We start from the raw sequence: 144179 nt of genomic DNA, 5'->3' as shown, positions 1-144179 counted from the left end.
TTTAAAAGTGACTCCTCAAAAGGGTAACGTACAGCAAAACGTTTGAGGACCACAAAGGGTAATTTTGGTTAAATCAAGGGTAGGGGATACTGCGCTTCTGGGATGTTACTAATAAATCTACTATAAATATGTTCAAGTTAAAGTGTATAAAACTGTGAATAGGGCAAAAATAAATACGTGTTCAGGTGGTTAAAAAATAAATAAATAAATCAAGTGAAAAAAATGTCCGTCCTTCAACCACATATGTGCAAACAGTATATCACATTCAAAAATCAATCAAGGTGCTGAAAATACAGATACTTTAAAAAAATCTACATAAAGTGGAGAAATATATATAAATAAATAAAGATATGCAACACCGCTTAAAGTGCCTAAAATACAATTGGTGACAGGTAAAGCGCTGGGTGCATATACTGGTGCGTAAATAAATATAATGAATAACTAAAATGTCCTCTGTGCTCCAAACAATTAAGGAGATTCGGGTAAAAAGTCCAAGAATTGTGTATCCAGGTGGGAAAATTTCAAAGGTGATACTCCTTCACCTAACACTGTGCTTAAGGTGATGGGGTGCTTCTCCTCAACCCCTCTATGTGTGCTAACCGCTCACCTCAAGGTCTAAGAATATAGGCCTTAACCGATATCCAGGGGGCTCCTCTCCAATCCTGCTCTGCTTCCCAATAGGGCCTGTTGTGTGGGCTGCTAAGGGTGGGTCGGCTCCCTATCCCTCTCCAGGTCCCCAGCGGATCTCAAATTAAAGAGGCTCGAGATAGTGCAAGTATTGTAACAAATAAAGGTGCTTTTATTCACATCAAGTTAAAAACTCACATTTGCCAAGAGAATATTGCGCAAGGTAAGTATTCCGAGTGGTATCGCGGTCCTCACTTCCGCGTCACTTCCGGTCTAGCATCCCTACGCGTTACGCCACTTCCACATCACGTGGCTTCTTCAGGGGTTGAAGAAGCCACGTGATGCGGAAGTGGCGTAATGCGTAGGGACGCTAGACCGGAAGTGACGCACACACGCGGAAGTGAGGACCGCGATCCCACTCGGAATACTTACCTTGCGCAATATTCTCTTGGCAAATGTGAGTTTTTAACTTGATGTGAATAAAAGCACCTTTATTTGTTACAATACTTGCACTATCTCGAGCCTCTTTAATTTGAGATCCGCTGGGGACCTGGAGAGGGATAGGGAGCCGACCCACCCTTAGCAGCCCACACAACAGGCCCTATTGGGAAGCAGAGCAGGATTGGAGAGGAGCCCCCTGGATATCGGTTAAGGCCTATATTCTTAGACCTTGAGGTGAGCGGTTAGCACACATAGAGGGGTTTAGGAGAAGCACCCCATCACCTTAAGCACGGTGTTAGGTGAATGAGTATCACCTTTGAAATTTTCCCACCTGGATACACAATTCTTGGACTTTTTACCCGAATCTCCTTAATTGTTTGGAGCACAGAGGACACTTTAGTTATTCATTATATTTATTTACGCACCAGTATATGCACCCAGCACTTTACCTGTCACCAATTGTATTTTAGGCACTTTAAGCGGTGTTGCATATCTTTATTTATTTATATATATTTCTCCACTTTAAAAAATCTACATAAAGTATCTGTATTTTCAGCACCTTGATTGATTTTTGAATGTGATATACTGTTTGCACATATGTGGTTGAAGGACGGACATTTTTTACACTTGATTTATTTAACCGCCTGAACACGCATTTATTTTTGCCCTATTCACAGTTTTATACACTAACTTGAACATATTTATAGTAGATTTATTAGTAACATCCCAGAAGCGCAGTATCCCCTACCCTTGATTTAGTTTGACACTGCATGGTTACCAGTCTCGGTACTTGCAGCATCTGGGATTAGCCCCTTTGGTCTTTGAGCAGTATCTTCCCCAGACAGCGCAGGACTCACTACACACATCTCGGTAATTTTGGTTGTTCCTATTCCTTACAGGAAAACCTGTCAAAATAAGGCACATAAGGAAACACCTTTGGAGTACGACGCGACTTATGCATACTAAAACGACACAGCCACGCCCGTGGCTACATCACCTGCATCCTCCATCTTTAAAGTATCACGCACTGCAGTAATAAGTGCGTCTATCAGCGGCTTTTCATTTGCTGCTGCCACCATGGAGGAATCATCCTTACTATCAAATGGATCAGGGGTGTGATATTAAGTCCCCCTGGAGGGGCCGCGTCCACAGCGGCATCCGGCACAGAATCAGATGAGACAGCCTGAGCAGGGGAAGGCGGGGGACGCTTCCTACTGGGCCTTTGCCCACATGCCACTTCCACCCAGGACACTAAAGGACTGCAGGACTGCCATCAGTGCAACCATGGGAAGCTGGTGCTACGAGGGTCCTGCCATCTCCAGGAGGGGGTCAAGTGGGGTAGATTTGTCCCTGAGGTTCCATAAGGAGCAGTACAAAAACGATCTTTTGGCACCACTTAAAGGATCCCCTCAAGGCTCAGGGTACCCATCAGCAGAGAGAGAGATAGAGCTAACAGGGACCCCCCCCCCCGACTCACCCTACTGACCAGAGGGGCAAACCCAGCATCATGGACGCTATCCCTGCTCATATGTCCACAGCACAGAAAGAGGAAACTAAGGAGGAGGAGGAACATCAGCATCCCCTTGAGGCTTCAATTGTCTTAAGCATCTCCCGGATTAGGGGAAAATGGCCCCGTGACATCGTCTGGCTACACAAACATGACCCGCCAGACTAAGGGAAAATGGCCATGGTCAGCTACAAACACTGAAACTTGCTGTCAGGCTCTTTCCTGCACCCTCTGCAAGGGGATCCCCCACCCCTGAAGGTAGGACACGTTTAGGGGAGACACTGCAATGCACTGGGATCCTCCTGCAATATACCCACACTGCAAACAGCAGGGCATGCACCTAGGGGTCTCCTACACTGAGACTCCTCCAGACCACCAGGGCAAGACAACTATTTCAGGACCCTTACAGAGTGGGGATAGCTGGGGAGACCAAAGGTTTCTCTGCTGCATTCTCTGTCCTGGGACCCTCACCAGACAGTGGGGAATGGGAGTGGGGAGAAGCCCAGCTCCATGAGGGATTGAAGGAGGGGAGTAAGAAACCTGCAGGCAGGTCCGACCATCTCGGGAGGTTACCAGTGTCCACCCCAAAGAAAACCACCAAAAGGGGAGAGAGGGGACTGTATTTGCCCTTCCATGGTGCGGGTAACGCTCCAGACAACTCCTCGCCACCAAAGTAGGGGAGCTGTCAGCCAAGGGACCGCTGCAACTCAGACCCAAGCCCGGTCATATGCAAGCCTCTGTCCATGAGGCTATGTTGCGGCCCACCTAGCACGTAGCTGCGGTCTGCATGTGCTTGCTGGCTGGCGGGGGGGGGGGGGGGGGGAACCACTGGATCTAGATAGCCCAGCCCGGCAGTTGATTGAAGATCTCCCGAGAGAAAGCAAAAAAGATGGAGGAAGAACATTTCTAGGACCAGAGATCCCAGCTGGGAGACTAGGTCCTGACTTCTGACTAGACCAATTAAAACCGATTACCTAGAGCAGAGAGGGGGGGGGTTATATACCAGCTTAGGACGGCCCATGGGCATAGCCAGATGTTTTTTGTTCTGCCTAGTCTTACTCTTGGAGGCAAAATAACCCACTAGTTATGATTTATGGAGCACTGTGTCCGTCGTTAAATGAAAGAGACCTTTTAAAAATGAATCAGAAGTAGACACAATCTGCTAGAACAAATCTACATATATACAACCACAACAAACGGTAGCTTTTCTTTCAGGCCCTGTTCACACCTGAGCGCTTTTCAGCTCATAAAACGCTCATCTCTAAAGTTCCAAAACACCAAACAAGCAAAATCCCATTCATGTCAATAGCCCCTGTTAACATATGAGTGTTTTGTCGCCTGAAGCAAAACTCCTGAAACTCAAAAAAGCACAGGAGCTTTTTTAGCGTATTTGGTCAGGTGTCAATGCCTGCCTCCAAACACCTGCCAAAAAAAGATACGCTCAGGTGTAATTGGAGCCTCAAACTTTCATGCACATTAATTCTGAACCTTGCTGTATACAACCTACAGGAATAAAGGCCTATGCACAATAGGCAGCAGGAAAAATGCCAGAACCTTTGGCAAGAAAAAAAAGCAGCATTAAAAATGCTTCTCATAGCTTGTATTACACAAGAGTTTATGCACATTTATGGGCATATGCTTTTATAAACTTTTTTTCAAAACATTACCCTCTGCTCATTTTTCACTATATTCAATTGTAAACAATTTCTGTCCTAAAGCTCCTCTCAAAAACACACTTTTGATGCGGTTTTTGAGAACGCAACGCATCTCTGCATATATGCCTGTAAACGCTCAAATGTGCATGGACATATAGGCTAACAGAGTTCCTTATACAGGTTGAAGAAAAAACAAAAACAAAAAGTCTGTATAAGCAGTATTTTTTATGGCCAGTGTGAATGAGGCCTAAAACTGATTCTTAAAACCGGTCAACTTTGCAGAACCCTATTAACAACATTAGTTTGCAAAAACGGTACTTTGTAGGAAAGACATGCCAAGCCTGTATTTATTCATCTCTACAAGAAACTATATCATTTCTAAATGCTAAATAATTGAGACGATATTCAGTTCCTTCTAACTTGATTAAAGTACCCTTCTCTTTGCATGTGAAAAACACCAATGCACCATAGAGAAACATTGCAGAGCATCTCAACACACATTAATGCAATACAAAATACAATTACAAAGATTACTGCAGGTCTGAGTTTAGGTCTGCTGAGACGCACTGTGCATCATATTAATTTTGAATGTAATGCATTAAACCCAGCTAAATGGTGTTAATTGGCCTTTGAGAAATATATCCTCCCACTCAGAAATATTTGACTACTAGCTGCATTAGTATGCTTTTTTTCAGGTTAAACTCATTCCTTCACTGTATCTATGGAGTATCCATGGTTGCCACCCAGGCTGGACTTCATACATGTCTGTGTTTATCTCCATACATGGGTGATGGGGAGATTGGCAGTTCACAGAAGGATAATAACATTGTTTGAATGCCAAGTTCGCCTTTAGTGAAAATATATTTTTTTTTTTTTACAGGAAAAACTGGATTTTTGTACTTACCGTAAAATCCTTTTCTCTGAAGTTCATTGACAGACGCAGCTCCATATGTTCCTAGACCATTGGGTTATGATCCTCCCATCAGGAATAGGACACTAGGCAGGAAAAAGCTTTACCATGTCTATGGGGCTGTCCCTGTAAGCATAACCCCACACACTCTGCTACAGCCCTTAATTTTGTTGCAAGCAGTGTTTAGGAGACAAAAAAACCCCATTTTAATCACAAGTAGAGGGGTGGATGCTGCGTCTGTCAATGATCTTCAGAGAAAAGGATTTCACAGTAAGTGCAAACATCCAGTTTTCTCTATCGTTTATTGACGGACGCAGCTCCATATCATCTTAGACCATTCAGTGACCGGCTGACACCAGAATGTTCAAAGTGTATCACTCTGGAAACTGAGTGATACACCTTTGGTGGCACGGTCCATGGAGTGGAAAACGCCTCCGCAAAAGGGATAACGGCATTTAAAGCGCTTGGGCTCCACTAGCATATGCTTGATGCACCGCCATTGTTCATTAACAATATTGTCATAAAGCTCCGGACACGGAAACACCTTGCCTGACTTCTGGGCTTTGTGGAAGCCAAAAGACACCCGTGTACCTTACGCTGTAGATTCATCTGCCATTTTTAAAGTGTTTCGCACGGAAACTATGAGTGCTTCCACCAATGCGCGTTCCCACACGGCAGCTGAAGATGACAGGTCCTCTTCACCATCAGAATGCGAGGACACCGATCCATCCAGATGGGGAGCGTTCCTGGAGGCCATATCTATCTCAGAATCTGAGGACACCACTGATGAAGGTGAAGGCAGCGGACGTTTGCGGCTAGCAATACATTTGAACACAAAATCTACCTTTGACAACAGGCTTTCCAAGACTGCTGTAAAAGCAGACAGACTGCGACCCAGAGGGTCCCGCAGCCACACTGGTCCTGTAGGTGAAACATTGCCCTTGGACTCCATTTTTCACAGATTTAAAATATTGCAGTGTCACTTTAAGCGCAAAATCGCGATCCCACCGCTGCACTAGCGGTATTATAAAATCAAAATACAGTACAATCTGATAGGGTAAGAAAAACCTACAGGGGACCCCAAAAACACAACTGCTAAGGAGGCTTTCTGGAACGTTCTGTGAAACAGAAAGTAAAAGCGATCTGACCTAGGAAATGGAAAAATAAAAAAATCCCTGGTCATTGCTAAAACAAATGTGCCATGCCTGCTGCCTGTCCAGCAACCTGGACTACAAGAAAATGGCCACCCCATGCATTCTTATGGGCAACCAACAGAAAACCCTGCCCATACATTGTCACCGGAAAATAAAGAGCATAAATCTACAGCAAAAATGGCGGCCCCAACGGCGTGCCATGCGGTGTCCCAGGCATGTGGCATGGGAAGGCCCTTAAAGGACCGCCCAGGACAGACAACCCCCCCCGCAGGAACGCCACAGCGGCCATAATATTACAATACTACTAGGGATAACTGGGGGGGGCCTGGGGTGTCCGAGAGGCCAGAGGAACCGAAGGATCTCCAGAGGGTTCAGCCATTCTCAGGAGGGGGCCCACGTCCACCCTGAGACCGCCAGAGGATTGGGGGGGGGGGGGGAGAGACAGCATTACTCACCATACTACGGTACCAGGTGGGGGCGCCACTCCAAACAGACCTCCCACCAGGGGTGGGGGTGCTGCCAGCCATGGGGTACACTGCGACTCAGGGCATTCCAGGTCGTCACGTCCCAGCGAGACGGTCCACTCACAGGCTCGTCCCCATCCATCCAGTGCTCTGTTGTGGCGAGGTCTAGTGCTGGCCAGACTGGGATCTAGATTATCCAGTCCGAAACCCAGGCGGCTGTTGCTTGTATTTCTCCAGGAACTCGTAAACTAGTAAATAAAAATTTCATATAACAAAAACTTTCCTTTTAAATAGCTAAGACCGAAGTACCAGCAGGGAACTAGGTCCTACTCCTAAACTAGGCAGAAAAAAAGAGCTGTAGGAGTGTGGGGTTATGCCTACAGGGACAGCCCCATAGGTGTGGTAAAGCTTTTTTCTGCCTAGTGTCCTATTCCTGATGGGAAGAGCATAACCCAATGGTCTAAGAAGATACGAAGCTGCGTCTGTCAATGAACGATAGAGAAAAGGGAATTTTATTTTTCCACACAGGAGCCACAAATCTCTGTGAATGAATGAATGATGCAGCTGTGCATATAGAGCCAGTGATGGTGGGAGGGAGCATGTTTAGCAAAATGTTACACCTTAAATACAGGTGTATTAAGGTGTATTTAGCTTTTATGTTTCCGGTTTATCTCACAGGAAGTGCAAGGGCATAGTGATTAAGGCAGGAGTAAGAGGCCTTTTCTCAACTTGCTGAAAATGTTTTTTGTCTGAAAAACCAAAACTAAGGACTAGTAAGGCAACATAACTAAAATTTTGTAAGCTGCATTAAATGCTACTCCTTGTGTTTAGTTATCTCTGTACAAAAAAGTATGATATGCAACGAAACTATGTTGATCACGTCTTTGCCCAGGACCTTCCAGTTCCAGCCTCAAAGAATCTAACAGTGACTGTTAGTAGCAACTAAGAGACAGAAAAAGAATCCCACAATGTAGTTAAAGCAAACCTATTGCTTTACACAAAACCGGACCTGGCCTAAAATGTTTTATGGGGCGAAAGTGCTGATATACAGACCCTCTTATGTTTGCAATTGCCCTCTGGAGCTTCCTTGGACAAGGTTTGTTTATAGAATTTTTACTTCTGGCCAAGTAGACTTTAGCTTCAGACCTAGAGATGGGCGAAAGGTTCCGCCTGAGATCAAGTTCAGGCTGAACATTTCACTGTTCGGCCTTTCGCGAAACACCCAAATTTGCAAGGTGTTCGCCCAGACGAACTCCTTACAATTCACCGAGTGTTGCACAGTGCATTCTCTGCCGATTGGGCAAAGCTTTGCCCAATCAGTGCGCAGTGTAAGCTGGTTGTTAGAGAGCGGGGCCAGGAAGCGGGTCGTGGCGTTCTTAATCGAGCAGTCATCAGCTGTCAATGGGTTTCCCCGCTGACAGCTTAATAAAAGCAGTGCCGGCATGTAGCTCCCCCCCCCCCCAAACCATACCAGGCCACATGCCCTCAACATCAGGGGGTGGGTGCTTTGGGTCATGGGGGGCTCTGGGGACAAGGGTCTCTTCCCCACAACCCTGGGCTGAGGGGGTCTGCGGAAGGGAGGGCTTATCAGAATCTGGGTGCCCTCTAACAAGGGGGCTCCCAGATCCCGCCCACCCCATGTAAATGGGTGCGGGGTACATATTATACATACACCCCTACCCATTCACCAAAAAAAGTGTCAAAAAGTAAAACAAGAGACAAATATTGTCCGATTTAAATTCATTCGTCAATCACGCCGCCGGCCGGACCCGCAAAATAAAAAAATAGGGAGGCCTCCTCTGCGCTTTGACATTTCTTATATTAGGTAAGGGGTGGGGCTACGTCATGCGGTGGCACCACCCCCTTCTGTCACATGCCCAGCATGCTCCAGTCTGTGACATCAGAAGGGGTGGTGCCCCTTCTGAGAGTCATTTTTAAATTGGCATTTGACTTTTTTTTTCTTTAGAAATTTCATTTTTGCTGCAGCATTTTTTATGCATGCTACAGATGCGCCATTTTACAGGCACATTAAGGGGAACCCCAAGCACTATATTTAAAGGCGCTATTTTACAGGCACATTAAGGGGAACCTCAAGCACTATATTTAAAAGGAATTTTTCATTTTTATTGTTGCACTTAAAGCATAAATAAAAGCACTGCTCCTTAAAAAAAAAGATTGTTTTTATTGGATTCATTTTCTTCAGGGCAGTACCCGGACCCCCATACCCCCTTTTATGTCCAATTACTTGAATATAAGCCTTCAAAATGAGCACTTTTGATTTTTCCTGTTCAGCGCCCATAGACATCAATGGGGTTCGCTGTTCAGGTTAGAACATTTCCCCTGTTCAGGAAGTCTGTTTCAAACCGAACAGGAGGGTGTTCAGCCCATCCCTATTCAGACCTCACTAGCATGAAACACCATCCTATTATTCAACTGTGAAATGCCAAAATTGCAGAGGGCAGTAGAGGCTTAAACATTTTTCAATTGACAGGGGTGAAGTCATCCACACTTTGGAAAACATATGAAGGATAGTACAGTTACTCATAGGCAAAACATTTGTACATCAGTACTATTGCCATCCTGGAAACATCTTTGGCCAGGTTCCTTTCAATAGGTTTTCATAGTAATTGTGGTAACTACACAATGCTAAAATGCTTTGTAAACCTTGATTTTTTTTTCCGCCCTTCTCTTATATTACTGGCTTGACTGAGTCTCACAAGTTCGATGTACACATACCATATTGTTAAAGATGTCTGATGCTGTATAAATGAGATAAAGTTCTCTGAAACCTCTGCACTGAGGCCCTCTGTACAGAGCAGGCAGACAGGACAGAAATGTCAATAAGTCATAACTCTGAATTACTCAGGGTGTGTAAATCTGAGCTTTTATTATTAGGGTATGAAAGTTTTTTTTTTCCCCCCCTAAATTATTATTAGAACATCAACCTTAAAAGTAGAACTATATGCCAAAACTTTTTTTTTTTCCATTTTGGACAGAGTAATGGAGGGGTATAACCCGTCTTTTTTGCCATTCAGGAAATTACCTTTTACTTCCCGTCCCATAGCCAAAACAGGAAGGAAGAGGAAAACCCTGCAAATATGGGGAATGCCTTGAGGACACCCCAGATCCTCATTGGAAGAACTCCCCTTTATTACTTTCCTAGGGACAATCCAAAATTTGGGATTTTTACTTTTGATAATGGTAAAACAGGAAAAATACAGAGGGAGATCCTCCTTAATGGGGCAGATCCCTCTCCACTGTTATTATTATATAGGATTTATACAAGTACAGTTTACACAGCGCTTTACAACTTGATATTGCTGAGCTATAAAAGACATAGGGACTGCATTCTTTAGTCAGTCAGCAGATTTAGATTGTAAAAAAATGACCAATGTACAGTGCCTTGAAACGGTATTCATACCCCTTGAAATTTGCCACATTTGGTTACAAACAAAAATGTAAATGTATTTTATTGGGATTTTGTGTGATAGACCAACACAAAGTGGCACATAAATGTGAAGTGGAAGCAAAATGATAAAATGGTTTTCAATTTTTTTTTTTTTTTTTACAAATATCTGAAAAGTGTGACGTACATTTGTATTCAGCCCCCTTTCCTCTGATACCCCTAACTAAATTCTAAAGGCAGTTGGTTTCACTAGAAGTCTCCTAATTAGTAAATAGAGTCCACTTATGTGCACTTTATTCTCAGTGTAAATACAGCTGTTCTGTGGAGCCCTCAGGTTTGTTAGAGAAGCTTAGTGAACAAACAGCATCATGAAGGCCAAGGAACACACCAGGTCAGGGATAAAAAGTTGTGGAGAAGTTTAAAGCAGGGTTAGGGTAAAAACAAAATATCCCAAGCTTTGAACATCCCACAGAGCACTGATCCATCATCCAAAAATGGAGACACACAGGCCAGTCAGAGAGCTCTAACCAGAGAAGACGTTAAGAGGCCCACCATAACGCTGGAGGAGCTGCAGAGATCCACAGCTCAGGTGGAAGAATATGTCCATAGTACAACTTTTAAGTTATGAACTACACAAATCTGGCCTTTATGGAAGAGTGGCAAAGCAGAAAGCCATTTTTCAGGAAGTCCCATTTGCAGTTTGCAAGAAGCTATGTGGGGACACCGCAAACATGTGGAAGAAGATTCTTTGGTTAGATGAAACCAAAATTAAACTTTTTAGCCAAAAAGCAAAATATTGTGTGGTGGAAAACTAACACTGCACATCACCCTGAACACACCATCCCCACCGTGAAACATGGTGGTGACAGCATCAAGTTGTGAATATGCTTTTCTTTAGCAGGGACAGGGAAGCTGGATGAAACGCAATACAGGGCAATCTTAGAAGAAAACCTGTTAAGAGTCTGCATAAGACTTGAGTGAAGGTTCACCTTCCAGCAGGACAACAACCCTAAACATACAGCCAGAGCTACAATGGAATGATTTAGATCAAAGCATATTCATGGGTTATAATGTCCCAGTCAAATTCCAGACCTAAATCCAATTGAGAATCTGTGGTAAGACTTGAAAATTGCTGTTTACAGATGCTCTTCATCCAATCTGACAGAGCTTAAGCAATTTTGCAAAGGAGATTTGGCAAATGTGTCATTCTCTAGATGTGCAAAGCTGGTAGAGACCTATCCAAAAAGACTTGCAGCTGTAATTGCAGCCAAAAGGTTGTTCTACAAAGTATCGACTCAGGTGGGCTGAATACAAATGCACTCCACACTTTTCAGATATTTGTAAAAAAAAAATTTGAAAACCATTTCCAATTTTCCTTCCACTTCACAATTATGTGCCACTTTGTGTTGGTCTATCACATAAAATCCCAATAAAATACATTTAGGTTTTTGGTTGTAACATGACAAAATGTGGAAAATTTCAAGGGACATGAATACGTTTTCAAGGCACTGTATATCACTGTAAATTGTGGGTATTTTTTTTACATTTTTTTTTCATTCACATTTACATCAAGCTGATCTCTTCCACATTTCTAACAATAAAAAGACAACAGGTTTCCTTTACAAATTTGCCTATTAGTGGGCCATTTGCAGATTTTGAGCAAATTGACCCACCCTGTATAATACAGCTTTGCAAACACAGCTTCAGAATAGTTAATTTCAAGCAACCTAGATAATTCTCCTGGGAACAACCCTAACCACCAATTCATATATGTCTGTATTATCTTTTATAAGTAGGGATTGTACCTATATCTACCAATGACACTATTCAGTTCGTGTCACATTACCTCTAAGGACTACATGCTGATAGATTTGTGAAAGATGCTGTTTATTGACCCAGGGGTCAGAGTGGTGCGTGACATGTTTGCGGTTACTGGGCTTGGAGGTGGTTAATGCCAAATTGCTACTTATGAAACCAATATTATCATTTTCTGAAATGAGGGTCAAAGATGTAAAATGAGGGTCAAGATGTAAAATGAGGGGGGGGGTCTAAAATGAGGGGGGGGTCTAAAATGAGGGGGGTCTAAAATGAGGGGGGGGGGGTCTAAAATGAGGGGGGGGTCTAAAATGAGGGGGGGGGTCTAAAATGAGGGGGGGGGGTCTAAAATGAGGGGAGGATCTAAAATGAGGGGAGGATCTAAAATGAGGGGAAGATCTAAAATGAGGGGAAGATCTAAAATGAGGGGAAGATCTAAAATGAGGGGAAGATCTGCTGATTTCTATCATCCAATCATGTGCAAGCAAAAATTATATTTTCCTTTCAGGTCCCCCTCAGATCTACAGCGCCTGCACTTCCAAGTGCACTTGTAGTGCACAGTGGATTTGCCTTTAGTAAATAAACCCCAATGCTTATTTTCCTGGTTGAGATGGAATGGTAAAAAGGATGGCAGAGACCATAGAATCACCTTTTCATATGAAACACCAGGAACGGTACCTTACAGGAAAGATATGCCAATTTCAAAACACTGCAAGCCAAATTAAAAGTAACCAGGATAAAACCCCTAATGCACAAGGCCTAAATATCCCAGATGGGGTCGAACAGGTTTCTGCAATACAGAAAGTACAAAACTGATGTCCAAGAGAGTCTGACAAGGTGGAACAATTTAAGTGACCTTACACAAAAAGCACACAAAGGAATGTGAAGCAATAGGCTTCTGAAAGAGGACTGTAAAGGTATTGTACTGAAAACCAGCCACAGATAACCTCCAAGCTGGAGAAAAGCAAGTATGTGACCCACAACATACTTGAGGATGAAATCCCCTAGCCTAGCACCAAGCAAAAAAAGATGTTCAAGTTCCGATTGTACATCTTCCTTGAAACAGCCTTCCAAGCCTTCAGTAGAGTAGGAATGACTGAATCAGGGACTCCCTAGGCTCTAAAGACACTACAGCCAGTGACTGTGAAGGATGGAAGAACAGACTTTGCGAGAGGTCAAGATGATCTCGAAGGGGCCATGGGTCGTCCAGTAATATCTTCACAATGTTGCAGTACCAATGCCAGGCGATCAGAATCAAGAGAATCGTTTCCCTTTGAACTCTGTAAAGCAGGTGAGATAGAAGCTGTAACAAAAGGAAAGTTTAGAGAGAACAGGTTCCACTGTGTCACCAAAGCATCCACCACAGATATCAAAAGAGCCACATCTGGGGTACCCCATTGTTAGTAGAGCTGCTCGAATACTTCTGGAAGAAATACCTTCTCACCCAAGACAGTTACTGACGGGAAAAAATCCCTGTGCCAATTTTTCATGCCTGGAAGTGGACAACGCAAAAAAGCAGGAGCATGAGTTCTGCCCAAAAAGCAGGAGCATGAGTTCTGCCCAAGACAGTAGGAGGTCCACATCCTCCTGGACCAGACTTCTGGTGCCTCCTTGATGTATGCTACCATCACTGCATTATCCAACCAAACCCATAAAGGGTTGCACTGAAGCTACACTGTCCAATGTAGCAGGGCCAGGTGAATCGCATAAATTCCAGGATGCTAATGGACTATGACCTCTTGTGCAGTGACCAAGCATTGAGTAAAAACTGCAAAACCTTTCAAACTCTGGACCAGAGTGATTGTTCCTTGATACAGATGGTCAATCTAGCATAAAAAAAGCACAACTTTTCTTATTCTGTGCATTTAAAGAAAAAGATTTCAAAGTGCAGAGGAGAAAGGGTCTCAAAATGCAGCTTGTAGTTGTAAGACACTATGTTGCAGACCCAAAAATCTGCAATCTCCCCTGCCAAATGTTTGCGAAGGCCTTCATACGTTAAGAGACCATGACATTGTAGGGAACTGGGGTCTGGAAAAGGATAAATCTTGGAAGATTTTTTTTCCCCCTCAGGCGTTAATGGAGTACGCTTACTCACAGTCACCTTCTGGATGTAATCATCCAAGGCAGGACCCAAACAAATGCTCCCCTTGAGAGGAAACGTGTATAGAGAAAAATATTTTTTGCGCTTAGTGTCATTTCATAAAATAGGATACAGTACTCCAATTGGCAGAATACAAAACAAAGTAAATGGCTATATGGATGAGTGCGTTATGATTATATTGAATAGAATAAAAAAAAAAAAAAAAAAAAAAAAAAAAAAAGACATAAAACATGCATTAACCACTTAAGCCCCGGAGGATTTGGCTGCTAAAGGACCAGGGGTTTTTTTGCGATTTTTTACTGCGTGACTTTAACGGACAATTGCGCGGTCGTGCGACGCTGTACCTAAACGAATTTGACGTCCTTTTTTTCCCACAAACAGAGCTTTCTTTTGGTGGTATTTGATCACCTGTGCGATTTTTTGATCACGCGCTATAAACAAAAAAAGAGCGTAAATTTTGCAAAAATAACAATATTTTTCACATTTTTTTATATGAAATTCCCCAAAAAAAAAAGTAAAAATCAAAATTTTTTAACATTTTTCGGCCAATTTGTTTTATGCTACCTATGTTTGGTAAAAAAAATCGCAAAAAGCGTATTTTGATTGGTTTGCGCAAAACTTATCGCGTTTACTAACAAAGAGAAAGATTTTTGTCATTTTTGGTGTTTTTTTTTTAACGCGTAATGGCGGCGATCTGCGATTTTTTTTTCGGTACTGCGACATTGCGGCGGACAGATCGGACCCTTGACTGACATTTTTGACACTTTTGGGGTTACCAGTGACATTACTGCAGTAATCAGTGCTATACATATGCACTGTTACTGCAAAAATGACACTGGCAGGGAAGGGGTTAACTTTATTGGGAAGGGAGGGGTTAAGTGTGTCCTAGGGGCGTGCTTTCTACTGTGTAGGGACATTGCTATTGGTGTAAAAGCAAAGATCAACCGTTCTACATAGTAGAACGGTCAGATCTTTACTTTTACACAGGGAGAACTGACAGGCAGCTTGTTTACACAAGCTGCTCTGTCTTTCTCCCTTCACAGGAGCGATCGTAGTGTGGCCGGCGGACATCGAGTCCGCCGGTCACACGCACTGACTTGCCTGTGAACGAGCCGCGGCGGGCGCGCGCCTCGGCGGGCGCGCGCCCGCTCGCTATAGGCTCGCAAGTCAGTGACAGGCGAGTGACGTACCGATACGTCACTCTGCCTGGCCGGGGCTGACCGCCGCAGTATATAGTCGTGCGGCGGTCGGCAACCGGTTAAAGTGCTAGTGCATAAATCTCAAAAAGCACAAAAAAAAAAGGTTACAAATAAATTATATTCTTGCTATCAACCATATATAATCATTCAAAGATTCATCAAAAAGTGAGAAAGAGGAAGCACGTGGAGATTTCCATGTGGACTCTCACACTTTTCGCTGATCACTATGAATTTAATTGTATACTATCTTTGAATACTTCATATATAGTTGATGGCAAGAATATCCCTTTTTTGTAATTTTAACACTTTAAAGCAGGTTATGTAATTTTTTTATTTATGATCATGGAAGCACACCCATCTATATAAACATTTAACATGCTTCTTTGCAGGGTAATTCTGCTGACTAACACTTCAGTCATAAGATCTTGTGCATGTGTGCAGACAAGACCCCGAGCTGAGAAAGTAGCTGTATGAAATCTTTCAAGGCATCCACAGAGAATTTAGAAACACGTGGCAAATACCCCAGGTTTCTGCTTGTTTTGGTACCAACACTAGTGGCATTCCTCTCCCTTATAATGCAATGAGCCCAGACCTTAAAGCTTTGGCCCACACCAGAGCAAATTGTCCGAGGCATCTTTAAATCCCAGGACCTCATCCAATGGACGTGTGTTATTGAGAGAAGAAACTGCCAAATCCACCGAAGGCATACTCCATTTCTTATTGAACTTCCTTTCTGTGGAGTATTGCTGACCAAACCTTTTTTTGGCAGAACAGCTCGTCAGGGTGAGCCCATTCCACTTATAAAAATACCCTTCCAATGGGGAAGTACAAGAAAGAATTGACAACGATGTGGGGACTGCTATGATCTATATACTGTAATCTTAGAGCAGAAGACTCTGGATAACTTTAAACCGGTCCAGAGTACTTTCGTAAAGGCACTTTTTTGGGTCCGAGATCAACTCTGACCTTGGGATTCTTTCAGCAGAAGATTCCACGGACGAGGATACTTTATGTCCCTTTCTACTGGAACAGTCTATTCTTCCTCTACCTCATCCTCTGCTGGTTCATCCTCTTAACAGGGAGAGAGGAGATGGGGGAATGCTTTCACTTGCGATCAAAATGGTCGAAGATGGCAAGTATTCCGGAAGGCTGCTACTCTACTCAGCGATAACAGATGGAATTTCCTCCCTTGTCACAAGGAACAGTAGGAAGGTGCCCCAGAAGTTGGGTTACAAGATAGATGAAGCGAGTCTGAGCCTCACAGAATACACTGAGCCCCAGGGGATACATTATACAGGGGCTGCACCCAGGTTGCTCCCAACCCATAAGTATTTGTGATCCCCAACATTCTTCCATATAAAATGTCTTGAAATGAGCCTGCAAAAAGACTGTCTTCCAATACCAGATGGAACCATTAGGAAAGGTATCCATGTTTTTGTGCAAAGATTTCACAGACATGACCATCAAGTAAGACACTATCAAAAAAGAACTGAATCCCTGCCCAACAGGGGTTAGGTCTGGAAGAGGATTTCCTGTCTTTTTTTTTTTTATGTGTCTAGGGCTATACCCAGCACTGATTTCTAAGGGTTCATAATCTATTCGAACCAATGTACGATGTGGGCAGTCAAGGTTGCATTGTCAGACAGCCTGTTACTCTCAATCGGAGGTCGTGTAAGTATCCCACGAGTGAAGCAGAGCTAATCCTGGGGCCAGCACCTTGGTGAGTCAAATGGTGCACTATATGGGGACATGCAGGTATGCATCCTTTATGTCCATAGAAGTCTCCCTGGTGAAGAGAGGGGATGACAGACCTGATGGATTCCATTCAGAATTTCTGAATGTAAATAAATCCATATAGTGCTTTGAGATCCAAGATAGGGCGTATGTCCCTTTTGAGGTTGGGAACCAAACATTGGTGAAAAATTCCTGCCACAGGGACCAGGGCAATTACTCCTTGATTCAAAAGCACCTAGAGAGCAAGCTGGAGATCTGATAATCTGTGCAAAGACACAGGAAGGCTAGAGATGTAAAACCAAGGGGGGCTGGGAGCTAAACTGTGGCCCTTAGAGCTTTCCTCCTGCACCCAAACATTTGAGATGCAAGCTGTCTAAAGCTGGATACACACTATCCAACCTTTGTGGTTAGATTTCCTTCAGATTTACCTTTTCTATGTAGTGCAAGGGCCTGCCAGATTGCATACAAATTGAAAGTGTTTAGGTTTGACCTCATATTATATGGTTTTGGTAAGTCTAAAGGAAAAGGTCTTCAAAAAATCTTAGTGTGTATGGCCCATTAGGGTCTGAAATACAGTAATAGATGCCCTTCCCTCTTTGGAAAGTGAGGAAGCACCTCTGTGAAGAACGAACGATGCTAGCAAAAATTAGGTTGGACTATTTTAAGCAGAGCGGAAGAATACATCCTCCTAGAACACCAGCAAGAAAACGAACGCATGATGGCAGAAAAGTGGTTGAAACCATAAAGAAAGGTGCTTGTGCTGTGTAATTTGGTCCTTTGAATTCATCTAAAATAACCTGGTTTGATCCTGCCTGGTGCTGCCCTCTCCTCTTTGTAAACTGACCATGTTTAATATGGCTGCTGAATCCGATAACGTGGTTAGTTTAAAAGCCTCTGTCATCCGCTGTCTCTCCTCTGTTCCCTTCCACCCCCACCTGTCAGCTAGTGTCAGTACCTGCCCCTCCCCTCCTGCTGCTGAAATAACTTGGTTATTTTAAACACGTCTGGACCAGAAGGTTTTACCCCCTTAATGACCAAGCCACTTTTTGCAATATAGCCCTGCACAAAAATAAAATTGATGTCCTTTTTTCCCACAGAGTAAGTGTGTCCCTAGGGGATGCTTTCTGTGTGGGGGTTGTACCTAGTAGATGAACAGAGATCTGTGTTTCTAAATATTTGGAAGGATTGGGAAACAGAGATTTCGGGCACAAGAGTTTTGTTAAAAAGATTTCTTTTATTCAACACAAAACTAAATATTTTAAAATCATAGAAAAATACAGGCAAATAATTGTGTATTAAGGACACAGTGAGACCACACAACAATGGTCTATGTTGTACAATATCTCAGTGCATAGAACTTATAAAAGTCGATTTACATACAGTTCCAAGTACAAGATCATTAGTAGTCATATAATCCTTGGAAACGTATTGCTTGATATCAGAAGAACCGCCCACGGACACCCAAACAGTATGGTGCCGGTCAGCGGGGTCGACTGAAAATATAAGTTAACATTCACCATGTAATATATGACCTTTGCTCGACATGTTTCGCTTTCTTAGACAAAAAAGCTTCATCTGGAGCATATCATTTCTTTTGTCTGTGTGAGAAATAACAGTATTTAGATAGATTACATATATACGTTACCTTATTTTCAGTGTGTTATAATTACAATTGCATATCATTTATCTTTCCTTTTAATTACATATAATCGTCTTACACATCTCAGATAAGTCCTTCTATTTTTGCAATATCAACACAATATAACATTGGGTCTTAAGTTGCATTCAGACACTAGAGGAGTTTAGGGGAAAGAACGGAGGCTGCCAATAGTGAGTATATGTGGGGATCCATGCTGTAGTTATAGTATAAGCATATATATCCTATTTTATATACCTGGTAAATGGACAGAAAAATGTATACATACCTGTACATATAGTAATCAGGCACATATCTCAATTTCCATAGAGAATTCTTTAACGAGGAGGACTGTGCGTTTTGGGAAGCTCAGAAAAGGCAATGTATAGTGACATAGTAGTGAGGGTAGTCACTCCATGTCTCATATCTGGGTGGATGAGAGCAGAAAAACAATGTTTCTCAGAGTAGTAAGCATTTTTATTCTATGATATCACTTTAAGGGAAAGCCCATAGGAATGCTAAACCATAAGCTCAAGTGTTTTAAAGTGGTAAAATCAGTGTGCCTCCTGCTTGTTATAAGAGTGTGTAAGTACTTATAGAGCCCATAGACCATCTGCCCTAAAAGGGGGGGGGGCAACAGAAAAGACACATAGTCATTCTGGACCGTAAGAGTAGACAGGTGCCATGCGTTTATAAACGATTATACACCAACATACAGAGTTTACCCATTCGTATATGGGCTAGCCCTATAGTAAAATATGTATCATATATATTGATTTGCTTTCACACACATATGTGAATATGTGTGTGTAATCAATTTAGTATCCGGCCCACCCTCCTCTATAATAGTAGGGGGGTGACCAGGGTTATATATAGATAAGCAGTTGCTACATGGGGTCCAAGATGAGTACATGCAAAACGTACTTAGAATAAACATAGGTAATAAACATAGTGGTAAATATATAGAGTGCCACCCAAAATGATAGATCCCTATGCAGTATAAAAGTTCCAAACATACACAGACACCTTAGCAATGCTCACCAAACTTAGGAAGGACCAGAGCTTAAATGTAGGGAGCGTGTCTCCTCTGCTTGTATGTCGGCTGTTAAGCACAGTAAGATTAAGGTGAATTCCCGGATATCACAAAAGTGTAGTGTTACAGTATTAGTACTGGCCATATAAAGCTTACCCCTTGCCACGCTGTTCCCAGCTTCCGCACAGTCCTCACCGGATGGGGAACCTCCACCATACCAGGGCTTGTAAATGGCGCCCTTAAGTAGCATGGATCCCGGGCGGTTCGTCAAACGGACGTCACCGCCCCGGCCACTCCCACCGGACATCGCTCGAGAGCCAGCGCGGGGACACCCCGGCGAGGCTCTCGGCTTAGTCACGGGTGTATGCAGACCATACAGGGGCAGGAAGTGCCTCCGTAGTCCGCTCAGGTGCCACAGGAAGTTCCGCCCGGAAGGGGCGGGACTGACCTGTGGCCTATCTGGCCGCACATATCTCACTGATGAGGCCGACCTCCATGCTTACCCACACTGCCCCCACAGGATCGGTCCGCAATTACATGAGAATTCTAATTGCCTGAAATGAAAAAACAACACAACAAAGACAGAAATTATATATTTAAAAAAATACAGATATAAAAGCATATTTCACTGAGGTACAAAGATGTTCCTGGTGAAACCAGGAGATATATATCGGTAACATATTTGTTTATCAAAAATTATTATATAACCATGTTTATTTTTTGACATTAACCACTAGTAAGGGCGTTCAATAGTAACAGCCCTAATGAAAGAACAGGGGCTGAACTGCCCCCCACTAGAAACACTTCCATACTTCAAACCCCAAGAAAAAGTTACATATTTTGACTTATTATAAATCCTCAAGATCATAATATTGATGAGATAGGGATTATAGCACAAAAAACTGTTTGTTATACATAAGAAAGGAAAGGAAGAGGGGTATATGTGCCATAAGACCTATTTGATGTGAAGAGGTATCAGAATAATTGAGTATATGTATATACGGGGGGAGGACGACCACGCCAAAACCAAGCCGACACCCTGACCTATATATCCCACAAAGGGCCATTATCGTAACCAGAGTATACTACTCGAGGTCAATTAGGTCTGTTGGCATTAGGTAAGCAAGGAAACCTTCACAGAAAGGGTTTGTACGACTGTGTTTCGTTTAACCCAGGTCTATAAGTGGCATTGAGACGTTCTATCCAGAGAGTTTCTCTCTGGAGAATTTTTTTGTCCCAGTTGCCACCACGAGGATCTTGAGGAATAACCTCAAGCACATAAAATCTTGCCTTTTTGGGATTGAACCTGTGGTATAGGTCAAGGTGTCTGCTCACGGGCGTGATCATCCTTCCCCCTGCTGATACGTACACATGGTCATTTATCCTTTGGCGGAGCTCTCTTATAGTTTTACCTATATAGAACATGCCGCAGGTACAGTGCATCATGTATACCACTCCACGTGTGCTACAGTCGGCTCGAAATTTTGGAGCGAATGTCTCCCCATTAGGTAAAGTGTATTCAGTATTCTCCTCTATCCAAGGACATAAAGCGCATTTGCGACATTTATAAGTACCTCTACCTGTTGTTACTTTATTTCTAATGGGTTGATAGTGGCTTGTTGTTAGTTGATCTCTTAAAGATCTTGTTCTCCTGAAAACAATTTGGGGATGTTTGCCCACGTATTTGTTTATAACCGGATCATCACGAAGAAGATGCCAGTTCCGTTCAAGAATATCTCTCAATACTTTTTCATGAGCGGAGTATTTGGTTATTAGTTTAACTGTCGATTGTGTGTTTGGAGGTTTGGCTCTAAAGATGAGGCTGTTTCTATTTTGAGAAAACGCTTTGTTGAAAGCTGTTCTCAACAAACGCTTACTGTATCCACGAGCCATTAGGCGTTCTCGTAAAAGGTTAGCCTGTATTTTGAAATCGTTATCAGATGTGCAATTACACCGTAGGCGTATGTATTGGGCGTATGGAATACTACGTATAAGCGCCCCTGGGTGGGCGCTAGACGCATGTAATATTACATTCCCTGACGTCTCCTTTCTGTATAGGTTAGTCGTCAGGTGTCCATCCACATGTTTGAGTACCGTTAGGTCAAGGAAATTAACACTCGAGTCACTGATGGTAGATGTTAACTTCAAGTTGAAGTCGTTTATATTTAGTTGGGCAATGAACTCATCTAGCATTGATTTTGAACCTGTCCAGACAGCAAAAATGTCGTCTATATAACGAAACCAGATTGCAACAGATGAAAAAAAATGGGATAAATTTTCATCTGATGTGATTTGTCGCTCCCACCCCCCCAGGTACAGGTTGGCGTAGGCCGGGGCACAACAAGTGCCCATGGCCACGCCCTGCACCTGGAGGTAGTGGGACCCGTTAAAAGTAAACCAGTTGTGTTTCAAAATAAACAAATAGAAATTAAAAATGATTGAAGATATGGTGGTTCCTCCCGACGCCCTGCTCGTGACTTTGGATGTGGAGGCATTATACTCCAGTATCCCTCACGAGCAGGGCGTCGGGATGATACGCACGTTCTTATATGAGCAAGATCATCACACTTGGCCATTTTGCGATTTTATTTTGGAACTCCTATTGTTTATTTTGAAACACAACTGGTTTACTTTTAACGGGTCCCACTACCTCCAGGTGCAGGGCGTGGCCATGGGCACTTGTTGTGCCCCGGCCTACGCCAACCTGTACCTGGGGGGGTGGGAGCGACAAATCACATCAGATGAAAATTTATCCCATTTTTTTTCATCTGTTGCAATCTGGTTTCGTTATATAGACGACATTTTTGCTGTCTGGACAGGTTCAAAATCAATGCTAGATGAGTTCATTGCCCAACTAAATATAAACGACTTCAACTTGAAGTTAACATCTACCATCAGTGACTCGAGTGTTAATTTCCTTGACCTAACGGTACTCAAACATGTGGATGGACACCTGACGACTAACCTATACAGAAAGGAGACGTCAGGGAATGTAATATTACATGCGTCTAGCGCCCACCCAGGGGCGCTTATACGTAGTATTCCATACGCCCAATACATACGCCTACGGTGTAATTGCACATCTGATAACGATTTCAAAATACAGGCTAACCTTTTACGAGAACGCCTAATGGCTCGTGGATACAGTAAGCGTTTGTTGAGAACAGCTTTCAACAAAGCGTTTTCTCAAAATAGAAACAGCCTCATCTTTAGAGCCAAACCTCCAAACACACAATCGACAGTTAAACTAATAACCAAATACTCCGCTCATGAAAAAGTATTGAGAGATATTCTTGAACGGAACTGGCATCTTCTTCGTGATGATCCGGTTATAAACAAATACGTGGGCAAACATCCCCAAATTGTTTTCAGGAGAACAAGATCTTTAAGAGATCAACTAACAACAAGCCACTATCAACCCATTAGAAATAAAGTAACAACAGGTAGAGGTACTTATAAATGTCGCAAATGCGCTTTATGTCCTTGGATAGAGGAGAATACTGAATACACTTTACCTAATGGGGAGACATTCGCTCCAAAATTTCGAGCCGACTGTAGCACACGTGGAGTGGTATACATGATGCACTGTACCTGCGGCATGTTCTATATAGGTAAAACTATAAGAGAGCTCCGCCAAAGGATAAATGACCATGTGTACGTATCAGCAGGGGGAAGGATGATCACGCCCGTGAGCAGACACCTTGACCTATACCACAGGTTCAATCCCAAAAAGGCAAGATTTTATGTGCTTGAGGTTATTCCTCAAGATCCTCGTGGTGGCAACTGGGACAAAAAAATTCTCCAGAGAGAAACTCTCTGGATAGAACGTCTCAATGCCACTTATAGACCTGGGTTAAACGAAACACAGTCGTACAAACCCTTTCTGTGAAGGTTTCCTTGCTTACCTAATGCCAACAGACCTAATTGACCTCGAGTAGTATACTCGGGTTACGATAATGGCCCTTTGTGGGATATATAGGTCAGGGTGTCGGCTTGGTTTTGGCGTGGTCGTCCTCCCCCCGTATATACATATACTCAATTATTCTGATACCTCTTCACATCAAATAGGTCTTATGGCACATATACCCCTCTTCCTTTCTTATGTATAACAAACAGTTTTTTGTGCTATAATCCCTATCTCATCAATATTATGATCTTGAGGATTTATAATAAGTCAAAATATGTAACTTTTTCTTGGGGTTTGAAGTATGGAAGTGTTTCTAGTGGGGGGCAGTTCAGCCCCTGTTCTTTCATTAGGGCTGTTACTATTGAACGCCCTTACTAGTGGTTAATGTCAAAAAATAAACATGGTTATATAATAATTTTTGATAAACAAATATGTTACCGATATATATCTCCTGGTTTCACCAGGAACATCTTTGTACCTCAGTGAAATATGCTTTTATATCTGTATTTTTTTAAATATATAATTTCTGTCTTTGTTGTGTTGTTTTTTCATTTCAGGCAATTAGAATTCTCATGTAATTGCGGACCGATCCTGTGGGGGCAGTGTGGGTAAGCATGGAGGTCGGCCTCATCAGTGAGATATGTGCGGCCAGATAGGCCACAGGTCAGTCCCGCCCCTTCCGGGCAGAACTTCCTGTGGCACCTGAGCGGACTACGGAGGCACTTCCTGCCCCTGTATGGTCTGCATACACCCGTGACTAAGCCGAGAGCCTCGCCGGGGTGTCCCCGCGCTGGCTCTCGAGCGATGTCCGGTGGGAGTGGCCGGGGCGGTGACGTCCGTTTGACGAACCGCCCGGGATCCATGCTACTTAAGGGCGCCATTTACAAGCCCTGGTATGGTGGAGGTTCCCCATCCGGTGAGGACTGTGCGGAAGCTGGGAACAGCGTGGCAAGGGGTAAGCTTTATATGGCCAGTACTAATACTGTAACATTACACTTTTGTGATATCCGGGAATTCACCTTAATCTTACTGTGCTTAACAGCCGACATACAAGCAGAGGAGACACGCTCCCTACATTTAAGCTCTGGTCCTTCCTAAGTTTGGTGAGCATTGCTAAGGTGTCTGTGTATGTTTGGAACTTTTATACTGCATAGGGATCTATCATTTTGGGTGGCACTCTATATATTTACCACTATGTTTATTACCTATGTTTATTCTAAGTACGTTTTGCATGTACTCATCTTGGACCCCATGTAGCAACTGCTTATCTATATATAACCCTGGTCACCCCCCTACTATTATAGAGGAGGGTGGGCCGGATACTAAATTGATTACACACACATATTCACATATGTGTGTGAAAGCAAATCAATATATATGATACATATTTTACTATAGGGCTAGCCCATATACGAATGGGTAAACTCTGTATGTTGGTGTATAATCGTTTATAAACGCATGGCACCTGTCTACTCTTACGGTCCAGAATGACTATGTGTCTTTTCTGTTGCCCCCCCCCCTTTTAGGGCAGATGGTCTATGGGCTCTATAAGTACTTACACACTCTTATAACAAGCAGGAGGCACACTGATTTTACCACTTTAAAACACTTGAGCTTATGGTTTAGCATTCCTATGGGCTTTCCCTTAAAGTGATATCATAGAATAAAAATGCTTACTACTCTGAGAAACATTGTTTTTCTGCTCTCATCCACCCAGATATGAGACATGGAGTGACTACCCTCACTACTATGTCACTATACATTGCCTTTTCTGAGCTTCCCAAAACGCACAGTCCTCCTCGTTAAAGAATTCTCTATGGAAATTGAGATATGTGCCTGATTACTATATGTACAGGTATGTATACATTTTTCTGTCCATTTACCAGGTATATAAAATAGGATATATATGCTTATACTATAACTACAGCATGGATCCCCACATATACTCACTATTGGCAGCCTCCGTTCTTTCCCCTAAACTCCTCTAGTGTCTGAATGCAACTTAAGACCCAATGTTATATTGTGTTGATATTGCAAAAATAGAAGGACTTATCTGAGATGTGTAAGACGATTATATGTAATTAAAAGGAAAGATAAATGATATGCAATTGTAATTATAACACACTGAAAATAAGGTAACGTATATATGTAATCTATCTAAATACTGTTATTTCTCACACAGACAAAAGAAATGATATGCTCCAGATGAAGCTTTTTTGTCTAAGAAAGCGAAACATGTCGAGCAAAGGTCATATATTACATGGTGAATGTTAACTTATATTTTCAGTCGACCCCGCTGACCGGCACCATACTGTTTGGGTGTCCGTGGGCGGTTCTTCTGATATCAAGCAATACGTTTCCAAGGATTATATGACTACTAATGATCTTGTACTTGGAACTGTATGTAAATCGACTTTTATAAGTTCTATGCACTGAGATATTGTACAACATAGACCATTGTTGTGTGGTCTCACTGTGTCCTTAATACACAATTATTTGCCTGTATTTTTCTATGATTTTAAAATATTTAGTTTTGTGTTGAATAAAAGAAATCTTTTTAACAAAACTCTTGTGCCCGAAATCTCTGTTTCCCAATCCTTCCAAATGTAATTGATCAATTGAGGATAGGGGCACACCCTAAATTGGATACGTCATGGCCAAGATGGCTGCTATCTGTGGACACATGACTTGTAAAATAATTGTGTTTCTAAATAGCAGAAACACAGGATCCCTGTGTTAATCTCTGACAGAACGGCGGGCTGCCTTGTTTACATTGGCAGATGGCCGTTCTGTCTCTATGGGGAGCAATTGCAGGTGGCTGGCGGACATTGTAACCGCTGGACCCGCTGATTAGCTCCCTCTGGCCAATCAGTGCGCGTACCCCTCCAACTGGCTATTATTCAAAACTATGTACAGGTACGTCGTGTCGAATAATAGAGCCTACCTGCTGCAGTAAAAAGTGTGACGGCTGGTCAGCAATTGGTTAATACAATCATTAAAAAAAGAATAGCGCACCCATGCAAAAGAAACTACCAAATTTGAAGACAATCCATCAATAAAAATGGGGATTTGGTCCCACCATATGGCCATATAGTGCTCAAGACCACCACTGCGTCAAAGTACCCCATTATCAGTGGGTCCTACACTAACCATGAGAAAGAGATGAATCCAGCCTTTCTAACCCTTGGAGATAATACTCCTTGCTGGGAAAGATGTGAAAATGCACTGCAGGGGACTCCTATATCTACTTGATAGTGGACACTGATAGAGTACAGGTGTGTGGGGGGTGGGGTGGGGTTGCTCAACCTCGGTAGTCTGGTCAGACTGAATACATAATAAACAAGCAAAAAATTTGGGGGAGCATACCCATGTATCAAGTAGATATAGGAGGAGTCCCCTGCAGTGCATTTGCACATCTTTCCCAGCAAGGAGTATTATCTCCAAGGGTTAGAAAGGCTGGATTCATCTCTTTCTCATGGTTAGTGTAGGACCCACTGATAATGGGGTACTTTGACGCAGTGGTGGGCTTGAGCACTATATGGCCATATGGTGGGACCAAATCCCCATTTTTATTGATGGATTGTCTTCAAATTTGGTAGTTTCTTTTGCATGGGTGCGCTATTCTTTTTTAATATACATGTCTCTTGGTTCATAGCTGCACCAGCTTTAGAAATACATGGGTATGCTCCCCCAAATTTTTTGCTTGGTTAATACAATCCCCAGTGTTAGATAACATTATGTGCCCCAGTGTATGCGTTTTAAAAAAAATAAAAATAAAATAAAAAAAACATGCCTTTTTATAAAATGTTATACCACGTCTCAGAGCGCTGCCCTCTGCTCTCCTCCTGGCTGATGTCAGTGGGGGACTCTCAGCCCCACTTCTTAGATCGGGAGAGGAAAGCAGCGTGCAGTCATGTGAGCACCAAGGGGTGCTCTGAAATAAGGTAAAAAATTGCATTTTTTTAAAATAAAGCACATACACTGGGGCACAATATTATCTAACACTGGGGATTTAATTAAGAGACAACCAATTTATTGGCTTGACAACCAATAAATTATCCTGGGCTGGACAACATTTTTTTGCCAGTGTAATCCCGATTTTGACAAGCCCTATTTAGTAAATACAGAAAACATTTTACAGGATTCTGTGTGAATGAATAGAAAAAAAAACAAAAAAAGGTTTTGTTTATCTATACACACATTTACGACAAAAACAATTTGCAGTTTACTTACAGTGCAGCAGTCTTGGCTTGCAAAACCAAACAGTAACAGTAACATATGATAAAAACAAGTTTATTTATAGCAATATTTCACAGCTTAAGCTTAGAATTAAAAACAAGCATTTAAAAAAAAAATCTGAACACCCAAAAATGTGTCTATAAAATAGTTGGACTAGTAAACAAGCAAACACTTCACAATGATGAGCAAATTTCAATTCACGCACTTCACAGTTTACAATATTTTGGCAATAGCTAAATAATTGTACCACATAAAATCTCTATGTATGAAAATAAAGTTTAACTTGATAACACACAGGTGTTATTTACATCAGTAAGAGATGTAAGCTACAAATAAAATACAGGATGGCCAGATGGGGGGAAAAAAAACAAACATTTTGTCCATAAACAAAATTGCTAACGCTAGACCTCTGTATGTACAGAAAACATCACAGGTTATTTTCTTTTAATTCAGCAGAAGAAGAATATATACAGAGCAATGCTCCAGCCAGTTTTGATCTGAAGAGCCATCCATGCATGTAGTATCGATTTCATTAAAAGTTAAAAAAAAAATTGGAGGACAATGTTTTATAAAGCCTATATTTACAGCTTATAAGATACAAAACCAGTTTATCTTAAAAAATTAAATTATAATACATACTTCTAATATTGAGAAAATACACTGATGAAATACTTACCTGGGTATATGTCATTTTTAGACAAAGTCTTTAACATGTCAGAAAAATCTGAACATTTTTTTTTTCCTGGGGGGGAGCTTTTACAGTCAAAAAAACCCTTATGAAAATAAAATTTGATAGTTGATTACAACAAACACTGATGGTATGGTTCCAGGACACATACAAGCAATAGACGTTCCTTGGCTTGCTACAGTGTAAAAAACATTCCCATCAATTTTTTTTTTTTTTTACTCACAATATATTTTGCAGAGAATACTTTTCCACTTATGGAAGAACCTAATTAACAGAACAGTACAGCAACCAAGCAGTCTGAAAAATGATCATGCCACCAAAGGTCTTGGAAACTTGTACACATGCATGGCTTTATGAGAATGTGGTGGTAATTTACTATAAATCTTTCACAGAAAGAAAAAATAATTTTGGGTAGAAAGGAAAGTTAACTCCACCATCCATTGTATACAGTGGGAGTGGTAATTTCATAAGTAGATGACAATCTGCCAGTTAAGTGGTAGCCAATCTTGTTTTTCTTTTTTCCCCCCAAAAGCAAATTTGCAACACCAATTGTGACATTTCATTTTCTTGCAATATTCTAACATTTTATTTTTTCAATATACAGTCAAACACAAATGGAATGGTTAACCATTTAAGGACACAATAATGGCTGGTCTCAAATGAATGTATGGAGTCTGTATTTGACACAGACCAGAGCCAAATAACCATCGATAACCAAGCTATTGGTGGTCGAGAAATACAATGTATAAAAAAGTGTTTATCTAGTAAAAATAAATAAATGAGACAGGAAACTATGCTAGTGAAGCAACTAATGCATCTCTAAAGACTTTCAATGTATGTGGAATAAAATCTGTTTTGTAAAAAGGAAGAATATACTGCCAAAATCAAACCTTTCCCTGAGGTGTAAACATAAAATAACTTGAACAGCTTTACACATCAGCCCCCATTAAACAGTTTATTACAACACTAAATCTACTGTAATTGAGGTGGTATTTACAGACATTATCATGACATGAACATTTTAACAGGAATAAACAACTATAAAAACAAGAAAGAGTTGATTTTTTTTCCAACTGCTTGTACATTATAAATCGTAAATATAATGTATAAACCCAAGTTGCAAGAGCTAATAAGGTTTAAGTCACACAGGTTTCCTTCAAATAAAACATTTAAGCAACATAAAAAATAAAAGTAGATCTACTGGTTACCATGTTTGCAGAATTGCTTTATTCACATCTAGATCTGCTCATTTTTATCCGTAACTTTGAGCTGTTGAATCATATGAAGCAAACTGATGGCCAAGTATCTTCTTTTCCATTAGATGAACATGTGATCTTTAAAGATGTTCCTCTTCTGTCAGCTGTAACGTTTTAAGATTTGTGATGTAGATTTTTGCTACAGTACATAACATACAAAATCTCTGATAATAGTACAAACGTTTTGTAAGCAATTACAAAATACTAAAATCTATGCAGTGTTTTGATAAATAACCAAGACATCACATGCAGAAAAAATTGCTAATGCATTTTATATACATGCGTATAGGAATTTAATTGTAAGAACTTGTTTTACATAAAATCATAACCAAGTGTATTAGGTGTCTTAAATCCAAGCAAATTCTTAGATTTAAGACACCACAACCACCTAACATTAAAGGAACACCTGCGCAATATTCATAGACTATTCATCTACATGAAAAAACAAACCACAATATACATATATGTATATTAAGAATTTAAGAGATTGCTTTTTGAATGTGAAAATGTAAAAGATTTGGTAAAGGTTACATTTAAAAGTCTGCAAAATGCATTACATATTCAAACCAACAGAAACAAGTTAACTGCAGTTGGAATACAATTTAAGTACAATAACACTACATATTTAAACACAATTACATATGTGGTTGACAGTAAGGTAAAATTTTTGCTAAATTGTAGAGTTTTTTTTTCTTAATACACTTCAGTTGATTTACTGAAGGAAAGACGACTGTTCACTAAGCAAGGTGACTGTTTTCTGTGGTTAGCAAATAAGGTAAAGCTCTGGTACTTCCATCATCTATGTGAAGTGAAAATAATCCCCCCTCCCCCCACCATTTTCCTTGAGTGTTTTGGTATTCAAAGTATACACAACTTTGCCTTATGTACTAATCGAAGGAGAGATTTACTTTGCTTAGTGAAGAGCTTCTACTCCTTTATTAATTTGTCCCCACTGTTTAGATTGCAAAAATTATTATAATTATTTTTTTTTTATCACAGTCCTTTTCCACTAAAACGCTAGTACAAAGAAAACAATTTTGTAAATGTAGCGATTTATTTTATGACAATTTGGAAATGAACACTAAATTCCTACTGTTTTGATAAACATTTTGTTAGCTACAAAATAAAGAGATAAATATGGAAAAGTGTTAAAAAATGCTTAACATATCAAAAATTACACAATTGAAAAAAAATAAAGTAGTGAAGGATCCTGGGTATAAAATGGAAATAATTATTTGAAACTAAAACTATGCCTGAAAGACATCTATAAAATAAGATTCATCAGTTTTGAGAAATTTTATTTTACTAGAAAACTCTTGTATCTAGATCATCACCCAGGGCAAGCGTGAGCCAATGTGAAGTTAAGATACAACTTTATTAAACTTGATATATTACATTTAAAAAAATATAATACATACATACCAAGTATACAGATACTAAATTACAAAGCTAAAGCAGTATATACAAAAAAGGGACAAAAGCAACATTCACACTAAAGCATACAATATGCAATTGTCAATTTATTTACAGAGAGAAAAATTGCCATCAGAAGCAATGCTAAGGCAGGCCACAGATAATACAATTTTCTTTCCTGCGAAAATTGCTAGATTTCACCATCAACACCCTTCCACGGAGCTATTGCGTTCTCCTGGGGGGTCGTGGGCACCGTCTCTGTCGGGAGAACACAGTGATTATCGCTAGCTGCTATAGCCGTTGCCAATAATCGCATGTAAAAATCCGGCATGCTGGTTGTACCCAAGTCGATCAATTGATGGACTTGGGTACAATCAGCCTCTGCCCATAGATGAACCAGCCGAGATTCAAACCTTCTATTGCTAGCTTAAGTCTGTATTCTCTCAACAGAGACAGTGGGAGATATCTGCCCTGATTCTACACTCACGGGTACGAAAAAAATATTTGGCAAAATAGTATACATATATTTCTTTAAGGATTAGTCAAATGAAAAAGTATGTGTGTGTGTTTTTAAATTAAAACATTTATATTTGTATTCAAAGTTCTTGATGACTTAAGCCAATCATATATTGTACTGCTTTAGGAAATCTAGTGATCTCAACACTATGAACTACTAATAAAGTTACTTGGAAATCAAAATTACCAACCCAACAAGTAAAATAAATAAAATGCAGGCCTACAATAATAGGAAGACAGCAAGGTCTGCTAAACACTCCTGATTTAGACCAGTTAAAGAGGACAGTTTTATACAGGTATTGGTTTAGTAGAGAAAATTTTAAAGTATGGAGAATGAGCCAATAGCATGTACGAAATAAATACAATACTGTAGACTTTCTTCAACCCATTAAGTGGAGTAGATGGGCACAACACTATAGGAATATACCTGTCATGCTATTTGAAGTTTTGGCTTCATCTCTCTGAACATATGTAACCAAAATAAGTCATAAAAAATGTATTACTTGCTAGTATACATCTCAGACACTCCTGAAAAAAACAGTCATCCAGAAACGCTAAGTGATTATTATCAGTGGGAACTGAACGGAACATCTGGTCTATGTAACAAGACCACAAATCTGTTCCCACTAGCGAAAATGTTTTCCAATTTTTTTTTGTTAAATATAAGCACTAATTACGGTAACCTATCTAACTTCACGTCTGACCAGCGTTAAATACAGCATACAGCCTATTAACTTATCAAAATAGTAAGGCTATTTCAATGCAATTCTTAACAAAAGGAATAATTTACAGCAAATTGTAGTGAATGTTACAGAAAATGACAAGGTTTACAAAATGTCAGGAGATGTTGTCATCGTTTACAGTATTGGTGCATGGGACAGTTTAATACAAGCATGTTTATTACTTACAGACGGTGTGCTAAATGCTGTTTTTGTTAGATTAAATCTACAAAGCATGGACACAAAAAATGTCTGCACTAAAGGAATCGTGATTGTCAGTATGAATATAGTTAACATTTAAAAGTATAGCTCCCTTTTAGATTTTTTATTTTTTTTTTTTTACAAAAAATAAGGGGGATTTTCTTTTTTTACCATTCGCCACAAAAACAACTGTGAATGCCCAGTGTGTCAGTGCAGAAGACTGATGTGTCAGAAAGCAAACTCCTCTTCCTTCTTGTAAAACACCAAAATATTTCCCCAAGTATTATCATGTCTGCATAACCAGGGATATACTTCTATTCATAGACAGATAAAGGGGGAAGTTAAAAAAAAAAAAAAATGCCTAATTCATTTTTTTTTTTTTTTTTGTAAGAGCATTATTAAAAAGGAAGGAGTTTATTTATAAAGCTGTGAATGTGACATTCAGCAAACATTAACTGCAGGTGTTATCTTCCTTGTACGTGTGTTTTAAATGTGAGATATTCACCTGCAGGAAATGTTTAGTGAATATAACGTTCAGTGCGTTAAAAAAAAAAAAAAAAATACACCTCTAAGCTATCATGCATACTATTGATCGATTCCGTTTTTAGGATTCCCTAACTTATTTTTTTTTTAACCCCAAGTGCAGTATTCTTCTCTGACACAGGGCCACAAAAGCAGATTGCTCACACAGATAGATCATCACATACAAGCAAAAACTGACTTAAAGCGGACCAAAACTACACATGTAAAAAAAATAAAAAATAGAAATTAGTAGGTGTAAAATTATTTAGGACACCTTACTATTTCAAGATGTCAGTCCACTAATGATATATACACTGTGCAACACTAAGCACTGCTTGCAATCCAACATGGGATGGGTCCTAGACCCAAAATCCAAGTGGAATATCAGAGCAAAAAACAAAACTGGTTCAATAATTTTAATAAAGAGACTTAGGCTAAGAGTTTAAGTCCGTTTTAAGCAAAAAAGCCATATTGTAATTTACCTACAAAAAAAATTGCAAATACAAAAAGATGGGAGGGGGGGTTTCACATTTGACTATGGCATATCCTATTTAAAGAACTCTTCCAAACTAAGACATGTATTACAAAAGGTTTACATATAAAATGATGGAAATCAATTTCACCAATTTACAAAAATCACAGCTTAAAATTAAAATTTACCTTAAAGACTGGCATATGCAAAACGTCAAAACTTTACAAGTGCCTTGTATATATGACAGCTCCATATATAAATACAGGTCAATCATGCATATGTTTGGATGTGCAGGATAAGTGGAGTCTGTCATGCTATCTACCTGCTTAAAAATACACCTAAGGACAGCAAACAGGTTAACAGTAATGTAATCCACATACCAAGTAGTGAAAGCACATACCCCCTGGTTGTTTACTTCTGCAGCCAAGGAGCCCCCAAAAATCACAGACTGCAGTGAACTGAAAGACTGTTTACTTTCTACACACGCTGAACAATGGCCCATTCCCTCTTATACATTCCAATTGTGCCAAAAAAAGACTGGTCATTGCAGTGATGGACCAAAAAGAATATGTTTTTTTAAGGGGCAAGGGCAGTGATTAACACTGCAAGCATTGAAATCTACAGATTACAGGGGCTTGGGATTCAGGGCTCCTTGGCTACAGGGGAAAAAGTTTAAAAAGGCGTGTGCAGACACCAACATGCACTGTAGTCCTGAACTTGTTTATTACCCTTATGGTTCTGAAGTTCTTTAAAATGAGTCTTTTAAGTCAGAGGTGGGTTTCTAAAAGTCAGGCAAAAGCGCTGTAGGGTGTAAGGACACTTAAAAGTATAATGCAAATCAATGTTACACAGTAGCACTGAATCTCATTTAAAAGTCATGCTTTTTGTTGCAACATTAGAGCCAATTATGCATTTGCACTTGTGAATATACTCTATTAGGAAGCACTATACAATACATCAAAGCTGTATTAACACAAACAATGTTAAAAAGTTATTTAATGGGGAAAAGTGAAACATGATAAAGCAGGCACAAATTATAGTCCAAAATCACAATAGGTAAATGAGTCACAAAGTTTTGGAATTGTAATCGTTCATTCTTAGCAACTGTCAGGGATACACAGAAAAGAAGGCAAGTCTTACAAAAACAAATTTTCCAACCCTTATGCTTTTTCTTATTAAAAAAGAAATTGAACTAAATATTTAAAGGGGCACTGAACAAAAAGGAATACCATTTAATATTGATTTTTTTTTTTTTAATGATGATTGGTAGCCAAATATAAACCTCTTGTTTTAGGATACATATTTTAGCCAGAAATAGGTAAGCCTGAGTAATTTTCAATTGGGGGCTCTAATGTCATCCCAAATGCCTGCAAGACAATCTCTCTATTACAGTTTAATACAATTGTCTCTTTGCAATTAAAAAGGTTACCTACTGTAGAATATGAACAAGTAGTTTGGTTTTCCACTAATGGAACAATAGGTAATTGCAATGAACTACAAGCTGTACAAGAGTCAAAATGCTCATGTGAAAGTCTAATGGGAAAAAAAAAAAAAAAAAAAAAAAAAAAAAAAAAAACTTCATGGGGCCCGATTTATAAATGCTTAGAGAATCCCTAAAGCATGGCTCTTTTTTCACACATTTTTTTTTCTTTTTAAAAGGAGCCCAAATAAAGTCGTGATGCTCTAAAACTTTAAAGCTGGGTACACACGGATGCAAAATTGTCAGATTCAGCAGGGACCTGTCAAACGCTGACCTGTGTGTAGGCCTCCCGGTTTGACAGGAGGCGTTCATTAGATTGCCTTCTGTCAAACCATCCCGCCAGTAAACAACCAGCAATCAGTAGCTAGAAGCCAATCAGCTGTAGCGCTGATCAATGTATTCTGATAGCAGAGGAAATTGTAGGTATAAGCACAGAAAAATCAGTTATTTGTGCCTGTCCTCCTGGAGTGCTTTTTCTTCTCCATAGACATTTTACTATTCACCTTTTCATATTATTTGAACTTGCTATAAAACTTGACTAGTCCATTCCCTATCACTTCCCCCCTACTACTTGCATGTCAGTCATTTGCTCTTCTGGTAGTGTCTGTTTACTCTGTGCTGACCAAGGGCATTTCTTCACCTTCGCTTATAACCTTTTATTTGGGATTAACAACGATTTCCCTTTGGGATTAATAGTTACCTAGTTAGTCAGGTTGAAAAAAAAAAAAAAAAAAAAAAAAAAAAAAAAGACAAGTCCATCTGGCTCAACCAATAAAAAAAAAAAAAAAAAAAAACACAAACAGTAAAAAAACCAACTAAACCCAACCATACAATCCTATACCCGCAGTTGATCCAGAGGAAGGTGAAAAACCCCAACAAAGCATGATCCAATTTGCTTCAGCAGGGGAAAAACTGAATTTTTGTAAAATCTTACCTGTAAAATTCCTTTCTCTGAGTCCTCCGACAGTCGCCGCCTCTTCATATTCGTCACATATGGGTATTAGACTTTGCTCCGAAGGAGTAGCTAGGCAACAGAATATGTTAACAATAAAGCTTTAACATATCCCACCCTCAAGGGGTGGTCCCCTCAGTCAATACCCTCCTACTTCCTGCAACCATATCTCAGTTTTAGTGGAATAGCAGTAGAGTATACATTCAAACCCCAAAAGAGGGGCGGGGGCGGCGACTGTCGGAGGACTCAGAGAAAGGAATTTTACAGGTAGGATTTTACAAAAATTCCGTTTTCTCTTACGTCCTCCGACAGTCGCCGCCTCTTCATATTCGTCACATATGGGGACGTCCCAAAGCAGTGCAAACATGAGGGGTGGGAAACGCATCCGCGCCGAAAGGCAACGCAGTCTCCACATCAAAGAAAGGAACCTTACCAAAGGAAGGAAACCAGCTGGGCAACAGCAAAAATAAGTGCTCAACAGGAGCAACAACCCAGGAAAAGACAAAAAACCAGGGGATACAAAACTTATCCCAACAGCCAGGAGTCCCCAACAAGGGACCCTAGGGAACAGCCGCACTAAGAACCTTGCGGCCAAAGGAAGCATCCGCCGATGCCTGAACATCTACTTTGTAGAATTTTGTGAAAGTGTGTACGGTCGACCAAGTCGCCGCCTTACACACCTGGGCTACAGAAGCCCCATGACGACAGGCCCAAGACGTACTCAGAGATCTAGTAGAGTGCGCCTTCACAGGCACAGGGGGAACCTTCCCCTGCAAGGCATAGGCCTGTTCAATGGTCTGCCTGATCCATTTGGCAATGGTAGAGGCGGAAGCCGCCATGCCCTTCCGAGGACCCTCTGGAAGAACAAACAAGGAGTCCGTCTTTCGAAAAGACTCAGTCGATTTAAGGTAAACCCTAATCGCCCGAACAACATCCAGAGAATGCAATCTCACCTCCTTTGGATGTGTAGGCTTCGTGCACAACGAAGGCAAAACAATATCCTCGTTAAGATGGAATTCCGAAACTCGTTTCGGCAGAAAAGAAGGATTAGGTCGCAAGACCACCTTATCCAAATGAACAACCAGGTACGGAGACTTGCAGGACAAAGCCGCCAGTTCCGACACTCTGCGAGCCGAAGTGATCGCCACCAAAAAGGCGACCTTTTTGGACAACATAGACAACGAGATCTCCCTGATCTGTTCAAAAGGAGCACGTTGTAACACAGACAGGACTAGATTCAAGTCCCAAGGGGGCAAAGGATCCCTCCTAGGAGGAACCAGATGCCGCACACCCTGAACAAAAGTGCCAACCAAGGAGTTGGAAGCCACGGGACGCTGAAACAGAACGGCCAGCGCAGACACCTGACCCTTTATCGTAGCCAGCGCCAAACGCTGATCGACACCCGTCTGAAGGAAAGACAGCACACGGGAAACCGAGTACGTGCGGGGTGAAAACCCCCTGGACTCACACCAGGCAAAATAGGCCTTCCAAGTACGGTAATAAACCTTTCCCGAGGAAGACTTCCTCGCGTTGATCAAGGTATGAACAACCTCTGGAGAGAGACCCTTCTCCTTCAGGACCTCGGTCTCAACAGCCAGGCCGTCAAAGCCAGCGACTGTAAAGCAGGATGGTAAATCGGTCCTTGAGACAGTAGATCGTCCCGAAGAGGCAGACGCCAGGGGGCGTCGACCGCCAGATTCACGAGGTCTGCGTACCAGGACCGGCGAGGCCAGTCCGGTGCCACAAGAATCACCGTGCTGCGTTCCGAGTGTAACCTGCGAAGGAACCGGGACAGCAACTGAATCGGTGGAAACGCGTACATCAGCCTGTACTGATGCCACGGGGCCACTAACGCGTCCGACGCGTCTGCCCGAGGGTCGCGCGTCCTTGCCACGAACCTCTTCACCTTGTAGTTGAGGCGAGACGCGAACAGGTCCACATCTGGAAGACCCCACTTCGCGCACAACATCTGGAAGACAGCCGGGTGGAGAGACCATTCCCCCTGATCCAGGGTCTGGCGACTCAGATAGTCCGCCTGCCAGTTCTCCACTCCCGGAATGTGAACCGCCGTTATCGCCGGGACATGAGTCTCGGCCCAAGACAGAATGTCGGCCACTTCTCGAGCCGCTCGGGCACTCCTGGTGCCCCCTTGGTGGTTGATGTAGGCCACCGCCGTGGCATTGTCCGTCTGCACCCGAACCGGGCAGCCCTGCAGCCGGTCCGTCCAGCGATGAAGACAGAGCCTTATCGCACGCAATTCCAGAATGTTGATCGGGAGGGAAGACTCCCCCTCCGACCAGGTCCCCTGGGCGGACAGAACGCCCAGAACACCACCCCAGCCCGACAGGCTGGCATCCGTGGTGATTATCGTCCACGAGATCGGACGAAACGACTTGCCCCCGGACACCAACGGGGACTGGAGCCACCACAGAAGGTTTTCCCTGGTGCGATGACTCAACGAGATCTGAAGATCCAGAGATTGAGGTCGCCCGTCCCACTTGGACAAGATCTCCGCCTGGAGACCCCGCGTGTGAAACTGCGCGAAAGGAATCGCCTCGAAAGCCGAGACCATCAATCCCAGACACCTCATACACGTCCGCAGAGACGAGTTCGGAACGTCCCTGAGGGACCTGACTTCCTCCTGAAGAGTCCTGAGTTTGTCTTCCGGCAGGAAGACCTTCGCCCGCACCGAGTCCAGTATCATTCCCAGATAGGGAAGACGAACCGACGGACTCAGTGTCGACTTTGGAACATTTATCGTCCAACCGAACTCCTGCAGAATTTGCATCGTGACAGACAGGTCCGTCTGATCCACCATATCCAGGGTCGCCGCCGAGGCCGAATCGGCCACTAGGACGCGCCTAAGCATCTGCGTCCAACTTGCGATCGCCTGGGCCGCCATGAGAGAAGCAAACAGAGCCTTAAGCATAGAACCCGTAACAGAATAAGTATGACGGGCAAGAGACTCCAGTCTCCTATCCGTGGCATCACGGAAAACAGGGGATCCCTCTGCAGGGATCGCAGTGGCTTTGTTCAAAACCGCAATAGCATGATCCACTGGCGGAGGCACACACCACCGTTCATCAGTGGCAGGCGAGAAAGGATAACGCAGCTTAAATTTACTTGGTACCGCAAAAGGCTTGCGCAAATCGCGCCATTGGTCCTTAACAGCGCGCTGAAAATCAGCATTGCAGGGAAAAACCTGCGGCGTCCTGCGTTTTCTCTGCGTCCCATAAGCCGCCAAGGCAGCTGGGGGACACACCTCGTCCTGCAAACGTAGCGTCTGCTTAATGGAAGCAATCAACTCATCCATGATTGCAAGCTCTTCAGGCGAGCCAGGGGGAGAATTATCAACCCCCTCAACTTCAGCCTCTACCTCAGACCCCACTAGATCAAGAGAGGAGCGGGACCCCGATAGGGGGGTCCCCGCCAGAACAGCCCCATCACCTTCACCCTCAGAATCAGAGGACAGAGTAACTCTGGGCCGTTTAGTAGATTGAGCAGCCACCAGCATTTGCACCTGTGCAGCAAGGCCAGCCACAATAGTGGCCAAATCCCCCCCTGGGGGGGAAACAGCGGTCCCCTGGCTTTCCACCAATACTGTGGGAAACTTGCCCTCCTGAGAATCCATTGCCCCTGTATGCCAGACAACCAAGGGTTAACTGCCCCCTTACAGCAAGCGCGGCAAGCGCAGCCCACCGCACCACACTCAGGCACAATGAGACCCCCACAGGGAATATACAGACTGAATACAGGCAATGGAACACAGGAATAGAAGGATAAAACCTGAGGAGACTCCGCTGCTGCTGCTGCCTCGATCGGTGCTTCCAGGAGGGAGGAAGTGATGCTGCCAGGGCGCTCTATGTAAGCCTATGGAGGCTACAAGAAAATGGCCGCCGTGCATGTAAACCATGCGGCCGGAGCGGGCGCCGGTAAAATGGCGCCGTTTGGCGCCGAAATCGCCGCTCCACAGTGCATAAAATCACACACAATATTATCCCATTATATGGATACATGTTAGATCGCCGCAGCGATCGCTGTATATGCCCCAACATGTCATTAAAAACATGCCCCACAGCACACAGCTCCTCACACTGCCCAGCCAGACATACTCAGTGTCATACAGCTCCCCCCCCCCTTGCAGCCCACAGCATGCAGCCGAGATATAGGGAGACAAGCAGTGTGATTAAAGGCAGGTTACACAGTCCCAGACTGAGACCCCCCCCAGACAGACAGGTCCCCACATAGATACACTTACCTCACATGGCGTGGGGAACCCGCACAGGCGAACAAGCCGCTGCACATGAGGCAGGGAGAGTCGCAATTCAAGACGCACACAATGGCGGTTCAGAAACCGCACAGCGTCCGGTGAGGTAGCCACCTCACCAATCATCCCTGCACCGAACAGGGATGGGTCGTTCACCGTGCCAGGAGCGTTACCTGGCTGAACGCTCGATGGCAGACTGGGAAGCCACTGACCCACGACCTGCGACCAGGGGGATCAGCCCGAGACCCAGTCCGCATGATCCTCTTCGTCCGAAGAACTAACTAATGCTGACAAAAATAACAGCTAAGTAAAGGTAGAGAGAAAACTCAAACAAAATATCAAAAAGAAGAAAGAGTCTGGGACAAAAAGTCCCAGCACAGAGAGAGCCAGCCACTCCTGACAAGCTAGACATTAAAACTGAGATATGGTTGCAGGAAGTAGGAGGGTATTGACTGAGGGGACCACCCCTTGAGGGTGGGATATGTTAAAGCTTTATTGTTAACATATTCTGTTGCCTAGCTACTCCTTCGGAGAAAAGTCTAATACCCATATGTGACGAATATGAAGAGGCGGCGACTGTCGGAGGACGTAAGAGAAAAAAAAATTCCTTCCTGATCTCCCCAGAGGCAATCGGATATTCCCTGGATCAACTTTACCTTATGAAATTGAATACCCATTTATATTAATATGTACACCTAGGAAAGAACCCAGGCCTTTTTTAAAGCAATCTAGTGAGCTAGCCAGAACCACCTCTGAAGGGAGTCTATTGCACATTTTCACAGCTCTTACGGTGAAGAAACCTTTCCGTATTTGGAGAGGAAATCGGTTTTCCTCTAGATGTAAAAAGTGCCCCCTTGTCCTCTGTGTAGACCGTAAAGTGAATAACTCAACACCAAGTTCACCCCTTATGTATTTATACATGTTGATCATATCCCCCTAATCTCCTCTTCTCAAGAGAAAAAATTCAGTTCCTCTAAACTTTCCTCATATCTGAGCTCCTCCATGCCTCTGTATTCTACAGCTGCCAGGGGAGGAGCTTAGGAGAAATACTAGAGGGTCACAAAAAGGTGGGCTCTTAACACATCCAAGATGGTGGTGCCCAGCAGCCATCCCAAGGCATTTGGATGGCTACACAATAGAGGTTTCTACAGTTAAAAACCTTCCATCAAATAATGTTAAATGATCATACAACTTACAAGAACATATTACTAAAATGGCCAGGCAACAAGGTCGGAAAACCACAGCAACAGATTGACTAGGGGGGGATGGGGCCTATAAGACCCAGTAGGCACTTGGGATGATCCTGCTGCAGCTCAGTACCAAAAAATAGGTTAACACTACACTGAGTGGGGTAGAAGTGTTATGACAGTGCTTTATTGTTCTGTATTGTAATGCAAAAACAGAATGGGTGAACCCAAGGCAGGACCCATTTGAAAGCAGCAAAATGTCCTCACCACAGCCATGTCATCATCTGGAGTGCGCTTAACAAATGTGCTCTCAGCTTCACTTGCACCAGAGTTCAAAAGCCCCATTCAATTGGGGAGGGAGAGGGGGGTGACAGAGCTCTCCTATCACAGGCTGTTTTCTGCAGAATTATTCAGGGGAGACTTAAACACTGCAGGCTTTACATCGCAGTCTGCATTTTATGGAGTCAAAATAACTGTGCCCTGCAGTTAGGGGTATGGGCTCCCTATCAATTAGGTCCAATATGCCCTAAACAATTCTGTCGGCATTGCATTTAAAAAAGGTTGCAGGACAAGGCGCCTGCTTAGTTACCAGACAATAACCTCCTCATCCTCGGTGTGGTCATTTTTAAAAAAATTTATTTATTTATATGTATAAGGATGCAAATACCACAATTAAAAGTATCAATTTTATTGACACACTTATGTGGGGATGTCCGCAAAAGATGGTTCTGAACATCACTTTTATGTACATGTACCAGCTATAAATACTGCACAATATGGATAAAACAGATTACACAATGGAAATTTACCACAGTAAGAAAAAAAAAAAGACTACAGAAATGTTATTAGCATACAAATGAAAGACTACCAAAAGAAATTACGCAAAGTGTTTAATACACTGGGATAATTCATTATGAAATATGCACAGATTAATTTAAAGAAATCTAAAGTGCTCTCCTTACAGGAGTGCTTACTATGGTTATCTTTTATTAATGTAAAACCTTTATCCCGAAAGGAAAAAAAAAATAAAAATACGTTGCTGTAACTGCTTAAAGTGTGTCAACAGCAGTTTGGTTTTAATTTGTTAGCCAAATTCATATAAATCTGCTCATGCATCTAACACTACCCTCTCTCCAGATTGACAATGCTGCTGTTCAAGGGTGGCTCAGTTATGCCTCTATCCAGAGCTCTCGGACCCCCCCCCCCCCCCCTTTCCTGCATGCCTCCATAGCAAGCCGCTTGCCCTAGAGCAGTGATGGCAAACCTTGGCACCCCAGATGTTTTGGAACTACATTTCCCATGATGCTCAACTACACTGCAGAGTGCATGAGCATCGTGGGAAATGTAGTTCCAAAACATCTGGGGTGCCAAGGTTCGCCATCACGGCCCTAGGGGAACTCGTGGGTGCTCACTCACGAACCCCACTCTGTGTGTCTATTAGACACACAGAGTGGGGCTCAACCCAGTCTCCTCATCACTGGCTGTTACTGATAGCAGCGGGAGCCAATGGCTCCCCTTGTTGTACCTTAGCCAATGAGGAGGGAAAAAGCTGAGAGAGCCTTGGCTGGATCAAAATCAGGCTCAGGTATTTAGGCGGGTGCTGTAGGAGGAAATGCAGCAAGGTAAAAAAAAAAACTTCTGCCTTTACAACCACTCTAAAGGGAACCTGCCATGATCAAAACCATCACTACTGACTTCTTTATAAAGGTGTATGCCTATAGGCAAATCTATAATGTTCCCTCACTTCTTAAAGGACAATTCACTTACAGGAACACCTGGTTTACATATTTTTGTTCCGAGTCAACAACTCAGTCAGTGGTGCAGCATGAAAGGCAACATCCCCAGAGCATGGACCCTAAAACAAAACAAAACAAAAAAAAAAAAAACAAAAAAAAAAACAAAAAAAAAAACAGCAGCAATAGCCTTACTTTGTCATGACAAACGAATAATAGGGTTTTTGGTCAGTTTTATTTTATATAAAATTTACATCGTAAACTTTTTTTTTTTATTAAAATCGTTTTTACATTTTTAAAATAAACATTTACTAGAGCAAATTTCAACCCCCCTCTCCCCTGTAGAGATATCCCAGGCTGCACGAGTCCTCCTCTATGGTAACCTTATACTGTCCTAAAGCCATCTTATGATGCCATGGATAGACAATACATAAGCCACAATGGTTAAGCAAATTTGCAAAAGATAAAAAAAATAAAAAAAAAAAATCAGGCACGTCTGAAGTGTTAACACACAAATATACACCATATATTTATATATTATACACACACACACACACACACACACACACACACACACACACACACACACGAAAAGGGCTGAACATTTCTCAGTCATCAGGATGCCATAGTGACTGCAAAAAACGTCTTTATATGTAGTGAAAATTTGTATCCTGGCTATCTCAATGTCTAACCTTACAGCAGGCAAAAAAAAATTTTTTTACCCAGGACAGAAGTGCGTTTCTGGCAAAATTATAAGGTTAACCCCTTTGCGCCAACCACGTCCTTTTAAGAGTTCTAAAAGCCAGTAGGCAGAGGTGGGCATTTGGGTCATGTGACGTCTGTGATTGGCTGTCACTTGATTGGAAAGCTCCAAATCTATGTGGATCTATGTGGCTATATTTGGCCACTCGGCCTTAAAGGCCCATCTGCCACGTGACTGCAAATATGCGTGCGGCTGGCATCAAGAAGTTAAAATAGAGAGAAGGCCTAATACAAATGAATATCCCAGTGGATACAGCCCTATTAATAAACAAGTTTAATTTACAGAGGAACCATACTCACCTTCCCTCCAATAATGTAACGTCAGCAAGCTCTGTTGCGGCCACCAATCTCTTTGACCAGTCTTCTTCCAGGTATGGAATCTTGGGCCATCTTGATTTGCCATACCGGAATGACATGAATCCCCGGCAAATACAGGAGTTCATCATAGCAAACGCTGATATTGCGCAGCTCAGTGTACATTGTAAAGCAGATAGTGAAAAGAATCCTTTACTACAGAAGAAACACAGTATATGGTATGTCTCTTCCACAATAAAAAGCCTGCCTGTTCAAACAATGTATCTTTTGATAGCTCCATTATTTCACTACAGGAAATGTATGTTTATGTTTCTGAAGTAGTGTATCCTCCCCCACAATTGCCATTTCTCCATTCATTTTAACATTACCTGCCTATAAAGCAAATTTTAGCCATTTCTGGGAGTATCAAATGCCTAGCCCCCAGTTGTGCTGTGGCTTAAAATCTTTGGTTTCAAGAGATGTTTTTACATTTTGTTTGCACAGTTTAGGCCCAATATAAAATCCCAAAGTAATATAATTTTTATTAAGAGATCCTGGAGAACAAAATGGTGGTATTTCCAATTCTTTATGTCACACACTTTTAATGCAATGGTTTATCAAATGCATATGTTCAGTAAAATTACATTAGTTAATTTTAGTGCACATAAACGCAATACAGTAGCAAAGTTTAGTTAAAATATAAAAAGGAAAATTAGGTTGTGCTAAGTACATAGATACCAAACACAACAAACATTAAAATTGTGTGCGCGCCCCAGAAAACCGTGCCTAACTTTGGTACAATTTTTCATAGGCAACAATTTAAAACCCTTATAGATCATCAGTTTAGCCAACATGAAATGATGGTCTGAGAATAATTGCTCTCAAACGGACACGCACAACGATATATAATCTTTGTAGCCCAATCAATGTTTCTATACTTATGGCGCTTTTCCACTGCATGGAACCGTACCGGTTCGGCACGCTTTTGTGCTTTTCCACTGCGGTACCGCATGGTATAGGGTCGGAACGGTTCGGTACAGTACGGTATAGGTTTGCTTTTCCACTGCATGGAACCGAACGGTACGGTACGACTCTGAAAAAAACAGTACCTTTTTTGATTGTGGTTCCAACAGGTACCAAACTGGTACCATATCCCACAATCCTTTGCATGCAGTCACTACTAGCCACGGATTGGTCAGAGAATCACACTCACCCAGTTGTTATCCCACCCACTTAACTTTAGTACTACTTTAGTGGAAAAGCAAACCTATACCGTACCGTACCGAACCGTTCCGACACTATACCATGCGGTACCGCAGTGGAAAAGCAAACCGGGCCAAGCAGGGCCGAGTAGAGCCGAGCCGGTACTAGCCGGTACTTGCAGTGGAAAAGTGCCATTAGACTCATGCCTCAGGGGTACTATGTTAGCATGTCAATAGAGCAGGCTTCTTTAAAATAAAAAAAAAAATTCTGGCGGTAGAAGCGGAAATTGGTGTTTAATGGAGGGCTAATTTAATTTTGTTTTTTAACCACCTTTTATTAAACTCTTCATTTGATTTAGAACACAAAAAGACAATTAGAAAGGCATATGTGACTTACATTTATTTACACTTTTTTTCACCGCTCAAAATTTATTGTTATCACAAAGGGCCTACATGGAAGTAATTTGCAATCTGTACTTCAAAGCTGACATTTGGGTTTCAATAAAATTTGCAAACATTGCCAGCTAAACCTATCAACCTTCCCTCATTCCCACTACAGATCACAGTAGATTTGGTGGCAGAAACCAGAGTGCTGGAAAAAGGCACAGGAATGTGATTCACTCAGGTATTTGGGTGCTGAAGATTCTTTAGCAAGTTTAGCTTATTAAGAAAGAAGTTTAGTATCCCAGGCAGAAGGACAAGTAAGTTTGAACCATGTTTTTTCTTTTTTTTTTTCTTTTTTGCTGGGAGGCCTGTCTTTTAAAAAAGCAATGGTCACTTTAAAAACAAAAAACACTGTACAATATCTCATTTTGAGCATTATTAAATACACGGATACGAATTTTGCAAAATAGCAGTGGGAACATCATTCTGCAAAAATGAATTTAGATTTTAAAAATACTTCAGTAATACGAAAACATGGATGCCACTTTTCTATCAAAAGGGGGTACAATACTCCACCTATGCGGTTTCATCTACACAAAAATTTATTTGCTAATTTGATGAGAATGTTTTGTTAAATGAGGTTTTAGGCTGTGAGGAGGTGGATTCTTATTGTATTGCAAACCAAAACAAGAAAGTGACTGAACAGTTAGCCACATTATTGGTGCAGGGAAAGGGGCCACAAAACAGATTTAGGTACTTGGTAACTCCTTTTCTAGGAAGTCTTCCAGGACAGCATCTGAGAGATAGGTTTACTCCCACCTAAAAGAGGAAACACCTCATCCACCATTTTAAAAGGCCGTCGCATACCTCAGTGCTTCAGTAATATACAAGTACCAGAGGAACATGCAAATACACACTATCCTTCCATAAAACTTCCGCCTAAAAAAATAGGGACGGGTATGAGTGCTGCCCTGGAAAACTTAATAGAAAAGGGGATACAAGGTACCCAACTCCGCTTTTCTCAAGACATCTTCAAGGGCAGCATCGGCGAGGATTTAGAAAGTAATACTACAGGGGGGAGGGGTCTACAGCCTGAAGGAACTTTCCACTGAAAGATTGGTCCTGGCTGGACAGGAGATTTATCCTGTAATACTTTGTAAGGGTACTGAAGCTCAACCAGGTTGCCACCTGGCAGATCTTGTCTGGCGTAACTTCTGCTTTATCCACATATAAAGATGGTCAGGCCATGGTAGAATGGGCTGTGGTCCATTTGGGTGGTATATGGTTGGGATTGGTAGATGTAAGAGATGCTAGTCTCTGCCAGCTCTGTGGAGTTATTGAGGCGAACCCCTTCCTCTGTCCATACTGATGTCAAAGATTTGGGAAATTACCACTAACTCCACTGAGAGGTTCTACCTATAACTATGAAGAGTAGCAGGGAACCCCTAATTAAATCAGTTTTAGGAATCGTACTGAAATTGATTACTCTGTGCGCCATTGGAATAATGCTGCACGCACTGAAGACAATAAGGACCAAAAACCCCCTACAGCGATGATCAGAATGCCACCCTAAAAAATGGCCACAAAAAAACATTGCTTTAATGCCACTTGGTTTGCTAAGTATCATTGGCACCGGGAACCACCCAGGCACCACCCAATGAACAGCCAATCAGGCTCAGGCACTGTAAGCATGGAGACGCTGCTTTCCACCCCAGGTTGGGTCTGAAATAGCTAAGAGATCACCAATACCTGAATCGGAGTGAACTACTGTAAAGACTGGAGCATAAAAGAGTATAGTAGAATTCCATGATACCTAGATCATAATTACCACTGCAACTCCTGATGTGTCCAAATAGCTACTTAAAGCATGGACAAAAATAATGCCCTTGACCATCAGTGTAGAAAGGGGTGACCAGGAAAGCGGTCTGACCACAAAAGAAAGAAATACACAGAAATTGCTAGGTTGCCAGTCAGTTCCTAAGCATATGAGCAATATGTAAGAACAATCATACAGTACATTCTTGCATACACAATATAACTGTCCCCTCATCTGAATGCAAAGGTCAGGTGTTCTTCCTGTGTATTAAGTCTGAGTGCCCCCAAGGACTCTGGCACTAGTTATGATATTGGTATGCGTAGAGTTGGGTAGATCCCTGCTTGAAGAGACAGTCTGTAGAAGTAGCAGGATAATCCATTCATGTTAATTGTTACACCACGTTCTGTTAAGGAGGACCATCAGAAAACTAAGTCCTCTTCAATCACTTTAGGCTGGCCCCTTCTGCAGGTACAGCAGGTATAAAACGCTAAAAATAAGGGTCTTTACTGTGTAAAATTCAGTAATACACTGACTCATCCTGCTATGCACATGCTCAGTTGCTCCCCATTTTAGGCATTTTTAGGCACTGCCGAGATTGTAGACCGAGATTTACAGCCTTAAAGCAGAATTAAACCCCCATTATCCTTTAACGCCAAGGAAGCTGCTTCTGTCTGACCTGTAACAGTCATGGTGCTGCACATACGATGCAAGTCATGACACCAGTCATTTGATGGTTTAACAGTTTGGTTGATGCAACAAGCACATGTGACAGTTAGCAATACAGACATTCCAGGAATGCAACTTTTTAGAGACCTAAATCGATGGGATTTGTTTCAGTTTAGGCCCCTTCTGCACTTGTGTGACCTAAAAGTCGCGTGATTTTGACTGAACTGAAGCAATGCCTGCGTAATCTTGAGGTCTATAGACCTCAAAACACATCAAAGAAGACATAAGGAGGGAAGGGACTACTTTGAAGTTTCTGCGATTTGAAGTCACACAGATATGAACGGTACTCATTGGAAACCATCGAGTACGACTTGTCATATGACTTGCAGTCCCAAGTCGCAGGACGAGTCACACAAGTGTGAAAGGGGCCCTTTAATTCACTTTTGCTCAGGGGCCATAGAAAAAGATACATATTGACTATGTTTGAATATAGTGCCATAACAACCCAGGCCAGGTACAAGATCCGAATGATAGCAAATGATAAACCCTGCACATAAAAATGTGCTGCAGATTATCATGCGAATGACCTGACTGCCTCTGCAGCCTTGGCCTGGGATTTACTATTGTATCGAACATAGACATTATGATATAATGTAGTGGCCCCACATCCTTGGTGTAGGCACACCCTCTTATATAGTGCCATAACCTTAAGACCATCTCTACTATAGGGATGTCCGCATAAACACAACTGCTTTTGAGGACATAAGGGATATACCATATTCCCTTGAAGCTAGAGGACTGGAATCATGTCCTAAAAGCTACCAGTGTCAGGCCCAGAGAATGTGTTTGGTAATGCCTGAATGTGTGGGATATGATTGTCTGCTGGAGGAAGCCTCAGGAGCTAAGTCTCCAGAGCAATCCATATACAAGGACAGATACAACTGGAGTATAATTGAAGAGATACATGTTCAAAGAACTGAATAGTGCTTAATCATAAAGAACCTGATGCAACAAAGCCCATTTCCTAGAAGTGGTGTGTAGAAAGCCCACCGATATATAGTCACCGGTTGTGGAGAGAGAGGAGAAAAAAAAAAAAAAAAAAGTATCCTAGTCAGGCTCCTGCCCAAAGGTCTGATCTCCAAACCAGGCACACACGATGTCTTTGTATAAAGACAACCATATTGCCAACTGCATATATTCAGATTTAAAGCAGTATGCGTATAATAAAAGCTTCCCAAATCATGTCCCATATATGGCTTAGGCCCATGCACAAAGTAGACTATCAGTAGTATCAAATAAAAACGGAGTCCCAGACAATTGGCAAAAGCCTTGATCTGCGACAAGGAGAACTTCGTTGAACATTCGCAACTAGATGTCCAGTACCTAACAGTCTATTTCATGTCCATGTTAATGTCCAAACAATATCATATATGTAGACGAAATAACATATTGCGACATAGAATACTGCAGAACCATCAGAGAAGTCTCAGCAGCCAAGACTCTTGGGCCCTCCACATGTAATCACTGTCTGAATATATTCAAAGCAAAGGGATGCAGTAGAAACGACTGAGTCCCCAGGTCATTATATAAAACACATAAGGATAAAGTGTTATGTATAGTGCACCATCACACTGAAACTTCTGGAAAAAAACCTGCTTCTAAAAGAAGGCCGATTAGAAACACCGCATAGATGGAGCAAGTTTATGAAATGCAGTCACAGATTGCAAATTAACGTTTCATGTGAAATTCGCTAACAAAAGGAAATCTAGTTGAACTACAGCCACCAATATATCCACTTCATGTGTATGTTCAAGATAGACCTAAACTACTAGCATACTGCAGAACCCTGAGGACAGTCATGGTGCATTCAACTAAGATACCCCCTGATCTGCAATGCATACGCAATTGATGTTTATGCCATCAAGCAGATAGCAGAATCCAGTACCTAAAAATGCAATATATACCGTATATTTCCAGTGGAAGTACTGGGGGACTTCAGGTAAAAAGTGTGAAGGTAAGCGCATCAAGTGGTGTGTATAGTGGATACTAATAATCCCTAATAGGTACAGCTTCCACTCCTCCCTGACCATGGCCAAATATTTAGTTGGAATGAGTAACCCATAGAGAAAAGTACATTGAGGTAAACCTGAATATCCCACTCAGGTGAGAAGCACCCAAAGGGTCTCAATTTCTGAGGCCATACATTATACAATCTTCTTACAACTTTCTGTACAACTTTACTTAGATTCACCTTCAACCATGTAGCGAAAGGCCTGCCTAATTGGATACAATTGAAAGTGTTTAGTTTTGACCTCATATCACACAGTCTTTGGTAAATCCAAAGGAAAATTGCACAAGATAATTGAACATGCATGGCCAGCCTTAACCTGGTAAGGCCTGGTGAGAAAATTAAAGCTGCTGACATCCTGAGCCTGAAAATGTGGCCAGAGCAGTCAGAAGTACACCACCTGCCTGTGATACCGAGCAGTCATCAGGCACAGGTTTGTCTATGCAGCCCTTGCATAGAGGACTAGCCCAAGATCCAGTCAATTATATGTTGCAGGATCCATACCAAAATTAAGTACAAAGACCTGATTGCACTCAGACTGTAGGGAGAGGAATGTGTTTGACTTCTTTTACAGAGGAGACTTCGGTCCCTTTCACGCGGGCTTTCTGATCCGATCCGCCTGTCAGTTTATCAGGCGGACCTGATCGGATGCTCCATGCAGCCCTATGGAGCAGTGGATGTCAGCGGAGACATCTCCACTGACACCCACTGCTCTTCGATCCTGTCCATAATATCCGTACGGATGGAAACCCTATTTTTCATCCGTCTGGAGGATCGGATTGGATAGGATCGGATGAGAATGGACAGGCGGTCCATTCTCATCCGATCTCCCATAGAGGAAAGTGGGGATCTGACAGCTCTGTCTCTGCACACAGAGCGGAGACGGAGCTGTCCTCTGCCTTCTGCTCAGTCAGGATCGATCCGTGTGAAAGGAGCCTAATCCTTTTAGGACTCCCAGGGATTATTTTGCCACAGGTTTGCTTATGCACTTTTGGCAAATATTTTTGGCCCAGTTGGCTGCCATATACCCTCACTGGAAGCACATGCTTAGGGAGGGAATACACGCTGCTGGTCTTAGCCAAAATCGCTGCTACCACCAATTAGCATTATGTGCATTGTGGTTTGGTAAGTACAGAGGTGGCCTCAGCATGCTCTGGCTTACCTTGAAGCAGTCTTGGCTCGCAGGCTTTGCAGAGCAGGATGGTGCAGCATCCAACGTGGGTCAGCTTTAACCAAACATCCAACACATGTTACTTGAAAGCTTTCCTGACCCTGCTCTGACCCCACCCCCAAGTGCCCCATCAGTACTATGGGTGGACACATACCCGATAGTGTTCTCTGTCCTCCCTGCTGCAGAAGGCGTCTTGGCTCCTAAAGATTAATATGTTGCATGTTCCAAAAAACACCACCTTGGCGAAACCAAAACTGATGTCATTTGCTGCACCCAATCAGGATGTACCTGCAAATGACGCAACCAGAAGTGCCTGGGGAAAAAAGAGCCTGTGCCCCTCTGCCTCCTGGCCCTGCAGTAATGAGTGAGACACACTCAGGGCGCTACTGATTTGATGTTTGCAGATGGGAGGACAGTTACTTACCCCCCCCCAGTGGCAGCAACCCCGAGGGGGTTACTCTAGTTGCCTGTCCTGAAGCTGTCTAACCTCCCAAGAGGCTTGTGCAGGCACTCAGAGAGGCCCTTGCAACTAGCACAGAGCCTGGAAGAAAATAAACTGCTTGTAGCTCCTGTTGGTCCGGAGGAAACACAAGAACTGAGGCACTGAGGTATTAAAATGGTGGATGATGCGTTTCCTGTTTTAGGTGGGAGGAGACCCATCTTTCAGATGCTACCCTGGAAGACAACTTGAGAAAAACAGCATATGCCAGGAAATCAATGCTACTGAACACATGTTACCTGAGTATAAAATTCGCATAGATAAAGAAAAAAATCGGATTTTTGTAAGATCTTACCGTAAAATCCTTTTCTCTTAGCTCATTGACAGACGTAGTCTTCTTGATTCACAAGAACTGGGTTATGTTGTCTCCGCAGGAGTAGGACTAGGCAGAAAGAAAAAACGTTCTGGCTCCACCCTAGGGGCAGTCCCAGAGGGTATATCCTCCCTCTCTCTGCTACAAGGCATCAGTTCTGTCACAAAGCAGCAACAGAGAATTTAACCCAACCCAACTCAATGATAGAGGGGCGGGTACTACGTCTGTCAATGAGCTAAGAGAAAAGGATTTTACGGTAAGATCTTACAAAAATCCGATTTTCTCTGTCGCTCATTGACAGACGTAGTCTTCTTGATTCACAAGAACTGGGACATCCAGAAGCAGTGCCACAAATGAGGGGTGGGATTGACAGAAATCAAAATCCAATCTAGAAGGCCCAACCGGTGCCAAACTAGAAGTTTTAAAGGCTCATTATAAACAAAGAATGAGACTCAAATAAAAATTCCAACGGAAAAAAACCCTCGAGGTAGACCACTGGTCTCCTCAAATGGCGGCCTGCAAAACCTTGCGGCCAAACGAGGCATCAGACGATGCCATTACATCAACTTTATAATGTTTTGTAAAGGTATGCACCGACGACCAGGTAGCCGCCTTGCACACCTGGACCACTGACGCCTGATGGCGAAAGGCCCATGATGCACTAAGTGCCCGAGTGGAGTGCGCCTTAACAGGGAACGGGGGCTCCCGACCCTTAATAGAATAAGCCTGTACCACCGTCTGTCTGATCCATTTGGAAATAGTCGCGGCAGATGCAGGAAACCCCTTTTTGGGTCCATCCGGGATCACAAAAAGTGAATCCGTCTTGCGAAACGAGTCTGCTTGAAGATCTCACAGGAAAAAACACTGGAGAAAAAAACTACCTAAAAAATATTTTTTCTAAAAAAAAAAATCTTGCCAGGACCAGAGATCCCAGCAAGGAACTTAGGTCCTTACTCCTGACTAGACAGAAAAAAACTGATGCCTTGTAGCAGAGAGGGAGGATATACCCTCTGGGACTGCCCCTAGGGTGGAGCCAGAACGTTTTTTCTTTCTGCCTAGTCCTACTCCTGCGGAGACAACATAACCCAGTTCTTGTGAATCAAGAAGACTACGTCTGTCAATGAGCGACAGAGAAAGTAAAGTTTAAACCAAACAAACTGCTTGTTCATGTCTAGGGGGGACAGCAATTTTACATACATGATCTTCTGTGCCGCTAGACTGGTCCCTGCAACATCTTCTCCACTATGCTCCGATGGACTAAGGAGATCTGAGGTCCTCAAGACTGATGCTAGGCTCGTACTGGATGTGCGGATGCTGGGGGACAGACTATTGTCAGAGCAATGGAGGATCAGGCAAGTAAAAGTGCTTTTACCATTTCCCTAGTCTTGAACAAGCAGTTAAAACTTGCATTGCAGGCACAGCCCCACTGCAAAGGAGGACTTTTGGTTTCCCAAAGTTGGCTTTAAGTCAGTCTACACCCCCAATTCAACCCTAAGGTTCCTTAACATTCCATGGAAGGCTGCTTCTCATTTGTCAATATCGAATTTTTATTGAAATCATCAGAAATGTATCAAAACATGCCAATATGTGTGGACACATTTAAACGCACATTCACATACAATGTGTGTTTTCATGTGTATTCTTGATTCTTTAGGCTAAAAACGCATGAGCATGTATGAGACCTATTCTTTATTTTTTTTTTGCCACATGACAGGGAGGTAGATTTATTAAGCACAGAGCAAAGAAAGGCGATTATTGCTTTAACCGCTTCATGTCCACCTCTATAGCAGTTTTACTGCCACAGGGTGGCACCTGTGCGCCAGGTCACACACATAAGTCATCTGACACTTCCAGGTAGAGGGGGGGGATGTGCGCTTCCGCTGTGATTACACAGTGGAAGCCGATCGGTGGGTGTAGGGGATCCTATGTCCTCTGGCCCCCGCTAATTGCCAGGCAGAGACACAGAACTGTGATCTGCCTATGTAAACAAGGCAGACTTCCATTCTGGCAGGAGGAAAGGGATGAAGGTTTTGTGTTCCTGCATAGCAGGGAAAAAATTCCATCTCTTCCCCTAGTAAAAGCACCTCACACGGTATAGTAAAACACTGTGGCTAGGCACACAGTTAACCCTTTGATTGCCCCTGTTAACCCCTTCCCAGCCAGTGTCATTCGAAAAGTGACAGTGCATATTTTTATAACTGATCACTGCATTAGTATCACAGTCCTCAAAAAGTGTCAAAATATCCGCCGCAATATCCCAGTCCCACTATAAGTCGCTGATCGTTGCCATTACTAGTGAAAAAAAATTAAAATCAAATATTGCATAGTTTGCAATAGTGCATAGTTGCACACTATAAAAAAAACTTTTGTGCCAATTGGGATTTTACCAAAAATAAGTAGCAGTTTTTCAAAAAAACTTTGATATGTTTTATAGCAGAATGTAAAAAAGGTTTAAAATTATTATTTGCGCTATAAACAAAAAAAAACTCAAATGTGATTCAATGCCACCAAAAGAAAGCTCTGTTTGTGGGAAAAGAAAAAGGACATATTTTATTTGAGTAAAGTGTTGCATGACTGCGCAATTGTCAGTTAAAGTAACACAGTGCGGTATCATGGCCTGGCCTACATCTTCCAGAGGTCAAGTGGTTAAAGCAGAGTTCCAGCCTGTATTAAAAGTCAGCAGCTACAATTACTGTAGCTACTGACTTTTAATTTAAGGACACTTACCTGTCCTGGTATCCCGCAATATCGGCATCCCTAGTCGATTCATCCATTGGCTTCGGGTGCAGGTGCCGATATCCTTACTAAGGAAAACCGGAAGGGAAGCCTCACGACCTCACAGCCTGTTTCCTACTGCGCATGCGCAAGTCACGCTTGCGCTTTCTGAATGGTCCTGCTGTCTTCTGGGACCTGTGTGCATTCTCCCAGAAGGCAGCGAGCGGTAACTGAGGTAAGTGGGAGCAGGTACCTGTTTTTGACCTGTTTCCGTTCCCCCCCTGAAAAGGTGACAAATGTGGCACTGGAGGGGGGAGGAAGCCGCTAAGCGGAGCTTCCACTTTTGGGTGGAACTCCACTATAAGCTAACAGAGCCAACATCTTGTTATAACCCAAACAGTCTTATTTTGTGGCTTACAAAATGTACCGTAGCGCAGATTTTGAAGAGCGCACAAGGTATACAGCAGTCTGACCATGAATGGTTTACTGCCAGCAGACACCTTCCTTTAAACCAAGTAGGAGGCTTTAGGAGCCTCTTAAAAAAAAAATCTATAGTGTCTGCTATGAAGTGTAATACATGTTTTAACAAGCATATATATATATTTTCTAGTTGCTACTTACCAATGCATACAAATGACTTCGGACAAGAAACCTCTTCTGTGATCACCTTCACATTGTTGCACACGGATATGAAATCTTTCACAATCAACAATACTTTTTAGCTCCATGAAACCTTTGGCTCCTTTTCTTAATATACCCACCTGCTTAGCGGTGACGATACTCTCTTTCTCTGTCTCGTTCCCTGTCACGATCCCGTTCCCGATCACGATGCCTCTCCCGTTCTCGACTTCTTTCCCGGTAATAGTCATCATGGCGATCTCGGCTGCGAGATTTGTGTCGCCTGTTTTTTTCCCGTGACCTACTGTGGTCCCTTTCTCTTGAACGCTCACGTCTTCTAAAGGAAATCACTCAATTAATTCCCCCTCACAACTAAAACAATTCCTTCTTAACAAAAAAAATAGGCTTTCCAATATGACATAGTAGGAACAATAGGGCAAGACTTCACTAAAGGTTAACACTGCTAAAAGTCAGTATAGTAACAGGTCTTCAGATTTAGGCTGGCTATCAGTCATTATTTGCTCTCCTCAAGACTGAAGCCAAACAAAAGTCTTACTAGATGAAGTAATTGGCAGTCTTTTGTATTTCGCCATGATTAAGCTCTCATAGCCAGATAGGAACTAGGAGAGAAGAGAATTATTCCTTAATGGCCAGTGAGGGAAATATGAAAGGCATTCAGTGCTTAAAATGTAAACTTCATGTGTAGTTTTTTTTCTATACAAAAATACAGGTGAAACATTCTGAAATGATCAGGACAGAAAACTTTACCTAGACCCTGAACCATAAGACTTTGATTCAATTCCATGAAGACAGTCCTGCAGAGAACTGATGAGTACTTTGCAACGATCATCAGCTGACACTTTGGACTGTTTAATTAAAGAAATAGCAGTCACCAAAGTTTCAATAGCGCTTCCATAATCACCTGCAAAATAAAAATATAAAATCACAAAAAAGGGAATTTTCTTTCACAGGCAACATTGGATGGACTGGATTCCTCCTTTTTTATGAGGCAGAAAAAAACGACTTGATAAATAAAATGATTTTTGACTTACCTGTAAAATCGATTTCTTGGACTACAATACAGGCATAATCTCAGACAACTGTTATATGCTTCTACTTTTAGGTAATTGGAAACTGTAGGGACCCCAGTATAACAACCCATCCCGATGACCATTACACACTTTTTTTTTTTTTAGCAAGCAATAAGGATAGACCGAGGGAAGGGCCCTGTGCCCTGTACTGTACAAACTGCCAAAAAGCCCAAAGTCTGCACAATCCAGCATGAATTCAAGTTCTGGATGCAACAATCCTTCAAATGCATTTCATCCATGTAGCCCACAATGTGGACACTCTGACCCAAAGACCAAGACTTTTGTTAAGTACAGAGGAGCAGTGAATAGGCCAAACAGCAGTGCCATGAACTCAAAATTACAGTCTCCCACTATAAAACAAAATGCTAATGCAGGAAAAAAAAAATAGGAATGAATGAATTGGCTTCTTTGATGTCAACCAATGTCAGCAGATACCCCTGTTGCGGGGATGCCATGACTGACCTGCCTGATTCCATATTTAACTTTTGGGTCCAAAGGAAGAACTTAAGGTCCAGAATAGGAACTGGTTGGTGTAAAAATCCTGAAATCACTCCTCTGCGGGCACAGAAAATTACCTGTGAAATGAGAAATTGCTGAGCAGCATGCAAATCTCTCAGCCTCTACAGAGAAGACAGCAGATCTGAGGGCATGGATCAGGGAGGGAGTAAAAGTTGGTTCAGCAGACCAGTACTCAAGCCAAAGAATTTGGTGCATTTGAACTGACAGAAGGCAAGACTAATGCCTCATACACACGCAACAATTATCGGCCGACCGATCGTCTGACTTTTGTCCAAGTTGCGTTTTGTTGGTTGGAATGTGCCTAGACTGCAAACGAATTTTCTCGGCCAACAAAATTCTACTTCAGAGGTGATGTCATGTGTTGGTTTACTTTCTTTGTGTTTTCTTCACTGAGCATGCCCAGACTTGCTCATCAGATTTTTCCCTGTCGAAATCTGTACTGACTGCACGAAAATCGGCCGTTGTGTTGGCGGCCAACAAAAATTTTATAGCCTGCACACCAGATTTTTTCGGCCGAAAAGTTGGAGTTGGTTGTCAGAAGCATTTTACTAACAAGCTGAAAATCGGCAGATCGGACGTTGGCCGAAAATTCTCTGCCAATTTTTGACGCGTGTGTACGGGGCTTAAGTCCGGACATCTGCTGGAGAGATTTTCCAAGTCTGCCAATGCAATACCATAAAGCTGAATACACACTATCCAACTTTTGTGGTTAGATTTCCTTCAGATTTACCTTTTCTATGTAGTGCAAGGGCCTGCCAGATTGCATACAAATTGAAAGTGTTTAGGTTTGACCTCATATTATATGGTTTTGGTAAGTCTAAAGGAAAAAGTCTTCAGAAAATCTTATAGTGTATGGCCCATAAAGCATCCAATACCATCTGCAACGGTTGTATTTTCTGAAATGGCAATGCAATATGGCTACCTGGAGCTGATTTTTACACAGAATGTGTACTGACCACACCCCAGAAACATAATTTCCTGCTTGTGTGATTGGCTCACCAATTTTCCCAGAAGTCTGCCTAAGATACAACTCAGATTTTTGGCATCCCCTGCAATAAAAATGTCATTTTTGGTGAGACACTCCCAACAGGAACACGTCTAAAAGGGATTTAGGCCCAGCAGATTTCCTCAGAGCCCTGCAGCTGCCACAGCTGGTAGATAATTATGAAACAACTCCCATTTTGACACACTCAGCACAGAGGCACAAACAATGATTTCTTCAGAATAACAAAAGGTAGGAATCTGCAACAAAGTTTGTTAAAATCCTTGTAATGTACATAGATCACCCAGAGGGGGGAATGTTTTTTTCTCAACAAAAATGTAGTTACGCTGTAATGCATTCCATACATTAAGGTAAAAAAAACTAGTTGCAGCTCCCCCCTCAGCCCTTCTTACTGAAGTCCAATCTAGATCCAGCAATGTGCATGAGCAGCGGCTCTCCCTGATCTCCCTGCTCTCATTGGCTCCTGCTGTCAATCACAGCCAGTGAGCTAATGAAGAGAAAGCTAGGAGGGACTGAGCTGCACTCTATGTGCAAATGGACAGAGTGGCTTGAGAGTCTGCTCCAGTGCCCCCCCCCCCATGGCAAAAAGGCTTGCTATTGGGGGAACTCAGCAGACCACGACCCAAAAAGAGGAAGATTAGGGCTGCACTGTGAAAAAACGTTACACACAGCAGGTGAGCATAACAGGTCTTATTTACAAAAAACAAAAGCTTTCCTTTAGAATCACTCTAAAGTGGTTGTAAAGGCACAAGGTTTTTTTTTACCTTAATGCATTCTATGCACAAAAGATAAAAAAACGTTCTATGTGCAGCAGATCCCGTAGCCTCAAACCCAGCCCACACAGAGCCACAGGTCGAGTGTGCTTGCTTGGGTGTTCCCAGAGCAAGCTGCTTGCTGTGGGGGCACCCGGCACGAGGGAGCAGCCAGGAGTGCCAGCGAGGGTACCAAGAAAGAAAGGAGCTGGGCTTCTCTGTGCAGAACCACTGTGCAGAGCAGGTAAGCAGAACATATTTATATAAAAAAAAAAAAAGGCTTTAGTATCACTTTAAAGGCCAGGTCATCATCAACAGGAACAATAGGGGGGGGTCTATTGAGGCAGGCAATAGCATAATCCACAGAAGGAACTGTCCAGTTTTTGTTTTTTATATAAAAAAAACTATTCCTCTGATTTTGCTGAAAAAGCATTCAGAAGTATAATATTTTCAGGATGTGACCAATCACCATAATGAAAAAAACTTGAGCAACTGAAAAGGAGCCCATACTGGAAAGGTTTGAATGGACAGAATCCAAAGGCTCCAGTTTTAAACAGAAGCACACCTCATGCACCAGTACAGAAATAGTATCGGAGTTTTGTAGACAGAATGGCTGAAATGGCTTCTTCCTGCAGAGATTCTTCTGAATCAAAACAGAGCACTTCCTATTGCTTTTTTTATGTAGAACACACGGCGAGTAAAGTTAATGCCAAATAGCTCAATTTTGGTCTTATCTGACCACAGCACTTTCTCCCAATCCATTACCTTAGGACATTAGCAAAAAACTGGATAACTGCCAGCAGGAGGAGTTATATGGGGTTTACATTTCTGTTTGCTAGTGTCCAATCGCCTGAAGGTAGCAACACATAATCCAGTTATCCAAGAACATGTTTGTGTCCTGTACTGTTCGATCAAGAATGGCTTTTACCATAAAACTTTAAAAGATACAATACATAGTAGAAAGTGTACACAATAGCTTTTAAGTTCCCAAAAAATAATATTGTAAGCATTTTAATAGAATGAGCATAACTAATTACCCACTTAAGGACCAAGCCTATTTCTGACACATGTTTACAAGATAAAATCAGTATTTTTTTTTCTAGAAAATTACTTAGAACCCCCAAACATTAAATATATATATTTTTAGCAAAGACTCTGGAGAATAAAATAGCGGTCGTTGCAATATTTTTTGTCACGCAGTATTTGCATAGCAGTCTTTCAAACCCAATTTTTTTGGGAACGTTTTTTTTTTACTGCATTTAAAAAAAAAACTAAACAGTGAAGTTAGCCTCACGCCAAGTACATAGATACCAAACATGTTACGGTTTAAAATTGTGCATCCGTAGAATAGCGACAAACTACGGTACTTAAAAATCTCCATAGGGGACACTTTAACCACTTAAGCCCCGGAGGATTTGGCTGCTAAAGGACCAGGGGTTTTTTTGCGATTTTTTACTGCGTGACTTTAACGGACAATTGCGCGGTCGTGCGACGCTGTACCTAAACGAATTTGACGTCCTTTTTTTCCCACAAACAGAGCTTTCTTTTGGTGGTATTTGATCACCTGTGCGATTTTTTGATCACGCGCTATAAACAAAAAAAAAAGAGCGTAAATTTTGCAAAAATAACAATATTTTTCACATTTTTTTATATGAAATTCCCCAAAAAAAAAAAGTAAAAATCAAAATTTTTTAACATTTTTCGGCCAATTTGTTTTATGCTACCTATGTTTGGTAAAAAAAAAAATCGCAAAAAGCGTATTTTGATTGGTTTGCGCAAAAGTTATCGCGTTTACTAACAAAGAGAAAGATTTTTGTCATTTTTGGTGTTTTTTTTTTTAACGCATAATGGCGGCGATCTGCGATTTTTTTTTCGGTACTGCGACATTGCGGCGGACAGATCGGACCCTTGACTGACATTTTTGACACTTTTGGGGTTACCAGTGACATTACTGCAGTAATCAGTGCTATACATATGCACTGTTACTGCAAAAATGACACTGGCAGGGAAGGGGTTAACTTTATTGGACAGGGAGGGGTTAAGTGTGTCCTAGGGGCGTGCTTTCTACTGTGTAGGGACATGGCTATTGGTGTAAAAGCAAAGATCAACCGTTCTACATAGTAGAACGGTCAGATCTTCACTTTTACACAGGGAGAACTGACAGGCAGCTTGTTTACACAAGCTGCTCTGTCTTTCTCCCTTCACAGGAGCGATCGTAGTGTGGCCGGCGGACATCGAGTCCGCCGGTCACACGCACTGACTTGCCTGTGAACGAGCCGCGGCGGGCGCGCGCCTCGGCGGGCGCGCGCCCGCCCGCGATAGGCTCGCAAGTCAGTGACAGGCGAGTGACGTACCGATACGTCACTCTGCCTGGCCGGGGCTGACCGCCGCAGTATATAGTCGTGCGGCGGTCGGCAACCGGTTAAAAATGTTTAACTGTTACCAGTTTAGAGTTACAGAGAAGGTCGTTTTCTAGAATTATTGCTCTCGTGCTGAGGATGTGCTAGCCCGCGGAGACGGGGGCATTTAAAAAAAAAAAAAAATGTCCTACTTATTTTAATAATTTTTTTTTGTTTTTAACAGTTTTTTTAAAAAAAATCTGATCACTTATTGCTGTCTCAAGCAATGTAAACATCCCTTGTCACAGTAATAGGTACTCTTTATGGAGGGATCAGGAGTAAAAGACCCCTGACCACTCCACTGCACTTAACCACTTGCCAACTGCCGCACGACTATATACGGCGGCAGTCAGCCCCTCACAGGCAAAGTGACGTAGGGGTACGTCACTAGCCTGTGAGGCTCTAGGGAGCGAGCGCTTGCCGCTGGAGGTGCGCTGCCGCTCGCTCACGGACCCCCCCCGCGTGTGAGCAGCGGACCCGATGTCCGCTGCTCACTCGCGATCGTCGGTTACACCGGGAGAAAAGCAGGCGGCTAATGTAAACAAAGCCGCCTGTCAATCTCCCCTGTGTAACAGCAGAGATCATACAGTCCTGCTATGTAGGAGCGTAGATCTCTGCGGTTACATGAAAAGCCACATCCAATCACAGAAGCACGCCCCTAGGGACACACTTAACCGCTCCTTCTCTGCATATGTATAGCACTGATTACTGCAGTAATGTCAGTGGTACCCCCAAAAGTGTCAAAAATGTCAGTCAAGGGTCCGATCTGTCCGCCTCAATGTCGCAGTCCCGCAAAAAAAAAAAAAAAAATAGCAGATCGCCGCCATTACACGTTAAAAAAATAAAAATTAAAAATGACAAAAATCTTTCCCTTAGTAAACGCAATAACTTTTGCGCAAACCAATCAAAACACGCTTTTTGCAATTTTTTTCACCAAACATATGTAGCAGAAAACAAATTAGCTTAAAATGTTAAAAAATTGATTTTTACTTTTCTTTTTGGGGGGGGATTCATTAAAAAAAAAAAATAATGTGAAAAATATTGTTATTTTTGCAAAATGGTCGCCCTTTTTTTTGTTTATAGCGCATGATAAAAAAAAAAAAAAAAAAAAAAAAAAAAAAAAATCGCACAGGTGATCAAATACCAATAAAAGAAAGCTGTTTGTTGGGAAAAAAAGGACGTCAATTTAATTTGGGTACAGCGTCGCATGACCGCTCAATTGTCCGTTAAAGTCACGCAGTGCCGAATCGCAAAATAGGCCCTGGTCAGGAAGGGGGTAAAATCTTCCGGGGCTTAAGTGGTTAAAAGTATTCAAAAACAAAAACGCCTAAATCTGCACTTTTGAAAACGTTTTTTTTTTTTTTTTTTTTTTTCAAATCGGCGCCATTGGCAGCCGAGTAAACCGGAAGGGACGTTGCTTCCAGGTTACATGATCGAAGACCCGATCAAAGCCGAATACGGCTTAGTTCGGGACTCCAACCAACCGGCAGACGTGCCGGCTGGTTGCTCAGGTCTCTAGATGGGACGTCCCCTCCTACTCGCTGGAATAACGGCCGCATCGGCTGTTACCTCCTGAAAGCCGACCGCCAACTCTAAAAAACTGTACTAGGTTGATGCCTATAACCACTTCTGCAAGCTGACGTACAGGTACATCGATTTGGGGGAAGTGGTTAAAAAGCCGGACAATGGCCAGCCTTCAGTTCCTTACTACTAAAGGATCGAGAAAAAAAAAAAAAAAAAAGGCATATGCATTATGGTACATCACTGGCTAATCCTTGAAAGAAAGAAGATCAAAAGCAAGTCCGATGCATCTTGAAGGAACTTGGAAGCATTTCAAATGCAAGGTAAATTAAAGTGGAGTTCCACCCTATTTTTATACTTACCTCCATCTTCTCGCTCCGGGTCACCTGAAAAAGAAATGGATAATCGCATATTTTTTTTTTTTTTTACTTACCTCGTAGCGAAGAAAATATACTTACCTTACTTCCTCCTTCCTCGGCCGCGGCCCGTCGTCACTTCCTGGCTCTGCAATGATTCCTGGGAGCTGGACGTCATAGCTCCCAGGAATCATTGCGCCTGCACCGGCCCCGACGTCAGTTCCGGGTCGCGCGCGTCATCCCCTTCTAAACAGCTTCTGGGCATGCCCAGAAGCTGTGGAGGGATGACGCGCGCGACCCGGAAGTGACGTCGGGGCCGGCGCAGAGCATTGTGGGACCAAAGAAGGCGGAAGAACACGCCGAAGAGGACGCGCTGGCTTCAAGCTGCCCACATCTGAGATGGCAGCGCTGGACAAGACGTTTGCAAGGTAAGTATTTGTCCTAACAGGTAAGTGCAACCCGGGACAGATCAGAGGCTAGCCATTGTGGAATGTACTAGCCCTGACTGTCCCGGGGGTATTAAAAAAAAAAAAAAAAAAATCCAGGGTGGAACTCCGCTTTAAGCTAAAAACATACTGCATATACCCATCAACACACACTTGGCAACAAAGGTTGCCAAACTATGACGATTTGAATGACAGCCTAGCCAGCTTGCAGTTTAGTTAAACACACTATATTCATTAATGTAGGGGTCAGCGACCTGCAGATGCGCCATTCCCACAGCATCAAAGTGCAATGCAGGACTACTTATAAAGCTAGAGCTGTAGTAGGGAGCAAGATCCTGATGAGCGACTGATGCACTGCTGTTTACCCATACTGCGGGTGCAGTGCAGTGTACCTGCACCTTTCCTGCGCTTAGCCTTACATTATATCCTGCAGGTTGGTACACTTTCTGAAAGCATATATATCTGAACATATAAACCTACATATCTGCAAGATGTAATAGACGTGTATGGCAAAGTGCAGCTAGCCCAGGAAAGTTGCAGATGAACTGCTCTGCACACTACAGAGCAGGTAAACCACAGCACATAAATGTGAAAGCCTTACAGGGGGCTAAGAATACTAAGGGTTAATTTACATTTGCAGTTTGGGGTGTGGTAAAACCCCATAGTTTATCAACCCCACCCCAATCGCACCTCCTTTACTGTAGTGGCCAGGGAGGTGCATGTTGCAGCAGGAGTTATATGCCCTGTCATGGTTGGTGGGTATAGCATCTGCCAAGCATGATCCATTCAAGTGAATGAGGCCGCTCTGCAAGTGCCCTGCAACATTGTGCATTAAGGCAAATAAAAGGTTTAAAGCAGGCAGTGTTCTATTGCTTTCTCACTGCCTGCTTTAAACCTTTGGACCTCGCAGAAGCATGTAGTTGCGGGGCACTTGCAAAGTGACCCCATTTATTTGAATGGGATGCAATAGGCAGGCAGTAGCACCTACTAAAAGCAACAGGGAGCTTAATTTCTGCTGTGTCATGTGTACACCTTTGGCTGCTGCCTCAGCAGCTAAAGGGGTTAAGGATTGGAGGTGGTAAAACAGCGACTCAACTGCAGGGTTTTGTCACCCCTAACTTTACGTGTGAACAAGCCCCAAGTGTGCCACTGCCGAATGCAACTAGGGGCTCATTCACAAGTGCAGCAGGAACTGCTGCTCCTCTGAAAAGTGATCCAATTGTGTTTGGCAGGGTGTGGGGAGGCAATAGGTTGCCTCCTAACCACTCGATTTAAACCCATGGTTGCCGTGCAATGCATGCGATTTTAACATGGTAGTACTGTAATTAGAGGTTCAAATCAGGTGTGAGGAGGCGACACTAGGCAACACTGTTCTCGGTAATCTTGGACTTCTCCCATGTTGTTGAGGTAGATCTCAACCTCTAAGGTTGCCTACCCCTGCTTTAATGTGATAACTTCTACTAAACAGTAAACTTTAGTACTGGGAGAAAAGAACTGTTACATATTTCACATTGAACACCAACCAGCACTGGCATCAGAAACTGCTCTGGAAATTGCACTGCTAGAAATTGCCCTGTTGCGATTCATTATTTCCTCAAACTCTGCTTCACTTAAAGGTGTTCTCACTGCATCCATATCCCTGCAAAACATAATATTCCGCATTAAAGAGAGGCCTATAATAATTTTTATTTATTTTTATCTAAAGCATTCAGACTAACCTTCCAGGTGGTCCATATTCTCCCCGGTCATATGGAGGTGGACGACCATATGGATCTGAAGGTGGTGGGCCACGGCTATCTGAAGTAGGCATACCAGGATTACCAGGTGGAGGAAAGAAGTTAGGATTTACATGCGGAGCTGGTGGGGGACCTCCAGGGGGTGGACCTGGCAAATGTGGAGGTGGTCCAAGAGCCATAGGAGGTCCTGGAGGACGAGGAGGAAATGGACCAGGGGGTGGAGGTGGACCCTGTTGAGGAGGAGGGGGACCAGGTGGAGGACCATATACAGGAGGAGGGGGACCAGGTGGCAGAGGAACTAGCGGTGGTTGACCATATGGCTGTCCAGGAAATAAAACTGGGGGAGGTGGCCGTTCGCCACGATTTGGGGGTCCAGTTAATGGTGGAGGAAGAGGCTGTCCTGGAGGAGGAGGACCAGGGGGTCCTGGTGGGCCTGGTGGACACATAGGTGGTCTTGGAGGAGTCATACCTATAAAATAAAGACATAAATCATACTACTGTATGAATACAAGCAAACCATTGTTTGTAGTATTACAGAGCTAAATCCAAAAATATATGCATATCAAAAGTTAAAGCAGAACTCCAGGCAAAGTGTTTTTTTCTAATTTTGGGTGTATAAACAATAGGTACCCCTACAGAGAACAATCACATGGCTGGGTGGCTACTCTGTCCTAATATTTTTCTTTACGCTGGATAGTACAGCTCTCACTATATGTCTGGCTACTGCAGATATAAGCATTGCGTCTGTCGTACATGAGCTAGGGTTTATACACCCTCCCGTTTGCCATTCACAGAACACATGAACGACCAGTATGCTAATATATTTTGTAGTACTACATACAGCTAGAATTAATGTTACAATACACAGAGAAACCTGCAGCAAAAGAAATGTCTCTTAGTATTGCCCTGCAATTTTTTTCTCGCAAAGCCCAATTATGTATTAAGATTTATGCCGAAATGTATTCTGCTGCCATGCCAACCCCCTAATACTCAGTGCAGGTTTTCTTTAAAACTCTAGCTGTGGTCAGAGCACAGTAAATATGTAGGATAACACTGTAGACCTCTCCTCCTCAATTGCTGACTTAGTTTAATTGACTTCAGTACAAAACAACAGACCTCACTGTGCCAATACCACAGAGCAGCCCACTTAAGGGCCAAGCCTTTTTCTGACACGTTGTTTACAAGTTAAAAATCAGTATTTTTGCTAGAAAACTACTTAGAACCCCCAAACATACATACATTATATATATATATATATATATATATATATATATATATATATATATATATATATATATACACATACACACACACACACACACACACATTATATATATATATATATATATATATATATATATATATACACACACACACACACACACACACACACACACACACACCCCCCTTTAAGAAAAATAAGGGACAGGTTACTTCATTGTGGGTGCATCATCAACTAAAGAAAAAGAAAATGCATATATATGTATGATATTATAATGTAAAATTCTGCATTACACTATTCTTACCTGCAAAAGGTGGAGGAGGTCCTCCAGGTCCAGTAGGTCCAGGAAATCTGTCACCACCAGGACCTGAGGGTGGGAACCGACCCCTGCCTCTGCCTCCCGGTGGAAACGGTAATCGAGCATTGATACCAGGCGGTCCGGCTTTTCCTTCTCCAGACATTTGGCCAGCCTGTGTAGCTGCAACAATTAAAATAAAACAAAAAGTATCTATATCTAAAAACATTTCAAGTGTAGGTAAAACCTACCCACAACTTTTCTTATTGAAGAGTTGTTTAAAGCGTCCTTCAGTGCCGGGTCACACTTGTGCGATGCGGGAAGGCTGCGAATTTGCAGCCTGTTCCCGCATCGCAAACGCACATCTGGCAGTTCACACTGCCATATGCAATACGCTGGGGGTGTCAATAGAATGTTAACGACACCCCCAGTTTGATCACATATCGCAGTGCGATCTGGCAGTTCGTACAGGATCGGATCGCACAAGTGTGAACCACTGTGCGATCCGATCCTGATGCGGCTGAAAAAATGCCTCATGTGCGACTTTTGTGCGGGTGCAGTGCGAATTTAGCCATACAAAGTGTATGGCTGAATTCGCACTGCACATCCGATCGCATGTAATGAAGGAGCAGTGCGCTCCGATATTACATGCGATCACCGCACACGCGGAAGTGTGAACCGCCACTCAATCCAAAAGTTTTCTCTTGGCATTTGATTTTATAATGGTGTCCTTTATACTACAAATCTTTTCCTTCGCCATCTTATGTATTTAGAAAAATACTTAGTTGATCCTGCCATTTTTAATCTCCTCCATCTTTTAGTGTAAACAAAACAGCAGCTGATTCTGTGGCTGCTGCGTTGCCCACAATCTCTCCTTTTCAATCCCTTCACTTTCCTCTGTTCGAGCTGCCCCATGTGACATTTTACGTCATCTGAAGTAAGGACTGCACAGAGTCATGATTGATAGGGGATCACAACTGTGTGGGAATCACAACAGATCAATCAACACGAGACCTGTGACCTCTCTCTCTCTGCACACAGAACCCAACATATATTATTTTTAGCCGTGTATGAATTAAAGTTATATTTTAGGGCAGAGAGATTGGCGAACAGCTTTTACGTTGATCAATAAATTAGCTATTTGACAAGTTTAAGCATACAGGGGGCACCAGCAACATACCTTCACTAACCTTCAGTAGTGCCCCAGAACTCAAAGTGTGCCAATATGCAAATTCCAACAACTCTTAGCAAAGTCAAGAGTAGCACTGCCCTCCCCTTTTTACACCTGCTAATGCCCATCAATTGTACAGAGAAACGAAACAAGACACATTTAAATATGAAGTGTGCCAAGGTTTCAGTTTATACCCTACCCAAAAGCCTGAATCCTGGTCATAGTCAAGAGCAAAGATTAGGATGCAAAACAGTCTACTCATCCTTTCCTATACATGACAGGGATGAAGGCAAACAGGTTATGCATGAACTAGTTTCCCTATTTACAGCTGAGTTCAAGGCACTACTGCGCTTGAGTGCAGGGGAAGCTGATAGATTCAGGTCTATCAATATGTGAACATATTGTTCATTTGTTCATTAATTTTTTTTAAAAACTATGTTAGCTAATAATACATTTTATTTTAATTTAGATTAGAATTAAATAAGAAATAAACCTAAATTATGGCCCTAAAATGATTCTGTGGCATGTGTGAAAATAGCAAATGTGTGTTACGCAAAAGGCATTTAAAAATCTAAAGAGTTAGTTCTCCTTTAGAAAAAAAAATGCTGTTACTCCCATGTGGGCTTAGATGAGACCCTAAGGAAAAAAAGAACGGTTCTCCCTCCTATCGTGCTGGGGGGGAGCTCTGTCCCATTTTACTCTGTCATAGTAGTAAGATGGGACAGAGCCATGTGAAGCAGTGACAAATTTCTCCGGCAGGCTTCCATCATCATAAATATGGCCCACAGGTTTGTTACCAGAAGAGATGCATTGTTGCAAGATCTGATCAGCATAGGGTGCTACAGTGGTATAGTGTGGCTGCAATAGTGGGTCTTTGTTTTTTTTACAAAACTTGAACTATCCTGGTCATCATATCAATTGGGTTGAGGGTACCATAGGTGACTGGTTAATATTAAAGCCTCTCATATCATGTCTACTTAAGTTAAATACAACACCATACACATTAGCATTCTCTTAAGGTGTATGTGCCTGTTACCAAGCTTCCCATCTGTGCCTCCTGTCTTTCAGCCCAGTTAAAGTTTAACTTCAGCCTTAACAATACAGAAAAGTTGTACCATTGCCTTTCTTCTGCTTTCTCCACCATTCACAGAACTCTTCTTACTACAACTCCCACAATGCATTACATTCTGTGAATGGGCATTGGAACAGCTGAATGACAGGTCTCCTTAGCACATTCATACCAATGTGTATGGTGCTATATCTCAAAAGAAATTTATACTAAATTTCAGCTTTAAAAAAGGAAAACCATAAACTCAATCTTAAAAGCAAGCTAATGGTATATATTGCAGTCAGAAATGTGTTTTAACCATTTGCCTTAACAGAGCCTTTGGTTTCCGCATTCCTAGTACACCTAGAATGTGTGTAAAGGTATGTGCATTTTCGTGCCTTTTAATGGATTTTCTTACATTACAACTATAGTAAGCATATGGATTGGTTTGAGCAATCAAAGGTCATTTTCTAAAATTCCTTCACTCTGAGCTCTGGAAACATTGCAGAGGGGTCTCTGGTTTGCGGGTTTTATGCAATTTAATTATTTCAGCCACGCTTAATGACTGACAATGATCCTATGTCTTCAGACCTTACATCTTTGGACCAGCACTAAACAATAGTGATATGGAATGCATGTCCTGTCCTTAATGAAGGTTTATTCTTGTTACAACTCGACAGTAAGAATCCTGCTGATCTGCCCCTTATACCCTAGAATCCACCATGCGTTTTTCCAGCCTATTTCAACTCTTGGACGCCCCTGAAAGCACAAGCCTGTAGCCCAAGTAGGGCTCCCCGCTAATGCCAACTTCTTAATGTTTACAGGCAATTATTAATTTACAGATAAATATGTGATACTTACTTTTTCGTGACTGTGACTCAAACTGAGTAAGGAACTGCTTATTGCAAGGAGTAACAGCAGGATTCTGCCCATGTAGCTCTCTTTTTGGCAACAAATCCATGAGTTTCTTTGAGGAGGTTTCTGAGCCAACACATATTAATGCAAACCTTTGCAAAAAACATAAAAAAGGACTAAAATTAGTTCACATAAAGAGTACCCTTAAAGAGTAACTCTACTTATGTAGAGGGGAAAAAAAAAAAAAAACATTCCCCTCTGGATGATCTATGTACATTGCAGGGATATTAAACTTTGTTGCAGATTCCTAATTTTTGTTATTCAGAAGCTATAGCGGTTTGTTTCTGTCCATGTGCTAAATTAATGTATATGGGAATAAATTCAGAGTTATCAATCATCTGTTAAACTTGCAACGCTCTAATGAGGAAAGTGTCAGGGTCTGTGTCTCTTTAGATGTGATTCCCCTTTGAGAATTATCTCACCAAAAATGACATTTTTATTGCAGGGGATGACAATATGACGTGCATCACATGTATATGCTATTTTTGTTTTTGCGATTTTTTTTCCCAAAAAAATAGTTACCCTTTAGTGCCGGTTCACACTAATACGACTTGACAGGCGACTTGGTCAGCCTGGCAAGTCGTGCACCATCGCCGTCATTTAGTACAGGACCAGTTCTAATAGGAGCGACACTAGTCGCTCCGACTTAGAAAAAGGGTCCTGTACTACTTCGGGGCGACCTGGAGGCGACTTTCATTTTATCAAGTCCGTACAAGTCTCGCTGCACGCGACTTCACAGGTCGCCCCCTAAGTCGGAGCGACCTAGTGTGAACCGACACTTAATGTAGTCAACAGACAATAAACATGGTCAACAGGTATAAAATGCACCACAATAACTGGTAACTTTTCTTAACAAACAATGTAATTAATTATATCAGTTGCAAGAAGTAAAGATAAACATACTAAAAACAATACCTCTGTTCAGTTTCCTATGTCACTCAGAAAACTCAGAATTATGCAAGATGTTCTTGATATTTCACAGATATAGATGTATTTATTCCTCTTTTCCAATACCTTTTCTGTATTGGCTTAAATTTCATTAGAATTTTTAAAGAATTGAAACAATTGGAAGCCCCACTAGCAGTGTTGATATGGTGTCCTGACTTAGTATATATTGTATCCCCTACTGATGTACTTTACAAGAATGCCGGTGGGAATGATACTGTACAGAAAGGTGTGTGTGTGTGTGTGTGTGGGGGGTTAGGTATTGTAGGAGGCAGATTGGTCATGCATGACCAGTTTTAGCGCCAATGTTTTTTTGTATTTTCAGGTTTTTGTAAAAAAAAATAAAAAATAAATAAAAAAATGGGACTTTTGACTTACTGTAAAATTTATATCTGATGTTCATTGACAGACACAGCTCCTGATTCTTCTTAACCACTGGGTATACTGCCCCCTACAGGAATGAGGACACTAGGCAGGAAAAAGCTTGACTACGCCTATGAGCAGTCCCAGGGGGTATACACCCACTCCAAGCAGTATTGTTACAAGCAGTGTCAGAAGAAAGTCAACTCCACAGAGGGTTATGTGCTGTGTCTGTCAATGATCATCAGAGAAATGGATTTTACGGCAAGTCAAAAATACCACTTTATAAAAGTGGGCACCAATGACCAGGTGGCCGCCTTGCAAACCTGCGTCACTGACGCCTGATGACGGAAGCCCAGGAGACACTAAGGGCCCTAGTAGAGTGCTCCTTGACAGGGAAAGGAGGAACCTGACCCCTGATGCAATAGGCCTGAACTACCGTCTGTCAGATCAATCTCGAAATGGTCACAGAAGAAGCAGACAACCCTTTGAGCAAGAAAGACTCTGTAGCTGCCAGGTACACCCTAATTGCCTGGACCACATCCAAGGCATGCAAGGAAATTTCCTTAAGATGTTTTGCCTGGGACACAGGGAAGGCAACACAATGTCTTTATTCAAATGACAGTCAGACCACCTTAGGAAAGAATGACAGACAGGGGCGAAGCACCACCTTATCCTTGTGAATCACCAATAAGGTGGACAGGATAACGCCGCAAGTTCCGACACCCTGCGCGCAGATGTGATAGCCACCAAAAAAGGCCCACCAAAAAAGGCCCACCAAAAAAGGCCACCTTCTGTGGCAGCGTAAGCAGGGAAACCTCCTGAATATTTTCAAAGGGAGGCTTCTGTAGAGCTGAAAGCACCACATTAAGATCCCAGAGCGGCAACGAAGCCCACACTGAAGGAACCAAATGTCAGACACCTTGAAGAAAGGTACGCACCAGGGAGTGTGAGGCCAAAGGTCCTTGGAAAAAGACCACCAAAGCTGATACCCCCCTGTTGAAGGAAGGTTAAGATCCGATCCACCAAGAAGGAGCAAGGATGAACCCCAAAAGACTCACACCATGCAATGTACGTCTTCCATGTACGATAGTAGAACTTCCTAGAAGTAGATTTCCTAGCTTTCAACAGTGTAGGAATCACCGACTCAGACAAACCTCCATCCTTCAGCACCTGGCCTTCAACAGCCAAGCCATCAAGGCCAGCGACTAAAGCAGGATGGAAGATTGGTCCTTGGGACAGCCGTACAAAGACCGGCGAGGGTCAGTCTGGGAGTAATCCCTTCTGCTTTGATCCTTCACAGGAATCGTGGCAGAAATTTGAGAAGGCTGGAACAAATCGGTCAGCCCACCTTAGAATGCTGGCTACTTACCGAGCCGCCAGGACACTACTTGTGCCTCCTTGGTGATTGACAGACCACTGCCGTGGCATTGTCCAAGTTAATTCATACCGGACACCCTGAAGACGAATTGTCCAATGAGCTAAAGACTAATCGCTCGAATATCCAGAAAATTAAAACGGCAGTCTGGACTCTGCCAGAGTCCAGACCCCTCTGAGCACATCTGTGCTGAGGACGCCTCCCCATCCGGACAGCCTGGCACCCATGGTGACAACAATCCAGTACAGGGGGAGAAAGGATTTTCCCTGTAGAACTGCCAGAGAATTAATCCCCCTCTAGAAACTGTGGATCCTTGTCCCATTTCACCAGAATCCCTTTAGCAGAGATCTTATGTGGAACTGTGCAAACACAGGCTCGAGGGTGGACAGCATCAGGCCCAGCACCCACATGCAAGCCCGGAGGGACGACCTTGTGCTGAACAACAGAAGCTGAATTGCCTCCTGCAATGTCTGGAGTTTTTCCAGAGGAAGAAACATGCTGGCTGAGGCGGAGTCCAGAGTCAGACCCAGATAGTCCAGTTTTGGTGAACAGAACCAAAAGCAGACCCCTGAAGGTTCAGAATCCAACCAAACTCCCTCGGAGTTCGCAGAGCAATCTCCAAATGTCCATCAGAGCAGTCAGAGACTCCATTCGCAGAAAATGATCATCCAGGTACTCCAGTACAGCGATCCCCTGCTGACTCAAACAATACCAGCACCAGGGCCAACGCTTATGTGAAGACCCGAGGAGCAGAGGCGATACCAAAGGTCCACGCCACAAAATGATAATGCTCCTCGCCCACGGCAAAACGGAGGAAGCGTTGGCGACTGGCACATATCAGAATGTGCAGGTAGGTGTCAAAGGTCGATAGAAGCAAGAAGAAATCCCCCTGATGTAGGGACGCCACTACAGTGTGGATACACTCCACATGGAAATTCTGTACTCACACAAACAGTTTAGCACCTTGAGGTCTAGAACTCGACGTACCTTGCCTTTTCTCCCTGAAAACGTTCCAAAATCAGAAAAATCACCCCTTGAACAAACAAGTCTAGCACTACCCCAAAGAGACCTGTAAGTGATCTGGGGACAAGTGCAGGTTGGAAGGGAAGAACCTTTCCAGAGGATAAGACCGAACAACTTTGTGGACCCACGTGTCCGGGTCCCAGGGAGCTCCATGGATCCGAAAACCAGCGAAGACGTGCCCCCACCCCAGATACGGGTGAGGGCGCCCCTTCATGCAGAGACAGCCTTGTCGGCAGGTCTGAAATAGATCAGGCCAGGTCCACTTGGAACCTCTGGCGGAGGCCCTGACTTTTGATCCCTTGTCTTGAGACCCTGAGGGACGAAAAAACCTCTTATGGAGAATGGCCCATGTCTACGACGGTGCTCCTTGCCCTTGGTAGTCTGCAGAAGAAAAGTACTCTTCCCCCCCTGTGAGACCCTTAATGTCATCCAAGGAAGCTTAAAAACAGGCAATCCCTACAAGGGGGAGATCAGATAAGGCCTTCTTAGGAAGGCCAGCTTAGCAAGACAGGGGGAAACGGTTTCCCCTCCAGGTCCCGGCATAAAAGTTTAGCCCACTCGGTCAGACCTTGCTACACCAGGGCAAAAGTAAATACCAGCCTAAGTGCAGAACCAGCCACAGCAATCATTTGGCGGGCCAGAGCCTACGCCCTCCTATCAGCTGGATATTTAAAGGCCGGGGACTCTTCAACCTGAAAGAAGGTAGCTTTATTTAACCTGGAAACCCACCGTCCACCTTTAATGCAGTTAATCCTCAGAAGGACACCACACGGAAAAAGCGCTTAGGAACCACTGCCTTTTGGACAACCCTACTGTTTGTTCACAATGTTGTCAAAGTAAGTGGAAAAGGGAACACCCTCGCTGATTTGGAGGGCCTGCGGGTGCCAAAAGGGAGCGGCGCCTCCCGAAGCAGCATCAGCCGCAACCTCTGTTTTTAAAGTGTAACGCACTGACACAAAGTGCATCTACCAGCACCTTTTCCTGTGTGGCTAGAGGAGCAGAGGAATCATCCTCACTATCTGAGCAATCAGTGTGGTCGCTATATACTAAGCTTACCTGGAAAACACAGCAATTAGGAGAGGCCGCCAACTGCGATTCCGTGAAGGGGGCGATGACCAAGGGCCCACGAATAAACCACCTACTCGACCCCACAAAAAAATAAAAATAAAACAAGGGGGGGTTGCACTCCATAGAGGCCTTAAATGAAAATAGCCCCCTTAAAAAGGGGCCTGCCCGCCGTTACGCAGACATGCAGGCAGGGTGCCCTGATGGTCCCGCAGCGCTAAAAGGGGCAGGTGCCCCACACAATAATGGTGGCAAAGCTGTCAAAAAATGAAGCCCCCCCCACAGGGCCACCCCTTCAAAGTGAGGCGCCAAGCTGACCACATGGCCTAGCAGGCTGCAGCCAAACAGGAGGAAGTGGCTTCAGCCACTCTCACAGGGGCTGCCTCACGTAGTTTTCGATTAGTAGGCCGCAAAGCCTCAGCCTAAATTTTTGGCAGGACCCAGCCGCGTGAGGCGCGTACCTGCAGGTGCCAAACTATCTACGCCCCCAGCCCAACAACCACCGCAGGGAGTTCAGAGGACATCCCTGCCCCAGTCACCAACCTCCAGGTTGACAGGGAGCCTGCAACTCCAACTAGCCCCCCTAAGAGCATGTGGCAACAGCAAGCTCATTACCTCACCCGGGGGGGGTCAGAGGCCAGGTCGTATGCGTCCTCACGAGATGTTAACTCGCAGGCCAGCCTCTGTCCAGTGGGGCTATGTCGCGGCCAACCTAGCGCGGAGCCCAGTCTGGCAATTGATTGCAGATTCTCACAGTAACAAAATGATAAAGATAGGAAAAAATTCCATTTAAAAAAAAAAAAAAAAAAAAAAATTGCCAGGACCAGAGATCCCAGCAAGGAACTAGGTCCTTACTCCTGACAAAGCGGAAAAAAACAGAGACTGAAGGGTCCGATCAGGTCTGCCTGAGAAACTGACAGGCGGACCTGATCAGACAGCCTGGGTGAAAGGGGCCTTCGGCTGTGTGGCTGTGGCATGGCAGGGAGATGATAAATATATAAATATATTTATTTATTTCTTTTCTCAATAATTGAAAAAAAAAAAAAAAAATATTCAATTATTAAAAAAAAAAAAAAAAAAAAAACAACCACACTCCCTGTCCACTTACCTTTAAGCAAAGGTAAGTGGACAGGGAGATGAAGTCTGCAAAAAACGTCCATCTCATTTCCTTTTGGGAAGGAGATGGACAGGCATTGAGAACAGGCAGTGGAAACAGTCATTCGTGACTGCTTGTGAAACTCCCGGCCACCACAAGAGGGCGCCAGTTCCCAGTTGGAAGCCTCTCTCATCTCACAGAAAAAAAAGCGAAAAGCCGGGGCCTCAATTTTCAGACAGCGCGGTAGTCCTTGCACTCGGGGAGGAGGTGGGGGGCGCAAAAGGGACAGGACACCTCCTGCAGGGCACCCCAGGCGCCAGGTCGCTAATTTTAGTTGCCAATGCGACCTGGCGCCCCGGGATTTGTCGAGCCCTGATCTAGAGGTTGCCTAGTAGTGCTGTTTTACATACAAAAACAGGGATATTGCAACTGTTGCAGATTAATTAATATACTGCAGTACTGTGTTTAGTTTACAGATTAAATAATATGCTGCAGTACTGTGTTTAGCACACTACAGAGCAAATGGGCACAGCTTCCAGAACAGCTCACTATGTGTACTTACGGTACATACTACACATGAAAAATACATACTATAGAACTGGCTTGATTTTTTTTTTTAACAAGTATTTGAACTTACCCTTTTGACTGGCCGTTAGCACGATTCTCATAGAATTTAATTTCCAAAATATCATTGACACCCAAAGAGTGAACTGCATCAGTCAAGTCTTCATCTGTTGTCCACTAAATATATAAAAATAATTTTAGCTTTAATTTTAACCAGGACAAAATGATAAAATGTTACTTTTTTTAAAAAGTGTATTTCTTTCGTTTTTGCAAGACAATACAATAAAAACAAAGCCTTGTCACTTAAAAAAAAAAAAATGCGTACAGTATTACTTTCTTTAAGTAATGCCAATATTTTTGCTAAATAAATAGGTCAGTAGCAGAAATGTAAAAACTGCTCTGGCTAAAGTGGTAAAAGAAAGGTGTGTGCAGAGGTTACAGACACCAGTCCTAAGGAGAGTTTCAGAAACACTATCTGCCAAGTAACACCCACTTCACGGTCTGTAATAATATGCAGTGAATTACATTTATCTGGAAATCTGACCACTGACTGGCTCAGGGCACAATACAGTCTCTTCTAAATAAGAGGGTAAGCAATTCTACTTTGATAGGATAGAAAAAGCCAGGGACAGGCTACAAGTCACCTTTGGTGGAAACAGCAAAAATATTTCAACACTGCGGTGTCCTTGGACACTAAAGATAATCTGTAAACAAATATGTAATACTTTCTTCATAATCCAACCCCTGGGACTTCGCATATTAGCATATGGGTATGGTCAACCCCATTTTCTAGTACCTGGATCCCCTTTAAACTGGAGATACACTAATTTTTAATCATTTTACCTGATAACCACCTATGGTTCTTACTCACATCTAGCAATTAAATATATAACAAAGAGACAAATATTTTAAATTCCATTTTTCTTTTTAACTATGACTCAATACAGAGTTGTTTAAAGATGCCATCCACCCAGAAAAATGCTCAAAAAACATTTGGTAAGAGGGTACCACATATGTATGCAATTTTTCCTACTGCTAGATTTTTTTGTTTTTTTAATGGGGGATGACAACTGAAATCTACCCCTTCCCTAGTACTATCCTCTTCCATGTTCATTCAGAAACTGAAGGGCATCAGTAAATATGAGGCAGATTTGACCTAATCTCCATTGCCATACAGAGCACAAAAGCGAAAGAAGAGACTGCCATGAAGTCAAGACACTGGTCTCATCACTGGAAAAAGCTGGGAACAGCAGAGTGTACAAAGGAAATTGAATGGTGGGGAGTGAGGCAGCGAATATCACACGGAGAAAAGGAGAGCTCACAGTGTAGCAGGTCTGGGGTGGCAGAGGGTGAGGAGGGGAAGTTGTCCTTATTTTTATTCAACGGCTGTGGTCAGTAGCTTATTAGCTGCTGATCACAGCTACTCATAAAATACCAGTCTGGGGGTCAACCTCTTTATATGCTCATAGACACTGCAACCAGCCTACTGCAAGTAGTTTTGTTCCAATGTAACTCTTGTGTTTATGGCAGAAAAAAAAAAAAAAGGTAGTGTCTTCAGACTGCTTGAGCAACGTCCAAACAAAGCAACTTAATCACTTCTAGACCTGAAGGTTTTACCCCCTTAATGACCAGGCCATTTTTTGCAATTCGGCACTGCGTTATTTTAACTGACAGTTGCCCGGTCGTGCGACACTACCAAAATAAAATTGAGGTCCTTTTTTCTCCCCACAAATAGAGCTGTCTTTTGGTGGTATTTGATCACATCTGCGATTTAAATTTTTTGAGCTATAATCAAAAACAAAAAAAAAAAAAAAAAAAAAGGCCGACACTTCTGAGAAAAAAAAAAAAAAAACAATGCTTTTACTTTCTGCTATGAAACATTCGCAATAAAAAAGAAAATGTAAAAATCAAATTTTTTCATCATTTTAGGCTAACATGTATTCTGCTACATATTTTTGGCAAAAAAAATTCCAAGAAGTGTATATTGATTGTGTGCGCAAAAGATAGCTCATCTACAAACTAGGGGAAAGAGGTAATTTTTATTTATTTTTTTACTAGTAATGGCAGCGATCAGTGATTTTTAGCAGGAATGCAACATTGCGGTGGAAAGATCGGACACCTGACATTTTTAACACTTTGGGGGGGGGGGGGGGGGGCAGTGACATTACTACAGTAATCAGTGCTATATATATATATATATATATATATATATGCACTGTTACTGTACTAATGAGACTGGCAGGCTAGGGATTAACACCAGTGTTCAAAGTGTTAAATGAGTCCCTAGGGGGTGCTTTCTAACTGTGGGAGGTGGACTTGCTGGATGACCACAGAGACCTATGTTCCTAAAAAGGAGGAACACAGATCCATGTGTGTTCATCACTGGCAGAACAGCGGTCTGCCGTGTTTACATCAGCAGACTGCCATTCTGTCTCCACAGGGAGTGATCGTGGGTGCATAAAAGAAAAGAAAAGGAGGCGCAAACACCTAGTGCATTACCCGTGGTACTGTTAAAATTGGTTTAATAAAAATGCTGAATGCATACTCACAAACATGAAGAATAAAAATCGTATTGCAAATTCCCGTCACCCATGTGTTGGACCATGTCCTGGAAATTGCGGTCGCAATTTCCAGGACATGGTCCAACACATGGGTGACGGGAATTTGCAATACGATTTTTATTCTTCATGTTTGTGAGTATGCATTCAGCATTTTTATTAAACCAATTTTAACAGTACCACGGGTAATGCACTAGGTGTTTGCGCCTCCTTTTCTTTTCTTTTATGCATCCGTTTGGAGTTCCCTGCCTGAGGAGAGCAGCACGCCAGTCTTCCCCTTCGGAGTGAGCGCTTGGCTGATTATTTGTTTGTGTAGTGATCCTGGGTGCCCGGCGGACATCGCGGCCCCCGGACCCACTGATTGACTCCCCCAGTGGCCAATAGGCGCCCCCGAGGGACAGGTACGCTGTTTCGTAGGACAGAGCTAACCTGCCGCAATATAAGTACGGCGGCTGGACAGCAAGTGGTTAAAGGGGAAAAAAAAAAATAAAAAAAAAAAAAAGAATCGGGCTGTAATTGGCCCTTGAAGATAATTTCAATACAAACAAAGCTGTACACCACTATAAAAGACCATTCTTTCCAGATAATAGGAATCAAACAGGCACACATTTATGTCATAGGTGGATACAATATATTCAAGTATACAGTTTAGCTTCATACATTTTACATACCCATGTCAAATTTCCTATGTACAGTGCTATTCTTTTTCCAGGATAAGTAAATGCTGAATTTGAGGATGATCCTTTTACCACGTCATCTGAAACCGATGTTGCTAGATTATCCATGTAGTCCCTGTCTTCAGGTGCATCTCCATTATTTGCAGATGGAGAGATGACATCCTCATAAAGTTCAATCTGGTCATGTGCACCATATTCTGCTTCCTGTAAAACAAGCATTCCACACAAGATTTTAAGACATTTACAAAATATCAAAAAGCAAGCAAACACTGAAACAACTTTACTGTGAATGCTCTAGCCATCTAGCATTAACGGCTGTCCACACCACAAAAACGCACTCCAGATCCAATCCGGATGCGTTTTCGTGTTAACAAGTTTTTAGCGCATTCAGGTGCGTTTTCCGTGAGTTTCCAGATGCTTTTTTCCTGGTTTTGTTTTCACTGTACTTGGGTCTGGTGCGTATTTGATGTGTTTTACTGTGTTCCACTACAGTTGTACATTGTAGGAAAAATGCAGCATGTTCTACTTTTTTTTTCCAGAACTTGAATTGATCGCACTGGTGTGAACTATGCCATTGGAAACCGTATAACCTACTTTACATGAGTTTTTGATGCAGAAAATAAAAAGAAGATTGCACTGGACTGCATGTGGCGTGAACTGGCCCTAAAAGATAAAACTAATGCAGCCATCACATCTAAGAATCGGTAATTTGCAATATAATAAATGTTTGTTTTAAGGCATTAGGGCTGGTGCACACCACAAAACATTCTCCAGATCCGTTCCATGTGCGTTTCTGCATATGATTTTGGTGCATTTTTAATGCATTTCTGGATGCAGAAAAAAAAAACGCACTGGACTGCATGTGGTGTGAACTGGCCCTAAAATCCTACTTTTAGAAAATCCTGTACAGAATTTGGAACACTGTACCCCCAGGCTTATTTCTGAGAATACACACCCCAGAATGAAGCTTAAACATTCTAGTAACTGCAGAATGGAGTCAGACTTCCAGGTATCCAGTCATATTCTGTATTCTGTAATATAATACCAAAAGTTCTTTTTGGCCCCACTTCTCATGCGAGTCACAGAAGTTAATTTTATTTTAAACCCCTCTGACCCATTTCCCATCGACAGCAGGCTAAAGTCCGCTGATACTCAGCCGGTCCAGACTCTGGATCGATTCTCACTTTAAAGGAGCTGTAAAGTCAGGAAGATTTTTTTATCTTAATGCATTCTATTAAGATAAAAAGCCTTCTGTGTGTACCAGCCCCCCCTCTCTGTCCAGCGATGTCCACAAGCCCCTCGGCTGTCCTGGGACTCTCCCTCCTGATTGGCTGAGATACACCCGCAGCAAACTGACTGCCCACAGCTGTCAATTAAAGTCAGTGAGCCAATCAGGAAAGAGATGGGGCGGAACCGAATGGACACAAAGCTGCAGCTTGGCTCGGGTGCTCCTATAGAATACTGCTTGCGGTGGGGGCAGTCAATAAGAGAGAGTGGTCAGGAGCAGGAACGAGGGACCAGAAAAAAGGAGGATCCAGGCTGCTCTGTGCAAAACCAACTTCACAGAGGAAGTAAAACATGTTTTTTTTTTTTCAAACAAGACTTTACAATCACTTTAATGTCAGGATCCACCCAGATGCCTGGACCGGCAGCTGGCTCATCCTCTCAAGTGAGCCACTAAGAGACTGAGCTAGCTCCCTGCACAGACTGGCCCTCCATTAAGCCCAGGAGGGGCAGTCCAAAGAGCTAGTGACTGACAGTCACTGAAGGAACTGAGCGATCAGTGGTATTTGATTGCTCAATTCTCCGTCTTAGAGGCAGCAGGGGACAGATGCAGCATCGAACCAATGCTGCATCCACCTAATTGAGTATGTTTGTTTTTTTAATCTCAAACTTCTTTTTTTAAATCATTTAGGAACTCCTTAGGAACTATTCGTATGTATGAAAAAATATTCCCAATTTTCCAAATTCCTAAGTTTTACTATCAAATACTTTAAAGCCCATCTCAGGGGGAAAAAGAAAAAGTTTTCCCCTGTGCAGTGCGGGCACAGCGCTGCTGCAGGTCATCTGTTAGTTTTTGTCCAAGGCTGAGGAGAAAGAAGACTTAACTAATCCTCTGATCCTCTCTGCACAAACAAGGTCCATAAAGATATGAATGAGCGAGTTTAGGGTGGGGGAACGTGACTGTACTGCACAGAGTCTTGACCTCAACCCGATCGAACACCTTTGGGTTGAATTAGAGTACAGACTGCAAGCCAGACCTTCTCTCCAACATCAGTGCCTGACCTCACAAATGGGCTTCTGGAAGAATGGTTAAACATTCCCATAGACACACTCCTAAACCTTGTGGACTGTCTTCCCAGAAGAGTTGAAGCTGTCATAGCTGCTAGGGGTGGGCCAACTCAATATTGAACCTACGGACTAAGGCTCCATGTACACACGGGACGTTGTTAAAAGTCCCTTTGAATGCTGGAATTTTTAGGACGTTTGAAGCGTCCGTTAGGTCGCGTTTGCACCCGCGTTTAGCGGGCGTTTGCGTTTAGAACCGTTCCTAGAGGACAAAAAAATTATTCCCCTTTAAAATGGAAAAACGCGAACGCTAAACGTGGGTCATCGCATTCGGATGCGTTCGTGTGTTTGAAACGCCGGGAAACACACGTTCGAACGCAAATAATTGCGTTCTAAAAAAAAAGTCCCTGAACGCAACTGCCTGCAAATGACTGTAAACGACCATGTGTACACATTCACGCTGGCAAAGCGGACCCTCAGGAAACACCTCCAATCCTCCGGTGTGCAGTGTAGCCATACTCCAACGCGTTTCATCACTTCCAACTTCGCCAAGGGGGAACACAGCACAGCAAACCGGTTTATCAATCCTCTCATCACTAAAAGCAATTAACCCATTCTGAGCTCACTAATAACCATATCTATACAGAGTACCACAATTCTTCCAATTAAAATATACCAATTGTTCACACCATTGGTGGTTATTGCAGCCATCAATGGTGTGAACAATTGGTATATTTTAACGTATAATACCCTTACTGAGCTTAAGAATAACATACTGTTACGCATCTCTATGGGTGTTTGAATAGATTATGCAGTTTGACACAATAGGGGTTAAGGATACAGATGGTCAACATTGCCAGTATAGCCCTTATCGTCAACTATTACTATTTGCTCTGCCCGCTCCCACCTTAACTAAGCTTCTAGTTGAAATGTCGACCAGTCTAGCTTATGTGAGGGTAGTTTTTGGAGTGATCCAGTATAGAATGGGTTAAGTTCACAGACGGTTACTCAGTTTGGAGTGCCCTGTAAGTTGAAGAATTGTGGTACTCTGTAGGGATATGGTTATTAGTGAGCTCAGAATGGGTTAATTGCTTTTAGTGATGAGAAGATTGATAAACCGGTTTGCCATGCGGCCACCCCCCTTTGACAAAGTCAGAAGTGACAAAACGCGTCGGGCGTGGCTACATGGCACACCGGAGAATTGATCGGAGGATTGGAGGTGTTTCCCGAGGGTCCGTTTCGCCAGTGTGGAGGTGGTGAGGACTGTGGGAACCCCCCAGACCCCTTATTTTTTGAAACACATGCGCTATATTATCTAACATCTTGGGAGTGCATTTTGTGATGGGTTTTAATATGAGTTAACAAACGTAAAGACCATATTTCACTAGTGGAGCTCTCCTTCTTTTCTACGGTGGGTTATTTTTGAAAGAGGAGGAGCCGTTCGAGGTGGAAGACTTAACCACTTGCCGACTGCCGTCAGTATATTTACTGCGGCAGTCAGCCCCTCACAGGCAAAGCGACGTAGGTCTATGTCGCTAGCCTGTGAGGCTCTGGGGAGCGAGCGCGCGCTGCCGGAGGCGCGCTCCCACTTGCTCACGGACCCCCCCCCCCCGCGCGTGTGCCCGGGGGACCCGATGTCCGGCGGGCACTCACGATCGTCCGTTAGAGCGGGAGAAAGGCAGGCGGCTAATGTAAACACAGCCGCCTGTCCTTCTCCCCTGTGTAAGAATGAAGATCATACGGTTCTACTATGTAGGACCGTTGACCTCTGTTCTTACACATCAAGCCACATCCAATCAGTTAGAAACACGCCCCTGGGGACACACTTAACCCCTTCCCTCCCAGTGTCATTTTTACAGTAACAGTGCATATGTATAGCACTGATTACTGTAGTAATGTCACTGGTAACCCCAAAAGGGTCAAAAATGTCAGTCAAGGGTCCAATCTGTCCGCCACTATGTCGCAGTCCCGCAAAAAAAAAGACAAAAATTTTTACCTTAGTAAACGCAATAACTTTTGCGCAAACCAATTAAAATACGCTTTTTGCAATTTTTTTTTACCAAACATAGGTAGCAGAAAACAAATTGGCCTAAAATGTTAACAAAATTTTGATTTTTACATTTTTTTGGGGGGGAATTTCATATAAAAAAAAAATGTGAAACATATTGTTATTTTTGAAAATTGACGCTCTTTTTTTGTTTATAGCGCATGAACAAAAAAAAAAAAAAAAAAACGCACAGTTGATCAAATACCACCAAAAGAAAGCTCTGTTTGTGGGGAAAAAAAGGATGCGAAATTCGTTTAGGAACAGCGTCGCACGACCGCGCGATTGTCAGTTAAAGCAACGCAGGGCCGAATCGCAAAATAGGCACTGGTTAGGAAGGGGGTAAAATCTTCCGGGGCTTAAGTGGTTAAAGACAATTCTCCGCCCCCCCCCCCCGGGTATAACTAGTGATTCCACTGCACATGAGCCCTGACCATGAAAATGGAGGCAATAATATGGGGTGAGTTGCCAGCTGATTGGAGCGGTATCACGAAGGTGGTGGATTTTGGGCGATTGAGCTACATCACGGGACTCTAAGAGCCGGTTCACATACAGGCGACCCAACTTGCCGGGGCGACCTGTGTGCACCGCGACCTCGGAGAGACATGCACAGACTTCATATCATTGAAGTCAATGCAGGTCGCCCCAAAGTAGTACAGGACCCTTTTTCTAAGTCGGAGCAACTTGTGTCGCTCCTATTAGAACGGGTCCTGTGCTAATCTATGGCAGGCGACCAGGTCGCCTGACAAGTCGCCCCAGTGTGAACCGGCTCTTAGTATCTGATCACTATTCACTTTATTAACTGCAGTGTGTACAGAGCGTGGACTGGCTTTTATGCACATCTTCTTTGGAGATTACTGCTCATATATTGTGTATTTATTTTTTCACCTCGTCAGTATATGATTCATCTATTTTTTTTTCACCTAATTTTGTTAAAATGCGTGGCTGAGTGATCATTGTTTGGATTAAGGATTCACTTTATTACATTGTAAAACATGATTATAGTTATCTAGCAGCCTTAACAATGTTGATAAACATTTTGAGGCTTTTTTTTTTTTTTTTTGACAGCTGTGAGTGATCGGAGAACAGCTCTGCTTTGTATGAATCAAGGAAATGCCGTTTTAAGATTGTGAGGGGAGGTGAATCGAGGTCGCGATTTTTTTAAATGATCGTGCAGCTATACCGCAACCAAGGATTCCTTGAAAGGGTGAAAAGGCTTATTCCATGGTCACACGATAAATATAGGGCAAAGTTTCAGAGCCACACAGGGCCCCCTTTCTTCACCTTGAGCATTCCTGTGCACATCACATGAAATATCTGTGCAGAGAAATTTGAGCCATACATGTCAATCGCATTGCATCCGTACCAAAAAGTGCAGGACCCTTTTTTTCTGCACCTGAAATGCATTGCATAGGTGTGCACACCCATGAAATGCGATTCTAACAATCATGCTGCATTTTGCGATCTGAGGGGTGTCATTGATCTAACATTGACACCTGCAGCAGATCATGTGAATGCTGTGCTATTGCTATGCAGTGTGATGCAGGGAAACAGCCAATCTTGTGCGTTTTCCCACATCGCATCAGTGTGAACCAGGGCTCAGGACCGGTTCACACCACAAATTCTACAATCTGTTTTTGATGCATTCCAGTGCATCTTCGTCCCTTTTTGTTGATTCATCACAGTTGCATTACATTGCGTTTTGCCACGTTCAACAGAGAACAAAAAAATGCAACATGTTCTACTTTTGTAGAGTGCAATGGAACACAAGAGCACTTGGGTGAACTAGGGCCATTGGAATTCATGTGCATAGGTTTTTGATGCAGAATAAAAGTGCAGTGGACTGCATGCAGTGTGAAGCTGCCCTTACTTAGGATATGTGTATAAATGATTGAAGTGCATTGTAACAGGCGCTCATATAAGAACTGTACACAGGAAGTGAAGATGTCTCCATACAGGTTCTTAAGGTTGCCAGTAGTCAATTACGAGCAGCAGGGCAGGGAAGAGCCCCGTATAGTAGAGACCGATGTTATTGTTTATATGGGGCCGGCTGTAGGGCGAAGGAGGCGGGGTCGAGGATTGCGGCCTGTTCCACGCGCGGCCTACACAAAGGGAGCGCCGAGCTCCGGCTCACTCCGCTCTCTCAGTCACAGTGCTGAGCCGCCACTGCGCTCCTAATTAAAGAGGACAACGAACCCCACACAGTGCCCGCCGCACCTCACCACAGCAACCACCCCTACCCCCCCCTGCCCAGCCCACTATGCCTATGGAGGCGGCAACCTGCGCCAGGCATGCTCGAAGCAAACCAATACCTGGTTAAACTCCTCGCCCACGTCCGCGTAAATGTCTATGTGGTCCACTCCGTCCGCCATCATCCGCCTCGGGTATCCGTGCGAGCCAGACTCGGAACGTCGAGAGCTCGCGACCGAGATGGAAGCAGAGCCAAGCGGGAAAGCTTACGTCACTTCCGCCCTCCGGTGCACAATAGGAAGAGAAGGAGAGGCGCACACAGAGGACTTGTTTGAATTGGCAAAACTTTATTCATATAAGTACAGTTATCCTTACTAAGAAACAATATTGGAGCAGTTAGGTGTTGCCAACATTTTTATATGCCGTATTCTTGCTTTCTAGTAATAATATAATCACAGCTCATTAAAAAAAAAAAAATATGTATGGGGTTTTGTTTTTTAACTCATACTTATGTAGCACTGTCCCAGTAAGTAGGGCAGGGATTTGCAAACTGTGGCCCTCTAGATGTTGCAGAACTACAAGTCCCATGAGGCATAGCAAGACTGACAGTCACAAGCAGAGGCATGATGGGATTTGTAGTTTTGCAACAGCTGGAGTACATATCCCATAGTTGCCAACATTTGAAAAAAAATTCCAGGGACACTTTGCAGCACAGCTATCAATTATTTACCACACCCACTTCTTTGAAGCTCCGCCCACTCTGCATAATTAATCTCCGCCTACTTATCAGATTATAGGGTCTACTCAATAAAGAGTGTACATATACAAGGAAGGAGACCCCCTATTGGGACTATGACGGGTAATGACTCATGTATAGGTTCAAAAAAGTTAAAATTTTATTATACACAAAAATACATATCAATTGATAAATATACATTTCAATACAAAAGTAGCATCATTTAAAATTCTGAAAATGGCGACTATATACAGTTCAACTGGAATAGTGACGCTTGTAGCATGGAGGAACCTGAAGTTTGGTTTTGGAAATCCTACGTGTTTCAAACAATTCTTCCTCAGGGGTCTTTAAACCATATTTACATTATAAGTGTTCTATAATGAAAAAAATTTTTTGTTCAAAGTGTAACGGATCATCACAATTTTATCAAAAAAAAAAAACAATCAATTATATTCTTTTAGAACACATACCATGTATGGCGTCACAGTTTTGAACAGAGTCGCTTATGTTAAAACCTTGATTGTTCAGCACCGCCGGGAATGGCATACCCGGAAATACTCCAAAGTCCCGCAAGACCCCTTCGGCCTTTCCCAACACCATCAATAGACAGGTGTGGGTTAAGACAACAGAGAGTCTAAGTGTGGGGGAAGTCTTGACGCGAAAGCGTAAGACGCCACGCGTATAGGGGGCGGAGACTCGGACGGACGAGCGTCAGCCCATCAGCACGGCTCCCCACAGCTGTAATACTGTTTGGCGTGTACGGCCCGCACAAGCCTCATTGTGCAGATCCATGTGAATGTGATTTCATTTTGGCATTCTAATAAAAGGATAATAGCAGTGTACACTTAGATCCTCTATTATTTTTACCCACATACCCATGGAATTGTGAAAGATCGATCCAGGAAGTAGCATCCCTTACATTGGGCTTATCCTTACAGAGGATTCACTGCTGGCTTATTACATCAGTGAGGTGAGAGGCCATCCTGTGGCTAAACGGTGGTGGTGTCACTTGCACTTTATATATGGAGACATCTATCAAGCACCTTGGTTGAATTTAGCTCACGGCTTGTCCCATGGTTTAGTGGACCTTTTATGCACCTTATTTTTGAATGCACTTTATGGACACTTATATTGCACTTCTGGAGGAATAGTTATTTATATGGAAAATTATTTATATGATGCACATTTTTATAGCGCTGTATATTTATTGTTTATACTCACACAGGTACTCGTTGACGGTCCTCTGCTGCATGTGCAGCCGCTGCAGCATTGCCAAAGTCGAGTTCCACCTGGTGGGCATGTCACAAGTCAGGAGGTTTACGGGCAGGTGGAATTCCCGTTGAATTTTAGGCAGCCGAGCACTGGCTGCTTGAAATGGCTACAGACTCTTATGGCCAGCTTCAGCAGATCTTCCAACCCTGGGTACCTGTTTAAAAAACGCAGTACCACCAAATTGAGGACATGTGCCAGGCATGGCACATGTGTTAACTTTTCCTGTCTAAGGGAGGACAGGAGGTTTGTGCCATTATCGCACATCATTCCTGGCTATAGCTGGCATGGCGTGAACCACCTCTGGGCCTCCTGCTGCAGAAATGCCAGAATTTCTGCTCCCGTGTGGCTCCTGTCCCCTAGACAGACCAGCTGAAGCACTGCATGGCACCTTTCAGACTGACTCATTGAATAGCCCCTTGAACGCTTAGGGGTACTTGTAGTTCATGGGACAATTCCGCAGAGGAGGGTATGGAGAAGTAGGGGGTTGAGCTAACAAATCTCGCATCATGGTCCTTTGAAGACGCTGTGTGTGACGGCGAAACGCGTTGACGCACTTCCGGTTGCGGACGTAACGTCATTTCCGGTCGGGAACTTCCTGTATGTGGAACGCACGCCAAGAGCGGCGCCACTTGCTTTGTTTGCTATATGCCATTTTTATTCTTTGATCTTGTAAGTATTCAATCGTTTTTTGGGGAATAAAATTATACCTACGTACTTCACGATGTATGGCCCTCTTTTCTTTTAATGGTATTATCGGGAACGATTTCCATACGGAGGACACATCGGAGGAATTCCATATCTGATCCTGGGCAAATGTGCAATAAAACCAAGGGCTTTCATACTATCTAATTCCGGTGAGTGGGGAACCAAGAGGGCACCTTCACCTCACAAGCACCTTTATTTATCTGGCACTTTGGCACCTTTTTTGGATCATCAATAAGGACTTTATTCCACCATTTTCTGCACTTTAAATCTCACATTTTGAATGTTTATATATATTTTTTTAGTCTAAATATGCACTTTAAAATATTTCTATAGAAATTTATGCACTTTAATGAGATTAATATATTTTATTATTACATATTGTATTCACATGATATAGATTGGTTTCAATTTAAATAATTTATAATTTTTGACATTAATCTGTTGCTAGCGCTGCATTAATTTGGTTTTATTCATCACCATTAGCTGAATAGAGCTCTGGCAGCACAACAAACTGCATTACTTAGCCCTGTCCTGCATTCTTCCGAGTTGCAAGCAGAGTTGCCCAGTGTGCAGTGAACAAAATATATTGTCCCTGACCATGCTTCTAGGACCACGTGTCAGCAGTAACATAGACCTTGCCGCTGACTGCCTTGCCCACCGATGCCACAACATTGCCTTCCACATGATGGTAGAGAGCTGGAATAGCCTTACATTAAAGCAAATAGTGACTGGGAAACTGCCAATGTGGTACAGCACTTTCTGAAAATTCATGGAAGGGGGCAGAATCCACCAGACAGAAAGGCAGGAGTTGTAAAGCCAGCAGCTATGTCAAACTTAAATTTAGACACTGGGCATGTGGGTGGCAGTGATTGTATTTTTTTTACTTCACTGCAGTAGATGGGGCAGAGAAATTTGCCTGCTGTAGTCTACAGTTGGTGGTGTGCTACTGGCAGACGTGCTGCAAGGACCTGGGACACCCTGCGCTATACCATCATCCCTGTCAGTGGAGGCAGCTGAGTGATCAGGAGGTATAGCGGGGGGTAGATTGGAAAGGTGAGGAGGAGCAGGTGCTCTTGCCAATGGGCTAAGTGGTGGGAGGTTAAATGCCTCGTAAAGCATGTGATACCCAAATGGCTGGTGTTTTTGCCACGCTTGATGTGGCAAAGTTTGCAAATTGCAACAGTGTGATCGGCTACACATGTGCTAAAAAAGGCCCAAACAGCTGAGTTGTGGGAAGTGGGCCGGGAGATAACAGCTCCACAATCTGGTGGAATAGGGAAGCTGCTCTCTACTCTTCCATGATGGCTGCCTGTTTGGGGTTGTGCCTCACCCTCACTTTCCTTCTCTGCTCTATCCGGCACCCAAGTCTCGTCAGTGACCTCATCATCATCCCCTCAATCCTCATTTTCACTGGAGACAACTTGGCAATACGCTGTGACTGGGGGAACATGACTGCCAATTTATTGTTTACCAGTGTTCTCCCCCCTCTGTATGCTCATGTTCCTACCTTGCTCAACCTCAAATCTATGATCAGAATCAAGTAATGGCTGTGCATCAAGGAGCAAGTGGCTGACGTTGTGTTCAAATAACTAAGCCAAATCTTCCATGCATGATGCTGGGGCTATGGCAGGAGAAGCTGTGAACAAGGAGGCAAAATAAGCCACTCTGTTTGGGTGACGGAGGATGATGATGGTTTAGTAAGCCAGTCCACCACCTCCTCTGTATGCTGTGGCTGGATGGCATGGGCAACATCACTAAACAGAGGAAATTATTCCCTGCCTAAGGACGGACCACATCCACCTTTGCCTGTGGACACATACGCTGTTGGCCCCCTCACAGTGCCATGGGAACGTCTGCCTCTCCTCGCTGGCCTCCCAGACATCATGGGGAAGGGGAGCTCTTATTACAAAATGTAATAAAGATGTGGAAATGTGTGCATTAATCAATGGAAAGTGGTGTTTGCTGCACTTTACCTTAAGTACTCACTACACAGACACACTCCACTAACACACTACAATATACTGCAGTAAAACTGCACGGACGCACTGCAACATGCACCAACACTGCAACGTGCAGTAACGCACAGATATATACTGCATTAAGCGTGCACTAACGCACTGATATATACTGCGTTAAATGTGCAACAACGCATGGATATATGCTGTGTTAAACATGCAGTAATGCATGGATATATACTGCGTTAAATGTGTAGTAACACGCTGATATATACTGCATTAAATGCACAGTAATGCACTGATATATACTGCGTTGAACGTGCAGTAACGCACAGATGTGTACTGCGTTAAATGACAAGTAATGCACGGATATATACTGCGTTAAACGTACAGTAACGCACTGGTATATACTGTGTTAAACGTGCAGTAACACATGGATATAGATTGCGTTAAACGTACAGTAGCACACATATATGTACTGCGTTAAACGTCCAGTGATGCACAAGTATATACTGCGTTAAACATACAGTAACGCACAGATATGTACTGCATTAAATGACCAGTGCCGCACGGATATATAGTGCATTAAAGGTACAGAAATGCACTAATAAATACGGCGTTAAACGTGCAGTAACACAGGGATATATACTGTGTTAAACGTGCAGTAACGCACAGATACATACTGTGTTAAAAGTACAGTAACGCACTCAAATATACTGCGTTATATATTATTATGATTATATTAATATATATATATAATAATTATTATTAATAATATCATTATATATATATATATATAATATACATATATAATGATATTATTAATAATAATAATATCATTATATATAATATATATATATTATATTTTTTAAATATTAAACACATCCTAATGGGAGTGCTAATTGCCACTTTAAACAAGCTTCTAGCAGGCTTCAAAACTTCTTAAAGGTTGTTGAAAGCCTGCTAGCAGCTTGCTTAAAGTTTTAAAGTTGCAATCAACATTCTAATTAGGTTCTGTGTTCAACATTAACAAACTGGAGTTAAATGGTATTTTATAATGCCCCATACACACGTGCAGATTATCTGCAGACTTTTGTCTGCAGACTTACCTTTTCTATGTAGTGCAAGGGCCTGCCGGATTGCATACAAATTGAAAGTGTTTAGGTTTGACCTCATATTATATGGTTTTGGTAAGTCTGCAGACAAAAGTCTGCAGATAATCTGCACGTGTGTATGGGGCATAAGCTTCAAGAATGCTTGCTAAAAGTTGCAAATGCTTTGTCAAAGCTTGCTCTTCACACTGCTCTTGTGCAAGGTGAAGACCGTGGGAAACAGGCCTTATGAATTTAAGCCCATAATATGAATTTACTGCAATTAGTACAGATGATTGCCATCTAGTGGACATATATTATTATTACAGGTTGGCATATACGGTATCTAATAGTCCTTTATTAAGAGGATATATTTTTCGATATGGCTTGGGAGCTCATGTTAGATATTACTTGGATCCATTATTATATCTTGAATTAGGATAAGTGCATCAAGTATACTATTGTTGATGCAGTACCTACCTACCTACCAGGTTGTGGACTTCCTATATAGCTGTCACTTATGTAGAATCCCTATATAATTGTCATGTTTATGTGTTAGCTGGAGTTTGGCTTTAATTTGCTAGTCCAGTACATCCACAACAGATAGTGCATCTAAAGCCCCGTACACACGTACCGATCGTCGGCCGACGGAACGTCCTACAAATGTTCGCGGCTGGTGTGTTTGTTGTTTGTCTGTTGAAAAGTGCTCAAAACTTGCCCAGGACATTTGTCTTCCGACAGAAAATGACGTCACTACGTTCCACGCACGTTCGCCGCTACAAAAGAGGAAGTGAGTGTTTGGCCGTGACCCTTCTGGGCATCTCGCGCTGATTTCGGTAGCATTTGTTTGGTTGACGACATTTCGCTATTTTCCGAGACATCGTTCGAGAATTTATTATGGCGACCGTGAATTCGTCCGTTGCTGTCGTTAGTGTTGGAGTTTTGGCTCTGAGACGACGTACGAGCAATAGGAAGAAGAAGCGGACCTCCTGGACGAAAAATTGGTTGCTTAACCGTGATCAATTTTCTCATATGTCCTTGCTGAGGGAGCTCCAGGAAAATAATCCTGATGACTTCAGGAATTATTTGAGGATGACGGATCCCATCTTTTACCGTCTTCTTGCCCTGGTGTCCCCCTATATTCTGAAGCAGGATACTTGTATGCGGCTTGCAATTACTCCTGAGCAAAGGTTAATTGCGACGTTGAGGTATCTTGCAACAGGGAGAAGCCTGCAGGATCTGAAGTTCACCACAGGCATCTCCCCCCAAGCTCTTGGAGTCATCATCCCTGAGACCTGCTCTGCCATCATCAAGGTCTTGCAGAAGGACTATATCAAGGTATGTTTGATTTTTTACATTACATTACATGTATTACTAGTTTCACCTGAATTATGATGTTTTTGGATGTACAGCAATTGACACAGGCCATTATTTGTAAACTACCCTCTGTCCGCATGCACATAGTAGTAAAGATGTAGATTATCTTTAACCATTTGTAAAATTACCCACTGACCACCCCACCATTCTCTCCTATGTGTCCCTAAACGCATTGCCTGTTAACAGTATGTCGAATTTATCTAATTTTATTGCTTTCCCTCAAACAATTATTCCTTGGCCAATGTTTTAGTACCTAGTTAATGATTTATCTAAAATACATCAGTCCATCCATTCCCACCTATGATTCTGTATGTTTATGTAATGATGTTAAAACCTTCACTGACCACAAGCCCTTATTGATGTATAAATGCCCAGTTTTACTTACCCATCCCCCACCCACATGCTAAATCTCAAAGTCAGCATATACCAAAGCTCAAGTTCAGAGGTCTTCAAACTATGGCCCACCAGTTGTTCACGAACTTCAATTTCCATCATGCCTAGTCATGTCTGTGAATGTCAGAGAATTACAAGGCCTCATGGGATGTGTAGTTCTGCAACAGCTGGAGGGCCGTAGTTTGTAAATCTCAGCTCTAGCTGGTGAGTATAATGGGCCATACACACTAGAAGATTGTCAGAACAATTTATCCTTCCGATTTACCAAAACCAAATAATATGAGGTCCAACAAACACTTTCAAATCCTATGCAATCTGGTAGGCCCTTGCACTACATAGAAAAGGTAAATCTGCACGAAAAAGTCTTCAGAGAATCTTCTAGTGTGTATGGCCCTTTACAATATAAGAACAATAGGAGGTTGAAAAGAAATGTATGTAGGTGTTACATCCCCATATCCAAACCTTTGCCTTCCTGTTGTATATTTTTTTAGCAAGTTGCATAAGCATTTAACAGACAACTGTGTGTGTAATTAATAATGTGATGTGCTCAAGCACTAATTTTATTTTTTTTATTTTTTTTTATTTTTTCCCCACAGTTTCCTTCAAACGCAGAGCAATGGCTGGAGATTTCTGATCAATTTCTGGAGAAGTGGAATTTTCCCAATTGTGGGGGTGCTATTGATGGGAAGCACGTCCGCATTGTCCCCCCTACGAATTCCGGCACATTTTATTATAATTATAAAGGTTTTTTTAGTATAGTCATGCTAGCCATAGTTAATGCAAACTATGAGTTTATTTTTTTGGATATTGGCAAAAATGGCCGCAATTCGGATGGGGGAGTTATTGATCAGACGGAGTTCGCTCGTCGTCTAAAGAACGGCACTCTGAACCTGCCATCCAGGGAGCAAACTGTTGAGGGTATGAGCTTTGTGTTTATCGCAGATGAGGCTTTTGCGCTTGGGGAGCATCTCATGAAGCCCTACCCTCAGAGGAACCTCACCCCAGACCAAAGGATTTACAACTACCGGTTGTCCAGAGCTCGCAGAGTTGTGGAGAATGCCTTCGGGATAATGGCCAACCGGTTCCGGATATTCCTGACGTCCATAAACCTGGCACTGTACAAAGTGGATAATGTGGTCTTGTGTTGCTGCATTTTGCACAACTTCCTACGCAGGAATGCACAAAATTATGTATTGCAGCAACTGGATACTGACCCTGCTATGCCAGGTACAAGTGGAGAGGCCCAACCTTCTAACCAAGTGGAGTCCATGACGTCAATGGAAGTTGGACGGTCAGCATTGGCATCACACAGGGCCCGTCAGATCCGCCAGGAATATCTGGACTATTTCGTGGGGAGAGGAGCTGTGTCCTGGCAGCAATCACTGTCACACACCCATTAATCTTGTTAAAGATTGGACACACAAGATAAATGTCAGAGATATATTATTTTTCAACACATTAAACAAAAATTGCAATGATTCTGTATTGTGGATTATAATCATTTGGGCACATATGCCAAACACAATTATTTGGGTTAATCATGTGTTATATATGTGTGACTTTGGAAGGGTTAATACATTCATCAGTGTGTTTCTTGACTGTAGTCTCTCACCAGCTGATCCAAAGTGATGATGGCCATGTGTTATTTTTTAGCCAGTGGTGTAAATACAAGGGCCTTCTGCACCCCACAAAATGTACACAAACCCTGTCACATTGAGAACTAGGTCACACCCAAGGTTCATCTAATGTCACCTTACATTGGTGTTCATTGTCCAGAAGTTGCCCATACTATATATTTCATATAATACATTAGGGTATTAACAAAGTACCTACACCTGTTATGTTGTGTTCATTTATGACATCCTTCTCACTGCCCACCAATGTTAGGATATGTCAGTGTTATGTGAAACTTGATCATTGTTCATCTCAAAGTGTTATATATATAGGTAATGGAAAGTGAACTAGAGCAACGAACAAGCAATACACTATAGATTACACTGATCTCCCTACACTGATTGCTACTGGCAATATCAATGCCATATTGAATCCTAGGACTGCTAGTACCTTGAGTGTTGAGTCACACTTATGCGATGCGGGAAGTCTGCGACTTTGCAGCCTTCCAGCATTGCATAAGGGTGACCCGCCACTTACTTTTTGCACAGGATTGTATTCCACAAGTGTTAAGCACTGTGCGATCCAATCCAGATACATCAGAAATAAAGGGTCATGTGCGACTTGTATGCGTGTTCAGTGCGAATGTAGCCATACAAAGTGTATGTCTCAATTCACACTGCACATCTGATGGCATGTAATATCGTAGCGCACTGCTCCTTTATTACATGCGATCAGATGTTCATGCAAAAATCAGCTATACAGTTTGTATGGCTCAATTCGCACTGCACTCGCACAAAAGTCGCACATGATGCATTTATTCAGCCGCATCAGGATAGGATTGCACAATCGTTCAAACTTGTGTGATCCGATCCTGTGTGAAATGTCAGATCGCACTGTGATATGCGTTAAAACTGGGGGTATCTTTAACATTTCATTGACACCTCCAGCAACTCGCATATGGCAGTGTCCAAAATGCTTTCATTAACATGTAAATATGGGAATAGGACAGCCATCATACATTTAGTGCTTCTTTACACAGCTTTAGACCTCGACCCCCCAACGAAAGTCTAATAAAGAATTGAACACACATTGTTGAATGTAAAAACGTTTTAGTATCAAACATTCACAGGGTTAGGGTTAGGGTTAGGGTTAGGGTTAGGGTGTTGTAAAGTGCTTTTCCCAAACTTGGGTACACTCTTTAACATCTGAGTGTAATTAAAATGCCCTAAAACATTATAAAAAATTTGTAACATCAGGAACATCCCAATACAAACATTAAAAACCTAGTAAAATTGTGGCTTAAAATTTGCCAATCATGTCCACAAAATTGCGCATTTTGATTTGTAATGCCGTTGCAGTCTCCTTTATTTGTTCCAGGTCTGCGCAGCATTGGAGAGCCTCACGGGTCAATTTGGCTAATGTGCAACTATGTAAAACATGGTCTGTAAAAATTAAAAAAAAATGAGTCAATGTGAATCACCTACATGAGGTCATAATAATAGAGAAACATTTGGTGTCCAGGTAATCTTAAATTCCTCTCGAGTTAATACCTACCCTGTTCTTATGCTCTTTTGCCCTAGGCTCTTCTTCTTCCTCCTGTCCTCCTCCGATGCTGTTGCTGATGATTCTGCCGGTCTCCTGAGCTTACTATATATTCATTAGGGGTGTGAACGCATGATGACGTCATTGTGAGGGCATGGTTGTAATGTATATATATTAAGATGCAGAGACCAGAGACGGGCAGAATGCACGGCAACAGCATTGGAGGAGGACAGGAGGAAGAAGAAGAGCCTAGGGCAAAAGAGCAGACAACATAAGAGCAGAAGATTGGACAGCAGAAGACTGGAGAGGAGAAGATCCAAAGAGCAGAGTGGAGAAGACCGGATGAAGATCTTTAAGAACATTTCATAAACGTCTCCTGTCGTTATTCACATACACTTCCATTTATGTGGTTAATGTGTAGGGGTACTATGTACCCCATACCCATTCACATAGTGATTGGGGTCTGGGATCTGGGGGCCACCCTTTGTTAAAGGTTGCTTCCAAAGTCCTAGGAACCCCCTGGCCGCATGACCCCCCAAAACCACCAGACAGGGTTGTGGGGATGAGGCTCTTGTCCTCCTCTACATGGGAGTAAGGTGCTTTTGGGTGTGCGGTGCAGAGGCCCCCTGGCCCAAAGCAACAAAACCCCCCCATGTTGAGGGCATGTGTCCTGCTGTGGTCCAGGGGGTGTTTGGTCCGCTTGCTCGTTCTCTTTCCTGGCCTGACAAGCTGCATGCTTGTATAAGGGTCTGGTAGGGGTTTTGGGGGTGACCCACGCTGTCTTTTTGTTGTGGGCATACCCTCAAACTCAATACCACACACAAAAGGCCTGGTTGTGAACTTGGGGGGACACCCACGGTGGGTTGTTCAATTTTTTGGTGTAGTTCCCCCTCAAAAATCTTCACAACGCAAGTGGCCCCGCAAGTCAGAGCATCCTGATCCGACTTACGGTGCGACTTCCATTCAAATAAAGAGGCTCCCATAGGGAACTAGTGTTGTAAATTGGAGGCTAAAAATAACACTGATAAAAATCATTCTGCAAAAACCTACGTGGGCACACAATTGGCTATTGGACACTTGGTCCTGGTTCCTCCACAGTTTCGGAACTGGCTTCCATGCTGCTTGGCAAGTTGCCAGGAGATCGGGCTTCTGACCTGGCTGGGGATGCCACATCCTGGCATGATGCAACATCTGCAATGTAAATTTGTAAGGGAATACAAGAATATAAGGTTAAACAATCATTGCAAATACACATATTTCTATGATCCCACTACACAAAAATCTGTGACTACCAACCTTCTTGTTGCTCTGGTGTCTCATCACTTGTTGGCTCCACCAGGATTATTTCCGGAATAATGTCTTCATCTACATAATACAAAACATTGGCCATATCATAAAAGTCACAAGAGGTACATTTGTTAGGACATGGTGCCCTGCTTGATAGCTCTTTTAGTAACAAATATGAAGACATGTACATGGTTATCTACGAAAAATATGGTACATTAATGTTTGACAGTGCATAGGAACCAATTACCTTTAGTGGAATCTGTGCCACCTTCTGTGCCCATGTCCTCATCTTGTTCGGCAACTGCCGATGGAGCTGCCAGACCTCTCCTCCTCCTTTCCCATAGTTTGGCACGGAGTTTACGTTTTTCTCCTATTTAAAGGTTTGAATAATAATCTGTGATTAATAGGAATGTTTGCTGAGAAGATTCGTGCAGGAAAGAACGTTCGTTGCAACACAATACATATATTTTTAACTATGGCTTCCTGACTTTTAATGTCATATACTAAAACATCAACAATAGATCGATCAAATCACGACATGACAACTAAAATGAGTAATCTAACTTTTTACATAGACATTATAATCTAGACATGTTAATACAACATACACAAAATTATAAAAAACATATTGCATGATTAAAAAAATAAAGAAAAAATAAAACTTACTTTTTTTCAAAATCCGATGGATTTGGGAAAGCTGATCCTGCTCACGGTGTTTGAGGTCAGACCACCGTTTCCGAATCTGATCTTTCGATCGCTCGACACCGAATTTTTTGACCAAACAGGCCACCACCTTGTCCATGATGCCATCTTTCCTGGCATTGGGCCGATCGTAATTTGCCAACTTTCCATCGTAATCCATTTTTTCTAAAATGGAGACCATCTCCACCATTTCTGGCTTTGACATGGGTGTAGCCCTTGATTTTCGGGTGGCCCAATCACTTCGGCCCCCACTAATTGAGCTCCCAGATTGTTGAGACATGGTTCGTAATTAAACAATGATTATTCCACTGCCTCAGGTGTGAGTGTCGCATGTAGGCCTGATCTTCGGCACGTACACACCCCTGCACAAGCCCGCCACTGGAGGAGGAGTTGACGCCTGCGCTGTATTTAAAGGACGCCAGATCGTTCGGCCGACGATTCGCTAGCGGACATATCGAGAGTTGGAGCACGATCGAGCGGCGAATCACGACTTTTCCCCACAAACAAAGGTACGACTCTTTTAATAGAAAGTGTGTGTTTTGGGCCCTATACAGCTTTTATTAGGAATATCTTTATTATGTGCCAAAATACATGCTCTTTTAATATGTTTTGTGTTGTTTTGTGTCTTGCAGGCATATACTGTCCTGCAATATGGTGGACAATTTCACCACCCACAACTTTTTAATAAGTTTTATTGATGAGTTCAGGCAACTGCCCTGTTTGTGGCAAGTCAAGTCCGCAGATTATAAAAATAGAAAACTCAGAAAACAGGCCATGGAACATTTGGTGGCCTTCTACAAGCCCGTCTGTCCTGGGGCAAATTTTAATTATATCCGCAAAAAAATAAACAGTATTCGCACTGCCTACAGGCGGGAGTTAAAAAAATAGAAGATTCCACCCAGTCTGGAGCAGGGGCACGGAATGTATATGTACCACGGCTGTGGTACTTTGATAACATGCGGTTCCTGGCAGACACCATGGAATCCAGGCCGTCAATTTCTACGCTGCCTTCGACTTCGGCAGAGGGCTCAGTGTCTGTAGATCCAAGCCAGGATGAGGATTTCCTGGAGGAGAGTTTTACTCAGGTATGGCATTTCACAATATATTGTCTGCTAAAATGTAATCATGTAACAAAATTATAAGCTAAACCATAATTGACCCTTTAGGTAAACGGGCATAGCAAGGGGTTGGCATGACAGGCAACCGCCAGGGGCGCAGGCCAAGGGGGGTGGGTCACAAAAACATTGGCATTGTTTTATTGTTTATTTTAACAATCCACTCAGCCTGCACACCCCAGAACCCCCAGTTTGCAGGCGGATTCATGCAGGTGTAAAACATTGAGAGCTGCTTCATGCAGGTGTAAAACATTGAGAGCAGCTGAGCCAAAAGACCAGGAGACTGAGACTGCCTCTCACTGCATCCCCAGCACACCTCTGGTCTTACAAACACTGCTGCATCCCCAGCACACCTCTGGTCCTAACAAACACTGCTGTAGCCTCAGCATTCCTCTGGCTCAACCTTTTTTAATACAAAACTAACAGCTCCTGCAAATGATCCATCCATCCTTGCTTCCATGTCTCTGGTCTCTCACTCTGGGTCAGCAAGGCAGGTGGCTTCCTTATTCATGTTTCCCTGCACTGCTTCACCCTCAATGCCCTACATCAAGTCCTCTGCAAGTTCAGGCCCCTCTCTCTCTGCAACCCCCTCCTCTCTCTCTCACACCCCCTCTTTCTCTCCCTCTCTCTAGCTCTCAACCCTCTCTTTCTTTTTCACACCTGAGACAATGATTGCCCACTAGAGAGCTCTACACTGGGCAAACAAGGGGCAAATTAGAAACTTTTAATGCCCTTTTTTGGGGGGGGGGTGGGTTACAGTTTTACATTGATCTTGGGGGGGGGGGGGGTTGTTGCCAAATACAGCTCCTCAACAAGGGCACTGGAGACCCTAGATATGCCACTGTATGTAAAGTCTGCTATTTGTTCACAATAATATAACAAACATGCATTTTTATATACACTATAACATTCTAATCAATTGTTCATTTCATCAACAGGGAAGTGTCACTGAGGAGGAGCCAGGTTGCAGCCAGGAGCCTGGGGAGCCTGCGGAGCCTGAGGAGCCTGAGGAGCCTGCGGAACTCTTTCCACCACCACCTCCTCCTGCCAAACGGAGGCAAAAGAGGAAGCACGTGGATGACATCACCGACGAGTTTATCCAGGAGGCCACCATAGCCCTACGTCGGAAACCGGAGGCCAATGAGTCCTTCGGCAACATGACGGCAAAAATTTTAGATAAGGTGGACCTCAGGCAGTGTCAGTATGCCAGAAAAATTATTCTTGATGTGCTGCAAAAGGCTGAAAACGGCATACTTAATGAGCACAGCCATGCATGCCAGGAGCACCCGTGCCCTCCACCTCCACCTCCACCTCCACCTCCACAACACCCACCACCTCGCCAAATGCCACATGGCCAGTGGCAATATGGCCAGCAGGATCCAAACCTGCCCTCATGGCAACCTGATTTCAGTTACCAGCAACTTTAATTTTTGTAACCCCCTATTATTTATTTTACCCCTGTTTGCCAGTTTCTAGTTTAATTTTGTCCAAATGGACCTTTTTTATGTTTAGTTATACGGAAAGTATTGATGTTTGCTTTGTTTTTTTTTTGCTGAGATCCAAAAAATAAAGAAAATTGAAAATAAAAAATGGCCTATCTGAATTTGTTAACATGTTTAATATTGTGCATAACCTGAAAAATATGTTTTAGACATTAATTCATACAAGAATAAAGGGTCATATCAATAGTTAGATCTTTGGTGTGAAAATACAAAAATAATGGTGAAGAGTTCAAATTATTTAATTCTAAAATTTGATAGAACAGATAGAATAGACAAACATTATCTTCATCATAACAGAACACATGCCTTTTTATTAGAAAAGTATGGCATTATGAGCAGCATCTTCCTTCTTCTCACATTTATCAAGATGAGCATGTGCTCCGCATTTCACCTATTTCTTGGACTTCCGCAAGCCGAAAGTTCTTTCTGAATAAAATGTTGAGTTTACTAGAGAAAATTCTTCCGGGAACTCATTTGGTTTGATCATGCGTGTTGGGATTTGTAGCTGTGTGTCGGCAGAATTGTGTACTGACAGGCGAACAATCGTCCGTTCTGGTGTCGGCATACAAATATTTTCATGTTTGCAAGAAAGACTTTTGTCCGCGGATTGTGCGCAGACATCTGTCGGAGGCACCATACTAACACGCGTACAATCGGCAGATCCTTCGTCCACCGACGTTTGTATGCCGACGATCGGTACGTGTGTACGGGCCTTAACACTACCCTTTCCTCAGATTAACAATACTGAGTGTCTCCATTCAAAGAAGACACCCTAAGAAAAGACGTGTGTCACTGGATGGTACACCAAGTGAAAATAAAGGGGGAAAAAGCCTAAAAAAAGCAGAACTAATGCAACCACCACATTCAGGGACTGTTAACTGCATTATATAAAATTTTAGTTTTTGGATTTAATACCACTGTTTAGCAGTGTTTTTCTTTTGTTTAAAGAAAAATCCTCTTCAGCGCGTTATTGCAGAGCAAGCATAAACATGGGAAATAGGCTCTGATTCTATGATGTGTAGTCAGGTGCTGGAGGGGGACTACAGAAACACGGAGAAAGGGACATTTTCCTCTTTACAATCAGTTTACTTTCACTTTTTGCTGTTTTATGCTCTTATAAATATTGTGTTGCAGTCAGCAGAGGGAGAACTATAGCCAGAAAAGCTTTCTATACAGAATGCTGAGAATTATGGGTTTTGAAGTCCAGGAAGTATGAGGGTTCACTGCCCTTTGTTCACACTGCTAACAGAGTTGTTGGAGGAAGGACATTAAGTATAGCGCACTTTTACTGAATCTTCACCACACCTACTGTATACTGCACCTGTTCTACACCTGTATCACATCTATATCACACATTTACTACATATTTACTGTACCTGTACTGTATGCTGGTTTATTAAAATGTTGTTAAGTGCACCAATGCTTCTTAAAGGGCCTCAATAATAGCCAGCAGAAGAACAACATAAGGACAGTTCCTCTCCTAAAATCATCCAGCAAGCCACCTTTGTTCCCTTCTCCCCTTTCTATGGGCAGTGCACATCCAGTTGGTCTAGGCCTAGCATAGTCACCATTGCACTTTGGCAGTATAGTTCCTGTATTTGGTAAATCAAGCTTTATTACTGCCCACTGCTGCACTTAAGGTGACCTTGCTATTGTTTATGGGCACCAAGGGGTTTATTTATTAAAGTTAGAGAGGGAAAAATCAGTCACACTTCTGCAGAGAAACCAATCAGCTTCCAGGTTTTATTTCCAAAGCTTAATTAAACAAGCTGAGGTTAGAAGCTGATTGCTTTCTCTGCAGAAGTATGATTTTTCCCTCTCTAGCTTTAGTAAATAAACCCCCAAATGTCATCTTATGCCTAGTCCTTATTACTAATTATCCTGTATGCTAAATTGTGCTATTCCCATTGGTAATTCATTTCTATGCTTACTTCGTTACCTACCATATTAGGTGATAATATATTAAGTATGCCTTAAAGCGGAGTTCCAGCCTAAAAATAAACTTTGCAGCATCAGTTAGAGTACAAAAACCTAAAAAAAAAATTGGATATTTAATATTTTTTTTTTGTTTCACTTACCTTGTTTTTAACCACTTAAGCCCCGGAAGATTTTACCCCCTTCCTGACCAGGGCCTATTTTGCTATTCGGCACTGCGTTGCTTTAACGGACAATTGCGCGGTCGTGCGACGCTGTACCTAAACGAATTTCACGTCCTTTTTTTCCCCACAAACAGAGCTTTCTTTTGGTGGTATTTGATCACCTGTGTGATTTTTTGATCATGCGCTATAAACAAAAAAAGAGCGTCAATTTTGCAAAAATAACAATATTTTTCACATTTTTTTATATGAAATTCCCCAAAAAAAATGTAAAAACCAAAATGTTTTAACATTTTAGGCAAATTAGTTTTATGCTACCTATGTTTGGTAAAAAAAATTGCAAAAAGCATATTTGGATTGGTTTGCGCAAAAGTTATTGCATTTACTAACTAAGGGAAAGATTTTTGTAATTTTTGTTGTTTTTTTTTTAACGAGTAATGGCGGCGATCTGCTTTTTTTTTTGCGGGACTGCGACATTGCGGCGGACAGATCGGACCCTTGACTGACATTTTTGACACTTTTTGGGTTACCAGTGACATTACTACAGTAATCAGTGCAATACATATGCACTGTTACTGTAAAAATGACACTGGGAGGGAAGGGGTTTACTTTATTGGAGAGGGAGGGGTTAAGTGTGTCCCTAGGGGCATGTTTCTAACTGTGATTGGATGTGGCTACTTGTGTAAGAACAGAGATCAACGGTCCTACATAGTAGACCCATATGATCTCAACTCTTACACAGGGGAGAATGACAGGCGGCTGTGTTTACATTAGCCGCCTGCCTTTCTCCCGCTCTAACGGACGTTCACGAGTGCCCGGCGGACATCGGGTTCGCCGGGCACACGCGCGGGGGGGGGGGTCCGTGAGCGAGCGGGAGTGAGAGCGCGCCTCCAGCGGCACACGCTTGCTCCCTAGAGCCTCACAGGCTAGCGACGTAGACCTACGTCGCTTTGCCTGTGAAGGGCTGACTGCCGACGTAGATCTACGTTAGGCAGTCGGCAAGTGGTTAATGAAAATAAACGTACCTTCCTACTTGTGCGGACACAGCCCCCGACGTCACTTCCTCCTTTGCATTGCATCCTGGAAGATGAGCGTCATCAATCCCAGGATGCAATGGGAAAGCCCGACCGCTACTCTGAGTGCCGATCGCAATCTACAGCGCATGCACGAGATTGCGATCGGCATTCTGGGTAGCCCAGAACCAGAAAGAGGAACACAGCGGGGGACACCACGGCTTCAGATGCCCACACCAGAGATGGCCATGCTCTGCAATCAATTTTAAAGGTAAGTATTCATCTTTATTCAGTAAATGTAATGCACTGTAATGAGGGGTTAGTGGTAGGGTAATTGGGGGTAGCTTAGGATTGGGGGGGGGGGTATTTTCAGCTCAAAAAAGTGTATGTGGCCGTAACTCCGCTTTAAGTAGTTAGTTCAGTGCCTGTTTTCTTTCATGTAGTACTATTACTAAGTATTACTTTCAGGGATTTTCTTTTGTGTTGCATGCTTTGTACACTCAACCTAGAGTGTCAGAGGGACTGAAGTTCTTAAAGACGTTGAGGCACAGAACACAGGACCCATCCTAACCATGCTAACCAGCAGCTCCTATGGGGGTAGCGCTTTAGAAGCTTCACTTATTTTGCTCTAGTATGTAAAAGGTGCTCTATCTCAGCAAAATGTAGTGGAGGGAGTGATCACAGGCAATATTTTACAGCACACATCACCCTAGATTTAATAATACCCCTTTCCACTTCAAGAAATGGAGAATGCCTAAATTTATTGATTTTAACTGATCCATATTTTAAGCAATATCCTGTTTTTCCATTAAAATTCAACTCCTAGCTCATATAATAAACATGGTGACAAATGTGTGATACAGGCCAGTATACAAAACAGTACTTGAAAAAAAATATACTGTATAGATATCTTTCATGAGAAATATACAGATATAATGTATCCAATTGGGTGGCATAATCTGCAGACCTCGTGAATTTTATATATGATATGTTAAAATGCATCCAGGAAACCATCTCTATATATTTTTCACATTCTTTAAATATAAACTACTTCAGTGAGATTACATGTATTACACAGTTCTCATTATACAGTAAGTAACATCATAGGTATCTGAATGTACAACAAACATTGATTAAGCAAGGAGACTGCAAATACACAACTAGACTTATCTTGTGTTCGGTACAATAAAAGCGCAATGTCTGCTACCAGACAGTGTTGCACATTGAGAACCAATAAAAAACTATAATACATTGGCTGTGACGATCTTGTTGAGCCATCAATTTTTTTTTTAAATTATAAAAGTGGTGAAACTGGTAGATACTAAGCTAAAGATAGGAACTGGAATGGCAGTTCCCAAAAGTATGGAATAAGGAGAACAGGAAAGGGAGGGAAAGTGGAGTGAAGGTAGGGATGAATAAGAAGGAAAAGAGAAAAAAGGTCAGGGGGTAAAAGAAAAGGAGAAAGGCCACCAGGGACCAAGGAAATGAGGGATGATAAAAGCAAAAAATTGCCTACAAGAAGTAATTTCTGTTAGAAAGAGCAATGTTAGCTTCCCGAACAAAGGGTGAGATAATGAGTGTAATGCAAAATTTCCTTGTTTTTTTTTTTTTAATTCAAGTATATCACCTTTGGCTGGAGGCATTGCTTGAATGACAATCTAAAGTTTGGCTGTTCAAATATGTTCAAAAAGCAAAAAGAAAAAAGAAGAAGGGTGTACTTACTTTTTTGAGTGCCTGTGGTTATTTACTGTTGATTGTTTATTCTGATAAATGATCATGGTACAAAAATGCATCAGCCTAATGTGTATTCTTGAGCCTATAAAAAGGAGAAGGGGAGCATTTAGCAGATGTCCCCAGTGCCATCATATCTCAGAAGAAAAAAGTAGTGATAAACCAGGAAAGATCCTACCATGCCAATTCATTCTATTCCCATGAAGGCTTGAGCAGGGATATCTGCCATAGTCAGACAGAATCTACAGGCATACAAATATTTCCCAAACTGTCTGTAAAAAGCTGGATCAAGGGAATATCTTCTTTTTCTTGTTGCGCCCATCTAAAGTGAATCTGCACCCAGACTATGCACAATAAAGTATTTACATATTCTAACCAAGCAGAAAAAAAAAACTAAAACAGGTCATCATTCACCTTTGCAGCTATAGGCACTGAGGAGAAACAGAGGCACTAAAATCTTAGCTTTATTCCTATCACTTTCTATTGATGCATATGTAAATATACAGGTTTATACTGTATACACTACATTACGAAAAGTATTGGGACACCTGCCTTTACACGCCCATGAACTTTAATGGCATGCCAGTCCTAACCCCCTTTTACATTTGTGTGACCCAAAAGTAGCACAATTTTGCCGAGACTATGATGCGATTTTTCTGCGATTTTGACTGGATTTGAAGCAATGCCTATGTCTATTGACCTCAACAATCATCACAGTCAATCCAAAGTAGTGCAGGGACTACTTTAAAGTTGTTGACACTTGAAGTCCCATAGATAGGAATGGTACTAATTGGAAATCATGGAGTACGACTTGTCATGCGACTTTGCGACTTTGTAGGTCTTTGATGACCTACAAATTATCAGCCTTAGAGGCTGGACAGAAACTCAAATCCAAGCCCAGGACCTCAATCTCTGCCTGTTTGAGTATTTGGGAGGATACATTTATAACTTGCAACTGGTTTTCATTTATTTATTTTTTGTATGCGTATGAATCCAGATTGTAAGGGACTGTTTTTTTGTTGGATTGATCGTGAGTGGGAGGATATACTAAAAAGTCCTTATCTTGAGTGCCTTTTGGGACAGCTCCAGAATTTCGGGGCGTGCCTGTATGCATTTGTGCTTTGTGCTGCAGAGGTAAAGAACCATCATTGTGAGTGAATCGTGTGTCCAGAGCACACGCTTCTATTTCCATTCCCTGTTCATCACCAAGTGACCCATCACCAACTATACTATCGTTGCCTATGTCGGAATCAGAATTTTTATCCTGTGTATGTTCTTTTACCTTTTTCTTACCACCACCATTAAAATCTTCACTTGTAGTGTTCCTTTTTCTAGAACCACCGACCTACCCCTCTTCCAGACATCTGTGAAAATTGAGAAACATGTGAACCATGTGAAACATGTGATGTATCCGAATCAGTACCTTCCATTATCTCATTTTCATATGTGCATGTAACTTGATGACCTCCTCTATTTCTCTTATTTTGTTTACCTCCTCGTGGTGGCCATCCATAGGCATATCTCCCATTGAATGCCATTTTATCTCTTATAAATTTGATATCCTTTTCATAGATTAGTTCTTTATTCAATTTTTCTAAATGTTCCTTTAATAGCTTATCTTTTTTTGTACTTCAATTATCTCATTATCAAGTTCTTTAACTTCCTTATTCTAATGTTCAATTAGAAGATTCATCATCTTTTTGTGCATTCCTGGAGATTAATTTCCCATTGTTTTTTAAAAACATCTTTAGTTTCATATTAGCTTGGGAACACCTGAATTCTCAATCCTTGAGGATTCCTTTCTTCCTTAACCGCTTGCCGACCGCCGCAAGTACACATACTGCGGCGGTCAGCCCCGGCCAGGCAGAGTGACGTATATATACGTCACTAGCCTGTGACCGGCTTGTGAGACAATAGCGGGCGAGCGCGCGCCCGCTGAGGCGCGCGCCCGCCCCGGCATGTTCACTGAGGAGTCAGGGCGTGTGAGCGGCGGACCCGATGTCCGCCGGTCACACTACGATCGTCGGTAGAGAGGGAGAAAGGCGGGCGGCTTATGTAAACAAGCCGCCTGTTATTCTCCCCTGTGTAAAAATGAAGATCAGACGGTTCTACTATGTAGAACCGTTGATCTCTGTTTTTACAATAGTATACATGTCCCATCAAAGTTAGAAGCACGCCCCTAGGACACACTTAACCCCTCCCTCTCCAATACAGTTAACCCCTTCCCTGCCAGTGTCATTTTTACAGTAACAGTGCATATGTATAGCACTGATTACTGCAGTAATGTCACTGGTAACCCCAAAAGTGTCAAAAATGTCAGTCAAGAGTCCGATCTGTCCGCCGCAATGTCGCAGTCCCGCAAAAAAAATCGCAGATCGCCGTCATTACTCGTTTAAAAAAAAACACCAAAAATGACAAAAATCTTTCCCTTTGTTAGTAAACGCGATAACTTTTGCGCAAACAAATCAAAATACGCTTTTTGCAATTTTTTTTACCAAACATATGTAGCATAAAACAAATTGGCCGAAAATGTTAAAAAATTTTGGATTTTACATTTTTTTTTGGGAATTTCATATAAAAAAATGTGAAAAATATTGTTATTTTTGCAAAATTTACGCTCTTTTTTTGTTTATAGCGCATGATCAAAAAATCGCACAGGTGATCAAATACCACCAAAAGAAAGCTCTGTTTGTGGGAAAAAAAGGACGTGAAATTCGTTTAGGTACAGCGTCGCACGACCGCGCAATTGTCCGTTAAATTCACGCAGTAAAAAATCGCAAAAAACCCCCTGGTCAGGAAGGGGGTAAAATCTTCCAGGGCTTAAGTGGTTAATATATCTTTCCAAGGCCCTGCTCACACCTGAGAGTTTTTCAGCTCATGAAACGCTTATCTCTGAAGTCTCCAAACGCCCAACAAGCAAAATCCCATTAATTTCAATGGCTCCTGTTCACATATGAGCGTTTTGTCGCCTGAAGTTCAAAAAAGTACACAAGCTTCTTTTTTGGCAGATTACAAGTGTTTTTGTTAGATGTCAATGTCTGCCTCCAAACACCTGCAAAAAATGCCTGAAAAACACCTTAAAAACGCCCAGAAAAAGCCTTAAAATGATACGCTCAGGTGTGAATGGAGCCTTAATCTGCCAAAATAAAAAAATGGATTTCCGTTCAAGAGCCTGTTTCAGTTTCTGTATAAGAACCTCTATCTCAAGCTCTATACCATGATTATCTCCACAGTCTTTATGGATTTTGGACATGAAACCATCCAACTGTGTACTAGTAGAGTCTGTCATTGTCCTGAAGTATGCCTAAATGTAAATATCAAAAAAGTTTTTTAATGACAATATATCAATCATCAACATTAAAGGATATACTGTATTTACAATCAAAGTCCTTCGCTGCCTCCTCCAATAAAGAGGTAGGAGTGCGAATAGCCTATGTTTTTTGTAAATAGAGAAAGATATATGTATTAGGTAATTAAAATTTGGTATTTATAGATACAATATGTAATATATGGTGAATCATATTATTGCCAATTAAAAATTGCTATTGCAATATTGTCTGTCATGTATGCTGTATGTACTTGGATTGGATACTATGCACCTTTTTTATCAAATGCCAATAGGATGTGCTGATGACGTTTTTGGATGGCGATGATGTGTGATGCAGTCATATTAATAATGATGAGTTCCCATGAATGGTTTACATCTGGGGGGTTCTTGTTTTACTCCCTGCTTGACCAAGAAGGTGGTGTTGAGGTGGTTGGAATCATGGGCAAACCCATAAAAATGATGGTGGGAGTTCTCATCAATAATACTTTATAGGCCTCCAGCTTACAGGGGTCTCCACATTTTTTTTCCTTTGTGGGCTTTGTTGAGCTCTGACTGGTGTGTGCTGTGGATGTGGAGGTTGGGCCCAGGGAGGGCTGTGCCAGTGGAGCTTAACTTAGCATCTTTACTGCTGCACCTTGGCTGGTTGATATACCGTGTCTGGCAGCAGCTTCGTATATAAGTTGTGATTGTTATTTACTGCGCATGCGCTGATACCCTGTCATTACATTGGCGGGCCTTTTGATGCTCTGAGCATGCGCGAGTAGAGGCATGAACATCTGGTCTGCTATAGGCCACGGGTCGAGCCAGGGGCAGATACCCAGGGAAAATGATGCTTTATCTTCCCCTATGTGGGCGAATGTGGATGGAGGAGGCTTTGGCAGTCAGCAGGCTAGGACACATGTATCATCCATTAGGTCTGATTGCTAATTGAGGGGCTGTTTGGCACCAATGATGGCTTTAAACAGGGGTTATATGGAAGGAGCAATGGTAGGTGGTGCTATGTAGCTTCTTTGGCTCATAGGGTAAGTTAGGCATTACTATTTCTTCATCTGGCTTACTATAATACATATTCATATAGAGTTCAATCTATTATGTACCACGTGGTGTATAGCTATGGTGCACTGCTGAATGTATGACATTTAGATACGTTTGTTATCACCCCCAATAGAACTTTTGGTGCGGGTCAGTACTATATACAGTATGAGGAAACACCTGTGCATTTGACAGGGCATACCCCAAAACACATTTTTCAAGGGATTGAACATCTGAGATCTTGTTGTGCTGAACTATCTATTTCAAGGATAAGTTACTAAGTAAGTGCTGGACATGTTGATACCAAGTGGAGGCCTTTTGCCAAGCTAGACATTTATTCACCTATGCTCCTTATTGTAGGTTATCACAACCAGATTTGTTGGTACTACATTTTGTTGTTCTATGTCACACGTCACATGATATCCCCATGTCATACGACATATCTTCGGCTATTGTTGATATTTGGATTGGCGCATGTAAGTAATCCAGGATGGATACAGTATATTTGCTATATATCATGATGTATGTTATTTACCTTTAATTGATTGATGTGCATTTTCTTTCTTGGATACACCAATGCTTTCTTTGCAAATCACAAATCTTGAGGTCCTGAGGAAGCAATGACCTCTTGAAGCATTAGCAAAGGAATATTGAAGACATCTCATATTTATGGCCTGAATTATCCATATAAGCACTGGTTTGTATGGTTTTATTATATATTTTTTTTAGCTTTTTGTAATAAAATATTATTTTTATACTCACTGTCCTTCTCTGGTACCAGGAAAGTCCTCAAGGTTCTAAAATGTAATTTTCAGAATGCACATTTGATTCTTTTTTCACAACACCAACATCCAATCCTCTCAATTATATTTATAGTGTAATGCCCCATACACACGTGCAGATTATCTGCAGACTTTTGTCTGCAGACTTACCAAAACCATATAATATGAGGTCAGACCTAAACACTTTCAATTTGTATGCAATCCGGCAGGCCCTTGCACTACATAGAAAAGGTAAGTCTGCAGACAAAAGTCTGCAGATAATCTGCACGTGTGTATGGGGCATAATTGGTATTGATAGATAGATAGACTCAACGTGAATCTAAAGGAAGCCATTTTAAAGCAAGAGTACTGCATATGCTGATATATCCCTTAACCACTTAAGCCCCGGAGGATTTGGCTGCTAAACGACCAGAGGGCATTTTGCGATTCGGCACTGCGTGACTTTAACGGACAATTGCGCGGTCGTGCGACGCTGTACCGAAACGAATTTGGCGTCCTTTTTTTCCCACAAACAGAGCTTTCTTTTGGTGGTATTTGATCACCTGTGCGATTTTTTGATCACGCGCTATAAACAAAAAAAGAGCGTAAATTTTGCAAAAATAGCAATATTTTTCCCTTTTTTTTATATGAAATTCCCCCAAAAAAAAATGTAAAAATCAAAATTTTTTAATATTTTTGGCCAATTTGTTTTATGCTACCTATGTTTGGTAAAAAAAATCGCAAAAAGCGTATTTTGATTGGTTTGCGCAAAAGTTATTGCGTTTACTAACAAAGGGAAAGATTTTTGTCATTTTTGTTGTTTTTTTTTTTAACGCGTAATGGCGGCGATCTGCGATTTTTTTTGCGGTACTGCGACATTGCGGCGGACAGATCGGACCCTTGACTGACATTTTTGACACTTTTGGGGTTACCAGTGACATTTCTACAGTAATCAGTGCTATACATATGCACTGTTACTGTAAAAATGCACTGGTAGTGAAGGGGTTAACTTTATTTGAGAGGGAGGGGCTGTGTGTGTCCCTAGGGGCGTGATTCTAACTGTGATTGGCTGTGGCTTCAACTGTATGAGGAGTGATCAATGGATCTACATAGTAGATCCATGTGATCAGCTCTCATACAGAGAGGAGAATGACAGGCAGCTTGTTTACACAAGCTGCCTGACTATCTCCCTCTCCCCCGCCGATCGCAGAGTGGCCGGCGGCGATCGGGTCCGCCGGTCACGCGCGCGGGGGGGTCCGTGACCACGCGGGAGCGGGAGCGCGCCTCCGGCGGCGCGCGCTCGCTCCCTAAACCCTCACAGGCGAGCGACGTAGACCTACGTCACTTTGCCTGTGAGGGGCTGACCGCCCACGTAGATAGTCGTGCGGCGGTCGGCAAGTGGTTAAACTGAGGACCAGTCTGAGAAGAGATCATGGAGAGACATCCTATGTTGATGCTTTTCTTATAATGATTAGCAGTGAGTGTTAAATTCAGAGGGAGCGCGACACACTGGCAGTGACTTGTTTTCTTCTGATGCGGATCACGGTTGATCCCAACTCCACGGATATCACTCTCACTTATATTTTTGGACTTCTTTATTTGAAGGTCAATTTGTATGTGTAACACGTTTAAATACAACCAAATCACGATATATGCATGCAGCAAAAGTTCACTTATTTTAAGGTTATTTTTATCTGTATGTTATACATATGATAGAGCGATGCTTATGTTAGAGGTTATTTGATTGTATGTTATCTCAAAGAACATGAGTTGATAATAGCAGCAGCTAATTCTTGCTTATGTAATAACCCGAACATTGATAATTATTGCAATAAGAACTGTTATTTCACAGCAATCCATTGAGGAGCGCTCTGAGGACGGATTGTTTTTATTTTATGGATATATATATACAATGCTCAAATAAATTAAAGGAACACTTTTTATTCAGAGTATAGCATCAAGTCAATTTAACGCCTGGGATATTGATCTGGTCAGTTAAGTAGAAGAGAGGGTTGTTAATCAGTTTTAGCTGCTTTGGTGTTAATGAAATTAACAACAGGTGCACCAGATGGGCAACAATGAGACGGCCTTCAAAACAGGAATGGTTTTACAGGTGAAGGCCATTAACATTCTTTCCCTACTCATCTTTTTTTACTGTGTAGCCCTGCCCCATGGGGAGCGGCTAAGTATAGACATATCCTCCTCACTTCGATTGCTCTGAACGTTGTCCAACCCACTTGACACTATAGGTTCTGTCATTGTAAATGATTGAAACTACCAAAGTTTGCAATAAAGAATCAGGTTTACTAATCTTTAGCTTGAGTTTAGAAAAATGCATAAACAGTATCAATAAAACAATTAATACCAGAACATTAATGACAAATAGATCCTGAACCCCAACCTGGGACTAAGCAGGGTTCAGCACTCAGGATCAAAAGAACAATCCTAACATATATATATTTATATATTGGAGGATTAATGCTTTGTAAATTTGTAAATACACTATTTCTTAAGTGTAATGCAAGAGTGACCACAAACCAGGATTTGACCATGTTTAAAGAATAACTCTACTATTATTAACTTCTTAGCAGTTCTAATATATCTGCACCAAGCTAACTAGTGCACTCTGTATACTATCGGGGGCCCCCTTTACACTAGATTGCAAGAGTCTCCTGGATGAGTGAGGCCTCACTAGTCTTCGCTGGCAAGGGTGTCCTCAGCCAATCCAAAGAAAGTATTTGTAATTCACAGTAAAGGTGATTAATTAACTGTAATGCCCACGGTAATAACCAGTAATTGTAATCCAAACAGAAAAGGGAGAAGATAGCTTTCTGTACTCCACAGTTGGCAATCAATCTAGTACTGGGAAAGAGGGGCAAGGCCTTCTGATCCGACATGCACTACGGGGCTACAGTGTCCTGTGGCGATCGTTAGATTTACTATGGCCTTCTGCTAGAACAGTTCTACAGTCCTGTCCTGGCTCGGTCTAGACATATAGTAGTTACTTTAACCACTTAAGCCCCGGAAGATTTTACCCCCTTCCTGACCAGGGCCTATTTTGCGATTCGGCACTGCGTGACTTTAACGGACAATTGCGCGGTCGTGCGACGCTGTACCCAAATGAAATTGACGTCCTTTTTTTCCCCACAAACAGAGCTTTCTTTTGGTGGTATTTGATCACCTGTGCCATTTTTTGATCATGCGCTATAAACAAAAAAATGCGACAATTTTGCAAAAATAACAATATTTTTTCACATTTTTTTTTATATGATATGTGACGGAAGAAAAGAAAAAAAAAAAGGAAAAAATGGCCACAGCAAATTTGTGGTAAAAAACGAGACCAGGAGAAGACCTATGGCTCGTAATATCGAAAAGACTGCCAGACATCCACACTTCCGGGTCTATATCTTGCTTTAAAAAGAGCTTATTTTATGCCTTATTGTTAAGAAGCTTGGTTAAGAGACACACGGTGGGGATAAATGTCAAAGCGAGAAAAAGGGCCGCACCTGACCCACAGGACTCCCACTAGGATCCCAAAGGATCAGCCCACAGTGAAAGGCGTCTAGGATGAAGAATTGTTATATATTAATAAACTGTGGTGTGTATAATAATAATCTTATGATGTAAAGACATGAGTAATCAAGGATATATACGTACAGTGAAATTAATTTTCCATTGGTAAAATCCTGTGTAGGAATATAATTTTCGAATCGGGAAATGTAGAATCCCGGTATGGGACTGTCCTGTATGTAGGGGAGAGAGAATGGTAAGAGGATGGTAAGGACCCTAAATTGCATAGATAAGGTGTACTAAAAAAGTAAAGTTGAAAAATCAGGGCGAGTTTGTATTGTCACCACTATGAAATAGTTATAGAGAGACATTGAGTGGGTTGCAAAGAATAGGGAAAAAGGATTAGAAAGGAGGTGTCTTGTCTCTCCAGGGCCGGATTAAGAGCATCATGGGCCTGGTGCTGAAGATTTTGGTGGGCCTTTTTATGGAAATAAATAAAATAAAAAAGCAAACAATTTTTTGCTAAGGACGTCAGAGTGGGTACCTGTCAAATCTAGGTACCCGCTTCCTCCAAAAAAAGGACATGCCAAATGTGGCATATCAGGGGGTCAGGATCAGGAGGCCTTAAAGCAGAAGTTCCACTTTTGGGTGGAACTCCACTTTAAACAGAATCTTAGTCACTATATACACTGCACACTTATGCCAAAGTTGTTGTACCCACATAATACTCATTATTATTGTGCCATAAGGGAGAAGATGGGAGAGACAGGGAGGAGGAAGGGAGGGAGTGGGGGAGATGTAAACCCTAATAAAAGGACATTTTAAATCCTGTGTATCAAACAATAATGCAATATAGTGTGGCACCAAAAAAAAAATATTACTCCACCCAAAACTGAAGTTCTGTATATCTCTGATATTATATGCAATACTATTCTTACTAATATTAAAAGGCCACCAGGCTCTGGGTTTAAAGTGTAACCAAAGAGAGAGCTTTTATTTTTTTTTATTTTGGATAGAGTAAGGAGGGGTTAGCCTGGGTTCACACTACTGCGATACGGGAGCCACCGCCATTCCTGTGCGGGTTCCCGCATCGCATCTCCCCGCAGGCAGTTCACACTCCGCTCTGCGAACAGCTGCCGGTGTCAAAACAAAGGTAATGACACCCCAGATTGGTTTGCAGATCGCAGTGCAAAATGTGAATTCGGACAGGAATTGGATCACATGGGATCCCATTCCAGCGCGGGGGAAAAAAAAGGTTCCTGCAGCATTTTCTTGGGAATGCAATGGGAGTTTAGCCATACAAAATATATGGCTGAATTTGCATTGCACAGACATCCCATGTGATCTGCATAGCAATGTGGTGCAAATCGCATGCGATGTCTGTGTTTGCAATAGTCTGAAACAAGGCTCATACCCCTGTCAGCTTTTTTTTCCAATCTGTGTCCCATTGAGGAGATTTCTATTCACTTCCTGTCCCATAGCCAAACAGGAAGTGAGAGAAAATCCCTCCAAAGTAAGGGAATCCCTGGTTGTCACCAGAACTAGTGTCACCATTGGATGATTTCCCCTCTATTCCTGCTCTGGGGACACCCAAAATTTAGGGTTTTCATTTACTTCCACATTTGATGATAACAGTAAACAGGACAAATAGAGACAAACAGAGAGGGTAAATCTCCCTAACAGGGACACAGGCAGTGATGGAAACCTGACAGAGGATCTAATCCCTCTCCACACTATCAACAAACTAGAAAAAAAAATGCATTTAGTTATACTTTAACAATGTCTTAAAATGTTCTGTGAAGTGCTCCGCTTAAGTGTAGAAATTCACTTTGCACTCCACCTTATTTCAATTCGTTTTTTTAGGTATTGCATGTATAGAAAATAAGATGAGAGCACATTGAATACCTAAAGAGAGCGACAGAAATAAGGTGGAGTTCAAAGTGAACCATACTATTACCTGCATGAATTGGCATTAGGGGGGTAAAAACATGCAGTGAAGAGGTATGATATCACCTCCTCACTGCCTGTCACTTTTCAGTTTAGTGACAGTGCCTGCTGCAAGTGTGTACAAGCCTCTGGGTTCACACTAGTGTGCTGCAGTTTGGCCGCATTGATCCGCAGTTTCCTGCGTTTTACCTGCAATCCTATTGATTTCTATTAGGTTGCAAGTTTTTGCTGCATTTTCTGAAAGCGTACCAAAGATGCAGGATGCAGGAATTTTGTTGTGCTTTCAGAAAATACAGAAAAAACATGCAACCTAATAGGAATCAATAAGACTGTGGCTTAAACGCAGGAAAACTGTGGATACACACGCAATGGGACAAACCATAGCAAACCAGTGCGAGCCCACTTAAAGAGGAAGTAAACCCTCCTCTACAACTTGTACCTATAGGTAAGCCTATGATAAGGCTTACCTATAGGTACTGTAAATATCTCCTAAACATGTACCGTTTAGGAGATATTTACCTTACATGTCGCCAGTGACGTCACTGGCGCATGCGCTCTGAAGGAACGGCCGATCGTGCCGTTCCTTCAGTGCCCCGTGCCGTGACTGTCGGCTCTAGCGCGCGTGCGCGGGAGTGACGTCACCGCGGCTCCGGCCAATCAGATGGCCGGATGCCGCGATCCCGGAAGACGGGCGACTAGACATGTCGCCCGTCATAGAGGTGAGTGAGCGGCACGGCGGGGGCTCGTTCTGAGGTAAGTATTGCATAATGAGCTAATATGCGATGCATACTAGCTCATTATGTCTTTCTTTTGCAGGGTGTAAAAAAAAAAAAAAAACTCAAACGAGTTTACAACCTCTTTAAACACACAAATGACCAAGTACTACCATAAGCTGATGACACATGTCTAAACACTTTGGCTGCAGTTTTAACAGCTAAAGCTGGAGAAAAAGTTAAAAAAGAGGGGAGAAGAAAGGAGGCAGGGGAAGAGTCCAGTCACTGAGCTTACATATGGATGGTTCCTGGAGGCTTATCACTCACACATATCATGTTCATGTTGTATGGCTGCTCTATGTATAAAATCCCGCCCACAGGGCTCCTTCACTTCACTGCAGGGACTGGTGTGGGCGGGCACAGAAGGAGAGAGGGGGGAGAAGGCAGAGCCAAGCCAGCCTCTTTCCTCTTCCATTTGTGCAGGGGGAACTGTGCTCTGTGACACTGTAATATTCACACTGAGCCAACACAGGTGCAGCCAGCCACCCCTACATTTACAAACAGCTTCTCCTGTCCCATAGACGTTTATGGACAGGAGAAATCAGGCTCATGCTGCTGGCTGGGCGGGCCTATCTTAAGGGAGGGGGCCTGGTGCTTCAGCTCCAATAGCCCCTATGTTAATCCGGCCCTGTGTCTCTCCTATCCACTCTCTCCGCTCAAGAGGGAATGTCCACAGAGTAGTGGAAAAGAGAGAGGGGAGGATTGCATAGGTGCTCTGTAATGCCCGAAGTTAAACCCCTCAAAATTGAATCATAGAAACCATAGTCAATGCTTCAAGAAATATCCCAGTTGTGTTCCATAGAGGGTTAAATGGGTAAAGGGCAAATAGAGCAACTATGGTTATAGATATTGTATTGTCCAATCCCAAAGCAAGAAGGAGAAAGATATCACCCAGCTACCGAGGGATATCACAGGTGTGCTGTGTGTCTGCACCACCAAGCAAAAGGAGAGAAGGAGAAAAAATTGTATAAAATTCAGTATCTTATTAGCAAAGTGTATCAGAGCAGTGACATCCAACCCTGCCTGAAAGTTCTTACCTTGTATCCCTGTGGGGAGTGTGTAATGGCGGCACACATTCTGGAAGAGTGTGTCCGCCTTTTGAAGAACGCCGGCGCATGCGCAGTACGCCGTAAACGGTGACCGCCCATCGTCAGTGTGAGGGCCAATAGAGATCCCCCGTGTCCGGAACGCACGGCGCCGCCCACACTGAACGCGTTGGCCGCGGCGTGCGTTCCGGGCACGCCAGCGCACATAATGTGACCGCTGAACGCTGTCGATGACGGTGCAGACCTGTCAATGGGAGGGGCGTAGATACGCCCCTTTTTGCGCTGTGGGGACTCCAAGGGGAAGGGCGGCCCAACTGTCTCGCTGGAGAGGATTTTCTCGTGAGAGGAACAGACATGATGTTTACATAGATTCAGTCATATTGTTTACATTGGCATTGTAAGAGCATAGAACAATGAAACCGAAGGTAGTGATAGCAATCTCCCTTTAGGGAGGACACGTACAAATTACGAGACGTCCAAGAATATAGCAATGAACAAACAAAATTAATAATAAAGAAATATGGTAATAGGTAAATTGGATAGGACGATGGAGTAAAATAGTGAATGGGAGTAGGTGTAGAAAACAAGAAGGAGGCAAGAGAGTGCATATATATAGGCGGGGGAAAAAAGGAAGGAAAAAAGAAAAAAGAGAAAAGAAAAAGAAGGAAAAAACACTTGGAAGATAATGATTTCAATTTAAGGTTCCCAACTTCCTGAGGAAAAACCTTCAAGGAAGGGTTTAAAACTGATGTTGTCGTTTAACCCCGGGGGAATAGTAGCCCTTAATGTGTGAATCCACCTGGATTCACGTTGTAATAGGGTTTTGTCCCAATCTCCTCCTCTGCTGCTGGGGTGCACTCGATCTAAAATAATAAAAAGAACTTGTGGAAAAATCCCTTTGTGCAATCCTAGTACATGTCTTCCTAGCGGGAGATCAGGGTTGCATAAGCGCATGCATGAAATATGCCTCTGTGCGCGTTTGTGGAATTCATTTTTTGTCTTTCCCACATAGAAGCACCCACAGCTGCAGAGGAGGAGATAGACTACCCCTGCAGTCTTGCAATTTGCAAAATGTGATGGCCTGTATGGTGGGCCATTAGGTAACCTGATATTGCTATTTGTATGCATGTGTTGGCAGATATTGCAACCACCACATTTAAAAGTCCCTACCTGTTTACAGGGGTCACACCTAAATTCTCCAGTAAATTCACTTTTAACTAGTTTGTCTTTTAAAGAATTAGTTTTGCGATACGTTATGGCTGGTCTCTCTGTTAGGACTTAAATATGGGTCACAGGTGAGTAGGTGCCAATACTTGCTCACGATTTTGTGGACTCGATCATGCTGTTTTGTGTACTTGGTTATAATGCGTGGTTGATGTTGAAAATTATCTGTATGGGGTACAGACGAGGTTGATTTTTTGTTTGAGTTTTTAAAGAGCAGATCCTGTCTTTTGTGTGATTGGGCTCTCCGAAAGGCCTTTTTTAAGCAAGTTTGTGAATATCCTCTTAGGGTTAACCTGGCTCTTAATTTATCCGCCTCTATTTTAAACATATGTTCTTCAGAACAGTTCCTGCGAAGACGCAGGTACTGTCCGTAGGGGATGGAACGTACTAAAGGAGTCGGGTGTGAGCTAGTGGCATACAGTATGGTGTTAGCTGCCGTTGGTTTTCTAAAGAGAGATGTTTTGATTTGCCCCTCATGGTCCTTCATAATCGTAATGTCAAGAAAATCAATAGAGTGAGGACTAAAATTTAGGGTTAAAGATAGTTTATAATGATTCTTGTTCATACAATCGACACATTTAGCAAGTTGGTCATTGGTACCCATCCAGATAATTAATATATCGTCGATATATCTGTACCATGCCAATATATGCTGTGTATGCATCACATGGGTCTCCTCTAATAGAAAATGACGTTCCCACTCCCCCAGGTACAGGTTGGAGTACGATGGGGCACAACATGTCCCCATCGCCACGCCCTGCACCTGGAGGAAATGGGAACCATTGAATGAAAAGACATTGCGTGATAAGATATATTCCAGAGATTTTAGAATAAAATCACGTGTTGTAGGAGAATCCAAATTGGATTGGGTGAGGATCTGTTGAATCGTCCAGATGCCCTGCTGGTGAGGGATGGAGATATAAAGCGCTTCAACATCAATTGCCACCAGCAGGGCATCCGGAGGAATCGACAGGCCCTCCAAGAGTTGCAATAAATGTATCGTATCTTTCACATATGATGGAAGGGTTTGTACAAAAGGATGTAATTTACTATCCACAAATCTGCTCAAATTTTCTGTGATACTGCCTCTGCCGGAGACAATCGGTCTCCCAGGTGGATCAATTTTATTCTTATGTATTTTAGGGAGGCTATAGAAGGTTGGAATTTTGGGGTATTTTACACGAAGATAATCCCAGGTGGTTTTGTCTATACAACCTGAGAGAAAGGCGCCATCTACTAGTTCATAAAATTCAGTAAAGAATTTGTCGATGGTAGCACTAGAGATTTTTTTATACCATCTTGGATTGTCTAAAATGTTCCAGCACATTCTGGCATAGTGTTCATTGTTCATAACCACAATATTGCCCCCCTTGTCTTGATGGTCAGTTGGGTTTGGTCAATGAGGGTGGTCAAAGCTAGGCTTTCCTCTTTGTTTAGATTAGGAGTCTTTCTATGTTTTGATAGTTTAATTTTTTCCACCTCACTTGATACCAGCATCACGAAAGCTGCTAGATTGATGTTAGAATTGAGTGCTGGGAATTTATCAGACTTTTTTTGGAAACGGGAGGAAGAGTTTGACTGAGATTGATTACCCAGAAGGGCATCTAGGTCAATTCGGTCAATTAAATCTAAGCCGTCTTGCTCTTCAAGTAGAGAGATCAGGGTGTCCAAAGCTGCATTCTCAAGTTTTTTTCGATTTGGGTTGTAATAATTTGGGATTATGTTTTTGCGCATGTTGGCTTTGTAATAATATTTTCCGAGCAAAAAGGTTGAGATCCTTTTTGAACTCGAATTTGTCAATGTCTGTTGCTGGACAGAAAGTTAGACCCTTCCGTAACAGTGAAATTTGAGCTGTGGAAAGTGGGTAATTGGAGAGGTTAACGATGTCGCTATTGTCATCTACTGTTGACTGTAATGCAATAGGTGTGGGTGTGTTTCATGAGGGTTCCTCATTTGGCACACCATCTGCCGCCATTGCATGAGTAGTGTCAGAGATTAACATATGTTTGATTTCCAGGGTATTTTTAACTGGTAGGTTTACATTTGTCATTCGTCGTGTATCTAGGGATAAATTAGGTGTGGACCCAGAAGGAGTTGGCGGGCGTTTACTAGAATTTGAATTTTCTTCCTGAGGGAAAGACCGTTTCGTTTTTATTTGTTTGCCCCTACCTTGCAAGGGTTGAGAGGAGGACGATTGTGAGGAGTTTATGGAGGAATTAGATCCTAGCGTAGAGTCAGCTCTTGTCAAATCGCGTCGCAAAGGTCGAGATTGCGTGCGATATTGATTCCATTTATAGGATTTTTTGTCGCGAAAAGCTATACGATCTCTACAAAGTTTTTGTTCTTTTTTACTAATATTGAATTTGATATTTTTGTCTAATTGGATCTTGGTAGTCTTTTCCAAATTTTTAAATTTAGGAGTGTCCAATTGGGGTTCGAGTTGTTCGTATAGTTTTTCAATAATGCGATCTAGTTCTTTAATTCGTTTTTGATATTCTTCAATCAATAAGCACATCATATTTTTTGAACAAAGCTGAAGATTTGCCTCCCATTTTGTTTTAAAACTCTCATCTAGGTCCTCTAAGGTCGGGAAAATCTGAATCAACAATAAGGCATAAAAGAAGCTCTTTTTAAAGCAAGATATAGACCCGGAAGTGTGGATGTCTGGCAGTCTTTTCGATATTACGAGCCATAGGTCTTCTCCTGGTCTCGTTTTGTACCACAAATTTGCTGTGGCCATTTTTTCCTTTTTTTTTTTTCTTTTTCTTTTCTTCCGTCACATCTAAGATGTCCTTACAAGGTATGTACATATTCACATATAAAAGATTCAATATCTGAAATGAAGCACCCCTCTGTGGGTGTAACAGACATCTTGTATATTAATATGAATGTAAATGACCCTGCTATTATGTTTACTGTTACTCTACCTTATTGTTCTTTACTCATTGTATTATTCTCTATATCTCCAGTCTGAGATTCCTTCCTGTTGGACCACTGAGAAGGTATCCCTTCCTATCCATATACTGCATCCACCAAGGGGATGGAGGTGTAATGCTTTTCAGCTGGTCTTCTCCAGTTTGCACCATGGTTATATTATAACCTAATTATTTGAACTTTTTGAGACAACAGCCAGTCGTGCATGGGGATGGGTTGGGGGAGGTTGGGCTGTCTCCCTCTCACCTGTTCCCCATCCACCCATTAGCGGCCATGTGCCTCCAGTGTGAGGACACTAAATTAAGAGTGTAGGACTGCAGATTTAAACAGGGTGCCGTGACGTGGCTCTGCAGCTTTCACATGCGTTTGCAAATGTGTGTCAACTAAACCCCTGTTCTTTGTACCAAGAGACAGGTCTTATTTGGTTGGTGACAGACTGGAAGGTGAGTACATCAAACTGGGGGCTGGCTGACTTTCATGCACCTCTTACAATCCTTCAACCTCATTTTGTGTTTTGTTATAGGGATGGAGACGCCGGGCAACACCAGCTTGGGTCTCATCTAAAGTCCCACCTAGTCCAATATGTTTAAGGTTACCAACCGAAACGCGTCTGGTCCCTCTCAGGACATCCCAGCCATTCTTATCTGTGACGTATTATTCGGCCACTTGTTTTTAACCAGTCTTTAATTTTTGTACAATGACTTTCACGTCTATGTTAGTGCCAATTATATTCATGTATAAATAAACTTTGATTGATTTACTCAAGCTCTGGTTTTTGCCATTTAAAGTACCACCCCCAGGGGACCCTTTTTTCTTTTAATTTTTATTGGAGAAGGAGGGGTTAAGTGTGTCCCTAGGGGCGTGCTTCTAACTGTGATTGGATGTGGCTTTTCATGTAACAGCAGAGATCTACGGTCCTACATAGCAGGACCGTATGATCTCTGCTTTTACACAGGGGAGAAAGACAGGCGGCTTTGTTTACATTAGCCGCCTGCTTTCTCCCGGTGTAACCGACGATCGCGAGTGACCGGCGGACATCGGGTCCGCCGCTCACATGCGCGGGGGGGGTCCGTGAGCGAGCGGGAGCGCACCTCCAGCGGCGCGCGCTCGCTCCCTAGAGCCTCACAGGCTAGCGACATAGTACTACGTCACTTTGCCTGTGAGGGGCTGACTGCCGACGTAGATAGTCGTTAGGCAGTCGGCAAGTGGTTAAGTTGGATTTCTATCACCCAATGTGACGAACTCTGTTCCACAATCTACTCCAGCAACGTCCCGCTCTGTGTTGCGACACTCACGGCCTCTCAGGGCGCCCTTCCACTTGGTCACACTACCGAGATTCTTACACACACCGCTCACTCTGATTCCAGTGTCCTCCGCTAGGCCTTCAGCCTTCGGCCTATCCTTCTGCGTTCCGCAGCAGCTCTATCCCTCCTCACAGCGCGCTGTCCTCAAGGCAAGAGAGCGAGTGTTGGTCCCACCCCCTTTATAAAGACACTCCCAGCAGGCTCCTCGTGTCACACTGCTCCCTGGGAGAAGAGTCCATTCACACGGGCAGTCCATGGTCCTTGCTCCTCCCAGAACTACATCTCCCATAATTCACAAGTCAATACTTTGTAAACTTTATTAACAAAACAGTCTGAACAACACTAGCCTTGCGACCAGGCTACAACTGTTTTTCACTAGTTTTGCATTTGGCTATGGTCAGTGTCACTACTGGTAGCACGAGGCGATGCCTGGACCCTATAGAGCAGTGATGGCGAACCTTGGCACCCCAGATGTTTTGAAACTACATTTCCCATGATGCTCAACTCAACACTGCAGAGTGTATGAGCATCATGGGAAATGTAGTTCCAAAACATCTGGGGTGCCAAGGTTCATCATCACTGCTATAGAGGTTGCACAGGCAGTCCAACACGCCAGAAGGTTTTCTGTGTCTCCCAGCACAGTCTCAAGAGCATGGAGGAGATTCCAGGAGACAGGCAGTTACTCTAGGATAGCTGGACAGGGAAGTAGAAGGTCCTTAACCCATTAGCAGGACCAGTATCTGCTCTCCAAACACCTGCAAGAAAACACCTGAAAAATATCTTAAAAAGCCTTAAAACGATATGCTCAGGTGTAAATGGAGCCTTAACCTGCCAAAATAAATTGGATTTCCATTCCGTTCCTGATGTTACAGGGACTCTAATGTTACAGTGGGGACTCTGATGGTATAGGGGGGACTCTGATGATAAAGGGGGACTCTGAGGATAAAGGGGAGATTCTGATATTACAGGGGGGACTCTGAAGTTACATGGGGGACTCTGATGGTAAAGGGGTAAAGTCAGTGTGTTCATTTGGGAATATATGTGTGTAGTGGTGTGCCCCTTTATCCAGATGCAGGTGCAAGTCCCTTTAACTCAATTCCCCATAATCCTCTGGGCTCCCAGCATCCCCTGAGTTCCAGGACATGCCCAGGGAGTATAAATGCCAGCTCCGCCCAGCTTCCTGTGCTCAGAGAGATCCTGCCTGATGGGACAGCAGTGACTGGGCAAGTGAGCTGTCCCCAGGTGCTGGGTCCTCATTCGATAAGCCTGGTGTGTGGGCCTCCAGCAGTGAGCACAAGAGCACGCGGTATTTATCCAAGCCCCAGTTACTGGGCTCGCTTTATCAGTAGAAGGCAGAGAGTGGGAGAATCCATTCCGCAGTACACTCTGGAACTGCAGGATATAGCAGCCGAGATCCGACGCAATGAGAGGAGGCGAGCAGGACGTGCTGGCTGGAGTGATACAGACGGGTGGCTGAAGGATCAGTTTTTGGATGGACTTCTGTCTGACAAAGTCAGGGAAAAGCTACAAGAAAAGGACAGAAGTAACCCAAACTTAAAATTCCACGAAATTTTAGAAGCAGCTATCCTGTATTCAGAGCCCAGACGTGCCAGTGTGGACGTTCTCATGGCCAGCACAGGGGATAAACCATGTAAACTGCCACAAACTGAACAAATAGCTCCATGGGAGGTGGCCATCCACAAGCTGACAGAAGGAATGGCCCAGCTCCAGACAGAACTTGCCACGCTGAGGCGCGAGCGCGATAATACAAGGGAGAACATCCCTTCATGGAGAAACCGATCACCGCCCCGCCGGCAACCAAGAAGGGAGAGGTCACCCTCCCCATGTTGGGGCTGTCAACAAAAGGGACATTGCTTGAGGGACTGTCCTGATCAAATACCAAGGGGGCCATTAAACCCAGGGCGCCCCGCCGCTAGGAGTCAAGCAGTGGGGCGGTCCAGCAAAACGACTCCCCAGTCACACACGGAGGACGTGGGGGTCGATTGCCCTGTGGTACATGGGTACTTCGATGGCCAAGAGATCGAGTGTCTCTTCGACACTGGCTCCCAAGTCACTATTCTACCAGAACCTTTGTTCCAGCAATACTTCCCAAAGAAGAAAATGAGTCGAGATACCCCATGGTCCTCACTGACAGCTGCCAACGAACTTCCTATAGAAGTGGTTGGGATTACCTGGATGAAGGTAAAACTGTGGGGACAGGACCTTGGCCAAAAAGGTGTGGTGGTTACACGTGTATCCGGAAAAGGACAGCCGCAGGTGATATTGGGCATGAATATCATCCAGGGGCTGAAGCCCGAACTGTTGAAACGATGTCCTACCCACCTGGGACCACCTAAAGAAGTTAGAAATCTGCTTCTTACCTTGGCAGCACTAAAGGACAAACACGTGGCAAATGCCCTATCACGGTACCCTTCAGTACAACCACAGCGAGATGTGGATGAAGAGGCTGAAGAAGAAGAAATTCCACTCGTAATGAGGGCTAGACCTAAGAGTCAACCACGGGTGGACCTCATCCATGTATTGAAAGAGTATAACAGGGCGGAAATACAGAAGAATGATCCTGTGATTGCCCCAGTAAGAGAAGCGATGCAGTTACAGCGGTGGCCCAGTAGAAGAGAAAGATCGCGACTGCTGCCAGAGACACAAAAACTGTTGGGTGAATGGTCACGTTTCCTCTTGAGAGATGGCATATGGTATCGCAGAATAATGTTCCCCCATGACTCTTCGGTAACCTGGCAGGTCGTACTGTCACGGGCCAGAGCTAGACAAGTGGCAGAAAGAATTCATGTGGAAGGAGGACATTGGGGTGTCCACAAGACATTCGCCTGGTTCAAAAGGCAAGCCATGTGTGTGGGGCTGTTCCAGTTGATTAATCAGATATCTCAGCACTGTGCGGTATGTTCCGTGACAAAAGGGGCTGAGGTCCAGGTGCCTCCCATGACTTGGAACACGTCTGCCCCATTGGAGGTACTAACAGTTGAATTTCTCACCCTTGACATGTCAGAAGATGGACATCGCTATGTCCTTGTTATGGTGGATCACTTTACTAAGTTTGCAGTAACCGTGCCAACTCATGACCAGACTGCAAAGACTGCAGCCCAAGCAGTGTGGAAGCATTTCTGCCTCCCTTATGGCTGCCCTCAGAAGATACATTCAGACCAAGGGCCCTGCTTTGAAAGTGAGTTCTTCCAGGAATGGTGTCACTCCTTAGGTGTCAAAAAGACACATACGACCCCATACCACCCACAGAGTAACGGAGCATGTGAGAGGTTTAATAGTACCCTGACACAGCTGTTGAGAGGACTGGCCCGTGAGAAACGAACCAGATGGACCCATTACTTGGCTGAAGTGGTTTGGAAGTATAACCATACTGTGCACTCAGCGACAGGTCGCTCTCCTTACCATGTGATGTTCGGCCGTACTCTTGGGGGACCCACAGATCTATGGGGTGTTGTCCCCACTGAAGAAATGGAGTATACTCCAGCATCCTGGATTCAAGAGTGGAGGCGACGCCTGTCAGAAGTCCAACAGTTCGTAAAGGATCGAACCTGGGTGGAACAAGAAGAGTCAGGAACGGAGGTCCATGACCTGAAACCTGGAGACAGGGTCCTGATCCGGCGCAAAGGTGCACATCAGCAGGGTAAGCTACAAACTCCATGGGAGGAAATGCCTGGAGTTGTGTTACGGCAACCCATCCGAGGAGTGCCAGTCTATGACATACAGAAGCAAAATACTCAAGACAGGCCAAGACGGTTACACCGCAGGCTCCTTAAGCCTATTGAAAGCTACAGGGAGATTCATGGGAGCTCATCTAGAGAGCCAGAAGAACAGGTTTCAGAGCCACCAGTAACAACCCCAACAGAGAATCAGTGTTGGCTATTCCCTGTTCCCCCACTGCTACCTCCAAGTCTCTCAGGAGAGATTACAGGTACAGACGATGCCGTACGGCCCAATGATTGCCCAGCTCAGATTCCTAATCCTGCTGTGGAGCCCTCTGACCCACTGTCTACGGAGAGGCCTGAAAGTGAGGATGCACCTTTGCCTGCTCCTGGAGAAGAGCCTGAACCTCAACCCTTGAGATGTTCTCAGAGGCGCAACTTTGGGAAACCACCTGAATGCTTTGCACAAGAGGACTTTGTATGGTCTGTGAACTTGCCTGGGATCGCAAGTTCAAGTGGGGTGGAGTGTAGTGGTGTGCCCCTTTATCCAGATGCAGGTGCAAGTCCCTTTAACTCAATTCCACATAATCCTCTGGGCTCCCAGCATCCCCTGAGTTCCAGGACATGCCCAGGGAGTATAAATGCCAGCTCCGCCCAGCTTCCTGTGCTCAGAGAGATCCTGCCTGATGGGACAGCAGTGACTGGGCAAGTGAGCTGTCCCCAGGTGCTGGGTCCTCATTCGATAAGCCTGGTGTGTGGGCCTCCTGCAGTGAGCACAAGAGCACGCGGTATTTATCCAAGCCCCAGTCACTAGAGAGGACTCCGTTACAGTCCATGTGGAGAAGTTGTCCAAGCAGTCGGTTGGTCCTATCTACGGCCCCCAGAGCCTCCTGACCAAAGTCAGCATCAGCAGTGCCTGTGTGAAGTCTGTGCCAGGAGGAAATACCCTCAACTCCCAGTCTGCTGAATGAACGATCAATCTCTGGGAACACGTGAGAATATTCAGATCTTTTCCTATCTGTAAACTGAACTCAGAACACTCTGCTGCCATCTAGTGGCCATTACTAGAACTGCAATATAATTGTTTTCACACGTTTTATGAATATTTCTCCTTTCCTCATATTGCTGTTTTGTACTGCAAACCCCTGTTCACATGATCTCCTGTGTAATCTACGTTCCACATTGTTAAGTAAAGTAGAAATTGCACATCACCACTGGTCTGATCATTGGCTGATACCATTACATAACATGTGTGTCTGCCAGAGGATTCTGTGTGTGTGTCTGCAATTGTGTATATTTGGGATTATGTGTGTGTGTGTGCCAGTGTGCCAGTGTGTTAATTTGGGATTGTGTGTTTGTGTCTCCAAGTGTGTTCATTTGGGGTAATGTGTGTGTTTTTGCGTCTACCAGTGTGCTAATTTTGCATTATGTCTGCCAAAATGTTAATTTGGGATTATGTGTGTGTGTCTGCAATTGTGTATATTTGGGATTATGTGTGTGTGTGTATGTCTGCCAGTGTGTTAATTTGGGATTGTGTGTTTGTGTCTGCCAGTGTGCTAATTTTGGATTGTGTGTGTGTGTCTGCCAGTGTGCTAATTTTGGATTGCGTGTGTGTGTCTGCCAGTGTGCTAATTTTGGATTGTGTGTGTGTCTCCAAGTGTGTTAATTTGGGATTGTGTGTGTCTCCAAGTGTGTTAATTTGGGATTATGTGTGTTTGTGTATCTGCCAGTGTAATAATTTGGGATTTTGTGTGTCTACCAGTGTGCTAATTTGGGATTGTGTGTGTGTGTCTCCAAGTGTGTTAATTTGTGATTATTTGTGTTTGTGTGTCTGCCGGTGTATTAGTTTGGGAAATATGTGTGTTTGTGTGTCTACCAGTGTGTTAATTTGGGATTATGTGTGTCTGTCAGTGTGTTCATTTGGGATTATGTTCATCCGTGTGTCTGCCTGTGTGTTAATTTCAGATTATGTGCATATGTCTGCAAGTGTATAATTTGGGATGTGTGTGTGTCTGCAAGTGTGTTCATTTGGAATGTGTGTCTGCAAGTGTGTAGTTTGGAATGGAATGTGTGTGTGTCTGCAAGTATGTTAATTTGGAATTATGTGTGTGTGTCTGCAAGTGTGTTTATTTGGGATTATGTGTGTGTGTGTGTGTGTTAATTTGGACATTACACACACAGAAACCATGACACCCAAACAATAGAAATGACTTTCTCGAGACAGGTGTACTTAGGAAATTTTTTTAGACCTGCAGGGGTATTTCACAGTAAAAAGTTGAGAAACATTGGGCTAGACAATGGCACTCTGACTGCCATTAGGTATCGAGATGAAATCCTTGGATCCATTGTCAGACCCTACGCTGGTGCAGTGGGTCCTGGGTTCCTCCTGGTGCACCACAATGCCCGGCCTCATGTGGGGAAAGTATGCAGCCAGTTCCTGGAGGAGGAAGGAATTTATTCCAGTGAATGGCCCCCACGTTTGCCTGACCTAAAACCAATAGAACACCTCTGGGACATTATGTGTCAGTCAATCCAACACCACCAGGTTGCACCTCAGTTTGTTCAAGAGCTCAGTGATGCCCTGGTCCAGACTTGGGAAGAAATACTCCAGGACACCATCTGTCGTCTCATAAGGAGCATGCCCCGATGTTGTCAGGCATGCATACAAGCACGTGAGGGCCATGCAAACTACCGAGTACCATTTTAAGTTGCTGCAATAAAATTTCAGCAAAATGGACTAGTCTGCTGCATAATTTTTTCACCTTGATTTTAGGGATATCTTTGAATTCAGCCCTCTATAGGTTGATCATTTTCATTTCCATCAAACGATGTGGCATCCTTTTGTTCCCAACACATTACCCAGTCCATATCAGTATAGATATCCAGCATGATATTTTTCCCCATTGAGATCTGATGTGTTTTCAAAGTGTTCCTTTAACCACTTGCCGACCAGTCACTGGGATTGTACTGCGGCAAAGTGGCTCGATTCCGTCCAGCGATGTAGACCTACGTCACTGGACTCCTCCCCTTCTGGGCGGCGCTCGCGCGCCACCGGAGGCTCGAGCCCACTGTTTTCAGTCACAGTGGGAGTCGGGCCAGGGAAGGAGCGGCAGTGATCACCGCCGCTCTTCCCCGATCGTCGGGGAATCGAGTCTGGAGATCCGCCCGCTTGTGTAAACAAAGCGGGCGGATCTCCTAAGTGACAAACAGTGACAGATTGCAGGGTTCAGCATAGCTGAACATGCGATCTGTCCCTGTGTCACTCAGTCACCTCCCCCCACACACGTTAGTAAGCACCAGGCATACATTAACCCCTCCCTTTCCAATAAAATTAACCCCTTCCCTGCCAGTGTCATTTTTACAGTAACAGTGCATATTTATAGCACTGATTACTATAGAAATGTCACTGGTACCCCCAAAAGTGTCAAAAATGTCAGTCAAGGGTCAGATCTGTCCGCCGCAATGTCGCAGTCCCGCAAAAGAAATCGCAGATCGCCGCCATTACTCGTTAGAAAAACAAACACCAAACATGACAGAAATCTTTCCCTTAGTTAGTAAACGCAATAACTTTTGCGCAAACCAATTAAAATAGGCTTATTGTGATTTTTTTTTTTTTACCAAACATAGGTAGCAGAAAACAAATTGGCCAAAAATTTTAAAAAATGTTGATTTTTACATTTTTTTGGGGGGGAATTTCATATAAAAAAATGTGAAAAATATTGTTATTTTTTCAAAATTTACTCTCTTTTTTTGTTTATAGCATAAAAAGTAAAAATCGCACAGGTGATCAAATACCACCAAAAGAAAGCTCTGTTTGTGGGAAAAAAAGGACGTAAATTTCGTTTGGATACGGCATCGCACGACCACGCAATTGTCAGTTAAAGTCGCCCAGTGCCGAATCGCAAAAAGTGGCCTGGACGTAAGACAGCAAAATCCTCCGGTGGTAAAGTGGTTAATTTTTTTGAGCAGTGTATATTTTATACCTATAGACTGAATAAAAAAAAAACAAAAAAAAAAAAAAACCTGAGATATATTTAAATTGTAATAGTTATTCTAAACAGCCTGTGGTTTTAATAATAAAAAAATAGTTTCAGGACTGTGTGAACACATCATGTTGGCAGATGTTCCAACAAAGAACAGTTGCTCAGTATTCTGATCAGCTTACTGGCAGGGAAAGTAAATATTGCAAAACTAATAAGCATTTTCGGAGACTTTGGAGCTACTCAACTGACTTAAAAAAAGAGAGGCCACCCTGTATGCATTCCATGTAGTTGCTTCAACATGCCAGCTTCCCACAATTTGTGTTTTTTTTTTTAAATAGTGATAATATGTTATTTTCTATATTTAAAGATTGTAGTGACATAGTATAATTAAAGGAATGGAAACATTTGAACTCCTTACTACATAAGTGTTTGTGAACATTTGAACAGTTACGGTAAATTAACATCTATTTATAACGAAGGAAACAGGGAAATGCTTAGCTTTCAATGTATGTTTTGTGTGCTTGAAATGCCAATAATCTGATATTATTTTGAGGTGTCCAGATGATAAAAAATGTTTCAAAGATAACTTTGAGACTGGTGGATAAATGCTTCATATACTGTAGGAGTTTAGAAATATTCAGCCAAGCCCTCGATATTTAGATGTCATTGTAGATGTGGCTTAACCAGGACCAGCCCTACCATGGGTCCCGCTGGTTCCATTTGACCAAGGCAGAACTTGGAGAGGGGCGGCAAGTTGACTCCCAAGATTTTTTTTCTAGCAGTTTTTGTGTGTCATCAGTTTGTGGCACGTTAGGGGCGGCATTTCCTCATACAATACTGCCGCCCATAGTGTAAACTGATGAGTATGAGGAGGCGGAGCGTCTCCTCCGGGGAACATCCATCACGTGATTGTGGTGTGCTAAATGACGTCAGACATCAGTGCACTGCATCTCACACAGGGCAGGCTGGATCTTCTAGGGCAGCGGGCACGGCAGACACAGGAGTGACAGGAGGACCGAGGACAGACAGTGGGTGTTTGGTGGTCCGGTCCGGTGGTGAGTTATGGAAGAAGCTAACAGTATATATAATATTTTCTACATTTTATATTTCTATAAAATAATGTATGTGGGGGCATGTTGCCTGTTGTTGGGTGTTTTTTTTTTTTGTTTTTTTTTGGGGGGGGGGGGGAAGCATTGTATTCTAGAACCCAGGCAGCACAATGTCTTGGGTCAGCCCCAGACTTAACTTTTATGTTTTCAAACATCTTAATTTTTAATTTGGTAACCAGGCATTTCAAGACATCAGCCATCAAAAAGGTAAGTATTATCAAACTTCTTTTGGCCGGTATATGTTTCGATATGATTGACTTTGTATACCTTTATTGTCTTCATGTTAAAGTGTAAGTCCACAGAATAAAAGAAAGAGGTGTGGAAGGGGAGGTCCACTATTGGTATATGACCAAATGGGACCAAATAACATCTAGGCCTATCAGCATTACCAAATGGAACTAAAGAGTCAGAGAGCCACCGCAACCATGTAGTCGTAACAGCAAAAAGAAGAAGGATGAGGAAATAAAGGGATAAAACCTCAGAAAGGTTGCAAAGAGGGATGCTCAGCTCAGATGTATGAAAAATTGAAAAATACTTTATTGACTGTTAAATCTCATACAAATGTGATGCAAGTACAATATCCACCACAAAATGTGGGGAATGATAGGACCAGTGAGGATTCGGACAGACTAATAAATAACACAGACAGCATGTGATATACCGACAGAATACTCCATTCATGGGGTATTGAGGAATAAAGGGACTCGACGTCTATTCCGACGAGTAGGACTTCGTTTGTAAATTCTAGATCCTTTATTTAGGACATCTCCCGTATCTCTCACATACGAGGGTAAGTCTAGGACTAATTCCTTTATCAATGAATCAAGGTATTTGCCCAGTAGTTGTTAAAATTAGTTTTGAAAATTAGTATATCATCTGTTGGTGATTGGTAGATGTTCTTTTCACACTATATCACGCTTTTCACCTTATAGTCCATTGTGTTCCCTGGTGGCCCTCAATAGATTTTTTAATTATGACCATGATTTTGACCCTCGGCTATGATCATCTACATGCCATGTTTGAGTGACACACATTCGAGAGTACTTTAGGCTGGGTATGCTACCATCCCTATGGGATCTGTATGTAGAGTGTGTGTGCTCTAATATGTATGTACCTGGTTATTTACTGATGGATATCTTTAATGAAATTTACCCTGTGATTGATCTGGGCTGTATTATCCTCGTTTCTCCATGGAACCTCGTTAGGTCCTAATACTTTAGAAGTAGCATGTATCCGTTCCTTGATCGATATTTAGTTATTATGGTCCTGTATCCACTGCAACCAATTATGTATTGACTGTAGGCCATTGTATGTCCAGCTCTTTCAGAGTATTCCTTCAATGAAGACATTTATGGTACCTCTTTTTATGGTTTTTCTCTTTTCTTCTTTTTTTGTGAATTTTAATAATATTGAAGTACCGTTGCTAAATAACCACAAGATGGCGCATCAAATGGAGTCCACTGTTTTTGCATTTCTTCTCCTCCTGTGACTAATTGGCAATCTTCACGCCCTATAAAGAGGGAGGTCGGCGGATGCGATGACGCCCTGAAGAAGCGTGCGTCACGCATGCGAAACGCGTTGACGTCACGCACCACAACCCGCCCTAAACCAAGAACTTCATTCATGCCGTGCTGAGTATGACGGTGCACCATTGCGGAAGCTAGGAGTCAGGCTTCCCGGTCCTGACAGGGAGTGTGGTGAGACCTCGGGAGGAAGAAAGTTTTTAACAAGCCTGGCGCGAACTGCAATGTGTGAGGCTGCGGGAATGTGACATCCACTAGTACACAGGAGATGGAGTGTGAACCAGCAATCAGTGGCATCTGCCCTGTTGAATCAAAAGGAACCTGGTAAGATTGTTCCTTTGTTACAATTACGGGACTGACTGACCATCACTGTCTGGACTTCCACAGTTCATGGTGACTTATATGAGGTACAGCCACATTCATCTCTCTCTTGAACACTACGATTGTGGATACTTATATGCAGCTCACACCGACTTCCTCCATACCTGGGTCCCCCCTCCCCCACCGCATCTAAGGGACTATTAGTGCTTTTCTGCAATTATCTGAAGATTATCCCTTGATACTTTTGAGCCGTCTAATCCGGCCCTAGGAACAGCAGGGGGGCACACATCTCCATCAATATCTCTGCCATCAGCTCCTTGAATTTAGGAACATCTTGTCCCACTTCACCATATTACTTCATTACTGAATCATAGCCCCTCTCTTTTTGTTATGATTAAAATAAGGACTCCTGCTCCATCTGCATGTTTCAATGAATGGGCTCATTTATAATAAATAGAAGTAAGATATATGGTGTCTGCTGGGACATTCACTTTGGAATTTTTGATCATTCAGCACTGGACCCTGTAACTTCTATCAGGATCCCCCATTGTCACCATATGTATCCCCGTATGGTGTCACTGCAATTCCAATAGATGTCGGCATGCCAGCATGTGTTCAGTGTTTTGTTAGTTGTGATTACAGTCTTGATTTGACCGATCACTCCCACATTTTGTGATGGATATTGTACTTACATCACATTTGTATGAGATATAACAGTCAATTAAGTATTTTTCAATTTTTCATACATCAGAGTTGAGCATCCCTCTTTGCAACCTTTCTGAGGTTTTATCCCTTTATTTCCTCATCCTTCTGCTTTTTAAAGTGTAAGTCCACCCTAAAACAAAAATCCCTGCATCTTTAGCCATCCACGATCTAACACTAACCTATCTAACCCTGTAAAGAAGAAATCAGTATACATACCTTTTTTGAAGCCGATCCAGTCCAGTCTCCAGCGGTGGAAGCTCAGCAGAGGACACGGCCGACGAAGGCTGTGAAATAAATGGGGAGTGACGTCACCCATAGACTTACTATGCTTCCATTGTCAGATGTGTCCTCTGCACCCGCCTCCACAGCGAAGCCGCGGCTGACAGCTCAGCGTGGGATTGGGTCGGATCGGTTTAAAAAATTGTTTTTTGTATACTGATTTCATCTTTACAGGGCTAGATAGGTTAGTGTTAGATTGTGACTGTTTTGTAGATGCAGGGATTTTAGTGTTAAGGAGGACTTTTACTTTAACCACTTAAGCCCGGAGGATTTGGCTGCTCAAAGACCAGGGCCTATTTTGCGATTCGGCACTGCGTGACTTTAACAGACAATTGAGCGGACGTGCGACGCTGTACCTAAATGAAATTGACGTACTTTTTTCCCACAAACAGAGCTTTCTTTTGGTGGTATTTGATCACCTGTGCGAATTTTACATTTTGCGATATAAACAAAAAAAGAGCGACAATTTTGAAAAAATAGCAATATTTTTCACATTTTTATATATGAAATTCCCCCCAAAATAAATGTAAAAATCAAAATGTTTTAACATTTTAGGCCAATTTGTTTTTTGCTACATATTTTTGGTAAAAAAAATCGCAATAAGTGTATTTTGATTGGTTTGCGCAAACGTTATTGCGTTTACTAACTAAGGGAAAGATTTACGGTATGTCATTTTTATTGTTTTTTTTTTTTTAAACTAGTAATGGCGGCAATCTGCGATTTTTTTTTTTGTGGGACTGTGACATTGCGGCGGACAGATCGGATCCCTGACTGACATTTTTTACACTTTTGAGGGTACCAGTGACATTACTACAGTAATCAGTGCTATGCATATGCATTGTTACTGTAAAAATGACACTGGCAGGGAAGGGGTTAACTTTATTGGTAAACAGTTGGTTAAATATATCCCTAGGGGCGTGATTCTAACTGTGGGGGGCGTGGGTTGTGATGTAACCACAGAGACATACGATCCTACATGCAGGATCATATAGTCTCTGCAGTTACACCAGGGAGAATGACAGACGGCTGTGTTTACATTAGCCGTCTGCTTTTCTCCCTCTCCAGTGGGAGATCGCGATTGGCCGGCGGACATCGGAGCCGCCGGTCACTCGCGCGGGGATGTTAGTGAACGAGCGGGGGCAGGTGCGCGCCTCCGGCGGTGCGCGCTCGCCCCCTAGAGGCTCATTTTGAGGCTACGGCAAATTTACACTCTTATACAAGCTGTACACTCACTACTTTACATTGTAGCAAAGTGTCATTTTTTCTGTGTTATCACATTTTAGAAAAATGTGAGGGGTGTACTCACTTTTAAAGATACTGTATATAATGTTTGGGGGTTCTAAGTCATTTTACAGAAAAAAAAATACAGATTTTTACTGTACTGCACTAGCTGAAGTGGCTAGTAATCCAGTGAATGTAACATTTTTCAGAATGCTGACTTTTACTGGCTTTGTTAATAGAGAGTTTTTGAGCGTTTTCAGAAGTGTATTACAAGCGTTTTAGAAACATAATACAAGCATTTTTCAGCTTGAAGCATTTTTGTTTAGCCATAAGAAAGCACTAGAGGGAGGAGAGGACATTAGGAGTGGAGAGCTCTTTTTTTTTAGCAGAAAACGCGAGACAAAGCTCTTGTAAAACGCTCAAGTCTGGCATTTCTTTTAGGCTGCATTCACATGTCAGCGTATGGATCGCGGGCGGAATCGCCGAGATTCCGCCCGCGATCCGGAAATCATTGCAAATCGCAGGATGCCTGTGCGTTGCCCGTGATTTGCAATAGCCCCCCAAACGCTGAGCGATGTTGCCGCGATTTCCGCCTGCCGAATCGCGGTAACATCGCGCAAAAAAAATCGCGGGACGCATTACGCTCCAAAGAAGCTCTTGTACTTTTTTGGGCGTAATGCGTCCCGCAATTTTTTTTTGCGCGATGTTACCGCGATTCGGCAGGCGGAAATCGCGGCAACATCGCTCAGCGTTTGGGGTGCTATTGCAAATCACGGGCAATGCACAGGCGTCCCGCGATTTGCAATGATTTCCGGATCGCGGGCGGAATCGCGGCGATTCTGCCCGCGATCCATACGCTGACATGTGAATGCAGCCTTAAGGCTTATGGAGCCAAAAACGCTTTTTTGAGCAACAGGCGTTTTGCTGCAGGTGACAGAATGCTCAGATGTGAACAGGGGCAATCAAAATTAATGAGATTTGGCTTGTTGAGCATTTTAGAGGGGATGGTAATATGTCAGTTAGAAAAAATTAATATAATGAAAGCATATGGGGTTAATGTAAATATAGATTTTAACTATTTTATTGAAGACACATAGATATATTGGGAATATTCATTTAGATCTAAAGGAAAGATATGTATACTTACTTAATCTAAGGACACTTCGGTCCAGTCACGTGATCTCCCCATCGGCCAGCTTCAGGAAAGAGGAGAGAGCAACAGCAATGGCTGAAGTTCCTGGGCAGTGACATCACTCATAGACTTACTATGAGGCACCCATTCTCAGCTGTACTTCCTCTCCCCTGAAGTGGGCGCTGGGAGTCAATCATGTGACTGGACTGGAGCATTCATAGATTAGGTAACTATACACATCTTTCCTTTACAGGGTAGTTAGTATTGGGCTTAGAATGGGAGTGGGAGCAGGTTTAAAGTGATATACAAGGTTAAATAAAAAAAAAAAAAAATAATAACAAACATCCTATATTTACCTGCTCTGTGCAATCCCGATCCTCTTCTTCTCGGGTTCCTCAGTGGCGCTCCTGGCTTCTCCTCTTCTCTGAGTGCCCCCATAGCAAGCTGCTTGCTATAGGGGCACTCATGCGTGCATTCTGTGTGTCCATAGGACATACAGAACAGGGTGCAGCCCCACCCCCGCTGCCCATTCACTGACTGGGATTGACAGCAGCAGGAGCCAATGGGTCCTGCATCTCTACTAAGGAAACCCAGGAGAGCAACTGCTCTCGTGTACATCGCTAGATGGGGTGTGTGTTATGGGGAGCTTTGGATGGAGCTGCATAAAGGTAAAAACCCCTCAGCCTTTAGAACCACTTTAAACTTAGGAGGAAGAAGACCCTACATGTTCCAGATGTTCCAGGGATCATGGTGACCTCATTCACTTATTATGGAGATGCCCCAAGTTACACCTGTATTGGAGGAAAGTTCTAGATACCCTAGATAGGGTGTTCCAAGTTACGGGTCTTATTTGAGGAAACGAATCCTCCGACATTGGAAGTCAGCTGAATCTCCCTTGTAGAAAGAGTGGGTTACAGCGATGGGAGACACATTACGTTTAGAAAAATATATCTTCCAGCATAGGGGATGCCCGAATAAATTATAAGCAGTTTGTTCTCCTTGACTAGACACACCTGGTTTGTCACCTGTCGATTTAATCTTAGACAGAATTTTTGGAAGGTAGTTTTATGCACGGTGTAATTGTGAGTGTAACGCAAGCTAGACATGTAAAAACTGGTATCCAAAGTTAACTGAGCCGTTAAAAGCTTACAGGTAGGTCATTGCCGGAATAAGGTACTGTGATGCCTTTACATATGATGTATCTTCTCTGATATGCATATCTACTTTTTGTATGTTAATTTTCTCAAAAAAAGACTTTGAGTAAAAAAAAAATAAATAAATAAAGAACGAAAATTATTCCGTGCTATGGACAACATTCTGGAGTGTGTTTCAAGCTTTTGCCCCCATTAAAACTACCACCTTGGTGGAGTCTGTAATGAATAAAATGGGAAGAAATGGGTGTGACGCTGCTTATTAGTCTATACCCCTATAAATTTGCTTCAGAATAAATGTGTTATAACAACTTAATAGTTGCCAGTATAAGAATTGATAAATATGTAAACAATACATTTACATAATAAAAAAATCAATCAAAAAATCAATAAAGTGACATGCGCCTTTAAATCAAAAAAGTCCTTATTCCAGTAACAATTAGGATGCAAAAAACAGAGTATTGGTGGTTTCAACGCTTGCTCCCCCTTCTCCACAGAACTCACCAGAAATTCTCCCCTTACTAGGGGTAAAACAGCATTCACAGCACTGTGTGGCTTTACACAACATCCAGGTGCAGGACTTGCTAGACTCTTCCAGCAGGTTTATATCCCTCCAGATACCTCACATGCAAAGACAACATCAAATGGGCCCCATAGTGTGAATCCGTATGAAACTTTTATTACATTTTGCAGAAATACACTTACATGGTGTAGGAGAAAAATTGGCGTTAATAATCAGAAAGTCTGGAACGCCGATGCGTTCCACCGACCAGGAACCAGAGGTGATGCACTGATGCTAGAAGCTCCAATCAGGGGTCAGTTATGCAAAGGCTAGGAGCTGAAGAGCTATGAGCCAGAGGGATGAGGAGAAAGCACACCAGTGCCCTACAGGGGGATTCTACTTCCTGTTCTTATGTCACTTCCTGTTCTCAGTCACTTGGGTATGTTTTGACCGGACGTCCGCTTTAGGATGATCTTCTTAGCACGGGATCTGCATAATTTAACCTAATATTTTTGCAAAAAAATTCCCCTAAATCATTATTAGCAGATAAAAACACAGCAAGTTTTACAAAATTTCTAACAATTATAAAAGCTAACCTGTATTGAGTTAATAAATAAAAACTATTTGTAAATTGTAGATTGCGCCTTTTTGCGAAAATAGTGAAAATCAAACATACGCAAAAATGGGAATATCCAAATTTCTCTTAAAATCTAGAGGTTTTCATTGTTCCCTTACAGCTTTCAGAGTTTGTATAAGACCCCCAAACCATATATTTTCTTAAAGCACGTGACCTGTAGAAAAAAAAAAGAAGGTGCTACTGATTTTAATGCCCTGCGATATTTCCGCAAATGTTTATAAAAACAGTTTATTCGCTAAAAGTTCTCTAAAATCATTATTAGCACAGCAAATTTTACAAAATTCCTGCTAAATTCCCTTTAAACATAAAAGCTAAACCTGAATTGAGTTAATAAATAGCAAATATTTGTAAATTTTAAATTGCGTATTTTTAAGTAATAGTGAAAATCAGACGTAAGCTAAAATTTCTCTAAAAATCTGAAGGTTTTCCTTTTTCACTTACAGCTTTCAGAGTTTGTAAAAGACCTCTTACACCATATATTTTCTGAAAGCACATGGCCAGATATTTGCGCAAATGTTTATCAAACCAATATTTTAGCTGAAAATACACTAAAATCATTATTTGGATGGACTCATACATGGCAAAAATGTACAAAATTCCTGCTAAATTCCGACTAAATATAAAATTTTAACCTATATTGAGTTAATAATTGTAGCACTACTCCCTTGGGAATTGCTGGTTACGGATTCTCCTGGATTACCCATAGCAACAACTTGACAAAACAGCATATTCTAAGTGCTCAGCTCATTTAGAAAACAGTCCAGGGGTTTTGTTTTTTGTTGATTTATTTGAGAACTGGGATAGGAGAAAGGATGAGTGGGGTACTCCAACTGAACAAACTATGCACAATTGCTGGGACTTCTATGTAATGCTGAGTGAGGCAAGGGCACTGCTTCACCTTGCCACTTTAGTGAAGAAGAATTAACTGAACTGTACTGCACTGTGATTTACTCTTCAGGGTCCTAATTGGCAGCCCCTTTGTCCCTACTCTTCAGGGTTATAAACGGCACCCCCTTTTACACTGACAATCTGCGTTGATCCTCTGACTTCACTGGAGTGGTCCCCCTTCCTGGGCAGACCCTTTGGCAAGTCCCCTGGTACTCACGGACACTGTTTTTCCCCGAAGACTACTGGATCCTCTGCAGCTCAGCTCCGCACCTGGTTCACTAGGCCAACTGCCTAAGACCACCTTCCTCATATAGCAGGAGGAGAGACAGCCGTCAGCCTCCTCCTGGGACACTGCTTCCCACCAAAGACACCCTGTCACACGTCCTTCTGGCTTTTAAGAGCAATCCTAGGATGCACTGCAAGAGTGCCCTCCCACTGGGACTCTCACAAAAGCCAATGTGTCACTGGCCAGGCTTCCTCCACTGTCCAACAGGCTCCCCTATTGGATGCAGTGGGGAAACTCCCTTAGACCCAGTGAATCACACCTGGGAACATGTAACAGGCAACCCAATAGATCAGGCTTCCCTGATAGGCAGAAGGGGCATAAGATGCTTTTACCTAGCACCTACAGTACCTATGAGGGTGCTACATAAATAACAAAATGAAATGGTGAAAACTGAAGGTATGCAAAACTAAATAAAAACAATTTACTCTGAAGGTTACTATTTTTCACTTACAGTTTTCAGAATTTGAAAAGACCCCTCAAACCATACATTTTCTGAAAGCACATGACCTGTAGAATAAAAAAAAAGTGCTACTGACTTTTTGGACCCTGCAATAATTGCACAAATGTTCATCATACATCACTATTTTCACTAAAAATACACTAAAAGCATTAATAGTGCACATTAGGGCTGGGGAATATAATCGAAAGATCGATGCTTCACTATTCGACCCTTCGCGATTCTGCATCGATGCGGGCTGCCGGCATAATCGATTATACGAAATTACGTCATCAGCAGCAGCCACGCCCTATCGCGCAAGGGAAAAAAATAAATAAAAATCACAAGATCGCAGGATCGGCAGCTGATTGGTGGGTTAGTGGCGGGAGCTTAATAAAAAGGCTCCGCCCCTCCCCTTCCGCCTCTTTGACCTGAGCCGAGGCGCAGCAAGACATCCCCCGCGTGTATCGGCGTCCCACCTGCGGCCTAGAAGCCAGCCAGCCAGCCATCCAAGCCAGAAGCCGCCAGTCCAGTGAGTCCACACACAGGAGTGAGGAGCCCCAAGTGCGTCCCCATCGCAGCCAGCCAGCGCCGCCAGCCTCACCTCACCTCACCGTAGCCGACAGGCCCTGGAGGCCCAGCCGCCACACCACTGCCAGTGACGCCAGCCGCCCGCCACAGAGCCCAGAGAGCAGCACAGCACCTGTCCTCCTCTGCAATGCAGTGCACAACAACCCACACAGTCACACAGCAGGTATGTCCGAACAAATAATTGTGTAATCATTCATGGGGGTCTCTCGTCTGTATCTCTGGGGGATGTCTGTGATGGGGGGGGGCCTGGGACAGGGGACGGTCGGTCGGGGCCCGGGGGTACTGTTCTGCTGTGGCAGTCTGGCAGCCAGGGGGGTCAGTCAGTGTCAGTGGGGGCCTGGGGGTCTCTGACAGTGTCAGTCAGCTATGGTGGTCTGGGCAAGGGGGGGACTCACTCAGTGTTTGTCAGTGCTTTGGGGGATTGGGGAAGGTGTGGGGGACATCCAGGTCTCTGTCAGTGTGGGGGTCTGGGCAAGGGGGGGGGGACTCAGTCTCACTCAAGTGTTTGTCAGTGCTGTGGGGGATTGGTGAAGGTGTGGGACTTCCAGGTCTCTGTCAGTGTGGGGGTCTGGGCAAGGGGGGGGGGGGGACTCACTCACTCTCAGTGTTTGTCAGTGCTGTGGGGGATTGGGGAAGGTGTGGGACATCCACCCAGGTCTCTGTCAGTGTGTCAGGCTGCAGTCAGCTCAGCTGTGGGGGGAGGGGGGTCTCTGTCAGTGTCACTGTCACAGGCAGCTGTGGGGTAAGGGGGGGCCCCGGGGGTTTTGGCTCAGTGCATGCAAGGAAGGGAGTCTGACAGACAGACAGACAGTCATATTTTATGTTGCTTGATTGATTTGTTGCCTTAGTTAGTTTACAAGTTTTTTTTTTTTTAGTTTTTTTTTTAAACACTGACTGAGTTTGGCAACTTACGTCATCTGTCTCCGTCACATATGTGGTAGTATGGTGGTAAATATGGCAGAAGGAGAAAAAGATCGAGAGATAAAAAATGCACCTAGCGTTTTAAGAGCAAACATCTGGGCACATTTCGGATTTTACGAACACACAGGGAAGCGTGAGTTGGACAAGACACACGCCGTATGTAAAGCCTGTCACACAAAAATTAAATACCTAGGGAATACTACGAACTTGAGAAACCATGTTAGCCGTTTTCACTCTGAGTTAGTAACACCTGTCGCCACCAGCAGTGCCACCACTGCCAAGGAAAGACTGCTAGACCCAGATCAGCCAAGAATTGATGCCATACTGTCAACTTATCCGCCCAACTCAGAAAAAGGGAAGAAACTAACCAAAGCTGTGGCAGCTTTCATCGCCAAGGACCTACGGCCTTACTCAGTTGT

The 144179-nt window shown here is 42.9% G+C and overlaps 2 protein-coding genes across 3 annotated transcripts; one reads left to right on the top strand and one right to left on the bottom strand.

The window, feature by feature from the left end:
- Nucleotides 1–29735: 29735 nt before the first annotated feature.
- CPSF6 (cleavage and polyadenylation specific factor 6) lies at nt 29736–86681 on the bottom strand. 2 transcript variants are annotated; one of them, XM_082254729.1, is made up of 10 exons: nt 86528–86681; nt 79877–80086; nt 76721–76824; nt 70163–70308; nt 67092–67265; nt 65548–66034; nt 65353–65468; nt 56511–56664; nt 55886–56079; nt 29736–29876 (listed from the first exon to the last, which is right to left on the bottom strand). In XM_082254729.1, the coding sequence occupies exons 1-9, from the start codon at nt 86588–86590 to the stop codon at nt 55890–55892; spliced, it is 1644 nt and encodes a 547-aa protein (XP_082110855.1). In that variant the 5' UTR covers nt 86591–86681; the 3' UTR covers nt 29736–29876; nt 55886–55889. The 2 variants fall into 2 exon arrangements, with proteins under 2 accessions (XP_082110855.1, XP_082110856.1); XM_082254730.1 differs by having other exon boundaries at nt 55886–56076.
- A 6515-nt stretch (nt 86682–93196) lies between these two features.
- On the top strand, nt 93197–102912 carry LOC309554579 (putative nuclease HARBI1; the record flags this gene model as incomplete). The annotated part of the gene is made up of 3 exons (XM_082256312.1): nt 93197–93481; nt 94591–95051; nt 102831–102912. The coding sequence occupies 3 exons, from the start codon at nt 93197–93199 to the stop codon at nt 102910–102912; spliced, it is 828 nt and encodes a 275-aa protein (XP_082112438.1).
- Between the last annotated feature and the right edge of the window lie 41267 nt (nt 102913–144179).

Source organism: Pelophylax lessonae (assembly GCF_965119305.1).
Source record: "Pelophylax lessonae genome assembly, chromosome: 4".
Classification (NCBI taxonomy): Eukaryota; Metazoa; Chordata; class Amphibia; order Anura; family Ranidae; genus Pelophylax; species Pelophylax lessonae.
Note: the sequence above shows the minus strand (reverse complement) of the source record. Positions and strands in the feature narration are given on the sequence as shown.

Excerpts from the sequence above, each read along its gene's own strand:
- CPSF6 (XM_082254729.1), bottom strand. The coding sequence starts at position 86,590 with ATGATGGCGGACGGAGTGGACCACATAGACATTTACGCGGACGTGGGC. Across the intron at positions 70,309-76,720 it reads GCTAACGGCCAGTCAAAAGG|GTTTGCATTAATATGTGTTG; the intron begins GTAAGTTCAAAT and ends TTTTTTGCAAAG. Across the intron at positions 67,266-70,162 it reads TGAGTCACAGTCACGAAAAA|CTACACAGGCTGGCCAAATG; the intron begins GTAAGTATCACA and ends TAATTGTTGCAG.